Source organism: Nothobranchius furzeri, chromosome 1, assembly GCF_043380555.1.
Source record: "Nothobranchius furzeri strain GRZ-AD chromosome 1, NfurGRZ-RIMD1, whole genome shotgun sequence".
Lineage (NCBI taxonomy): Eukaryota > Metazoa > Chordata > Actinopteri > Cyprinodontiformes > Nothobranchiidae > Nothobranchius > Nothobranchius furzeri.
Window position 1 is genome coordinate 68,404,602 of NC_091741.1, and position 127,171 is coordinate 68,531,772.

Genomic DNA, 127,171 nt, shown 5'->3' on the forward strand with positions numbered 1-127,171 from the left:
CACGGGACAGGACTCAGCAGTTCATTTGCAACTAAAGGACAAAGGTCACTCTTTCGAGGATGCCAACGTTCACATTTTGGACAGAGGACAGATGGTTTGAAAGAGGAGTAAAGGAAGCCATTTATGTCCACTGTGAGCAACCATCTTTGAACAGAGGCGGTGGTTTACGACACCAACTGTCTGTCATCTATAATCCAGTTTTGAGATCCCTTCCCAGATGCCTCAACACCCACGCATATCCTGGGCCATCCGACCTCAGGAATTCACATGATAGGGTGGGGCCAGGTTTCACAATGAGCTCACCCGAAACTCTTGCTGAACAGGACCCACACCCACCCTCACACCTTGGCTCATGTGTTTATGTAGAAGATCATCAGGGGGTCTTTTGTTCCCTCTTCGGGGGGAAACTCCCACTGGGTTTAAATCTGGGACTCTCCACCATTTGACCTTAGAACTGAAGAAGCCTCTCGGATGAGAGGTGAAACGTCTTCAAGCAACTCAAAGAAGTCCAGACGCTTTTCTTTCAAAGCTCCTTAGACTACAATGACCTGGATGACTGAGAACCTTCACAGACATAGAAAGAATCATATTTATATTGCTACTGTAAACACTTCCCAAATGTCAGAGTTCACTACTGAAACCTTCCATTCAACCTGTTGAGGCATGTTTAAAACTTTCACTGAACTTTTAAAGTTTAAATTATTTGGTTTGTTTTCTAAATTCTGAAAATTTACTAAAGCCTAAAGAAGAGTCAACATAATTAATCTGAAGAAAGAAAAGTAGCTGTTGTCATGAAAAACTTGAACGCTCAACATAGTTTTTATTTTCACCGACCAACTTGACTGTATTTTAAAATACTGAAATCTCTCAATTGTTTTAGAATTTCAAAAAGAAAAGTTTAGAAGATAAAATCACTGTTAAACCAGTAAAAGATGTTTATTACCCCCTCTATAGTGCACCCCTGCACCCTATACAAAAAACATATACAAATATTTAAAAAAAACAATAAAAATAAAAAAATGATTATGTCTACATTCATCCTGTTTCTAATTATTTAAATCAATTCAAAAATTGTTGAAGAGGTCCTTCACTCAGAAGCCATTTTTAATTATTATTATTGAAAATAATCACTTTTGTAAAATTTGTTTCCCTTTTTGGAAGACTGCTCCCTCTTTGATACCATGACTATTATTGTCCCCAAACAGTGTGATAATAATCAGCATGGGGTGCTAAAATACACGGATTAGGGGGTTATCGTTGGAATTCAGTGCAGTGTTCCCATCTTGCCTTGTGGCCACAGGAAGTCCTTAAAATGTAAATATTGGTCTGAAAATGAGTCAAATTACAATTTAAAGTCAGCAAACGTGTTTTATTGTAATTAAAAACCTAACTCTTATCAGTTAAAAAAACATAAATAAATGTTTTTTTAACTTTTGTTTTTAATTTCTGACAAGGCTTCTGGGTGTTTCTGATTTATTTAGTCATCATTGGTTGGTTTTGTTTCAATCTGATGAATGCTTCTGCAGAGCTGCACTCAGATCAAGCTGCTTCTGTTTGTCTCCTTAAAAATAAAAATCTTCATGAGGCAAATCCTGCAGGCAGCAACAAACCCTAAATGTATTCATTACCATGCTGGTTTTCAGCTATTTAAAGGTATTGCTGCTTAATGCAATTACACCCTCTCACTGCTATTTTTGCTTGTAATGTTCTCCAATCTTCCTGGCTATTTTTACCGTTTAAGCTGTGATGCACATAGGCTCTTCTGCACTTTTGTGGCATTCCTAATCAGTGAAAAAAAAACATAAAAATGTTTGTTACCTTAACCTCAATAAGAGTTCAGAAACATGAACTTTTCAGTCCAGCGTCAAAGTTAATTCTCAAAAAAGTGATGGAAGTAGTGGAAGATTGAAACTTTACAGAACAATAATGCTAACCCTTCAAACATTTAAAATGTAATGGAGTGTTTTTATTTGTCCTGTCGCTCTGTTATCACGTGAAGCTTGTTTTCCATTCAGCCATGCTGTTGGTGTGACCTACAGCACACCTGTTCCTTCTGTTTGCCCAGTGTTTGTGTGTGTTTGCTCAGAGATAAATGAGGCTGGTAATGACACTTTAACAATGAGTGCATTAGTGTTCCATCAGGTTTCACGTCAGCAACCCCCAGCTGAAAGCTGCTGACACCTGAATGCAGCCATGGCGCAAGTTTTTATTTATGAAGCTAGCTCTAAAACTCCATCTCCTCCCTGAGCGTCTGTTCTGCTGCAGATTCTCAATCTTGTTCTGGTGCTTTTATTGAATTACCAGCTCTGTGCTGCTGCATGTGAAGCTCTTGTCTTTTCCCCGCAGCTTTCAGGTCCAATAAATTCAGCTGCTGTCAGGAGCTGGCAGGGCATTAATGACCGAGGAGCTGTTTTATGTCTATCAATTATAATTATGTTCCATTGGTAATATCTTTAGAACAAGAGGAAGAAAACCATTTTCTTTCCCTGATTTCACCAACATCACACCTACTCCTGTCATCCAGACATGAACTCTTCAGAAGCTGGGGCAGCAATAGGCATCCTGTTGATTTCACATACATATCCTGAAAAACCTTCAGATGTAAAAGAAGTCTTAATTTGCCAAAACAGATATAATTCTACTCCGAACCATAAAAACTAAAAACTTAATGACTGAAAGACATAATTTCATTCAGACCAGCAATTTATCATCATCATCATCATCATCTATTAAAAAAACACATCAACTGTATACTATTTCATTAAAAAATAATAATAAATAAATTAGTTACTGTAACGTTTTGTGTGGCTTGATCTCACAAGAGGTGTTCATTTAGCATTTTCGCTGGAACTGCCAAAGAAAGTGTGTCTCTAGCTTTTAAGGTCCGTGTTGGACCAATCAGAGGCCAGGAAAAATGTAGGAGGTGTTTTCAAAGTCCTCTGACATCACATCTGTTCCTAAGAGACCAATAAAGAACAGTTTAATTTATTATGTGGTCTAAATATTATGTAACTGCCATTGTTATTATGCTGATATTAATATGTGACATGACTGATAATAAATCACCAGTAACTCATCAAGTAGATTGTTTGGTATATTTAAGATAGTAATTGAAACTTGGATTATTTTGATTCATGCATTACTTTCAAGCTTAAATTCACTTACGATAAAACATTCATTGGTCTATGATTGTGAATAATCTGTAAAGTGATAAAATCACTGTATAAAATAGAATATGATTCTTTTAACAAGGTTAAAAAGTCATGTCTTCTGAAGGAGTCTTGCAGCATAAGATAAGGGAGCAGGAGAGGAACTTTGTCATGACAGTTCCCCAGATGGCGAGGTCATAAACAAAGCATTTGTTCTGCTTTGGAGAGCACACAATTGACCTTTATGACACTGATGACCTTTAGGCATGCACTGCCTTTCTTACGCTACATTACTGTTAGCCAAAAAAGGGGAAAAGTATGTTTGTTTTGGGGCAAAATAATCTCATGATCCACTCAACAAATTAGCAAAATGACACAACTACAATGATAAACTTGGCCACCACAGCTAACTGACATTAGCAACACAAAAACATTAGGCAACACATTTAGACAAACCATAGCAATAGCAAAGGATTTTTCTCTGCAGGTTGATCTAGCCAAGCTCCATTGTAGCCTCAGCAGGTATCCCACTGGCTCGGATGAATTTAGGCTGGACCAATCATGGTGCTATATGTTTGCAGAGAGATATTGGGTGGGCTAAGCACCATTACAGCAGAGCTTTTTTCATTTTTATTTTTACAGTGACAGCAAAGCTGTGACGAAGCAGTACAACAGCAATGGCTGCACTTTATTTATTGTTCTGACTGGTCATAGCGCTGTTCAATTGCGTGCAGAGACTATTCTGAAGACAACCATAGATTCCGCCCCACGACCAAGCTCTGTTGGGTCGTATTGCCAGACTATTTAATTAAATAAAATGGCTTGCCAGGCAATATAAATTGCTAAAACTTGATCAGTGTAACAGATATTGAACTGAAATTGGATGTTTTTATAAGAGTCACACAAAACCACTGAATTACATATAAAGTACACATAATGTCTCCACCTACTTCAAACATTGACAGAAAAATTATTGAACCCAATTTGTGTTTTTGGAACCAGAGTCCAGATGCAGGGCTGAAAGTCCCGCCTACTCACTTGCATGCAGTCACAATGATTTTAAAGCCTTAATGCTGCAAAAACAAGCTAGCTTTTAAAAGAAACATGATTAATGGAGCTTTTACCACTCCCGTCGGCTATCATCCATAGGCCACATCAATCTGATATGGGAACGCCCATTTACACATGGTGTTTTGTTATTGGACTTCTGTGCTTGTCATGGATTGTCCATAATGAACATCATGTTCAGATAAAAAGGTGTCCATATGTGCTGTTAGCACCAGGATACCTTTGTTTTTGTTTCGTCTGATTTGTGGCCGCATGTCTTGGACACTCTGGTGAAGAGAGGGGAAGAGCTGTCTACTGACCACTACCTGGTGGTGAGTTGGCTCTGATGGTGGGCGAGGATGCCGGTCTGACCTGGCAGGCCCAAACATATTGTGAGGGTCTGATGGGACCATCTGGCAGAGTCTCTTGTCAGAAGGAGCTTCAAATCCAACCTCCAACAGAACTTCCAAAATGTTCCGGGGGAGTCGCAGGACACTGAGTCAGAGTGGGCCCTGTTTCATGCATCTTTTGTTGAGGCGGCTGACCGGACCTGTGGCTGCAGGTGCCTGTCATGGCAGAACCCCCAAACCCGTTGGTTGTCACTGGTGGTTAGGGATGCTGTCAAGCTGAAGAAAGAGTCCCATCAGGTCTTTTTGGCCTGTGGGACTCCAGAGGCAGCTGATAGGTACCAGCAGTCCAGCGGAATGTGGCTCAGGTGGCCGCAGAACCAAAAACCCAAGCATGGGAGGAGTTTGGTGAGGCCATGGAGCAAGACTTCCATACGGCTTTGAGGAGATTCTGGTCCACCATCTGGCACCTCAGGAGGAGAAAGCAGTGCATTACCAACACGGTTTATAGTGGGGACAGTGTGCTGCTGACCTTGACTCGGTACGCTGTGGATCGTACTTCAAAGACCTGGGCAACGGTGGCACAGGAGTTAAGTGCTCGCCCTGTAATCGGAAGGTTGCAGGTTTGAGCCCCGCTCAGTTTGTAGCTGTCGTTGTGTCCTTGGGCAAGACACTTAACCCACGTTGCCTGCTGGTGGTGGTTGTAGGGACTGGTGGTGCCTGTGTACGGCAGCCTCTCCTCTGTCAGTGCGCCCCAGGGCAGCTGTAGCTACATCGTAGCTCATCCTCACCAATGTGTGAGTGTGTGTGTGAATGGGTGAATGACTGATTGTGTTCTAAAGCACCTTGGGGGTTCCAGAACTCTAGAAGGCGCCATATCAAATACAGACCATTTACCATTTACCTACTCAGTGCCGTTGGCATGTCTTCCAGTGAGGAAACAGGGACTTCCGGATGTGCTTGGCCGTGTGAGGACGTGCGTACGGAGGCTCCGTGCAAAAGTAGTCAAAATAGTGATATTGTCAGTTTGCTACCATTTTTGAGGAGCTCGTTTACTGCGATTCGTGCTTTGAAGTGAACGAAGGTGCTCACGGGGCAATTTAGGATCGAGAATGTCCAACCGACAGACCCGTGCCGGCGTGGAAAAGTTGCACGCGGACAGCAATTCTGCCGTCGCGGCTAGCAAAGCTAATGCTAGCCCAGCGCACACTGACGACATGCCTCAGTGGGCTCAAGACATGATGTCTGAGATCAAAAAAACGAATGCTGGGATTACGAAATACAGAGATGAGACAAAAACCGAGATCATGAGATGCAAAGAGGAAATAGAAAATGGAAGAAAAGAGGCAAAAGCCGAGATGGAAAAGTGGGCTAAGACAGTGGAAGATAACACTAAAGCTCAATTTGAGTTGCTATGTGAGGAGGCGAGGCTGATAAAAGAGTCGAACATCAGTCTGGCTAACGAGATGGAAGCGCGGAAGAAAGAAGTGGATGACACGCTGAACGGCCAGTCTGATAGTATAACCAGCATGGAGATGAAACTGAAGGAAATGGAGAAGGAGATACTGAAGCTGAGGAGACGGAGTGAGGACCTCGAAGTAAGATCGCGACAAAACAACATACGCATCGTGGGGGTAAGGGAAGGGGCTGAGATAGGCAAGAAGCCATCGGAGTTCATAGCTGGACTGCTGAAAGAAAAACTGGGGCTATCAGTGACACCGACGCTTGACCGAGCACACCGAACACTCGGTGCGAGACGAGACGGAGCCGGGGCTCCACCGAGAGCGTTCGTGGTGAGATGCCACTACTACATGGAGAAGGAGGAGATATTGAAGAAGGCGAGGGAAAGGGAGAGAACACCAGAAGGTCGGAACGGACGGATTCACATCTTTCCAGACTACACCCAGGAAGTAAACGACAGGAGAACAGCCTTCAAAGAAGCACGGAACCTCCTGCGTACCTGCGGGGGGGTCAGATATGGGCTCCGTTACCCGGCAACGCTGGTGATTACACCAGAGGGAGGACAAACGAGAACTTTTGAGAGCCCAAAAGAAGCCATGGAGTTCATCAAGAAGACACTGATCTCTGGGTGAAGTATATGGGCTGGTCTGAGTTTGGCTAAGTATAAGGTCTATACTGGTGTAAGGACTTAAAACTCTTAGGAAGGATATTGTTGGTTAGATTTTACAATGCTGACAAAGTAACATCTCATTCTCTTGCTTTACATTTGAATAAATAGTTTAAGAAATGCTGTGGCCCTGCTTTATACTATTTATGAAAGAAAAGAGGGGGGAACTAAAGGGCCGCCACTAGTACAAGTTATTTTTGTATTACTGTATTTTCTTCTCAAAGATTTTTGTTTTAATTTATTTATTTAAAAAAAATTTTTTTGGTTAGAGCTCCCCCTACTGGGGTGATATTATATTTTTAGAACCATGGGATATTTTGCTCGGAGCCACACACGGTAGGCTTGGTGTGTAGGAGAAGGTGGACCGGCTGGCCACGAGAGTGCTTGTTAAAGAGCACTGCGTTTGGATTTATGTTCATATATGTATTGTGTTATGTGTTAATTGTGTATGTGTGTGTGTTGCTTTCCCGTTTTTTCCCAGACATCCCCCTTTTATTTTCTTTGTTTTAGCTGCCAGATCCTCAGGGTGTGATCCAGATAGTGGACGGTATAGGAGCGTAGTGGACATGTTGGACTGTGGACTCCTGGCATGGCACCAAACATGGATGTGAGCAGAATGGGCACAAATTTGATGAGCTGGAACGTAAGGGCAATCAATAAGCCGGCAAAACGGAGTAAGATCTTTGCGTATTTAAGAGACCAGGGAGCAGAGATAGTATATTTGCAAGAGACACACCTGTTAAATGGGGATCACCTCAAACTGTGTAGGGGGGGATTTAATTAGATTTATCATTCAAATTTTGATAGTAAGAGTCGAGGAGTGGCCATCCTTATACACAGGAATGTACAATTCATAGAAACATCTGCCATAAAAGATAAACATGGTCGATATGTTATTGTAGCTGGGAAATTATTCAATATGCCGTAGTGTTGGCAAATGTATACGCACCCAACTGGGATAATGTTCAATTTTTTAAGGATTTGTTTTCACTACTACCTAATTTGGACACACATAATCTGATTTTGGGGGGAGACCTGAACTGTGTCCTAGATTTAACTTTGGACCGCTCTAGCCCAACACTTAATGTTTTAAGTAAATCTGCTCAATGTGTTAATTCCTTTTGTAAAACATATGGTATATTCGATCCATGGAGATATGCAAATCCGACTGCTAGACAGTACTCCTTTTATTCCCCGCCACACCAAACTTAAACTAGGATTGATTATTTTTTGTTAGACAATAAATTGACCCCTATGGTAATGAATGTAGAATACCCTGGTATAGTATTATCTGACCATAGCCCGGTCACACTGAAAATTAAATTCCCTGAGTATACACCACCTCGGAGGATGTGGCGCCTTAATAATAGATTATTGGCTGATGAGGATTTTAAAGAATTCATTAATTCGCAAATAGTTTTTTTCCTGGATCTTAACGAAACTTCTGATATAAGCAGTGGCACTTTATGGGAATCATTGAAAGCGTATATACGTGGACAAATCATTTCATACAGTGCTGGTGAAAGGAAAAGAAAAATTAAACGTACCACAGAATTAATGAAAGCAATAAAAGAAGTTGACCAGGCAAATTCTATGACTCCATTAGAGGAGCTGCATAGAAAAAAGATCCTGCTCCAGACTGAATATGATATCCTGACAAGTCAGCATGAGGAGGACTCATATCTTAGGTTAAGGCAAGGTCTCTACGAGCATGGCGAGCGCGCTGGTAAACTCCTGAGCTACCAACTGAAACAATCAGCAACTGCTGGTAGGATAGTAGAGATAGGAGATAATATGGGTAATAAAATTATAGATCAGATGGGTATTAATAATGAATTTAAATCTTTTTATGAGGACTTGTACACCTCAGAAATAAATGATAGGGACCGAGTGAAGGATTTTTTTTGAAAACCTTGAAATATCACCACTAGAGGCAGCTGACAGAGATAGGCTGGAGGAACCCATCTCGACCACGGAGATAGACAAAGCAATTCGGAGTATGAAGACAGGAAAAGCGCCGGGCCCTGATGGCTACCCAAGTGAGTTTTACAAAACATTTGCTCCCAAACTGATACCCTTGCTTCACAGAGTATTTATGGAAGCTCTTGATAAAAAAGCTTTGCCCCAAACAATGTCGCAAGCTTTGATCTCTGTACTCCTTAAGAAGAATAAGGACCCACTTAAATGTGAGTCGTATATCGCCCAGTAAGTTTACTTGGATGTGATTATAAAATACTGACTAAAGTACTGGCAGCTAGAATTGAGCTTATTATAAATAAGATAATACATCCTGATCAGACAGGGTTTGTTACAGGTAGACACCTCTCCAGCAATCTCCGCCGTCTGTTCAATGTAATATATACTGCTGAAGATAACAATGTACCAGAGATTGTGATATCCCTTGATGCCCACAAAGCCTTTGACAGAATAGAATATTATTATTTATTTATGGCTCTTGAAAGATTTGGCTTTGGTCCAACATTTTGTTCATGGATTAAAATAATTTATTTGAGCCCCCAGGCTAGAGTGAGAACAAATAATATCATATCTGAACCCTTCTCTCTACTCCGGGGAACAAGACAGGGGTGCCCTTTGTCACCCCTGCTTCTTTGATGTGGCAATTGAACCTCTTGCGATAAAGCTGAGACAGGCTGCTGAATTGGTGGGGATACAAAGGGGGACGCAAAATCATAGGCTATCCTTATATGCGGACGATCTCCTCCTCTTCCTGTCAAACCCTGATATTAGTATCCCGGTGGCACTTGGTATTATCAAGGATTTTGGGGGGGTGTCGGGCTATAAAATTAATTTAGACAAAAGTGTTCTTTTCCCCATTAATAAACAGGCGAGGAAACTTTCTTTCCGGGCCTATCCCTTGGCAATACATAAGGACAAATTCACGTACTTAGGTGTTAATGTAACTAGTAAATATAAAGATTTGCTGGACAAGAACTTTAAGGTTACACTGGACAAAGCAAAATTAGATATGGAAAGGTGGGCATCACTCCCCTTATCATTAGCAGGGAAGATACATTCTGTTAAAATGAATATAATGCCACGGTTCCTTTATTTATTTCAGACGATACCAATTTTCAAATCATTTTTTAAGGAATTGAACAAATGTACATCTACCTTTATCTGGAAAAAAACAGTCCCCAGGATAAGAAGAGAGTTTCTGGAGAGACAGAAAGAAGAAGGAGGCCTGGCTCTGCCGAATTATATGCACTATTATTTTGCTGCTAATATACATAAGTTGTTATTTTGGGTCAAAGGGTTAGATGAGGATGAAACCCCAATATGGGTTCATATGGAAAGGTATGTCTCTAGCCCAGTGTCCCTGCGCTCCCTGGTCTGCGCTCCTTTACCCTTGAGCAAACATCTTTACACAAATAACCCGGTTATATCTAACTCTTTGAAAATTTGGACTCAATTCAGATTACATTTTGGAAACAGGAATGCCCTCCTAGCTGCTCCCATCTATGGAAATCATTTGTTTTCCCCAGCCCTCGGGGGTACAGCCTTTAGGGAATGGCACAGAGCTGGGGTGGAATGCGTCAAACATCTTTTTAAAAATGATTCTTTTATGTCTGCTGCTCAACTGGAAAAGGACTATGGAATCTCCTCCAAGACTAACTATTACAGATATCTCCAGGTTCGGGACTTTGTGAAAAAGTCATTCAGCCCCTCCCTCGAGCTTCCACAAAGTGGATGGATAGATGAGCTGATGGGCACAGATCCGACCGCTAAGGGGACAATCTCAACGTTATATGCAAGTATTCAGAATGTGGCTTCCCCCTCCCTGGACAACGTAAGAAGGAAATGGGAGGAAGAATTGGGACTGGACATTTCAGAGGTTGACTGGGGAGGGGCAGTAGATCTAGTACACTCTGCTTCTGTATGTATAAGACATGGATTGATACAGTTTAAGGTGTTACATAGACTCCACTTGTCAAAGGAGAAACTGGCAAGAATGTACCGGGGGTCCGATCCGACCTGCCCCAGATGTAAACAGGTGCCAGCCAACTTATGCCATATGTTTTGGTCTTGTCCCAGGCTGAAAGACTTTTGGACTAACATCTTTAGAACGTTCTCACTCATTTTTAACGAAGACATGGAACCAATGCCTCTGACAGCCATCTTTGGTGTGGCACCGAGGGAAACTCGGCTAACAGCCTCTCAGAGGAAGGCAATAGCATTTACCTCATTGTTGGCCAGGAGACTTATTCTATTTAACTGGATAAAGGCAACACCGCCATCCCACAAACGCTGGTTGGAAGAAGTGATGGCACACCTCAAATTAGAACATCTCAGATTCACGATTCAGGGCAACACCAAAAAATTCTTTAAGGTCTGGCAGCCTTTCATTTCTTGTTTTGAAGATAAGTTTCCGTCTACTCCATAACTGGCAACTTCCCCCCCCCCCCCCCCCTTATTTTTTATTTAAATTTTTTGTCTGGGTATAGTTTTATTTTGCATTGTGTTGTAGGATTTGAGTTTGAGCTTTTTTGTGTGAATGATATGCGTTTTGAAAACTTAATAAAAACACTTTGATTATTATTTATTCCAGTGAGGAAACAGAGTTCAAGGACTTTGGGTTGGGCTTTCCAATCTCTGGGGCTGAGGTCACTGAGGTTGTGAAAAAGTTCCTCAGTGGCAAGGCTCTTCTAAATCTGAGACCATGGTCTTGAATTGAAAAAAGGTAGAATGCCTTCTGCAGGTCAGGAACAAGATCCTGTCTCAAGTGAAGGACTTTAAGTATCTCAGGGTCTTGTTCGTGAGTGAGGGGAAAATGGAGCATGAGATTGAGTCAATCTACGTTTCTACCCTTACCAATGGTCATGAGCTTTGGGTAGTGACTGAAAGAATGAGATTGCGGATACAAACGAGCAAAATTACCTTTTTCCACAGGGTGTGTAGGGTTAACCACATACTAGAATAATCACTGTTGCTATTCAGTTGCAGATTCTGAAAATGACCGAGCAGAATAATCTATGAAACTTATATCATCGATCTAAATTCATACACCAACCTGTTTGGTCTATTATTAATCTAAAGAATAACGGTTAATTTAAGGTAATTAAATTTAATAGCAAACTTTTATTTTTGAATCAAAAGCTAGGAATCTTTGCTTTTCAGCAACCACAAATAATTATACCTTTCTGTGTTTCATTTGAATAATGAGGCAAGTTTAAAAATGAAGAATTTTATTACTAACAATTTTTAAACTTTACAATTTGAACGACAATTATAAATGACAATTCATGGACGACAATTTAATGACAAATTTTAACAGCTTTGATATTAAACTTGTTTTAAAAGGCAAACCTGTGGCTGGATGAAAGCTGAATTGGAAATACGAGTTTGGAAGCATTTCTTTCAGAGAGAGGAAAGCGTTCTGGGCTGGAAATGATGTTTTGCAGCCACCTAAGTTGTTTACTTAGAGAAAACAGCATCAAACACATTCCTGTGTGCTACCTCACCCAAACAGGAGACCCTCTTTGTGGATCCGGAGATCAGGGAGGATGGTGTCCACCTCTTGGTACTCGGTCCGGTAGAGAAGACGCGAGTGAACCGATCCTCTGGTCCCGAGATGTCGCCGGGTACACAGTGTCGAGCGTTTGGCTTAGCTCTGAAGAAGTTTCTCGTCTTAACTTAACTCAGAAATAATAACTCTGGAAGGAGTTTTTCGTCAGCTGGTTACAGTTTACGTTTATTCTTAGCTATTCTTATCGGCGTGACAAAACAGCTTGGCAGAGGATCCGGGCGGCCGACCTGTCTCCTCAGGATGGTGTTGGTTCAAGAACTGACTTGAAAGCTGGTGGTGGTTAGTTTACAAAGACCTCAGAACACACCCACTCTCAGCAAGAAAGCTTTGGTCATGCATCAAAAACATGTGTTGGCAGTTATTGTTTACTCTGGATAAACTCTGTGTTAGATGGATAAGGTGGAAGCTGGCCTTCTGATTTGCTGAGCACACATTACTGATCATCAACCATAATCATTATTAATCATTAAAACACCCAAAGCATAATAATTCATTTCAGTAATTAAAATACATTTATACTGAAACAAGTGATTATTTATGATGATTATAATAAATAGTAATAAAGTCAAAGTTTATTAATATTATTATTTAATTAATATCGTGAACTTGAAGTGTCCTTCTTTTGGGACGGAACAGCAGCAGATAATCAGATATATTCTTCAGACATCATAACTCTTGGGTTAATCTGTGGATTTAAAAGTTACTGTCTGACCCAGCTTGATCCAGCTGGGTAAATGTGACCTTTGCCACAAATTAGAGAACCTTGATGATGCTACAGGGTGGCTGGGTTCTCTCTTAGAAATAGGGTTTGAAGCTCAGCCATCCGGAAGGGGATAGGAGTAGACTTGCTGCTCCTCCACATCAAGAGGAGCCAGTTGAGTTGGCTCGGGCATCTGGTCAGGATGTCTCCTGAACGGCTCCCTGGTGAGGGTTTCTGGGCACATCCAACTGGGAGGAGACCCATTGGAAGACCCAGGACAGGGCTTATGTATCTTGGCTGGCAGGGAACGCCTTAGGGTTCCCCCAGATGAGCTGGCCCAAATGGCTGGGGAGAGGGTTAGGCTGCTGCTCCAGTGGCCCGACACTGGATAAGCAGCTGAAAATGGATGGATGGATGGATGGATGGATAAATGATGTTAGTAAATGAAAATAAACAAACACCCAAAAGCAAGGCAAACTGCATGAATCGACAGGAGTCATTAGTTTGCTTAGTGTCCAAACACTTTCAGATAAGTGCCAAGAGTTGAGGAAAGCAAAAACCTCTTCTTCTTTGGAAGATTTTTAAAAATGTTGTGAACATTAGTATTATTCCTTAATGTCTATCACAAGCAACACACCCGACACCCCTGTTGAAAATAATGGAAATTTTCAATTTCCATTATTTTCAGCAAGTCCGAAACTTGTACTGAAACCAGCCACTAGGGGGCGGTTTAGGTTTATTTTTGCTCACCCTTTACCCTTTTAAAAATGTTTATCATTGTTATTAATTTACTCACGATTTTGTTCACATTGCCAATAAATTACAGTTCTTGGGATTTCCATTATTTTCAAGATTTAACCAAAAACAACAAAACTCAGCTCCACCCTTTGTGGATGTAACTCAGAAATGACAGGGCTGTAAACGATAATGTGTTTACATAAAAGCTCTGAGGATTTTGCTCTCATGCGCACAACTAAAACAATCCTTTAAAAAGTATTATTTGCTAGGTGGACTATTTCTACTAGTATTATATTTGTATAACCTACGTGATAAAACTGTAATGCCGAGTTATTTGCGTTTCCAGAGCTTTCATTTAATTTGTGACTTTATTTACTTTGAATTGTCTGGCTGTTACTGTTTTTTAAACTAACCCCCTTGAGGAGCTGTTTTCTGCTTCCAACCATTTCCTGGTTCTGACTCCGATGCCATGTTCCCACCTCTCTCTCCTGACTCGGGAGGAGCGGAGAGGAGGCTGTGAGGTAATGTAGTCCGCAGGAGGGGGTGGCAAAGGAAAGAGAGAAGGGATATAGGACTGGCAGCAAGCGGAGGTCTGGCTGCAGACTCACCGGGATCCCTGTCGCCGCCTCGCGCTCTCCACACGCATCAGGTCAGTAAAACTGAGCGGATAAAAAACGCGCCAGAAGCCGCGCATGGCTGCGAGGTGCATCTGTGCTGGGCTCACCGGTTCCTTTAAGGATCTGGTCCTCTGCTGCAGCTCGTAGGCTGAGGACTCGGATGAAGCGGGTTCCACTCTATTCTATTCTGTTTTATTGTATTGTTGTTGGTGTTTTAGTCTTGAGCTGCAGCTGGGTGCTGCAAATAAACATCCGTGCAAGCTGCGAGCACCATCAGCTCCACTCCTGAACGCAGCATGCGGCGCGCCTTCTGGGTACAAACCCGGGGTCTGTGGTCGGTTCGGCACAAGCTGCCAATGATACTCTCCCTCCGTCCACACCTGCTCCTCTTCATCATCATCTGAACAGGTGAAGGCGGATCCTTTCGCCTCCTTCTCCGCCACATCGCATGGAAAGGTGTGAGTGAGCAGACTGGGAGTAGGAGGAGGCTGTTTCATTGAAAATCATTGATGGGCAGGAAGGGGAGGCCGGTCGGGTCCTCCGCAGTGCCGTCACCAACAAGCAGCAGCTGCACACCAGCTGCTAATGGATGATGGAGAGCCTGAATTATTTATAGCAGCAGATTGATCAGTTTGATGGTGCTGAGAGGGGCTGCCTGTGCTTTCTAAGCTGCTATTTCCACGTTTGTGCATCAGGGAGATACAATTTCAGATCAATGGTGTGTGTGTGTGCGCGCGCGCGTGTTGGGCATAAAACATTCTTAAATACTGACATACCGTATTAACGATTTTCATTTAATACAGTGTGAACAGCTCCATTCTGACTAAAGATAATACATTGGCAACTATGTACCCAGACAGCATCAGAATGTTCCTATGAAGGTTTTAAACAGTTCAAATTTTCACAATAAAGTGGTGCACATTTTATTCAGAAAGATATATATATATATATATATATATATATATATATATATATATATATATATATATATATATATATATATATAATATATTTAATATATATATGTATATATATATATATATGTATATATATATATTTTTAAAGTGATGCCAAGAGCACATTTTTTTTGTTTTCGCATTTCTTTGTAATTACACTATCAGTAAATTAAAAAAGCTGCCTGCCACTAAAGCTGAGACATCAGCAACAAGAGCGATCAGGAGATCCTTTTTAGTTAACCTCCAAGCTTTTGTTTGGTGGACGTTCTTAAATTCCTCATCGCTATTCATATGACCTCATAAACTGAAGATAACTGATAAGAGGAAAAAAATCTTATTTATTTAATTTTTTTACAGAAATGGTAAAAAAAATATTCAGCCTAAATAAAAAATGACCCAAAAAAAGAAAAAAAAGAAAAATAGTTCTATCTGCTAATATATTTACTTTGGTGGAACATGACCAGCAGGGAAAAAAGGAAAACATGAAAATAAGTTAAATATGGCAACAAACAGCCTAATCATTTTGTCAAATGTTTTGCACGCACCTTTGACATTATGACATTTTAACATAATGAGGAAGCATGGGAAGCAACTAATTAAAAAATAAGAGTAATCTTCATAAAAGCATTGGCTCTAGTATTTTTAAAGGGCTTTAGTGAAAAAGCCATGAAGAATCATGAAAGCAGTTTAAACAGTCCCAGTTTGGCGAAACATAGATCAATTAATAATAAATAAGGACAGACGAGCTAACAGCTAGTCATTATGGAGCCAGGCTTTAAAACAAATACAATATCAAAAACTTTATAATTTTAAATACTTCATTCCAGGTGTTACATTGTTTTATGACTTTCCCTTCACTCAAGCATAATTATTATAAAAATCTAATTCTGGACCAAACAACCATATATTTCTATAAAGATGACCATCTGAGGTTTGTGTGAGCTGCTGATGTTTAGGAGGCATCAGAATCACTGTGTAACTGGACCCACCCACACTGCTGTCAGCTCATCTGATGGTTCAGGACTTAAGTCTCTGTTTCTTAAAGCTGAGGCTGTTCAAACAACTATTCACAATTCATGACCCAACCACAGAAACTCTGTCAGTAATGTGACCACTAGATGTCAGCAGACATGTCAAACATTTGAATCTTTCCTCTGTTATGCTCATCCAGGCAGATAATCATGTGGATCGTTGTTCAGAATTCACCCCTCACACCTTCCTGTTGTTAATGGGAGCTTTTACAGTTTAATTAATCTCACACATTTTTGTTCTTAGCCTCTTTTCCCTCAACTGAAATTTCTGTTTATTTACAGACTTCCTGCTGATTGAATGATGCTTTTTCACCATTGGCCGCCCTCCTGCTGGTTGCGAGAGCTCGGTTCAGCTGTTCCGTTGTTGTTCTGTATCGAGTTGTGTTATGTGTAAGACCAACAGCACTAAACGATGGTTCCTCATCCCTAAACTGTTGCTGTGTTTTGGTAACACCTGGTAAACTGAGAAAACCCCTGGGGTTTCTCATTGCAGGGACCAGCGTAGCCCAGCAGACACTCATTCATCCTCTCGTTTTCATGCAGGGCAGCTGCAGCTCTGATCCAGACCAGCAACCTTTTAGTGAAACGGAACTTTCTAGGAATTATCCACAAATGCATCGTGAAAAGCATTTAGATTTCCCTTAGCAAATTTCTAAATGTCAGCAGTTTAGAATGAACAAGTTTAGCATTAGCAAAAGTTCTCACAAACCTTTGAGCAGATTTTGATGAAAGTGTGACAAAGTAATCATCGGATAAATCTTAACAACTGATTACATTTTACAGTCAACTTCACTTAAGAGGGCTGTCAAATTTAGCCAAACCTTTTAAAAGAGGCCAAAATGTGATGTTAAAGATGCTATCCGAAGTTTTCCCCTTTCAGTAATTATGTATGATTTTTCAGAAATCCATAAAAGTGTTTGTCTTATAATGTAATCCAAAAGGTTTCAAATGAAGGTAACTGGACTTCTTTGGTTTCCTGAAGACGTTTCGCTTCTATACATCTTTTTTTTGTCTTTCGCCCGATGTCCCATAGAGCTCAGTGCAATATGACCCGAGCGTCAGTCAGCACTAACCACTAGCATTAGGTTACCACTTACGTCAAGTGTTGCTCGCTGCAGAACCACAAAGGCGGAGCTGCACCAGAAGGTGGAGCTGCTCCAGAGTCAGCCCCACCCATTCCAGAATCAGCCCCGCCCATTCCTTCAGAGTCAGTCCAATTCCTTCCAGTTGTCAGACTTTATAGCATTCTGGAACCAAAGAGGGTTTTATAGCTAAAAAATGCAAGATTGAGGACGGAGTTGAGAAGTGAATTGAACAGTTTTTGTAAAGGTTCCATATAATTACAAATCTAACTTTTGGAACTTTTTACCATGTTATATTGTCATTTCCTCATAAGAAACACGCCAAAGCCATTTTTGGCCTCATTCATGCATTTTCTTCCCATCTCAGCTTCAATTTGGTCTCATCCCCCGAAGCGGGTCTGGTCTTGGTTCTCAAATCTGGATATTCTGTGAATTTTCTGACAAATTATTTCTGAAATGACTTCTACTGAGACACCGCCGGAAAAACCATATATCCCATCTACAAAGACACACTGGATGCCACAATTACATGTAACGCCACTTAACTTTTATCAGATGTAGTGGTGTAGTGGTTATGGAGTCAGGTTGACATGCAGTTTTGCGCAGGTTCGCCTCCCAGTAGCAGAAGTATTAGGTAGTTTACAACCCCTTTTCTTCATTTCTAGCTACACTTGCCAGTACTATGTTTACAATAATTTACTGGTCTACCGTTTAACATATAATGACTAATGTGTTTATTTATTTATTTGTTTATTTAACCAGTGTGAGTCCATTTGTGAGCAGAGTTTCAACTAAAATGCTGTTTAGGAACGACCAAATTCAAAGAACTTTTAGAGACATAAATATTTTGCTGAAAATAAACATTACAACTAAAATATAAACGTACAGACGTTAATCACAGAGCCACTAGATGATGCCATCAGATAAAAGAAATCATCTGGACAGTGAGTTTAAAGCCTGATTTATACTTCTCCATCAGCTTCACGAGACACACACAAACTGAACTTCTGCGCAGGCAGCGAAGTGTTGCAAAACAATTCCCCGCCAGGACAACTGAGGGCATGGTGCTCTTCTGTGGTAATCCTGCCACCAACACTCATATATCCGGTCTACGATAATTTATTTTCTAATGTGTTTGTATATTTCAGAGACTTTAACATGGACAAATTTATTCTTTATTCTCCTCCACCTCTTCATGCGGTCACCACCTCTAAACCCACGTTTCCCGTCATTTCCGTCCACGTTTGCTTCGTGTTTGTTACTCCTTCAGTCATGGGTGAATAAACGTTCATATTTTCAGACTTTTTCACGCGATGCGTCCTGCAATCTGTTCTGGGTCTGCCGCTAAATATATTTATATGTTTTAATGGAGCTGTTAACAAATTTACAGAAAGCGGTGTCCTGACCAATCACAAGCTTGCAGTCTCCATCACCCATTATGAGCCTGTCGGAGAGCCTTTGCGCCAATGCACAATGGTATTGCATGTCTCCGCACCGATGCAGTTGGAGAAGTATAGATCAGGCTTAACTATCTAGATTCTGGCACGTTGTCTCATTCACAAACTCTAAGAACTACACGTTTATTAAAAGTTTGATGTTTACTGCTGGAGTCAACCTGTTTGTCTCACGATGAAACCACTGAATGAGTTTTAATTAGAGTTTCTAAAAACAATAAAGTCCAACTGATTAGGTTCTAGAATAAACCCAATTCAAGATGGCCGCCACAGCTAACCTTCCTTAGCAAACACAAACAGACTATAATTCAGGTATTTAACAGACACTCAGCTATAAAATAAAGTGTTAGTACTCCGTTGTTCAAGATTTCGCAATAATGTTACTTCCAGAAAATGACAAACAACTTTAATCACTTCATTTTTAACACTAGATTATCTAATTTAGAACGTACCTTTGATGACTGATAGGGCTTTAAATAGCATTGCGTTACATTTAAAGGACACAGAATTAATTTACACACATTTATAGCGTACGACAAGGCATGTGCAGACAGAGAGTCAAATGATATTTTTGGATTTTAAACTGGCAAGGGTTAAAATGGTATAGAAATAATTTTCTGAGTTAAAAGTTTTCCTTTTTAATTCAGACATTAGTTATTTAGAGGAAACATTACTGTAAAATTAATGAAACTCTTAAAATCTGACTGTTTCTTTGAGTCTCAGTGCTCTGTATGAAATCATTTACTGCTCATAATATTTTCTGACATTTTCTGACACATCTGAACACACCCCCTTGCTTTTGTTACTGGATTTTAGGCTCTGGTTTTCATGACAGCCCAACAAAAAGAGCCTGTGTCTTTATAACAAATCATGGCCTTACGGATAATCAATAACCAACCTATTATCTGCTTCCATTCAATTCAATTCAATTCAAGTTTATTTATAAAGCGCCAAATCACGACAAGAGTCATCTCAAGGTACTTCACATATTAAACATTCCAATCCAGGTCAGTTCATTAAGCCAATCAGAAAAAATGTTTCCTTTATAAGGAACCCAGAAAATTGCATCAAGTCACTGACTAGTGTCAGTAACTTTACAGCAATCCTCATACTAAGCAAGCATAAAGCAACAGTGGAGAGGAAAACTCCCTTTTAACAGGAAGAAACCTCCAGAGGATCCTTGCTCAGTATAAGCAGCCATCCACCATGACTCACTGGAGACTGAGAAGACAGAGCAGACACACACACGCGCGCGCGCGCACGCACGCACGCACGCACGCACACACACACACACCAAGCAATGTGCCTATTGTTACATTGTGATTTCTTAGTAAATATTCTATTTGGTGAGAGATAAACTTTATTGTATTTATCCTAGTGGATCTATAATTAAACGGATAAACTAGCAGTAGCACATCCAACGTCAAGGAAAGCAAAAAGTTATTATCAGGAGAGGGAGAATGTTTAAGTGGTTAGCAGCAGTGTCCTAGACGATGGCCCCCTCCATGAGGCCACCACAGCTCCGCAGAACATCATTGTAGCTTCTTCTGGGGAGATAAACAGAGAAAAAATAAACTTAACAGCTGAAATTGCAGAAAATAATACAGTTAAAGAGCAGATTGTAGAAGAAAGTAGTAGAGTGTGAAAAGTGGTCACTGTATCCTCCAGCAGTCTAAGCCTATAGCAGCATAACTACAGAGATAACTCTGGATAACCTAGCCTTTTTAGATGGAGGCATGTTGGAGTCAGGGCGAGGGAGAGCCGTCTTTACCAACTGTACACTCCACCTACCTCTACTCCCCCACTTGTCCAGATCTAGGCTAACATCAGATTTTAACCATAGGCCCTATCAAATAAAAATGTTTTAAGCCTAGTCTTAAAAGTAGACAAGGTGTCTGCCTCACGGACTAAAGCTGGAAGCTGGTTCCACAGGAGAGGAGCCTGATAACTAAAAGATCTGCTTCCCATCCTAATTTTAGATATTCTGGGAACCACCAGTAAACCTGCAGTCTGAGAGCGAAGTGCTCGGTTAGGAAAGTATGGAACAATCAGGTCACTGATGTATGATGGAGCTTGATTATTAAGAGCTTTATATGTGAGAAGGAGGATCTTAAAATCTATTCTGAATTTAACAGGTAGCCAATGATCTAAAATGCAAGTTGAAGGTTTAGATGAAGCTAATATTTTTGATAACTTTGAAAGCTCAACTGGATCAAAACGGTTCAAACACAGATGAGGTTCTTCAGTTACCTCTGATGCTGCCTCACTTACTGGGGAAGAAGAAATCGCATTAGGGAGGATGCTAAAGATTTTGTTTCTAATAGAATAAATTTTACTTGAAAAAATCCCATAAAGCCGTTGCTGCTGAGGGCTAAGGGAATAGATGGCTCAGAGCTATGTTTCTGTGTAAGTTTAGCAACAGTACTGAAAATAAATTTAGTATTATTCTTGTTCTCCTCACTTAACGCTGAGAAATAAGCAGTTCTAGTTTGTCGAGCTTATTTTTATAAAGCACAAGACTATTTTTCCAGGATAAGTAGGATGCCTCCTGGTGCATAGAGCGCCATGTTCTCTCCAATTTTCTAGAGTTTTGTTTTAAAGCTCGTAAATGGGAATTAAACCAAGGAGCCAACTTCCTGTCCCTAATTACCTTCTTTTTTAAAGGGGCAACATCATCTAATGCCACACGTAAAGAGGAAGTAATATTATGAACTAAGGCATCAATTTGTGAGGGGCTAGAAATGAAAATATTGCCCTCTGCTACGTTCCGACTATAGTGAATTTTACTTTCATGTCTCGAGAACTCAGTTATAAAAAACTCAAAGTTTATCAGAAAGTGGTCCGAGAGGACTGGATTATGTGGAAAGATCGTTATTTCCTCTCACTCTATGCCATAGGTCAGCACAAGGTCTAATGTATGATGGCAGGAGTGGGTGGAGCTATGTATTCTTTGGGTAAAACCAATTGAGTCTAAGATATTACTAAAGGCTACATTGAGGCTATCATTTTCAATGTCCACATGAATGTTAAAATCCCCCACTATAATGACCTTATCAGTATTTAGCACCAAATCAGATTAAAAAAAATCAGAGATCTGATCCCAAAACTCAGAGTAAGGGCTTGGTAGACAATATAAAACTACAAACAAGAGTGGTTAGACAGTGTTGCAATCTGGATTAGGAAAAGTAAGAATCCATCTCTGAACCATTGGCTGTTCGTGTAGAAAAATACGCGTCCGTTGTCACTCTGCTGTTTTCATAAAGGCAGAAGTGGCAGTGCAGAACAGACCAATGAAACTGGAGCATCGCTCTCTTTCTTTCTCCGAGCAGTGAGAGTTTTGAGTGACAGCCGAACACAAAGGTTTGCCCCTCGCGCTACGTCTGATGCCACAGAAACAAACCCCCACACATGTGTACCGTCACAGTTATGATTCGCCATCAGCCCTCGTTTGATATCTACACTTTCCCTCTCTGCTCTGCAGCTACAGTAGAGGCTGCCTGTACTTGCTTATAATAATTATCAAGGCACAGAAGCTGCAGCGCTTTTTAAAATGATAAATGCATTTATATTTATTTATAGCACTTTCTAGAGTCCTACTCCCTTTTATGTTTCAAATCAGTCAGTTTGAATGTTCATTTTTTATGTATTTGCATTTTTTTCACTCAAGATTAGGATCACTTCAATTAATTGATGTTCAAAGCTGAATCCTAAATCCAATAGAGTTCTTTTTATTGCTTCAAAGGAGGCCTGAGTGGTCTGATGTTTTTAAAGGAGTAAAATATAAGAAAATGTTTCTCCGTAAAGTTCACTCGTTTGGTTCCATTTAAAACATGATTCCAGTAAAAGGAAAAAAAGAATGGTTCACACTGCCATGTTTGGTCTACTCAGGAGGAAATCCAAACTATAATGATGAGATTAGATTCATGATAAACTTTAATCCAAAATCCAAAATGAGTCATCAGCCCTGGCCGTTTCTAATCTACCACTATTGATTTATTGTCCCTAGCTGGACAGAAGATGTGTAATACAATGCAGACTGATTCTGATACCAGATCAGAATCCAGAAAAGAAAAAAAACTATTTTACTCCGTTTTAAATTAAAACATGATTGAGAAAATGTTTTTTGTGTTGCATAATCTTTGTTTTATACGTTGCAGTTTTGACAAACATTAAATGGATTTGGAATATGATTCCAAATTTTCAATTTTTGACAATGTTTTGTTCCCATCTTTGTCCACCCGTCTCTGTCCTCCTACTGGTTTCCTACTTACTGTCGCCTATACCCATCTTGTCACCTACCTGTCTTGTCTCCTACCTGCCTGTCTCCCACCTGCCCTTGTCCTACCTGCCTGTCTCCTACCAGCTCTCACAGCGTCTGGACTGTAAATCGATGACTCATTTTGAGTCTGAGTCACTGACTCTTCACCTGCTGATTCTGAGTCTCACGCCTGAGTTACGACTTATTTTGTCCCCATTAGATGACTCACTGTAAAATATTTGACATTTATTGCTCTTTAATGACCACTCAGATGTTTAATGGACTTCTGGTGGACTAAAGGTCCTTATTACAGCACTGCACTTTGACCTCCTCAATTTCTGCAAAAATAACTCAACTCCCTTGTGGTTTTCTTCAGCTGCCTGTGTGCAACATTGTAACTCCAGATTTTGCATTTAGACAAACCTTGAACACTTTCTAAAGTTAAAACTGTAATTAATATAGTTTTAATGATCATGCGAGCTTTAGTTTGTCAGGCTGCCTGTTGATAATTTCCTAGAATTCATAACAGTTACAGTTTTCTTCTCTCGTCTCTGTTCCTGAAGCCCGGCTGAACTCAGCAGCCTGCTGATGTCTTCCTCTCTCCAGATGATGCAAAGTGCTTCTGTTGCCCTGGTAACGATCCTGTGGTACCTGTTGCCGTGGCTCACCGTGTTCACTTTTGCTAGTCAGCAACATGACACGGGAAAGAGAGCAGCCTGTTAAAGAGCCTGGTGTGGATTTTATTGTTTGGCTGTAAAAAGTCTCATTTCTAGGCCTTAACTCATGTCTTTAGTTCATGAGGAAGTCTGTTTAAACAACACCTAATCTCATTATAAACACTGAGTCAAGGACTGCACTAATATAAAAGCATCAGCAAAGAGACCCGCCGAACCGTCAGAGTGATGTAAGAAACGCATTTCAACATATATATATATATATATATATATATATATATATATATATATATATATATATATATATATATATATAAAGACAGATTGATGAAGTTATTGTTTATGATTCAAAAGAAGAAGAATGTAGTCTGATAAAGGCACAAAATCAGAAAAGTTTAAGGGACGGTTTATCTTCTGCTGACAGCTAAAATAACAAATATTTGTACACACAAATACATTATTGGAGGGATTTAAAGGGAAACTGGGCAGTTTTGGCCAGACTGCAGTACCAGGTATGTCAGCTCAATTTTTTAATAAGGAATATTCTGGCCACAGGAGGCGTTAGGGGCTGGGAGGCCTTTCATTACTCTGTAAAGGGTCATTTTAGCACATACTGGCTCAAGCAAATTATTATGAAAAAGTTGCAACGTACCTCTTTATCATCTAAAAAAATATTAAACTGATTTTATGTAAAAATAATATTACCCTTTTCCACATACAGTGGGGCAAAAAAGTATTTAGTCAGCCACCGATTGTGCAAGTTCTCCCACTTAAAATGATGACAGAGGTCAGTAATTTTCATCATAGGTACACTTCAACTGTGAGAGACAGAATGTGAAAAAAATCCATGAATTCACATGGCAGGATTTTTAAAGAATTTATTTGTAAATCAGGGTGGAAAATAAATATTTGGTCAATAGCAAAAATTCAACTCAATACTTTGTAACATACAGTATTCCAGTGTGTGTGTGTGTATATGTATATATATATATATATATATATATATATATATATATATATATATATACACACACACACACACACACTGGAATATATGCATATATGTGTGTGTATATATATATATATATATATATATATATATATATATATATATATATATATATATATATATATATATACATATACACACACACACACACACACTGGAATATATACATATATATGTGTGTGTGTGTGTGTGTGTGTGTATATATATATATATGCGTGTGTCTTTATTTTCTGTTTTGAATGACCTTGAATATTAAAATTTGTGATTATTTTTGCATATTTCTTCACTAATTTTGTCAGTACATTTGCAGTGGTCTCCAGTAGGAATGAATGCCTTGTAAGTCTCGCAAAATATTCAAATGTATTGATTCACTGAATCCAACTGAAAATAAACATCTTTCCTCACATATTTATCTCCAACTCACAGTTCTGAGCCCTAAATCAAAGCTTATTATCCACAATACTCAACCTCCACTTTTCAACCTAGACTCCACCAAGTCCCTCTGAAAACACAGATTTATTGTTCATTCTGCCATATAATTAATCCCACCACCCTTAATCCCTGGCTAATTGACTGCACAGCAGGTTCCACCCCTCGTTTAAATAACTCAAGGTCAACTCAAACTGGAGCAGAGTGACTTTGTTCCGGTTTTACCATCTTTATCTTCCCTTCTGTTTCATGGGGAGCTCTTGTGAGTTCCTCTGAATTTTGTGAAGTCGGCTGTCCAATGTTCCACTGTGTTTATCACGGAGGTTTGCACTGATGTGGAGTGACAGGAACTAGGGACCTCATTCATCAAGCTTGCTTACACACAAAACAGGGTTGGAAAACTGCGTAAGCAACTTTCCACGCAAACTTTGGTATTTATGAAAGAAAACTTAGCGGAAAAATGTGCACAACTTTAAGTTGACTAAGGACCGTGCTTACGCACATTTTGGACGTGGAGAGCACCTGCAGTGCTGCTGTTGAGAACAATAAAATTATGAAATCCTACAGCATTATCATTTGTACTGCTTCGTTTTCACCAGGCCCCCACAATGCAGCTCAAAAATTGAAGCAATCCCGGAAGTACCAAAAATTGCATTTCCACCCTCACCCTAAACTCAGCCAGTTTAAAGGCGGCAGTGAACTAAAACACATACAAATAATTTAAAGAGCAAGTAACGTCTAAATTAACTTTTTTTTGCTGATGAACTGTATAAATGAGTGTCTTAATAGTGTTTTAAATGTGTGCATTCTTTATTTTAGCATTTTGGTGCATTTTCTTTAAAAATTAAAAATTCTGTCTAAAAACCACAGTAATGCGCCACCTTCAGCTGAAAACATAGAATTTTAGTCATTTTGAATAAATTTTAGCCAATGGCTAAAGAGTAAAGTACTACGTAAACCAGTAGAGTACTACGTAGCAGCTCCGTGCCAAAGTTATAAAAGCAACGAGCGTCTCGGCCACGCCCTGTGGCGAGTGGGAGTTGGATTTGCAAGCGAGCATAGGAGGTCAGCGGTAGTTCAGCATTAGCATATAGCATTAGCATATCCTAGTCTTAGCATATCTTTTAGTGTTATAAATACTTATTTAGTGTTAGATTTGGCTGTTGGATATTGTAGTTGAGTTAGTGTTTGGCTGTTAGTGTAATTGGGAAAGTATTTCTGGTTTAGTGTTCCATATCGTCTTAGTACTGGTGAGTAGGTGTAGTGTAGTATGCTTGCGGTGACTCTGTGGGCATTTTACCCGCGATTCTGCGCGCCTCCGTTTGAAGAGGGAGGCTGCCCACCGTGGCTCTTCCGCGATTTAGATGCAGCCCACCGACTCTGCTCCCCCACCACGGCGGGCTCCAGTCTGAGGTGAGTCAGCTAAATAAACGTTTTAACATCTTCTAAAGACAATTCCCTACCTAAATGCAAAGTCTGAGAGACGTGGTTCACTTCCTTTAGCTAGTCAGTCGGCAATTCTGCAACAGTGTCTCTAACTAACGCTGCACTAGTTGACAGACAGCATTACAGCGTGAAATCCAGCTTGTGAACAGGTTCTGTAAGGAATTCTGTTCAGGAGGTCGCATTTCAGGCTCTCCACATCATATGTGATGGACTTTTACGTTATAACAATGATCACACACTAGGAATGTTATAAAGCGCCTATATAGGAGATTCTTTTATATATTATCTGACTTTATAAACTCCAACAACAATGTGCTTCTATTTTTTTTTCCAGGCTAAATCTACCCAAGACACTGGCTGTCAGACTGATTTAGCTGCATGAATGTACTTGTCCAGGCTGATGTGAAACCTTCCCTGTAGCAAAGGTGAATTATTTTTAATAATCTTCTATGTAAACATTTTATTATCACCTTCTAGTTTTAATTTGTTTTACAGATTATTTTTACACGTGATTTTATGCTCTTTTAAACATTTATAAATGTGCTGCTTCTTTGTTTTTACATAGCCATCCAGTTTAGAGCTCACAGCCGCAGTGTGTCTGGTGACCCACAGGGACCATGATGAAAATTCATCTTCCAGAAGGTCCCAGAGCGTCCAGACCCCCTGAAAAGACCAAGATGTGAGGTGTCTGCTGTTGATTCCAGCTTCCACCTCAGTGACAGTGCAAGCTCAGTGAACTGTTCAAGGTTAAAAAAAAATTAAAACATTTCAGAATTTTTAAGATATTAACAATTAAATAAGTATGTGATTACATCATGAAGGAGGCTACCGATTCTGCCCCTGTGACACTTGGTGGTGACGTGTGAGCTGATTCTCCTGGAAAATAACTTTTACATTAAATATTTTGTTTTTGCTATCAAAAGTAAATTAACTAACATGCATTACTGCAGGACACTCAGCAAAATATAGACTCTACACCATGAGGCATGCACACATTAATATTCTATAAGAGCACATAAGGTGAGCAACACCACATATTGTACACTGTCCTGAATTTGTTTTCTTTCTGCATCTCATTAGCCTGGCTGATCACCTGATAACCCCTGTCATCTGGTTATGACAGCATGAGGATGTCCTCACACACCTGTAACCTATCAGCTCATCCTGCTGAATAGAGAGAGAAGAGACCACACCACATCTCCTGTTCCTGGAAAGCCTTCAGCCATCCTTCGATGACTGAGAACCTCCATCAGCTCTGTCTCCTGTCTGCCTACAATTATTATAATAAATATTGTGTTTGACAAGTTTTTTGTGCTGCCAAATATCTCATTTAGATTCGTTTTGATATTTTAATGGATATTTATAAATTACATTGAATATCACATTTTTGTTGCATGTTTAACTAGCTCTATTGTGATTAATTAAGCTAGCACCTCACTGTTAAAAGCTCGTTCTAATTTCAAGCATGTTTAAGTATTTATGGACATGAACAAAAACAGGAAATATATAAATTGAGATTTATTTAATTAATATAACAAATAAGGGGGAAAGAGTCATTGAAAGGCACGTTCTTCTGAAAGTTCCTGATCCTGATGACACCAGCAGAGGAGACCAGCTGCAGACACCAGAGACCAGCTGCAGACACCAGAGGACCTAGAACCAAGAGAGCAGCTGTTATCAGTAAATAAAGAAATCAGGGCAGTTTTAGTGGGCTGAACACATTACAGAATAATTTTCTCATGGGGTATTTTCATAACTTTATATGCAGCAGACTGTAACTTGAGCCCAGAGCTACCGGAGAGCTGCTATCCAGCACGTTTCAGTGGTTTTCCTGCTTTAACAGGTTAGATTAACTGTTAAGCAGCTCAGCTATTTGTTGCTGATTAAAACCAGGTGTGCTGAAGCAGATACACCTCTAAAACATGCTGAATACTAGCTTTTTAGGGCCGTGGAGACAAACCCTGCAGCTAATCCAATGCTATGGCTAACGGCTACTTACCTTTCAGAGGTGATTCTGTTGGGTCGGTTCTGGGAGTTTCAGGCAACTCACAAGCTCAAAACAATAAGACTCAGGTCCGCTTGTCTCCTCCAAATAGACTTGGTCCCTTTCTTCTCGAGTGTCTGTGTAAGGAGGGGGAGAAACGTCCTCCACTTCTAATAACTGCTCAGAGTGAAGGGAGCTAGCTTCGTCTAGTTAGCCATCGTCTTCGTCACTGCCGCGGCTCCGCCCTCTCGGTCCTCCAGGCAACGCCTACTAATGTTGCATTTTTTAAAATTGATACGTGGGTGGAGAAGGACTCCGAGGCTCAATTGACCCGCTCTTTAACTTACCGAAAAAAATGAAGTGGAGACTCCTTGGACGCTCTATTAATACAATTAATGCCACAGCAAGTCATTTTGTCCAACAATTGCACAAATTATATCCAAAACAGAATTCACAAGCACAGAGACTCAAAATCCCGAAACAGTTTCCAGGAGAGACCGAGGCTCTACTGAGGCCTTTCCACGGAGCTAGCTCTGTGGTCACGTGGGTCTGAGGCGGCGGTCACGTGGGTCTGATGCTCATTAATTATACAGAATTTTAGGTTTTTAATACACTTAAATAGAAAAGTGAGAAAAAAATTCACCCCCCACAAAGTTGTCATGAGTGTAAACTAGATAATTTAAACAAAAAACATGTTTTGGTACCAGGCTGTAAACATGTTTATTTCTGCTGTGAAATTGGCTTTTTTAACATGGGAGTCAATGAGGATTTGCTCGCTTCAGACACCAGCCCCCAGCGGATGAGGGTGGAACTGCAATTTTGGTACTTCCGGGATGTCCTCAATTTTAAAGCCGCATTGTGGGGGCCTGGCACCAAATCACCAGCCAAGGCCCTCTGGATTTAGTCTGCATAGACTTTTGTCACTGGAGCCTGATTCCCAGGGATATACAAACGTTCTAGTTGTGACAAATCATTTCACAAGATACGCTCAGGCATTCCCCACAGAAGGCTCTTACGGTCGCAAAAGTCCTGTGTGAGCGGTAATTAGTACATTATGGACTTCCCACTCGAATACATTCAGATCAGGGGAGGGATTTTGAGAGTCGGCTCATCCAAGATCTGTTGAAGATGCTAAACATTCGAAAGTCTAGAACAACTCCTTACCATCCTCAAGGGGATCCCCAGCCAGAAAGATTCAATCGTACTTTGTTGTCCATGTTGGGGACCTTGGATTCCAAACAGAAACAAAGTTGGAGTCGACAGGTCAGCCATCTGGTGCATGCATACAATTGTACGCAGAATGAGGCTACGGGCTATTCACCTTACTTGTTAATGTTTGACAGGGAAGCTCGGCTGCCCATCAATGTGTGTTTTAGTGAGGTTGGCTCAGACTCGCAGCCTGTATGCTACAACCAATATGTACACAAGCTCCGGAAAGATCTAGAGACAGCCTACCAGTTAGCGACCAAAGCAGCATATAAGAATCACCAAAGGAATAAGTTATTTCATGATAAGCACATCAAAGAGCGAACCCTCACCACAAGCGACAGAGTGCTTGTGAGAAACTAGGGAAGCCCTGGCAAACAAAAGCAGAAGTGCAAGTGGAAACCATTGCCCTATATTGCAAGTAGTGCTCGCTGCAGAACCACAAAGGCGGAGCTGCACCAGAAGGTGGAGCTGCACCAGAGTCAGCCCCGCCCATTCCATCAGAGTCAGTCCAATTCCTTTCAGTTGTCAGACTTGATAGCATTCTAGAACCAAAGAGGGTGTTATAGCTAATATAATCTAAAATGCAAGATTGAGGACGGAGTTGAGAGGTTAGCTGAACAGTTTTTGTAAAGGTTCCATATGATTAAAAATCTAAATTTTGGAACTTTTTACCATGTTATATTGTCATTTCCTCAAAAGAAACACGCCAAAGCCATTTTTGGACTCATTCACGCATTTTCCTCCCATCTCAGCTTCAATTTGGTCTCCTCCCCCGAAGCGGGTCTGGTCTTGGTTCTCAAATCTGGATATTCTGTGAATTTTCTGACAAATTATTTCTGAAATGACTTCTACTGAGACACCGCCGGAAAAACCATACATCCCATCTACAAAGACACACGGGATTGCACAATCACATGTGACGCTACCTGATTGTTGTCAGATGTAGTGGTGAAGTGGTTATGCAGTCAGATTGGCATGCAGTTTTGTGCAGGTTCGCCTCCCAGTAGTGGCATTAACTTTTTTCTTCCTTTCTAGCTACACTTGCCAGTACTATGTTTACAACCATTTATTGGTATACCGTTTAAAATATAATGACTAATGTGTTATTTATTTATTCATTTATTTGTTTATTTAGCCAGTGTGAGTCCATTTTTGAGCAGAGTTTAAACTAAAATGCTGTTTAGGAACCACCAAATTCAAAGAACTTTTAGAGACATAAATATTTTGCAGAAAATAAACATTACAACTAAAATATAAACAAATTAAATGTTTCAGCTGGCTAAATAGATTGTTGCCGACCCCACCGAGAGTCCAGCCAGCATCAGCAGAGGGGAAAGCAAAACTTAAGTTAGACGATCATGCCACTGGACTACCAGAGGCCACACAACAATAAGCCTTAAATGCTGTTGTCGGCTGCTTTTGTTGGAGCGGCTGTGGGCAGATATTTGCTAAAAGAAACCTTTTCATTTCAGGATATATTCAGGCTTTATCATGTAGCAAGTTATGTTTATCTTGTTTAATTGGAGCATAGAACATAGCATTAACAATTGTAAACTAGTAACAGCCGTAATTCATAGTGGAGCCCCAGATGTTGCTCAGGCTCCCTTGCGGTTCCATTGGTGGAACACTTCACTTATCTGGGCATAGAGATGTATCCATCAATCTCAAACATCATAAAATACAACTTTGACCAAACATTAACGAAGGTGATCTTGGATTTGGAGAAATGGGCTAAATTTAAAAATTCACTGCACAGCCGAGTCTCAGTCATTAAAATGAATATCTTGCCAAGGGTAAACTTCATCAGCTCGATGATCCCACTACCTCCTCCCCGGCAATATTGGGCCAAACTACAAGCGGCTATCACTAAATACAGTATGTATGGAACGGCAAAAGACCTCGGGTTAAGATTCAGACGATGCAGCGTGAAAGGAAAGATGGAGGACTATCTCTCCCAGACCCTGTACTGCAGGAAGGGATGCTACGTGTTGGGGGCCTGCTGAGCAAATCGGCCATTCCTGAAACCCTGAAACATCCACTTATTTTGGCTTAAGATCAGGGGTCTCATTCATCAAACATTGCATATAATCCTTACTAAAACCGTACTTAAGCTCAGCAAAAAAAAAAAGTACTTACGCCAAGCCCTCACCACGCCCACTTACTGCCATAAATAGTCAATGCAAAGTGCCTTTTGGATCTCATGCATATACATAAGCCGGCTTGTTGCAGCGCTCCGCCAATGACGATGGCGACCGTAGATCAAGGCAGATCAAGGAAGATCAAGGAAGTGCAATTTCACAAGCAGAAGATGAGGTGGAGAAATGAAATGAAGTGCTTTTGCAAAACAAATAAGAGAAAATCTACGGAGTGGCACAGCATTGCTGAAGCTGTCAAGAAGATGAAAATATCATTTCTATAGCGCCTTTCAAGATAAAAATCACGAGGCGCTTATCTGTGGCGCATATAAAAAAATGGTCCAAACAGGAGTCGAACTCCAGACTCGCGGGTGAAAGTCACACGCGCTAACCAGTCAGCAAAACAGGAATCTGCCTTGTCGAAGGAGCCAGGGCACATGATCAATCATGTCAGTGACCGGACACACACACTGTCACAGACGCATGACATTCTGTCTCAATCTGTCCCCCTGCTGATATTCTGCATTCCGTATTCTGCGCTTCAGGCTGTATGTGTGTGCGCGCGCGCAAGTATTTGCGTGAGTGTGCACGCATGGGGTCTTGTTCTTTGTGAAAACGAAGCAGTACAAGCGATAATGCTGCAGGATTTCATAATTTTATCATTCTCAGCAGCAGCCCTGCAGGTGCTCTCCATGTCCAAAATGTGCGTAAGCAAGGTCCTTAGTCAATTTAAAGTTGTGCACATTTTTCCGCTAAGTTTTCTTTCATAAATACCAAAGTTTGCATGTAAAGTTGCTTACGCAGTTTCCCGACCTCGTTTTGTGCGTAAGCAGCTTGATAAATGAGGCCCCTGCACATATCTAAGCTTATCCTTCATCATTACCATCTGCAGCTAGGGCATGGAGGAAGAAGCCATGTTCTTTCAACAGTAAGACGAAAGCTCTGGATAACGAACGGTGTTATAGCTATAAAAAGGGTCATAGCACAGTGTTTATTTTGCAAAAGGCACGGAGCAAAACCCGGTCAACAACAGATGGCAGATCTGCCAGAGGAAAGAGTGGTTCCTGATCTACCACTGTTTACAAACGTCGGCGTAGATTATTTTGGACCTTGAGGTTGCTTACTCTTTGGACACAGACTCCTGCATGAATGTGCTGCGGAGATTCTTCTCCCGAAGGGGGGGGGGGGGGGGGAGTGGGTGGGGGGGGGGGGGGTGTGTGGGGGTGGGGGTGGGGGGCTTGGGGAGAAATTATGACACATCTCTAAATAAAGTAACATTTTCTAGTGCAGAGAGGAGACAACCCATAGAAGCACTGATTTGATCTCATTTCAGAGAAAAATAGCACAGGTCAGATGCACCTAATAAATAAAATTACTAACAAACTCAGGAATGTGTTTCTTTGCTTCACTGCTCTGATGCTGAAAATATCACTAATGCGGATCAAAGGAGATACACAGATGAATGCACCTCTTATTTATTATTTGGAGACTACATTTACTGCAGCTGGCAGAGGCCGAGATTTTTTCTATTGATACACAGCATTTACAGAATCATTTGAAATGTTAATAGGGGAAGACTGCAGGAGGGAGCGGTAAAATACAGGGGGTCCCCAGCAAAAACAAGAAACTTTACGAGTCTGATGAAACCCGCTGGTTTTCCATCAGGCAGTCACGGGGCAGCTCCAACGACCCAGTGGCTGTGCTGGGTCAATGTTATCGAGCCCAGTCTGGCTCGGCCGTGAACGAGCCGAGGCGACGTCGTGCTCTGCTTAAGAAGAAGTGTTATTTTCCCGCTTCAGAAGAAGCGTCCAACGTGTTTTTACGCTTTTTCCGAGACATGTCACATCGCTAAGTTGTTAGCGCCGCACGCTAACACGTCAATAGTGCAGCGTAGCCTGCTGGAGGTTTTAAGGGTTCAGATGAAAACACCCGACCTCTCAGGCTGCTCACACATCGATCTTAAGTTGTCGCTGTTGCGCTCACGCCGTAATACAGTATTAGATGCGGTTAAAGTCAGACATGAAAAAATAAATTTTACATGAATAAGCGATGCTTAGCCTGGTGGGGGTAGGAAAACCTGGCCTAATAAGCACTGGAGGAAACCCTGTCAAGATCGTCAACACTCGTTTATCTTTGTTGTGATTTGAAGTTGTATATTTATATACTGTAATTAGATAATTTAATTATCTGATTTTGTATATTTATACACTTTAATTAGGTCATCAGAAGTGGTTGTTTTTATCATCAGGGAGTTTACTTAAACACTCTGTGTTGACTGAGAGACAAGAAAAGAGAGAGAGTTGGGATCGTTTAAGAATCTTTAATTTCTATAATTATAAATTCTTACAATCTACCAGGACTATCTCAATGATGAATGTATATGGATTTAGATGTTTCGTGTTGGTGTGTGTGTGTGTGTTTTGTTCAGAATCTCTAGGCTGACGTAGCGAATCTGGTTTGTTATGACTAGGCTACCACGAGGCTTCAGAAGCTGATGACATGAGCCGCCATATTGCCGTGACCACGTTACCGTATATGGAGTCTCCCGTGTAGATCAGGAAATGCCAGGTCCTGGGACCCTCGGTTGTACTGGAGCTGGTGAAACAGCGGTCGCAGCACTACAAAGCCCGTCTGAGGATGACTCCGGTAGTAGTCGGCAGGCGTCAGCAAGTTCACTCTGATTTTGAAAGAACGTTGTCTCGTTGGTACAAACGACGGAAATCTCCAGCTTGAACAGTTCTCAGCTTAAAACAGGAAATACAGATGGCCAGCCTGTATTCCTCTTTGCGGTGATGGATTGAGAACTGGTTGAAAACAATGTTGAGAGTATGATGTAACTCCTTGGAGCTCGGATCGAACAGAGCTGATGTCAACGTGGAACTTAACGTGGAACTGACATAAAATGGCGTTGCCTTCTTTTATATCTCCTAATTGTTTACCAATCTTAGTAAACCGGATTGGACACATTAAGTAAACATCCCAGATTTTCTCTACGACAGACGAAAGTTCTGATTGGATGAAAACAATGTGTCATGCGTTTCCATGGTAATGTAGATCAGTCTGTCTGGTGCAGCCCTGTTTATTCATTTAAACACATAACTCATGACATCTTTATGTCACAGATCATTCACCTGATTATTAATGATCAACAAATGCTTTGATTAGCTTATCACAAATAAAGTACTTTGATTAATCAATGAAAAGCGTTCTTCTTCTGTTCTTCTGTCTCTTCTCCTGGAATGTAAACATACTGAACCAAGCGTCCGACCTTGGCGATGTTACTGTGTGAAGGGGCAGCTGTTAAGGGCAGACCATTATAAGCTTCCTAACGCTACATCTTAATGCTACTGAAACATGTAAACCACAAAGCATTATATCCACTGCTACCTTTCTAATTTTAAACTCAGTAACTTATGCTGTAACTTCACCTTGCCCTGCCTGCTCCTCCTTGCTGCCTGCTGGCTGTGATCACAAGCGACAACCAGGGGCGTCGGACTGGGGGGGGAAAGGGTACCGTTTACCCAGGGCCCACTGCAGGGAGGGGCCCTGAGACAGCTTTGAATAAAAATGTTTTATTGTTGTTGTTTTTTCCCCCCAACTTACTTAATGTCTTAATAAACTTCCCTTTACCTGGATAAAGAGGTTAAGAAACAGAATTTCGCCTTAAAAATAATAACTGAATAATCTCTGAGGCATCTATCACCCCTTAAAAATGTGCAAAGTGGTTTAGTCCACACCAGCGGCCAGGGGCTGCACTGCCGCATGTGCTAGTGAGACATCGCAGATGCCGACAGCCAGAGCTGGAGGCAGGAGAGTCAGTCATGTCTTTTCCCAAGAAAGGGAAATCTGGCTTCCAGAAAAGAAAAGAAGGAGAAGGAGAAAAAGTTAATCGAACAGAAGCAAGTATTGACTAGATTCTTCAAGAAGGAAGGTGAGCAGCAGAACACAGTTTTAGCTGATATTAGCTAGCTCTCAGAAGCTGCATTCATGTTAGGTGTTCAGTGTTCATTTTGGGAGCTTATGATAGACATTATCCTCTAAAATATCATAAGCAAAACTTAAAAAAAAGGCCCCCACCCTGGATTGTTAGGGGATTGGAAAGGGCTTGCCAGAAAAAGAAATCACTGTATCTGGATTTTATAAAAAATCCAACAAAGGAAAAAGAAAAAAGGTATAAGGAATATAAAAACAAATTAACTACAATAATAAGGAAGCAAAAAAAGGAATATTATGATCAGCTTTTCCTAAAACACAAAAATAATATTAAAGGTACATGGAATGTGTTAAATAAATTAATAAGAAATACAAAAGAAGCAGGTATAGATATTCACAATAAAAATGGAAAGAACATTGCAAATGAGTTTAATAAATATTTTGTGAATGTTGGCCCTAATCTAGCTAAAAAGCTGCCAGAAGTTGACATTAACCATGAAATAAATAAAAATAATAATACAATGTTTTTGAGCAGTGTAAGCCAAAGTGATGTGATCCAAGCGGTACATAGTTTCAAAAGTAAAAAGTCCTTAGATTTTCATGGGATAGATATGTCTCTCATGAAGGAGGTTATCCATTGCATTATTGAACCTTTTACTTATATTTGTAATAAATCATTTTCAAGTGGCACAGTCCCTGAAAAAATGAAAATAGCCAGAGTTATTCCTATTTATTAAAGTGGTGATAAATTATTAGCTTGTAACTATAGACCTATCTCTTTACTGCCACAGTTTTCAAATATACTTGAGAAACTTTTTGTAATTAGATTTGAAGCATTTACCAACAAGTTTGATCTTTTAAATGACCATCAGTATGGGTTTAGGAAGAATCGTTCAACCTCATTAGCAGTTATGGATTTGGTAGAGCAGATTGCAACAGCAGTGGATCAAAAACTTCATGTAGTGGCTGTCTTGATTGACTTGAGTAAGGCATTTGATACAATTGATCACATATACCTGCTCAAGAAATGTGAATACTATGGTCTTCGTGGTAAAACCAATCAATGGCTTGAAAGTTATTTAAGCAGTAGATTTCAATATGTAAATGTTAATGATATAGATTCACAGCTTGAAAGAGTAATATGTGGTGTACCGCAAGGCTCGGTGCTAGGACCGAAATTATTCAACCTATACCTGAACGACATCTTTTCTGTATCGTCTCGGTTAAAATTTATTATGTTTGCAGATGATACAAATTTCATTTGTATGGGAAAAGATATGAGTAAATTATTACAAGAGGTTGAAAACGAATTGGATTCAATTAACCCTCTGATGCATGGATTATGAAATCTTCAACCAAGATTTTTTAAACATTTTTTTTCATTCATCTTTAGGTGTGAATGAAACAAATTTCAACAAATATTTTTTGTAACATTTTGTTAATTTACAAATAATTTATTACATGTCCATCTCAGTGGACAGCGTGCATTCTGAACATGGAATATGTTGGCTTGACTTACTGAAGTCCAAATGTAGGGGCTCAAATGCAATAAAGTCTTCAACAGCTGTGCTTAATAGCAAAAATAAAGAAATAACAATTTTGAGTACCTGTCCACTGTAGTGACCATTATGTATCAAAGGGTTAAAAAATGGTTTGATTACAACAAGCTATCACTAAATGAAAATAAAACCAAATTTATGATATTTTCAGGGAAAAGGGACAATGACGGTGCTAAGCTGTATTTAAATGGAGTCCCAATTGAACAAGTACATGAAACTAAATTCCTAGGTGTGACTTTTGATAGTAAACTCAGTTGGAAACCACACATTGAATATATCAAACAGCAAGTGTCTAAATCTATTGCTATACTTTATAAAACTATTGATATACTAAATAAAAAAGCCTTGTTTTTGATTTATAGCTCTTTAGTTATGCCTTATTTGTCTTACTGTGCAGAGGTTTGGGGAAATGCAGGTAAAACGTGTGTTGAGACTGTATTTAAATTACAAAAAAAGGCGATTAAAATAGTTAATAAATTGGGATACCTCGAACCAACCCATTATCTATTTAGTCAAACGAAAACGCTAAAATTAGGAGACATTATTAAAGTAAAAATCTTAGAGATTCTTCATAAAGTAGTTAATAATAATATCCCAAATTGCATAAAAGTTTATTTCAAACCAAGAGATGATCATTATAATCTCAGAGGTGTATTTATGTTTGAATGTGTAAAAGCCAGAACTAATGTGAAATCAAGATGTGTTTCTGTTGTTGGTGTGAAATTGTGGAATGAGTTAGATGATGATTTGAAGAAATGTACTTCTTTACTAAAGTTTAAAGCAGGTGTAAAGTGTCACATATTTACAGGGTACGAAAAGTATGTATAGACATTAATGAATTTTCATTGTGGATATTTATATTGGGGAAAATAAAAGAAATGTATATTGGTTATGTATATTAGGTGGAAAATAGGGTAGGCTAAAATAAGCATTGCTTCTGCCTATTCCTTCTTTGGTTTAAATTCAAATTGTTAATATTGTTTTGTTTGAAAAGAAAAATTTTATGTTAATGCTATAAACCAAAATAAAGACCGAAAGAAAGAAGAAAGAAAGTGTTAAACGCCTTTAGTTTCACCATCAAGATCAAATATAAATTAATTAGTGTTATCAGTGATAACACTAATTAATTTATATATATATTAATCAGAATTATTATCGCGGGCGGCTGCCGCCAATTAATTTGCGGACCTCACAGTAAAAACAGGTTCACTCTGTGTGGATATTTCAGCTCCTTCCCAGTCATGGACCAGGACAAACTTGGTATCGATGGATTCGTGGTAATCTCAGGAATGGGAAGCTGCCACTGTTTTTCGTATAGCATGACGACACTGGTGTTAGAGGATTGTTATTGACTTGGTTAGATATTTTAAGCCTATTTTAAATTTCTTTATATTTGATCTTGAAAACGGACAACCTTATAATTTGGCTGATAATGCAGGGATTATAAAATTTAGAGTACATTACATTCACAGAGAGAACCTGGTTTATTTCATGTCATATGTATTTAATATATCAATATATATCAGTATTAGCAAAGCTTAACATCATGAACCACATGGCCCTTTAGACGCAGTAGCAGCAGCAGCAGGGCCCTCATTGTCTCCAGAAAGCACTGAGGAGATGAGACAAGGTGAGCTCACTCAGGGGCGGCGTTAGGCCCAGCTACTTGGGCTGAAGCCCCGGATGTTTTATGAAAAGCCCCGGATCTGAAACATGGAAGTAACATGCAGTAACAAAGTCCAACAGAGAGGGAGCAGCTGGCAGTAGTTTGTATACAGCCTGCCTGAGCCTCCACCACTGAAGAAGAAGCCCTTCAGCAGCCAGCTTCTTCTACACTCTCTGCCTGAAATGCATGAGTGAAGATGGACATAAGGACTTTTTTTTAGACAAAAAGTACAATGACAGAACCCCAGCTTTGATGAGACTGGTGTTGACTCAGGTTTGTGAGTCTTATTTGAAAATATTTGTTGTGTTGCTGGTTTGCCTAAAGTTAGCTTCTCAGGTAAAGTTGCTGGAAAGTGAATATTTACTTTCATCTCACACTAAACACTAACAGGAACAATATTCTGCCCTGAATATGCTTAATATGTAGCTTTAGATTAAAAAATTATGTGGTACAAGACAAATATATATGATGTTGACTAGTGCGTGTCACGTGTGTGTGCGCGCGTGTTTGTGTGTTAAGCCCCGGATCTTCTTCAGTCCTAAATCTGCCCCTGAGCTCACGATACAATTAAGTTATTCAATTTACAAGCAATCATTAGCAACAGATTTATCTGAAAGGACATGTTAGGTTATATTTTGCTGACCTAATTCATGATCCATTTTGCTTGTGTGGTGTCTGTCCCCCTTGCAGCAGAGAAAGAGATAGAATATGTGAAAGAGGATGATGTAAGTGAAGATAGGGAAGGGGATGGTTGCTCTGAAGGTAGTGAGGATGATGAGGAGAGGCCAGAAGAAGAAGAAAGTGAGAGGCTGAGCAACACAGATGAGTGTCTGCCAGAGGATCCAGGACTATGGCCAGAGAAGCTCACTGGTCAACAAGGAGATACAGTTGTCAGAAGACTGGCGAATAAAAGTGATCAAACACCAGGAATCGACAAAATAACACCCAAAGATATGGAGGGCAAGCCATTTCCAAATTATCTTCAATATGCTAAGTCAGCCAATGGGCATGAGAAGATAAGAAGAGACTGGCTTATTTACAGTGAAAGTGCAAAGGCTCTGTACTGCATCCCATGTCTCCTCTTGAGCTGCTTAATGCCATCTACAGGATGCAATTACAGAGCATTTTTGGAGAAGTTTGTATTGGACTGAGGATTTTTTGCACACTACCTGTGACTGTTGCTGGGGGTGAATGGGCTTTTAGCAAACTGAAACTGGTGAAAAATTATTTGAGATCAACAATGTCCCAGGATAGACTGAACAGCCTAGCTCTTCTTTCTATTGAAAGCCAATTAGCCAAAGGATTGGACTTTAAAGATCTCATAAGGGATTTTGCTAACATGAAGACCCGTCAGTGGGCATTTACTGGAAAATAAATTCCAGGATTAATGTTTGAACACATTGTTGGCAAATAAAAATAATTATATGTGAAGTCTGGGCATTTCACTTTTATTATGCTGGCATTTGTATTTGCTCAATATAGAGGTTAAACTGAGATCATATTTATTATCTTGTCTTATAGCATGGCATAAAATGTGTAAGAGCGATATTACACAATTGAGCATGGGGCCCACCTAGAAGACTTGTACCTAGGGCCCAGAATTTGGTGCTACGCCCCTGGCGACAACATAGTAGTTCCCGCTGCTTCTTCAGGAAACAGCGCCCAAAAATAAAAAAAAAATAAAAAACTTGGAATCTTGTAGGCGTGGCGGTGGGATTTCAGCCGTGGCGGGTCGCCACGGCTACGCCTATGTAAGGGAAACCCTGTGGATGGAATCTTGACAGTGTTGTGTGTTCGCCATGGGAGGGGGATAATGAAGAAGTCAGTTTAAAGTGAAATATGAAGAAAAAAGTTTGTGTATTTTCAGAAAAGTGTAAAAAGATGGTTTGTTTTACGACTAGTCAGAGGAAGCAGTCATGGGTACCAGACTGGATCAGAGACGACCTTGTTTTGTCAAAGCAACATACAATAAACCATAAAGGCTGAAATCATAATCAGTTGAGAAATAACCTTAATGATCCCAGAGGGTAACTGCTTGTGGTATAAGTGAGTAGCATGAAAAAACACAGAAAATAACTTTGTTGAACAAAAATGAATCAAAGTAAAATAAAGTGTGTTAAAAATAAAAAAAATATAGTAGCTAAAAGAAATGAAAATTACATGAATTATAAAATAAACGAATATGTAAAAAAAACAGTTGTGAACCTAAGCTAAATTAAATTAAATGTGATAAATGAGTAAATTCTAGCGGGTAAACTAAAAAAACACCATGTACAATGCTAACACAAAACCAAGGTGTATCTCAGTTTCCTTCAGTCTTGCTTCATGTTTTTGTAATCCAGTCATGTTGCTGTAAAAGATGACCCCGATAGTCTTCCTGAATCCGATTGTAACACACAAAGTGACACGTTCAGCCCTGTGACACTGCGACAGATTGCTGCTGAACATTAATGCCATTTTTTCCTCACTCGGCTGTTTTTTCCTGTCGATAAGTGCTCACTTTTGCGCCCCTCCTCTTCACTCCATCAAGGTTAAGAGGGCTGTGGTAAGTGGCCAGCGGCATGCTGGGAGGGTGGGCGACAAGGCTGTGTGGGCGGCTGGTTTGTTATGCCTGCCAACAGCTTGAGTGCAGTGATGAATGCTGCAGGAAGACGGAGAGCTGCGCAGAAAAACCTGCAAAACAAAAAGCTCTGGATGGTTAATTTAACAGAGGATTAGTTTCACTATTATACAATTGTTTAATATAGACACCAGAAATGTTGTCTTTAATGTCTTATTTGTAATAATCCTTAGTTGGTTTTGGACATTTACTTTTTTTTACATTGCTTTTCTTTAAAGATTGCATTAAGCATTTGTTTGTTAGGAAAACTTGTTATGATGGAGGACTTGAACAATGATAAAGGAAAGGACGCCACAAGATTAAACTTGAAACATTATGAAAGAATGTAAAGACTAAAGTTAAACTACTGTTTTCAGAAGAAAAACAATACATTGGATGTAGGCTTTTTAAAAATAACCCAAGAGGTTTTATAGTGTAAACGAGATGCTTTTAGCAGCATCAGTAACCATACACAGCATCAAAACTCACAACTTTAATTTTTCCCAATAAAATTGAAGATGGCCTCCATTTGATATAGTGCCCCCGCATATAAACGGATACCTCAAAACACCAAACACTGATAAAACATTTTATCAATACTGTTCTTTGTTTCATTCACACATTGTATATTTGGTACTTTTATTGTGAAGGATTCAAAGATATTTAGCCGTAGACACTGGTATGGAAGTGTCCAAGAGCCAGCATCTAGACAAACTAAAAAAAATACCTTATTATTTTGTATTGCTTTTTTATTCCCAGCAAATAGTATTTAGACATTTTTCTTGGCATTTCTACTTTTCATTGAACTTTTTTTTATTTATTTTTTTTCTCTTCAGCTTTAATCTTGACACCATGTCCTTGTTTTAATGTTTTTTTCCCCACACACAGGACAAATGACCCTTGGTTAAATTTAAGCCAGTTTAGGAAGGCGACAATACACATGTTCTGGATCATTTTAGACTTGCCTTTTGTTTATCAAAGTTTATTTCTCATAACCCAGGCCATTCAGGAAGCTATATGCTCACTTCAGAATCACAGAAAACTATTTCCTCGATAGAAAATACCACAATTTACGGAAGGCAAGCATTGTAAGTTATTTAATAGGGCTGTAGCGAAGCCTCGATGACGTTGACGGCTCGATTCTAAAAATTCGTCGACGTCAGATCCGGTAGTCGACGCACCACGCCCACTTGTTGCATCCCCAGGAATTTGTAAATAGAGGTGGAATCTGCCTGTTTTTCCTCTAGTTCGCCCTCGTCTCCACCTTCACTAACATCTCCGCCAAATACCGAAGACCCGGAACAATGCCCGTCCGCTACTAGATTCCTTTCCTGTTTTGCCCGCCTTCGTCTCCCGGCAACGGACAACAACTTCCGGGGTCAGATGCGCTGCTTCGTCTCTACCGCAGATGTAGAAAATCACCGGGAGCATTTCTCCCTTCATAAAGGAGCTTCTTTCAGACATTAGGAGAGCTGTTTTGGTGGTAGCAGTCTCTCCTCCGTGCTGGTCGGTTTGCTGCCAGGTGTTTTTGGTTTATTTAAACTTGGTAACTTGAACTTAACGTTGGTAAAGATACTGTTGGCATCTTCGCTAACAGCTTCTTGCGTTTGGATAAGCTGTTACGTTTTGGTTTAGAGTTCATCTTTTTGTGGTGCAGATCTCCCTTTTATTACATTTAGAGTGTTGTGGGTTTTCGGTTTAGTTTAAAATATCACCTTGAGTTTGGTTTAACCACCCAGTTTAGAATTTGGACTTTTGGAGATCCTTATTTTGGTCCAGAACCCTGTAATCTTTGCCCAGTGGGACGTCCCTACTTATTTGTACTTTTGTTTTAATTCCCCACAGGCAGAATTAGTTTTATTATTCCAAACCTGTGGATGGAAAGATTCATGTTTTGTTGTAGTTGTAAATAAACCTGATCATCATTTTAACTTTTAAATCCCATTGTCCCTTCCTTTTTGCACGCAAGCCAAACTTCCCAGGAAGGGTCGTAACACCACTCGCCTCACGCTCATAAGTGACCAAAACAAAGCAGCATGGAGACACTCAGCCTCCAACCACCTCTCAGGCAGCAGCCTGCACTCCCATGTTCTGCATGTCACCAGAACATAACCAACCGCAACACAATAAAAGCAGTGTTATACAAAGTGGAAGGCCTGTAGTGTTTATTCTCTTATAGTAACAATTTATCACTTTTTTTCAGGAATTTATTAGAGATTTTTTGGTTTTTATTAATTGTGCAATAGAAAAATAATCATTAGATTAATTGTCTAAATAGTCATTAGAATAGTCGACTATTCGATAAAATAATCGTCAGAATAATCGTTTTAAAAATAATCGTTTACCCCCAGCCCTATTATTTAATTTAACTGATTACCAATTACCGTTCCATTCAGAACAATATAAAAACAGTCTATTGTAACTTTTATGTCTGGATTTCTGAATGAAGCTATGGGGGCAACGGAAGAATAATTTATGTGTGCGTGCGGGAAAACAATATTTTTAATTGGTTTGTTTTTTCTTTTTCCCCTTAGGGGCATAAAGAAAATAAATAGTATACTACCTGTATAAAAGCTTTAGGCTTACTGCATGTTTTCACCTTAACTGCTTGATTTTCTGTTTATTTCAGCCAGAGCTGTCAGCGTTGCATCATACCTGAATAGTAAAATACTTTTGCTTGACATAAGTATTTTTGTCTTAAAATTTTAGCATTATTTTCCTCCATGTCCTTTTATCCCATTTTCCTCCTTTTATCTTTCGTTTTTTAGCTTTAATTCTGTCCCCTGTTGGTCTCTCTTCCGTTAGACCAAGCACGGGTACGGAGTAGATGGAGTTAAACACCTTTTAAGTTGACAGAACGAGGAGACAAATGATCAGAAGTCCATTCACTGTTTCGCCGCTCATGAGGGGGAGAGTCTCTGCAGCAAGTCCCGCGACCTGCTCTTGCCAGATGCTTCGGACAGACTCTCGCCGTTCTGCTGAAAACGGCTGATTTTTATTGAAGATTACAGGAATGTTACATACGTAGTTTGCCATACACACACGTAATTCTGCCATCTGCACCTGCAGACGCACGTCAGCTAATAGCCTTGTTAATGAAAGACCAATTCATCCCAAGGACATGCAACCTTGAGATGATCAGGACACATCCTGCAACATCCTTTGCTAACAAAGACAGTTGTTCTTGTATTGAGGAACTGAAGGAAGGAACGCTTTCACTCCCTTATGCAGCTGTTCAGCTTGAGCAGAAAAGGCACAGAGAGGTCTTTGATATTATAACAAGATTCCATGAAAAGGCATATAATAATGTATTTATGATAATATATAAGGGGCAAAAGTGAGAGATACATATTTAATCATATAAAAGAGCTTATAATAATATATGAAAGAGCTTATATGAGAGATATATATTTTCAATCCCCCTTTTGAACTCTTTTAAGAGTTCAATAAAGATATAAGAAATCAAAACAATAACACCAAATTCCATCAAAAAGAATCCAATAAGCAAAGTTTTAAAATACCAATACAAACAACCAATCAGATTACATTTACTCATCTTTCTAGCAGTAAACTAATACAAAAAACATGATCATACTTTCAACAGAACATGTTACAACATGTATGGATCGCATGCAACTCCATATGAGGGCGAAAAACCCTAATTATCATATGTTTATAGGGAAAATTCCCCCATGTCCCCCCATTTGTCATATCTCAATTTTGGGGCGAACACCTGTTGGCATAGAGTGTGCATGCCTAGGACATCAATGATCAAAAGAAATAAAAACAACACAATCAAAAAACTCATAGAAATAAACAGTTTAAGGGATTGTTACAGAAATCACTCAATATTCTCACCCTCTAACAACATCTTCTTCATCATGAGAGTCATCACTTTCATCAGAGGGTTCCCCTCCCAAATAGATTTTAGGATTGGCTAGTAACAAGGGCATCTGGATAATTGGGTCAGCAGGTGGAGGGTGTAAAATATTACCCTTGTAAAATAAATGAGGGTGTTAAATACAACCCTTGTAGAATGTTCATAGGGTGGCTACTTCTTCCCCCTGTTGAGGACCCTTCACTGGCTCCAGGCAGCTGCAGGGGGTGATGATGTCATGATTCTCGTCCTGCAGGATGTGGTGGCAGCTTGGCATGCTACTGCAGTCAGCTACTTCTCTTCCTGGTTTTTGGATCCTTTCTCTGGTTAGGCAGATGTCAGCTGCTTCTCTTCCAGGTTAGGCTCCTCCCGTCCAGCCGGACAGCGTGTGATGTCCTCTCCGTGATCCTGTATGGCTCGGTCCACCTCGGTTCCGTCCACTTCCTTTTGGTGACTTTTAGCAGGACCCAGACGCCTGGCACCGAAGACGAAGCCTCTTCGTGTGTGTAGTTTTGGTCCAATGAAGGCTTTCTCGACTTGTGCAGTCCAATTGAGCTTTGGCAGATAGTTGGTAGGAAGATTCACACTCCGGCCGGACCAGAAGTTCCCCGGACCGATCGCCTAGGGATTAGAGGTTATGCACAAAAATGTCCTAGCTCTTACTGACCCTAGCCTCTGATACCTTCAACATCAGATACATACAGTTACGAACAGCAAGCGCAATTAAAGGTACAGTGACATCACGACATGGACACACAGACACACAAACACATACACATGCACATACACAGAGAGAGAGGGAGAGAGTAAGAATGTGTGTGGGAGAAAGAAATGTGTGGGATCCATTTTGCCACCAGCATCTCCACCTGTGTCACAGAGAAAAAATTGCAAAGAAATTAAAACATAAAGCAAACAACAATAATTCAATGAGTATAAATGATCAAACTAAAATATACAACCATGCATGGGTTTTATAACAGTTCCAGCAACACTGGAGATGATGCCTTGTACAATGAATTCTTAAGATGTCCTTCATTAATTAGAGGTTATAACCAAATTGTTTCAGGATCCTGAATTTGAATTTGAATTGGTTAATTTACTCAGAATAGTCCAATGTCTTTGTTGATGTTTCTCAAGGCTCGGCCATGCCCATATAGATAAATAAACAAACAAACAAGACAAACACAGTCAAACACACGGTCCATACACGTCTCTGTGCCCTCACACACCAAGCAAATGTCAGACTGAAGCGAAAGTGTGAAATACTTAACCTAACGCTAAATCAGTGGAAAGAAAAAATAAGACCTAAGGCGTGTAATCAAATTAATCCAACAAAACTTCCCATAACTGCTGTTCTAAACTCACGTTGCGATGTGATCTCTCCAATTAGAAATTAGGACAATCACTTTACTATCAATTCAACCAAAAAGTTTCAGGTTGTCCCTTACCTAAACTACTTGTCTTTCTTACCTTCTTTATTTTATTATTTTTTTTTAAGAACCTCACTTAGCACAAGAAATCCTAAGAATTAATTCACTACTTAAGGTTAATTTGTAAATAACGAAACTGCAGTTACAGGTTTGTTTGTGCATAGTATTGGTAATCAGCAGTTTTTTTTTCCTTATCTCCACATCTAGAAGTGTGTTTCTGTGCTACTCCTCCATCTATAACACAAGTTAGTATCATCCTTAAAGCATCTGAAATTAAGCTGCATTGCTAAATCAATAACGTGATTTGTGCTAAGAAATACTCCCCTATCCTCTTCCTTTTTCCAGTGGCGCTGAATGACAGATTTTAGATCAATTTAACGTTTTATCACTATTACGTTTCATTTAATTAATTTTGCTTTTTCTCTCTTATTTTTGTCTATTTATTTATTTATGTTATTTACTTATTTATCATGCCATCCTGTGATGATAATCTTAAAGACTTTTTAGCCAATTGTCGTCAAAACGGCCATTTAAAAATATTATGTTAAAGATTTCACAAGATAAAAATGTGAACATAATTTTTATCGAATGAGGGGTACAATTATTCAATATTTTTGTGACATTATTTTCTACGTTAGAACTTACAGCTGATAGAAAAATATAGGATCAGCTAGGTTTGGCTAGATCTGTTGGGAAACTCAACGGAGCTGAAACAACACTGTTGTCTCGGATGAGATGTTCCATGAATCATTTAGTCAGCTGGATGCCAAATTATTCATTTAATGTTTATTTTTATGCAATGAATGGAATGGGATGGAACGTTACTATAAACTATCCGGAAATTTGCGCATGTTTGCTCGAAGGAGAGAACTGTTGAAGCCTAAAGCGTTCTCCTAGACTTATAAATAGACACCGTTTCCTTAACTAATGAAGATAAGTGATGACGCCGATGAATGACTTTTTGAAAAGAAAATAAGGCTTTACTGCATGTCCGCTGCAGCTGAGAATCCTAAGACAATAAAGATTATATTGACGTCCAATGATGAGTTGGGCTGAAATCCAGGTTACTAATCCTATTATTTATTTATTTATTGATATTATTATTATCTTTTTTTAGGCTAACTTTCTCAGTTAACTATGTTCTACAGTAGTTTAGTAAATTTTCCACAGTTCTGACATTTCATCAATTCAACTGGTTGTTGCCAAAAAGCCTTGTTCATTACCTGACTGCAGCAAGCACTCTTTTACTGGGTGTAACCATAGGAAACAGTCTCTTTTGAGCCTCTCTTTGTAAGTCCAGGATGACCACCGTCATTGATTAAAGTTCACATGTTAGCACACATGCTCCCCCTTTTGTACTTTGTTTCATCAGCAGCAGGGCAAATAAGTTTCTGCCTCTTTGTCCATCTTGTAGTGCTCCCCGTCTTGATGTTATGAGTCACAGTTTTTGGTGAGGGCTTCCAGGTTCTCTTTGGTGAGGGCTTCCAGGTTCTCTTTGTATAGAAGTCAGAGCCAAACATTCTTTGCAGCTGGTTGTGACAGGCCCACCCAGTAAAGTTCATGCCTCCACAATGCACAGCAAACGTTTTCCTTAAATATGTTGATTGAGTTGAAAGGACAGAACTTTCTCTTTTACAAATCAAAATCAACGAAGGTTTCTAATATTTAGTCAACTTTATTGACTCAAAGGTAAATCTAGACTATTTCCTATGCACAATTTTTCTGACTCGTCAAATCGGTTCTACACAGGTTTTAAACTTTAGGCACAATCTATCCCAAATGCAAGATCCCTCCTTTCATTTTTTATTTATCTATTTTATTTTGGGAAAATAACTACCAGTTTTTAACTCAAAACAGCCTAGTACAGTTTCTAGCCAGGTTACAGGAAATAATACTTAGTTTATCTGTTTTTTCATTATTCAGCATCTCAAAATCCAGCCATTAACGTTAATGGTTCTTAAAGTTGAGGCAAGACAATTATTGGATTTTGTTTTATAGCAAGATTTAACAAATATTTTATTTCCTGACTGATTATTTGTTAATTTTATGGTTTTCATAAAGATGATCCTGAGAGGTTCAGAGCTGCTTTTCGCAGTACCCTGTGCTATTTTTAGACTGCGGGACTCCTGTGTGTAAAAGTGGGTGGAGTCAGGTCCCCAGGCTGAAACTCCAGTCATTCTCACTAAATCTGTCCGAGAGGAAGGATCTCCTGAATACCCTAACCAGAAGCCTTAAGGTACGTCCAAAACACCGAAAAATATCCTTTCTAAAGTCACAAATTGCTTAAAACTGCATGTTACACAGGAAAACTGTGAGAGCGAGGGAGTCCAGCTGACTCCACGGCCCATAATCAGACAAAATACTTCCTTTATAACCACAACCATACAACTTTTGTATTTTAAAGGATTTTCTTGTCCTCACACTAACGATAAATTCTTTTTCTATTGTTTCCACAGTCTCTCGAACTAAATAACCGTCTAGTAAAAACATGGACCGCACCCTGTTTCTCAAGCAGCTGCTCCCTCTATTAAAAACTGAGTCATTCAGAAGATCCAGCGAAAGCAGCTCATGCAAGAAGACACGCATTCACTCATTCACAAGGCACAGAGACATTCTTTGTTTGTCACAGTCTCTTTTTATTATTATTATTATTTTTTTAAGGTAAGTCAGTTCGTCACTTATTTATTCTCTCTCTCTCTATATATATATAATATTTTAAGCACAGAATTTATTTAACACTGCACTGGTTATTTTCAGAATTTATTGCTCACTATGCTTTTAAGCAGGACTTATGTAACATTAGAGCAAATCCAATTGCAATTTTTTGAGAGCACTCTGAGGAATAGTTTATATATTTATTTTCTGCAGATCTGTTTTGATTTTACTGTTTAGCAGCTTATCTGACTTTATATATATGTATATCCATATATTTCTGAAATAAAGCTGTCATATACAACCTTACTTGCATTTCTTATTGTTTTTTTTTTCCTTTTTTCATCTCCAGGTCACTTAACCCCCAGATCGGGGTCACTCACATGCTGCCCCACACACAAATGATTATCACGCTTCTACACTACATATGTATATATATGTATACACATATACATACATACACACATACATATGCATATGTTACTTTAAAAACCTTTTATTTATTAACTTATGGTGTTCTGTTCAAAGACTGATCAGAACAGGGTTGCAGAATTTGAATTTTGCGTAGCTCCAAACATTAATTTTAGCACTGCAGTGTAATTTACATATACGAGTTGCAACTTTTTAAAGCTCTTATTTATCTTATTTATTTATTTTCTGGTACCGCATCAGGCCTTCACACACACACCCAGCGCTGTACACACACACACACACGGAGCTCCCAAAACTCTGCTCTGCATTCTGCACTCTCCTAGTGCTGCACTTTCAATCCAGAGCCGTAAGCAGCCTCTTGCTGCGCCTCACACACACAGGCTGAACTCAGCTTACACACACAGGAAGCTTGTCTACAGCTGTGCCTTTTTTCTCTCGATTCTGCAGCCTTCACTTCCCAAATCTTTCTCCAGTTACCTCTACTGTTAACATCTACCCCTTTTTTCTTCATCGCCTCTTCCGCTGACTTTCTCAATAAAACCTTATTTCTCGTGGCTTCAACTGGGCTGCTTGTCATATTTAAACATTGCTCATTTTATGCAAAAACAGCCAAAAGCACGCAGAAATAGCCAAAAGCACTGCTCTCTTCACACAGAAGCAGTCAAAACATTTATCATCTTATGCAAAAACAGTTACCTCAGAACATTTTTCTCATCTCATGCAAAAGGTCCTTGACCTTAAAAATCCAGGGAGCTCTCTTTAGCCTCCCCTTCCCTTAACATAAAAACCAGGTCCTTGACCTTTAAATCCAGGGAGCTCTCTTTAGCCTCCCCTTCCCTTAACACAAAAACCAGGTCCTCGACCTGTGGACTTTTAGGGTTCCCACACCTATGGATCCAGCCAAGCTTTATATAACCTCGTTATATATTCTATCCGCTCGTCAGCAAATAGTGTGGTCAGCCACGACCTGGAAATGGAACTTTAGGGCTCCTCAGCCCTGGGTCACCATCCCTTCATCTGTACTATTTCCTTTTCTCATTTACTCATTAAACCATTACAAAAAATCCTCATTTCATTTCACCACTAAACCATTACAAAAAAAAATCTCTTATTCTCCTGCACTTGTCTCCACTTTCTTCTCCAACTATTATTTTAGGACCTCAGCTACTGTGATTCTGGACACAAAGGCTTTGGATAAATCCAATGAGCAGATTTTAGATAATAGGCTCTGCTCACCTTGTTTTCCACCGCGGTGTTCTGTGCCAAGATCGTTCACTGGGTCGGTTGGTCAAATTGTCCTCCAAAAACTCCTTTTTCTTCAAAAAGAAAAAATCCTGTTCGTGACGCCAAATTTGTTGGTCTCTCTTCCGTTAGACCAAGCACGGGTACGGAGTAGATGGAGTTAAACACCTTTTAAGTTGACAGAACGAGGAGACAAATGATCAGAAGTCCATTCACTGTTTCGCCGCTCATGAGGGGGAGAGTCTCTGCAGCAAGTCCCGCGACCTGCTCTTGCCAGATGCTTCGGACAGACTCTCGCCGTTCTGCTGAAAACGGCTGATTTTTATTGAAGATTACAGGAATGTTACATACGTAGTTTGCCATACACACACGTAATTCTGCCATCTGCACCTGCAGACGCACGTCAGCTAATAGCCTTGTTAATGAAAGACCAATTCATCCCAAGGACATGCAACCTTGAGATGATCAGGACACATCCTGCAACATCCTTTGCTAACAAAGACAGTTGTTCTTGTATTGAGGAACTGAAGGAAGGAACGCTTTCACTCCCTTATGCAGCTGTTCAGCTTGAGCAGAAAAGGCACAGAGAGGTCTTTGATATTATAACAAGATTCCATGAAAAGGCATATAATAATGTATTTATGATAATATATAAGGGGCAAAAGTGAGAGATACATATTTAATCATATAAAAGAGCTTATAATAATATATGAAAGAGCTTATATGAGAGATATATATTTTCACCCCCTCATCTGCAGCATCCTTATTTTATCTCTCATTCTTTCAAACCATTAATCTTATCTCCTCACATCCTTTTTCACTTCCTCTGTGCTCATTTCTCTTCTTCCCTTTCTCTAGTTTTTTTTTCTCTTGTTTCAGTCACCCAACCACAAGACAAATGGACGAATGCCTGACTGGTGATGTATAGCCTGCTTCCTGCCCCTTCATCGCCTGGAGGAAGGAGGCGGGAAATCTGCAGCTATCCATCCAGCCAGCGTCCCAGAGCAGTGTTTCTGCGGATCAACAGATTATGCTGCTGTGCTTTTATTTGTTTTTTTTTTTCTGAATTTTCCATACAAAGACATCTATTTGCCTGTATTAAAAAACCTCTTGGTTTGTTTCATTTTGCTCTGATGATTGTGACGCTGAAAAATCTCATATCAGGTTAGGGATTAAACACGGGCTGAATATTAATGTCAGCTCATTCATAAAACTTTTGATATAATTCTATTTTTAAATTTCTAACGACAACAACACATATATTTAAAATATTTCCAGAAAGTCTCAGCTTCACATCTCTACCCATCTTTATGAGGGATCAAATTTAGTTTAACCCTCTGGAGGCAGGCGTTGCAGATTTGCAACGTTAAAACCTACCTACCTGGTTACTCCACATACGTATTTCATGAGCATTTTTTAACTCAGAAGTACCCCTGAAGGACTTAGTTGTTCTTCCTTTTATCAGAACTTATTTTGAGCCTGAGAGGGTTATGATCTCTGTTCGGGTTCATCTGACCAGTTTGATGGCCAGTTGGGCCCAGTTTTCATGGACTTCTCTCCTATTGTTTGTTTAATGATGTATTCATATTAGAGCGAGATGGAGCAACAACAAAAAAAACCTGGATGATCTGGTTCCTACATGTAAGGATCTTAGCTACCAAAAAGTCCAGACTGCAGTCCAGACTTTAGTGAGTGGAGAGAAGGTCTGAAACCTGAAGAGTTTACAGAAGAGTTACTGAAATCAATAACGGATAGTAGAAAATCAGTTTGATACAAAGTTCTATTATGAGTTGTCTGCATGGAAAATGGGTCCTATTTCCCACTAATAGAAATGATGTCATGTAGGATGAATTCCCAAACCACTTTAAGACGTGTGAAGATATGAAGCTGAAATTTTAGAACACATGTGTACCGAAGCATTTAGATGAAATAATAAAGGTTCCATATCATTTTAAACTTTTGAGAGCAAAGGTAGGCACAGTATATGATGGAATATTACCGTTACCACTATTGAGATGTCATTTATCTTAAATAAGAGTTATTTTTGTCAGCCTGAATTCATACCCAAAAATAAAATACTTTTGGAACACTTTGGAAGCGCTAATGAATTAAGTTAAATGAAGTATGGCTAGTGTATACTGACTTTATCAGAACCCAGGAACAACTGCTGGAGCTGGTTGTCAATAATAAAAGAATACACAACACGTTGGAATAGTTTGCAAAGACAATATATTGAATAATTATAAATAAAATAAACAAACACAAATTAACAGGTTCCACTGCTGCAGCACTGATAAATAAGTTAAAGTGCACTTTGAAAGTTCTAGTTCTAGTGAAAGTTCTAGAGGAACACTGACTTCGGTCGGATCCCCTGAATAGTTAACACTCCTTTGCAGGACTTGAAGACCCAATGGATTCACACACCTCCCTTTTCAGTAATCTTTGACAAAGCGCTTGGATAATTTCCATGGACACTCGGATCACATCCTGGACAATTAATTCAGTGTGAATCCACAGCTTTCCCAACAGATGACAGCCATACAGCAGCAGCTGTAAAGCTTTGATGGCTTTGATGGCAACTCGGTCTGATGTCAACCTGCCTTCTGCTGTCATCCCAGTCCCAAAGACTGAGCAGAAGAAGTTTGTTAAACCTGGTAAACCTGCCACTTCAGCCCTAAACCTGGGTTTTGCTTCCGTTGTGGAGAGGATGGCCACATTAAGCCACAATGTGAAAATGAACCAAATCCAACATTAGTCATTATGAAGCGGAAACAATTTAACAGCAAGCAGCAAAAATGGCAGAAGCCAAATTACTCTGCTTCTAAACATTTAAACTAAGTCCAGTTCCTATTGAGGGGCAAATGGGAGCTGAGTTGGACCAACTATGTCCCGCAAAGGAGGAAAGTCATGCCAAATGTGCAGAATGGCAGTCCAAGGCGAAGACTAGATAACCCTAGGGGTTAATCGGTTCCAGATGCACAGCAGAAGTCAACATTGCTGGTCACAACTGCCAATGTCTCTTGGACACTGGTTCACAAGTTACCACTATTCCAGTTTCCTTTTACAACAAGTATTTCACAGATCAACCAGTCCATCCATTAAATGAACTACTGCAAGTGGAAGGGGCTGCTGGTCAGTGTGTCCCATACCTTGGGTATATTGAAATTTCCATAACATTTCTGAAAGATTTTCTTGGAAGTGACTTCACTGTTAAAACCCTTGCACTTGTCGTTCCTGATGTGAGACATAATATTCCAAATGCCATACTTATTGACATGAACACCCTTGAAATCCTCCATGAGCAATTTTCCTCCAGCAACTGTTCCACGTTTCAGCCTACTTCTTATGGCTACAAAACGGTTCTACAGACTCTCCAAGTAACACATCAACTGAGTCATAATGATCATCTTGGTGTTGTGACCACCTGTAGTAAAACCCCTGTGTTAATTCCAGCCGGTAGCACAATGGTGGTTGAAGGTGCTGCTAAACGTTCTAGTCCAGTTAGTCAGTGTGCTGTCATTCAGCATCCGTGTTCTGGCCTGCCGGGTGGTTTGTGTGTCAGTAACTGTCTGGTTGCCCTTCAAGAAGGGTCACACACCCAAGTTTCCATTGTAGTGTTCAACAGCACAGAGCAAGACACCTGGATTCCAGCTTTAAGTGTCATTGCTGAACTAGGAGCCTATAACTGCATTATCTCAGAGCATTATGTGACTGAAGAACACGAAATGGCACCTCTTAGTTTCGATTTTGGCGAGTCGCCAATACCATCGGAGTGGAAGGAAAGGATAACTATGAAGCTAAATGCCATGTCTGAGGTTTTGTCACTTCATGACTTAGATTTTGGGTGCACCAAACAAGTGAAACATTGTATCAATCTTCATAATGACACTCCATTTAAACATAAAGCAAGACCAATTCATTCACAAGATTTAGAAGCTGTTCGTAAGCATCTTCGAGAGCTTCTGGATGCTGGTGTTATCAGGGAGTCAGAGTCCTCATTTTTGTCACCAATAGTTGTTGTCAGGAAGAAAAATGGAGACATTCGATTATGCATTGATTACCGTAAACTCAATTTACAAACGGTTAAAGATGCATATGCATTGCCCAATTTGGAGGAATCATTTACAGCTCTTAATGGCTCAAAATGGGTTTCTGTGCTTGATCTCAAATCTGGTTATTATCAGATAGAGATGGAAGAAGCAGACAAAGTCAAAACAGCATTTGTTACTCCCATTGGATTTTGGGAATTTAATCGAATGCCGCAAGGGGTTACAAATGCACCGTCAACGTTCCACAGACTAATGGAATGGTGCATGGGAAATTTGCATTTGAAAGAGGTCCTAGTGTTTTTGGACGACTTGATCATCTTCTCCAGCATTCTTGAGGAACATGAAGAACGTCTGCTGAGAGTGTTGAATCGCTTGAAAGAATTTGGGTTACAGCTTTCTCCAGAAAACAAAATTCTTTCAGACATCTGTTCGATACTTGGGCCACATTGTTTCGGAGAAAGGTGTTTAGACAGACCCAGAAATTAATGTGGGTTTGTTTATTTTATTTATAACTATTCCAACGTGTTGTGTATTCTTTTATTATTGACAACCAGCTCACAGTTGTCGGTGTCTGCAACAAGTAATATCTTAGTGAATGTCAAACAAATGCATTTGAGATGAGAAAAGCTTTGGTTTTTGATGTACTGACCTGCAACAGCTCTGTCACTTGGCTTTCCACCTCATGTCTGCAGGGAGGAAGCCAGTGCAGGCATTTGATCATGTGATCAATGTCACATGACTTAGGCATGGTGCATGAAATGACAGGAGTGTAGGAATTCACCATAACTTGGTAAAACACTGGGCTACACTTTGTTTCAGTGAATGTCTGCCCACACCAACAAAATGTGCCTACAACAGCTTCTTAGGCAAGTTAGTTGCTGTGTTGGCTGTAGTAGTCCAGTGGTTAAGGCATCTTCCATTTCAATTTTGCCATGTGCCGATGGGTTCTTCTCCCGGTGGTGTCAGCAGTAATTTATTTAGCCAGTTGAAGCAAACTTCATAGTACATTATAGTTTCATTGATTATTGTCTACAAAATATTTTGTGTCTCAAAAGATCTTTGAATCTGGTCATTTCCATGCAGCATTTTCATTGATTTACTCTGCTCTCCTCACATGGACGTATGCTGGATAAATAAACAAAAGAAAAAAAACATGATTTACTCTTTAAACAGGTTACCAATAAAGGGTTGAAAATATCATACTGATAAATGTAGCTAAAAAAGAAAAAAAAAAGTTACTGACCGGAATGCAAACCTACACAAAACCACCTGCCAGCCAAGCACTCTAACCACTAGACTACTAAGGCCCTGTCCACACGTAGCCGGGGATCTGCCAAAACGTGGATATTTTTCTACGTTTTGGCCTGTCATCCACACAAAAACGGAGTTTTTTCACACGAAAACGGATCTTTTTAAAAACTCCGGCCAAAGTGAAGATCTGCGTTTTCTCCGTTTTGGGTGTCTGCGTGTGGACAGACAAAACCGGAGTTTTAAGGTCCGCAGCGTCACTTTCCGCGACAAAAAAATGCTGACATCACGTGTGCGACCTGTGTTTACACTAGCCGACAGCATGGATGCCCTCAGAGCTGCGCTCGCTTTATCAATTGTCCAAGCGCTTTCTGCTTGTTTGTTTTTGCAAGCGGAATTACTGCTCCTTGCGGAAGACCACAGACGAAGGATGAGGTTAAGAACGGGGGAAGTACTGCCGCCTACAGGTCTGGCATGTCCTTAACAACGTATTTATCCGGGTACGCGTGGCCAGAGTTTTTTTTTAAACGAGATGGTGTGGATGCAAGTTTTTGGAGGGGCGGATATTCGTTTAAAAAAAACCCGGCTACGTGTGGACTAGGCCTCAGTCTGCTACATGACAGCAGTCGCCTAAGCTATAACTCCTGTGCCGGCCAGGGGAGGTAGGTTTCAGACAAGAGACTAGCTTCCAGGAGAGGAGCAGGGCCTGATGACACTTTACAGGATTTTCAAAGTGAAACTCAAAATTTGCAGTTGCAACAGGAAACTGCATGAATGCAGACAAAATGGGTTTGGAGTATTTTTTTTTCATGAGAAAATAGCAATATCACATGGTAAAAAGCTCAAAAAGTGGATTTTCCATGATATGGCCCCTTAAAATTGTTTTTGAAATACCTGACATCAAATCCATTTTGTGAGTCCTCATAAGTGATGAAATTTGCACCCATGAAGCATTTTATCAATTCTTCACTCAAACTCTTAGATTCTGTTTTCTCATTCAAGCGCATTGACACAGAACCAAATAATTCATATAAATGTTTTGGTTTTACAAGTTTTAAATTATGTTTGCGATTAAAGTTTGAAAAGTTGAAAAAACAAGTTTGTGTTCCTAAAGACCTGATGACATTAGCAACAAAATTGGAGTGCACAAATAGACAACGTCGTTTTTTATTTTATTTATTTTTATTTCATTTTTAAATTGTACAGCTGCAAAATGCAGAAAATCAGAGTCAAAGAACTACAAGAAGGTGTGAGGTGCAGGTCGAGTAGATGGAGGCAAACTAGAACAAGTGTTTCAGTTGTTGATGTTTTTAGTGATCAACATCTCAGATGGAAAGATGGATTTGTAGATAAATGACATTCTGGATGAGTACTCCTAGTAAAATATCAGCAGACGGTTAAATGTCAACAAATGAAAAGCTTTTCATTGTGTCAGATGCAAATGTGTTGAAGGATCTTTTGTCTTTTCTGATTCTTTTGTCTTCTGGCTGAATGAGTTCACTCAGAAAACGTCACCAGCTGTTAAGTTCCACTCCATCACCAGCTGCCTTTAATGAGCCGTTGTTGCTTTGACTTTTTAGATTGTCCGTGTTTCAGGCAAATTACACTCATCTGTTAGTAGTGCAGAGCTTTGTTTGAGTGTTTTCTGATCTAGCAACCACTTTAAATTCCCATGTTTGTTTTTTACTCCTAAAAAGTGTCTTTTTGTCCTCTGAAACACAAAAAAAAAATCTATTACATAGATCATCTGATTTTGTGCTGACTTTTGGCACTTCTTTGGATAACAGTGCTCTCCTTGCTTCAAATAGTTCAGCTTACTCCTTATTGAAACCCCAGCTTCAAACAAGCAGTCACACCCCATGGACATTTAAGAAAATGCCTAGTCTGATCATTTTACTGAGCAGACGTGAAATGGAATAACAATAAATTTAGATTTTTTTAGTACAACAAAACTGTGAAAAAATGGTAACATTTGTGAAGATATTCTTCACAGTTTAGTCACACAGTGTTTTAATATAAAGTGCTAATGTGGTAAAGGATGTCTTTCCAGGCAGTGGTCACTTCAAGCTGTATCTTTCCATCTGGTTTTAAGCATACATTGGTGTGTCTCCTATTAAAAACACCGTATGGATCCATCTATTCTTTTGAATTTCCAACCTGTTTTAAATCTCCCCTTCAAGGCAATGCCACTCGGCCAAATTATATTGAATCTGTTTTTTTTAATTCTGTTTTCACACACGTTTATGAAAGAGTTCAGCAGGTTTTGTTATTAATTCATTCACTGCCATTGACGAGAAAAGTCTTCGTCTTCGTCGTCTTCGTCTTCCTCCGCTTATCCGGGTCCGGGTCGCGGGGGCAGCATCCCAATTAGGGAGCTCCAGGCCGTCCTCTCCCCGGCCTTGTCCACCAGCTCCTCCGGCAGGACCCCAAGGCGTTCCCGGACCAGATTGGAGATGTAACCTCTCCAACGTGTCCTGGGTCGACCCGGGGGCCTTCTGCCGGCAGGACATGCCCAAAACACCTCCCCGGGGAGGCGTCCAGGAGGCATCCTGACCAGATGCCCAAACCACCTCAACTGGCTCCTTTCGATCCGGAGGAGCAGCGGTTCTACTCCGAGTCCCTCCCGAATGTCCGAGCTCCTCACCCTATCTCTAAGGCTGAGCCCGGCCACCCTACGGAGGAAACTCATTTCGGCCGCTTGTATCCGCGATCTCGTTCTTTCGGTCATTACCCAAAGCTCATGACCATAGGTTAGGATTGGGACGTAGATCGACCGGTAAATCGAGAGCCTGGCTTTCTGGCTCAGCTCCCTCTTCCCCACGACAGATCGGCTCAGCGTCCGCATCACTGCAGACGCCGAACCAATCCGCCTGTCGATCTCCCGATCCCTCCTACCCTCACTCGTGAACAAGACCCCGAGATACTTAAACTCCTCCACTTGAGGTAGGACCTCTCCCCCGACCCGGAGGTGGCAAGCCACCCTTTTCCGGTCGAGAACCATGGTCTCAGATTTGGAGGTGCTGATCCTCATCCCAGCCGCTTCACATTCGGCCGCGAACCTACCCAGCAAGAGCTGAAGGTCAGAGCTGGATGAAGCTAGGAGGACCACATCATCCGCAAAAAGCAGAGACAAGATTCTCCTGCCACCAAACTCGACACACTCCACACCACGGCTGCGTCTAGAAATTCTGTCCATAAAAGTGATGAACAGAACCGGTGACAAAGGGCAGCCCTGGCGGAGTCCAACCCTCACTGGGAACAGGTCCGAATTACTACCGGCTATGCGGACCAAACTCACGCTCCTCTGGTAAAGGGACTGAATGGCCCTTAACAGAAAGCCACCCACCCCATACTCCTGGAGCGTCCCCCACAGGGTGCCCCTGGGGACACGGTCATAAGCCTTCTCCAAATCCACAAAGCACATGTGGATTGGTTGGGCAAACTCCCATGCCCCCTCCATCACCCTTGCAAGGGTATAGAGCTGGTCCACAGTTCCACGGCCAGGACGAAAACCACATTGCTCCTCCTCTATCTGAGATTCAACTATCGATCGGACCCTCCTCTCCAGTACCTTGGCGTAGACCTTTCCAGGGAGGCTGAGGAGTGTGATCCCCCTATAGTTGGAACACACCCTCAGGTCACCCTTCTTAAAGATGGGGACCACCACCCCGGTCTGCCACTCCCTAGGAACTGCCCCCGATGACCACGCAATGTTGTAGAGACGTGTCAACCATGACAGCCCTACAACATCCATAGCCTTGAGATACCAAGGACGAACCTCATCCGCCCCCGGGGCTCGGCCGCTGTGTAGTTGTTTGACTACCTCAGCAACTTCTGCCCCCGAGATCGGACAGTCCATCCCCAGGCCTCCCAGCTCTGGTTCCTCCTCGGAACGCGCATTGGTGGGATTGAGGAGCTCCTCAAAGTATTCCTTCCACCGTCCGACTATAGCCTCAGTTGACGTCAGCAGCTCTCCATCCCCATTGTAAACAGTGTGAGCGAGTTGCTGCCTTCCTCTCCTGAGGCGCCGGACAGTTTGCCAGAACCTCTTTGGAGCCGATCGATAGTCTTTCTCCATGGCCTCACCAAACTCCTCCCACGCCCGAGATTTTGCCTCGGCAACTGCCACTGCTGCACCCCGCTTGGCTATCCGGTACCTGTCTGCTGCCTCCGGAGACCCACAGACCAGCCACGCCCTGTAGGCCTCCTTCTTCAGCCTGACGGCTCCCCGAACCTCTGGTGTCCACCAGCGGGTACGGGGGTTGCCACCACGACTGGCACCGGCCACCTTACGACCACAGCTAGCAACAGTCGCCTCGACAATCACAGAGTGGAACAAGGCCCACTCGGACTCAATGTCCCCCACTGCTCTCGGGACGTGGTGAAAGCTCTGCCGGAGGTGGGAGTTGAAGACCGTCTTGACAGGTTCTTCTGCCAGGCGTTCCCAGCAGACCCTCACTATGCGTTTGGGTCTGCCAGGTCTACGCGGCATGTTCCCTTGCCATCTGATCCAACTCACCACCAGGTGGTGATCAGTTGACAGCTCCGCCCCTCTCTTCACTCGGGTGTCCAAAACATACGGCCGCAGGTCAGATGATACGACTACAAAATCTATCATCGACCTGTGACCTAGGCTGCCCTGGTACCAAGTGTACCGGTGGGCATCCTTATGTTCGAACATGGTGTTCGTTATGGCCAAACTGTGGCTTGCACAGAAGTCCAATAACAAAACACCGCTCGAGTTCAGATTAGGTGGCCCGTTCCTCCCAATCACACCCCTCCAGGTCAAGCTGTCATTGCCCACGTGAGCATTGAAGTCCCCCAGCAGGACAATGGAGTCCCCTGATGGAGCACTATCTAGCACTCGTCCCAGGGACTCCAAAAAGGGTGGGTACTCTGAACTGATATTTGGCCCATAAGCACAAACAACAGTCAGGACCCGTTTCCCGACCCTTAAGGCGCAAGGAAGCTACCCTCTTGTCCCCTGGGGTAAACCCCATCACACAGGCAGAGAGTCTCGGGGCTAACAAAAAGCCAACCGCAGCCCTCCGCCTCTCACCCGGAGCAACTCCAGCAAAGTAGAGTGTCCAACCCCTCTCCAGGTCTCGGGTTCCAGAGCCAATGCAATGTGTCGAGGTGAGTCCGACTATATCTACCCGGTACCGCTCAACCTCTGCCACAAGCTCCGGCTCCTTCCCCGCCAGCGAGGTGACGTTCCATGTCCCAAAAAGTCGTCATTTTAAAACCAACCCTTCACTGCCAATGACGACTAAATTTGCCATTTGCATTTTTCTACTGTATGGGTGTCGGAACAAGCCCCTGCACCGTATGAACAAACATCCCAGCTCCAAAGCTGATCTTCATCTGCGTACGTCACACATCACGTGATCAGGAAGCAGAAAATCCATGTGTTAGGAGATCTTTTTGGGCCGCTGCTGTGAAAAAGTGAGGCGCGAACCAGAAAAGCTTCTGCCGATCGCAATTCAACAATGGATCATGAAAGAACGGATAATGCTTGAAACACGCAGATTCTTCCTGATGTAAGAGATGAGTCTCCGCTTTGTTTTGGTAGTTTTGGTGTTGACATCATGCTAGCGCGCCACGTTCTGTGACTCTTAAAAAAACAGTAAAAATGGCGAAAACCGCTGTCAGTGAAGGGCTTTACCGATCAAGAAACGGCTGGCAGTGAATGAGTTAAATTTGTGTTTCTTACTGCCAAAATGTTTTTGAACGTGGTAACGTAACTTCCGTAAGTCGAACATCCAGCCAATCAAGTGTGATGTCAACAGGAGCAGGACCCCGAGCTATTCCGAAGGGAACATGGTGTCTAATGCCCAATTCCAATACTCGCACTTGCACCCTTCCATTGCACGTTCCTGGCCAGGGGTGCGAGTGTGTAGGGTGTCCCGATTCTCAAGTGCGGAAGTTGACCACACCCCCGTTGCACCCTTAATCTGCACTTCACCCAAGCCCACAGCGATGCGGACCTCAGGCAAGGGTATTACCCACAAGTCATTGCTGCAGGAGCAAAGGCTCAAGTTCCTTTTCTGAAAATATGTATTTTCTAATTAAATTAGTTCATTTTAGGATGATTAGTTGATGCTCTAAAACATTTAGGCAAAGCAGCAATAAATGTAAATTTATTTCAAATAACTGTTTGGCTGTTTGTTTAAAAGCTGTTAATAAAGGTTTTTGAAAAAAGTATCACAGCGACCAACATTCCGGCATGCATTGTGATCGATGACTCGCTCCCTGTCTCAGTTCTGCAATTTTTTGCACACTTGTGTACTACGCACTCGAACCCTACTGCACACTTTCTCCAAGTGCACTTTGCTGAAGACTGTAGGGTGCAGTGAGAGCATGGAGATTGGGCCTAAAATGGCATCCCCCAAACATGGTAGACACGTGCCATATGTACTTTAGACCCGAGTTTTATGGTTATACACTCACCTAAAGGATTATCAGGAACACCATACTATTACGGTGTTTGACCCCCTTTCGCCTTCAGATCTGCCTTAATTCTATGTGGCATTGATTCAACAAGGTGCTGAAAGCCCATATTGATAGGATAGCATCTTCCAGTTGATGGAGATTTGTGGGATGCACTTCCAGGGCACGAAGCTCCTGCTCCACCACATACCCAAGATGCTCTATTGGGTTGAGATCTGGTGACTGTGGGGGCCATTGTAGTACAGTGAGCTCATTGTCATGTTCAAGAAACCAATTTCAAATGATTGGAGCTTTATGACATGGTGCATTGTCGTGCTGGAAGTAGCCATCAGAGGATGGGTACATGATGGTCATGAAGGGATGGACATGATCAGAAACAATGCTCAGGAAGCCAGTGGCATTTAAACAATGCCCATTTGGCACTAAGGGGCCTAAAGTGTGCCAAGAAAACATTCCCCACACCATTACACCACCACCATCAGCCTGCACAGTGGTAACAAAGCATGATGGTCCATGTTCTCATTCTGTTTACGCCAAATTCTGATGCTACCATTTGAATGTCTCAACAGAAATTTAGACTCATCAGACCAGGCAACATTTTTCCAGTCTTCAACTGTCCAATTTAGTTGAGCTTGTGCAAATTGTAGCCTCTTTCTCCTATTTTTAGTGGAGATGAGTGGTACCCGGTGTGGTCTTCTGCTGTTGTAGCCCATCCGCCTCAAGGTTGTGCGTGTTGTGGCTTCACAAATGTTTTGCTGCATTCCTCGGTTGTAACTAGTGGTTATTTCAGTGAAAGTTGCTTTTCTATCAGATTTATTCAGCCGGCCCATTCTCCTCTGACCTCTAGCATCAACAAGGCATTTTCGCCCACAGGACTGCCGCATACTGGATGTTTTTCCCTTTTCACACCATTCTTTGTAAACCCTAGAAATGGTTGTGTGTGAAAATCCAAATAATTGAGCAGACTGTGAAATACTCTGACTGATTTTTGAAATCACAGCATTCATCACATTTGCTTTTGATTGCTATGGTTACGTGCTATATGATGCAAAGTTAATAATATTTAGCAGCATTTTCTGCTCAGACTCAGAATTTTTACTTTACATTTTCAAATCCAAACTGCTGTTGAAAACATAAATAAATGTGGAAGATAAAAAGTGAAAATATGCTACATGCTACATGTGGTCATCATCCATCACTAAAATTTTCAGAAAGAGTAAAAGGTTCGCCGGCATTAAAAATTCAATCAGATCCTGAAATAGAACCTAAAAGGATGAGTTGATCTGTAATAGGATGACAGAACAAGAAGAAACAGCTTCATTAAAATCTAAAAGACGGAAGTTAAAATTAGACTCATCACAGAACCTCGTTTAATATTAGTGGTAGGTCCATGATGTTTGAAGAAGAAAAAAATACTCCCTAATGGTGCTGTGCTGAGGGAATAATTTGTTGCAGGAAGTCATATGAATAAGTAATGCCACCGAGGTCTGAGATCGCTGGTTGGCAGATCTGAGAGACAGGAACGACGTTAGCAGGTCATCATTAATTCATCCACCAACGTCTGCGACATCCGTCTGTCTTCTGTGACTTTTAAGTCATAAAATGTTCATTTAGAAAGACGATTTCACTATAGATGAACACATATCTGTCTACAATGTTACTGTCAAACCTACCATTTCTGTAAATGAAAAATTATTTTAAAATTAAAGAATTTTATGGTCTTTATTCAACAAACATTCAAATCGGAATTGAGAGACGCTTTGTCTATTAAAAATCTGGATTGTAAAAATTAGGTTAAATGTGTTTTTCTTGAAATATGCTGAAGTAACTATTATCAGATTCAGAAGGGCCATATGAGCGAGAAGTCACATTAGGAAAGTGCTGCAGTGTTTGGTGCAAAAAGAAAGATGAAATAAGAGATAAGTAAACATAGGAAGTACGAATATAATCATGATAAAATAAAATAAAGTAGCAATAATTAGAGAAACAGGTACTATATGCAAGTCAGAGTGGATCAGTTCAGGTACAAACGAAACACAGGGTCATGTGACTGAAACCAAGCGACTGGAGTGAGTCCAAAAGCAGAAGGAAGAAATTGTTCTTGTGGCGAGAGGTTCTGGTCTGAATGGATCTGAGCCTTCTGGCAGGAAATAAAAAACAAAATGTAAAAGAAGAAACTTGTCAAATAAGCGTGATGCCCAGTCTTTAGTTGATCTACGCAAAACATCTCTAATTTCTTTTTTATAACAAGTGTTTTAGATTAAACTGGATTTGTCTAGATAATCAAATTTTTGCTGACTGAAGCTAAAACAAAAGATTAAATAAAGCAGTAGATGGAGGATAATGGCAATCCTCTGAAGATTTTCTAACTTTCTTAGTAAAAGATGTCGTAGTGGAAATTATGAAAACTAAAAAAAAAAAAAAAAAAAAAAAATCAGGGTTTTAGTTACGGTATATGTTTACATTAACTGTCACAATGTTGTTTCAGTAAGACCCAAGACAGGAGTATCAGGAAGCAGGCGCTGAGCGTGAACATATTTAATGAAACAAACCAAGGATGAACACCAACAGGCACAAAACAGCACAATCTGACACAAATGACTCAAACCAGGATGCTTATATTGTGAGGGATGTGATGACTTAACAAGGACAGGTGAGCTGATGGGAAACAGGTGTGCACAATTAAGTGATGGTTGCCTGAAAAAAAAAATACTGAAAATGTGTGTACATTAAAACATGAAGGTGTATTTGGAAATTTGTTGTGTTTTTTTCTCTTGGTGTTTTACGGGGAATATTTTATAAAAATGAATAGTTTTTACTCTCAGTTTCACCTTGACACATGTAAAGTTCTTGAGTTTGACTTTGAGGACGGTTTTAGAACCTTGTTGTGATCCATCTTAGTCCATTTGTCTAACTGATAGTTTTGTGTCTCCTGAGGATAATGGACTTGCTGGAGGCAACAAAGTGTGTGTGTGTGTGTGTGTGTGTGTGTGTGTGTGTGTGTGTGTGTGTGTGTGTGTGTGCACTCGCTTGCACTACAAAGGACTTATTTTCTCCATCTGTCCAATAAACTGGTTAAGGGGGACAGCAGAGGCCCAACTGTAATTTGTCTTGTGTAATTGACGGTCCTGATGAGGACGTTGATCTTGAAGTTGGATTTATGTGGAGCTGAATCTTTACTTGGATTTTTCAGCTGTATGTGATCATAAGACACGTATTTCTTCCATCGGGAGTAGATCGCTTGTGTTCAGGTGACCTTCAGAAGTCTTGTACCTGAGCAAGGTTGTCTTAATAAAATCCCAAAGGGTCACTCAGATAACAAATGTTTCTTGCATTTATGCTATCATTAAAGTATCTTTCCAGAGTTTTCCCCTTTCATAAAAGATGTATGATTTTTCAGAAATCCCTAAAAGTGATTATCTTATCGTGTACTGTGATATGTGTTATTTGCTAAGCACACCCCCTGCCCACAGAGCTCCGTGCAACAGGAAACTGAGCAAACTGACTTTAAGTCAGTTAGACTTAAAACTAAGTTTTTATGCTTAGAGAGGCATTAAAAGTTGGCTGGCAAATATTTAGGATAATCGGCGTAATCAGTTATAGATTAATCCTTAAATCAACAAAAAGAAAAACAATAATAATTATTATTATTCTGTTATTTAGGTCTGGGCGATATAGCGAAAAGTTATCATTATAAAAATTTCTGACTAACCAATATAATTTTTCCCATGTCAATAAATTTGATAATAACAAATGAAAAGATGTGTGTAGGTTGCTGATGTTCATGTCACTTTAAGAATCTGTACCACCTCGAGTCACATGACAAAGTGCCTTAACGTAATACATGTGGCACGTGTTTTCGCGCATACATGTAGTTATGGTCCATTTATCTTTATTGAGGTGAACTCCTCATTTATTGTGATATTGATTTTAGGCCATATTGCCCAGTCCTCCTCACTGTAAAACCCGAAGTTAAGTACATATATTTTTCTGGGTATTCTCTACTTCACATTCTTAGTTTTTAGTACTAATTTTAATCAAGTATAAATACTTAAACTTTTTAACTTTGCCACTGTTAACACAGATAAGTTGCATTTACCTAATAAACAATGTGGCAGGTGGAAGCTAACACCCACACTGAATGCCTCACACACTCATGGTTGCTGGCAATCTGTAACCCTAAAGCTGGGCGGACACTGTGCGACTTTTCCACTCGTAGCACTCAGCTTCAGCTCAAACTGTACGACTTTCTTGCAGGGCAGATCTCACGAGTCATGCGCTCACACTGTACGACCCAGTTCTCGGATGTGACCTGACTGCTCACACTGTACGTCTGGTAACAACACGTCGGACCTAAAAATATGCTAAAAATAGCAGTTTTTACACAACATGTCAGACTTTTTTGTCTTGTTTTTCCTGTTGTCCTTTGGGAGTGCTGCAGGAGGACACACAGGGATTTATGGGGGTTGAATGAGGAAAACGAAATAAAGAAAGTAAATCTGTGTTTTGTGATCGGTTTAAATCAACATGAACATGACAAACACGCTTTCTTGACAATCTTTGTGAGTAAAAAAACGTGTATAAATAAAAACAAACGTGTGTTATTAGGGAAATAGCGGGCGAGCGGTGTTGATGCAGGATTGCGCATGCGCCGTGAGCAGTTCTGATACTTTTTGGGTCGCAACTGCTCGCAGCGCCGCTTCAACAGTGCGATACTCTCACGAGGGACGAGCAAAATTTCAAACACGCCAGAAGTTTGTGCGAGCTCACGATTGCTGGTCACGTGGTGTTAATCGCCTCTCGTAACCTCCTGTACACTACACGATGCTCAGCGCAAAACTCGCCCAGATCTTGTGGATTCTCGCACGAGTGGAAAATCGGCTCAAAACAGTGAAAAAGACGCACAGTGTAAGCCCAGCTTAACCCTAACCAAATCATTAACGACAGAGGAACATCACAGCGTGGTCATTCCCTTTACCAACCTCCTCACTTATGGGCCAACATGACAAAACAAGTCACACCACATTTGCAACACTAAACAAAAAAATAGCAAAGGACAATACAACCCCCCACAATAAATATGCATAAACACTAGGGATATGCTGGATACTTGTTTCAGACCAGTTCCTACTGAATGAGTTCACTTAAATGTTAATGTTATGATTTTATTGAACAGCTTGTTCTGTAATAGTTCCTTTACTATTGTGATAAAAAAATATTTAATCTCAGTTCTGAGGCTTTTTTTGTCAACACATTCTCACACCCAAATAGTCGAAAAATGACGCGTGTGACAAAGCGTCAAAATATGATGATTCAGGGTGCCCCAGCGCATCAGGAGAGGACGCGCTGTGCGACGCCCGCGGTTACACGGACATTTGACCAAGTTGTGACCTACATAACCTTCCCCTCACCCCCATTCTAACCTTAACCAGCTTGCGTATGCAAAGCTTTATTGAAAATTACTCAGTTAAGGTTAGGATGGGGGTGAGGGGAAGGTTAAATCGCTAGAGGTTCAAGATGAAATGTCCGTGTCACCGTGGGCGTCGGATACAGTCACCCACGGTGACACATGTCCCTGCGCGTCCTCTCCCGATGCGCTGGGGCACCCTGATCGTCATATTTTGACGTTTGGTCACACGCGTCATTTTTCGACGCTTTGGGTGTGAGAATGTGTTGGCTCTGTAAATAGTTTTCAAATAAACAATACACATAGCAACTTCTGATCAATCCATATCAATTTCAGACTTAAAATAATGTATTGATGTAAGCCACACCCAGTTCCGGGTTAGGCCACGTCCACTCAGAGTACAGACACAGATATAGATAATTTAGATGGTTGAACAGATACAGATAGTGGTGTACTCGCTCATCCCTAATAAACACTCCTAAACAGAACAGTGAAGTTGTTCGTTATTAATTTATTTAGGTTACTCGTACTAAAAAAATTAATTATTCAGATTCATTAAAAAGTTTGAGTTCTATGTACTTAACACAAGGAAAAGGCTGAACTAACTCAACACATTTGAGTTCAAAAACATTTTTTTTAAATTATGAATTTCACCTACTCAAAATATGTGATTATTTTCAACTATTTGGGTTTACAGTGTGCTGTTATCTATAATCCTTGCAGATACGTAATTTGGTTGGAGCTTCATTTAATCTGGCAAACCCAGAATCGGGGCATCCCTTGGTAAACACACAGATGAAAAAAAAGTAAATAAACATGTATTTTAAATCTGAAAACCAAAATTGACAGTTTGTCTCACTATGAGTAGAAAAACACAACAGCAACAAAGTGCATTGGATCCAATTGCATCTTTGGCTAAAGACCTTGCATATGTCCATGTCTTCTTCCCGTTTGCATTCCATAAGCATTTTTGCTTTTTCAAGCTTTTTACATCTTCATCTTCAGCTGTTAAACTCGGAAACAACTTCGAATTAAGTGGGAAGAATCGGCAAGCCGCCTTGCCTGGGCCTGATAACATTATCCAACGTCACGCACCGCTGCCAATGCCAGGATTATAAAATAATGATAAAAACATTAGGAGGAGGAAGAAGAAAGAGTGGTGGAGGGAGAAGAGGGGGAGATGGTGGGAGGTAGGTAGCCCTTGGGTGCTGTCACGAGTGATTGTATGGTATATTTGGTTTGGTTTGAAAAGAGAGGGTTATGTAAAGTTTTTAAAGCTCTCCCACCATCACCAGAACTAAAAAGTCTAGTATTGTGGAGAGCTGCTTGGGCTTCCGGTCCAGTTCTAACCACCCACTGATAAATTCTTATATAACAAGCCAATGTTGAGTCCTCTGGAGTCTGAGGAGGAGGTAACTGGAGGCAGGTAGCAACACTCCTGAATTTCACACAGTGACCTGTTTCTTCCTTGTGAGAAGGTTTATCAGGTGTTTCACTTACCAAAAAGAAGCAGAGATTGAAGAATGCGGCTTTAATCTGAATTTAATATGTTCCTTCTGCTACTTTTGGTCCTTTAGTGTGGAGCCCTTCATTGGGACTGGGGTCCCATGAGTCTCATAGGGGCCAGTGCAAATCTAGCAGGAACAGGCGGACGTGAGGCTCCTGCTGGTGGGAATGAACAGCTAAAAATAGACCATGGGATAGAGTACATACGACTGAGGTTGCTAAGAGAGCCCTCCATTTGGGCCAGGGTCTCAAAAAATATTTACCAGATGCACCGCTAAACTCAGAGCTGCTGATGGTTTTAGCTGAACGGGAAAAGTGGTTGCCTTTTCATCAAAAGGTCAGAGGACCTCATGCCATATTTTGAACTCTGAACTTGCCTGTCGGGTGCAACGCAAGTTACAGCCCACTGCTCTTCTTATGGATGGTAAGGATGGGTCAAATGCAGAGAACTATTTTCTCAAGGGGATCCTTAAAAGTATAAATTAAATTAATTAAAACTAAGATGAAAAAGTATAAAATTAAAGAAAAGGACATCAAATCTGATAGTTGGAGAATCTTGTTCCCCTCAAAAAAACAAAAATATCCTAAAGTAAATATTTGTGTATTAATATTTAATGGGTTAACCAGTTTCAGAAAGTATAAGTGAGCTACATCAGAGTTGAGCGTCAGATGGCAAGATTTAGAGCCTTATTAGCTGATATTCTTCTTCCAGCTCTTGGAGAGTACAGACGCTTTTTTTTCTCCTCTCCCTCCCTCCTCCTCCCAAGGCTCTCTGTCCTGTCTGCCTGTGCACTGCACTTTCTGCATTTTTTCTGGAAACTGGAAATTATTAAACATGGATCTGGTCAGCTGGTCTCTCAACGCGATCAACAACATTTTTTTAACGATGAGAACGGTAGAAGGGGCTCCCGGATGCCCCTCTGGGACAGAGTCAGCTGGGTATACCATGGACTCCTGGAAACAGTGGAACCTGATATGACTCTCTCAACTGTCTGTAGAGGATTCTGAAGATGTCTGGATATTAGTTGTTTTGGTGTCGGAATTCCTGCTGTTTGGCCTGAGCGGTTACCTGGCATACTGGAAAATTAACGAGCTTTCGAGGAATATTGACTTAATCCTGGAGCTCAGGGATGGAATGCATCGCGCTGTGAACTCACAAACTCATATAATTGTCGAGATGAGTCGTAAGCTTGGAACTTTGGCTGAGATTCAGGCTCTGGCACAGAAGGTGGATTCAATCAAGGAGTTGACGGATCAGCATGGATTAGAATAGATTGATTACGCCATTATTGGACCTGGAGGGGTTGAAGACCAACAGACCTTTAAGGCAGAGAGGAAATTATCTCTGTCTGTACCCAAAACAATTCTTATCTGAATATGATGCCCTTGAAGCCTGTGAGGCTGAAGTGAAAACTCCCCTCTCAGAAGAAATGTGGAATGCTGCCGCTGCTATGGAAACCCTTTCTCCCTATCCCAGCCTGGGCATGACTGTGACCAGTGAAGGCCGTGGAATCGTATCTAGGAGTCACTGTGCTCTCTAACCCATCCCCCCCCCCCCCCCCCCCCCCCCCCCGTGCAAACAGAGGTGATGAGCGCTGCTCTTGTGGCTGCACACCCTGAAGTGAGGAGAGTCCCAACCCTACCTCCCCACCTAGTGGACACTTATGTTGTGTATCATCTGAAGTCTGTGCATATCTGTCTGAGGTGTTTTTTTGCATAACAAAGCTATTCTCTCTGTCTTGGGTAACTCTGAAGTGCCTTTTTTTCCCCTCCCCCTGACTCTATACTCATATAAACCCTCTTGATCTATAATGGTAGCGCGACTCGTGTTGCGAATGACCACAGTCACCAATTCTTGTCATGTGTCTATGTATGTATGTCTGATCTCAGAATTATGTGTACTGAAACAATTGAATTTCCATTTGGGATTAATAAAGTATTTTTGATTTTGAATTGGAATAGAATTTGGGCATCTCACCTTGGATTGGATAACAGCAACTTGACTCTACCAATGACTCCATTTGCTCTTCAACTATGAGGATTTATCTCTTCAAATCTTCACTATGAGGATTTATCTCCACGAATAGCACAAGCCAGGTAGAGTTCTACTGTGTGAATAGAGACTCTAATGCTAATGGTTAGCTACGGCACGAACGTGGTGGAGGTGTTCGACCTCGGTCTTGGAATAAATATGGATGTCATCCAGGTAGGCAAACACCCACCGGCCCAGCATGTCGCAGAGGACATCATTAATGAGGCGTTGAAAAACGGCGGGGCTGTTGCACAGCCCGAAGGGCATGACCTGGTACTCCCAATGACCGGTGGGTGTGATGAACGCGGTCTTCCACTCATTCCCTGCGGACCAGGTTGTAAGTGCTCCGGAGGTCCAGTTTAGTAAAGATCCGCGCCTGGGAGATGGAGTCCAGAGCAGTCGTGAGGAGTGGCAAGGGATGACGGTCCCGGATGGTGATTTTATTAAGACCCTGGTAATCTATACAGGGACGAAGGTCACCCTCCTTCTTCTTGACAAAGAAGAAGCCTGCGGCACCAGGGGAAGAGGAGGGTCGGATGAAGCCCTGCTGGAGGGCCTGGTTGATGTATTCATCCATAGCTCTGGATTCGGAGGGAGCGAGAGAGAGAAAAGGCGCCCTCGGGGAGGGCTGGTTCCTGGTTGCAGCTTGATTTCCATGTCATAAGGGCAGTGAGGCGGCAGTGTGGTAACGCGCCGCTTGTCGAAGACTGCGGCGAGGTCTTGATAGGGCAGCGGCAGATTGGGCGGTGAAGGTCCGAGACCACCAGCCGGGCGGTCTGCCATGGGTGGAGGAGAAGAGAGGTGGGCCTGGCACTGGGTCCCTCAGCCTAACAGGCGGTTCTGGGACCAGGAAATTTGGGGGTCGTGGAGACGGAGCCAGGGGAACCCCAGGATTAGAGGAGAGGAGGGAGCGGAGATGATCAGGAAATGGAGGGTCTCCTGGTGGCCTTGGATGATCATCTGGAGTGACTGGCTTCGGTCTTGGACAGGATAGGGCTGGAGAGGTCTACCATCCTCCGAGGTCACCGGAACAACCCGTTCCAGGGCGATCAGGGGGATCCGTAGGCGTTTAGCCAGATCCACATCAATGAAGTTGTCGGCGGCCCCCGAGTCCACCAGAGCGTCCATCTGATGTGAGGTCTCACCATGAAGGAGGATAACGGGAAGGAGGAGTCGGTGGGAAGAGAGGTGACCCGGACTGAGCTACCCTGATACTCAGTGGGTGCCTTCGTTTCCCGGCCGTAATGGGCAGTCCAGGCGGTGGTGGTCGGGAGATCCACAATAGGCACAGAGACCCTCGCGCCACCATCGCTGTCTCTCTCCAGGGGAAAGGTGGCCTAGCTGCATTTGCTCCTCGGTTGAGGTGTCCGGGGGCTGGCGTTAGTGAATGAGGCAGAGGTCCAGGAGTTCTGAGTGGGCAAGCGGAGGACTTGGGTCGAACCAGAACCGGCAGGTCGATGTGCAGCGCAAGGTCGGCTACTTCATCCAGGGTATGGGGCAGTTCTCTTCCCGTCATCTCGTCTCGGATGTAGGGTGCCAGCCCCTCTTAAGAAGACAGCCCGAAGTGCGGAGTCATCCCATTGAAGTTTGGCTGCGATGGTGCGAAACTCTTGACGCATAGGTGCACACCGAGCGTTCCCATTGGTGGAGTTTTAGGAGACGTACTTCAGCCCCCACCTCACTACTGGGTGGAACGAAGGTCTTCCTGAAGGCGGCCACAAAAGCAGCATAGTCATTGCAGGCAGGGGATTTAGAATTATAGAGAGCAGCGGCCCACTCCTGAGCGTGTCCAGAGAGAAGTGAGGTGAGGTGCGCCACCCGAGAGAGGGCAGTGGGGAAGGTTCCTGGTTGGCACTCATATTGCATGTCGAGGGTAGCGAGCAGACCATCGGGGCTCCCATCCACCCCGTTCCACCTCTCCGGAAGGCTGAACTGCGGCTCCTCCTTAGGCGGAGCGAGGGCTTGCTGTTGGAGAGCATTGAGAGATGTAGCTAACTGAAGAGTGAAGTCGGTGAGGGAGTTCACCTTGGTGTTGAGCCGATCAACCAAAGCGTGGAGTTGAACAACCTCATTCTTCATACGCTCATACTCTGCTGGGTTAATGGACTCAGTCATCCTGTCAGACTGGTCGGCTGGATAAGGGAGTTGAGCTGTAGCGAGCGTGGCTTTACAGACGCGGAAGTGCTAGCGTCGGCGATACACCGGCTCGCGGTTTGATCTAGGAATTCCCCGAGCGTCAATGAAGTGACACGGAGATGCTGGGTTTTCCAGAGGTAAGTAATAGAGCTTACTGTGAGTAGACAGTTCGTCGGATAGGTAGGTTGATAGGATACTCTGATCACGGATCTGAAGAAACGATGACTGAGTGGTGAGCTGGGGAGGCGACTTCCGTATATAGTCGCGGTTAGTGACGTGGGTGTGACGTGGAGGGAATCCCCGCGAGGAGCATGCTGGGAGTTGTGGTCCAGGATGGAGACCGGCTAACTGGAAGTGGCTGGTTTGGGGACTTGGGCTCTGACAGTAATGGCTTGGCCAGGGCTGCACTGAAAATATATTTTCGACATTTTTCATATAGTTTTCAATAATTATTGATGTCGGTCAATATGATTTATTTTATTTTATCAATAAGCTTTTTTTCTGTATCGGCCAGCCCTTGTCAGTATATGTTTTTACAACTATAGCACAACTTAGCATTATCCTGATATTCTTTGAATTACTAATTACTACCTAGAAATTATTTCAGATGCAATTTTTTTTATTTGAATTTTTATTCTCTTATGGCTACATAGTTTGTTTATGTATAATTGTTTTTATTGCTTATTTTGTATGAAGATGAAGTTGGTTCCTCTTTTAGGTTTCTGATTAAAAATTAGCAATTCCAACAAATTTTCCTTCTCCTTGAGCAGCTTTAATCTACTCTAATGATATATATTTTTCTTTAATGGGTGACCAGTCAGAACATTTTAAATAAATGTACTGTTTATAAATATCAACCTACAGTCCTGAAAAAATATGATAATATGATAGTCCAAACACAATAAAATGTGAAGAACGTAGCCTTCTTTGAACTTTTATTAATCGAAAAAGGTTTCCAACTGACCACGTCTTTTAGGGATTTTGCTGGTTTTTTTATAATGTTTTTAATTCTTATAATAAATTTATTTCTCATACAATTTTAATTCAATGTTTACTCTGTGTATGTAGCAATTTTTGCTTTGTTTCTTGCTCTTACAAACTTATATTAGTCTTCACTTTTATGTAATTGTTGAGTTGCTGTTTTTGGCTCTTTGGACTACCTTGATTGATTGCATTAAAATGCTTTACACATAAATACATTAAATGAATGTAGAATAATATAGTGCAGGGCTGAAGAATCAAGGTGTTCTAGTTTTTTAGCTGAACCAGGTCTAAAGTGGACCCAATGCAAAAAAGTGCTGAAATCAGTTTTCTTAATAGGTTTCACAAATTGGAGCAATCAGCTGCCTTAAATCAGTTTCTAAGATGATTGACAGAAAACCTGACTAGTAGTAAAACAATGTTTGTTTGTTTTTACCTGAAATGATAGGCCCCTAAACATCATAGGCCCCTGGCCACAGGTCTGGTCCGTGCATTAAGGCAGCCTTGAATGCAGGAGATAGTTGTAAGAGACAATTTTCATGTTCAGTCTGCATGACAAACTTCGATCGAGTGACCAATTATAATCATAAATAATAACAATAACAATGGCTTGTCAGCCACATATTGAACCACATATTTAAAAGACTAGAATTCCATTAAAACATCAAAAGACAAGGTTTATCAAATAATGTACCAGCATACAGGAGATATATCTAGCAAAATGGATGTGTTTCAGAGTACATAGTGATAAAAGCTTAGAAAATATAACAGTTCAAGATAACTGGATAGTTTACTTTTTTTTAAACTGTAGTGCAGTGTGCTTTAGTATTTAGTGCTAGTGTGTCCCCTTAAGTTTAACCAGAGATGGGTTACAGGAATAAAAATATTACAGATAATCAAACATTTACTGGCACAGATGAGATATAAGGGAGCAGTGTTGTGTCTTTAGAGTGTGTGTGTGTGTGTGTGGTCTTTCAGATGTTCTTGTCTGACAGCAGGATCTCTTCTTTATTTTATTAGTGAATCTTGAAGTCAGTTTCTATTACGATAACAAACACCAGACTCTGAGCACCACTCTGATACATATGCATGGGAAGAATGGATGCAAAAAAGAAAAGAAAAATACACTCAGTTCTCTTGTTAAGATTCATACAAGTGGAGAAATACCAACTGTTTTAGAATACAGAAAAATAAAGGAATGAAATCAAAATACATAATAATGTCCAGGCTCAGTATCTTTTAGGACAGATAAACCTTTTAAATCACAGATAGACACTTTAAAGAGAGATGTTTGATCAATAAACTCTTGAGTGAATATAATTCAGTGTGTCTGAGATTATTTATTTGGTCTTTAGACATGGAGTGCAAGCTATTTGCTAATACTCAGGCGGAGACATGTAACCCAGCGAGATACCAGCTTTAATGTGCTAGTAGTAATTAGCACTGCCACATAATGTTTATTTAAGGAAGTATAACAGTCAGTGAGTAATTAGACTAAAGATGCTACATGTTGGCTACATGTCAGTGCTCAATGAGGAATGTGTGTAAAAGCGTAAGTTGTTAGCATTGCTATGCTAATTATCTTCTGAGGGAGCTGTCTAGAGCTCCATGTAAGATGTACTTTGAAGTTTCAATAATGAAAATGGGGTGGAACCAGTCCAGAACTACTACAGAGACACTTGTCAATGATGCCAAGCTGCTGGAACCATAGTAACCAAGAAAACAGTTGGTAACATCCCTGCTGGAAAAACCAGCATAGACCAGCATGGCTTCCTTGCTGGTCTTTGCTGGTTTTTGCTGGTCCATGCTGGTTTGGTGCTGGTTTAGCTGGTTTATGCTGGTGGACCAGCATAAACCAGCAACGACCAGCATGGCTTCCTTGCTGGTCTTTGCTGGTCCATGCTGGTTTGGTGCTGGTTTAGCTGGTTTATGCTGGTGGACCAGCATAAACCAGCAACGACCAGCATGGCTTCCTTGCTGGTCTTTGCTGGTCCATGCTGGTTTGGTGCTGGTTTAGCTGGTATATGCTGGTCCACCAGCATAAACCAGCTAAGCCAGCTTCCTTGCTGGTCATTGCTGGTTTATCCACCAGCAATGTCTGCTGGTGGCCAAAGTTGATCCAGGGTTTGAATTCCAGCCCCATATCTTTAGCCGCATTTCTCCCTCCTCTCTCCCAAGGTTTCCTGCTTCCTTGCAGTGTGAAAAACTGCCAGTAGTGCCCAAAAAATTGAGACCAGTAATGTTTAGATTGCTTTGGGGAATGTGTTTTAAAGTGCTTAGCTTGATACTGTTAATATGGTTAATTCTCTCTCTGATTACAATTCTAAAACTATAGTTTTCAATCACTTTCAGTTTTGATGTTTTGGATGAATCTATGAAAGCACTTTAATAAAAAACATTCCTCCATCAGACACAAGCCACACTGAAGACAAGAGCATACATATTTTAGTACATTTAATATTAGGAAAAATAAGTAAATAAATAAAATAAACAGATTCTAAGATTAAAAAAATGGATCTATGAATAATTACACAATAGTCAATATTATCTTTATAAACATTTATTATATAAAACAAACAAATTGTAATTGTTTCAGCAAATGTTAAACATCATAAACATTAAAATCTTAAGGGAATTTTTATTGCTATTTAAAGTGGCTTTAGCAACTAATCAAGATTACATCACTTTTGTTCACATTTTAACATTGCAGTTTTTCGATAAAATAGTAATATTTTTCCATCCATCAATAAACACTGTGTACATAAAGTAAAAACAAAACTTAAAGATTTGAGCAGATTAAAAAAGGTGAACACTTAAAGCATGGATCTTTGGTGTGTTCTTGCTGTGTTCTGTTTCTAATTCAATTTCTAGTTCTTTTTAAAACACAGGAAAGGTTTTTGCTTTACCTGCTAACATTTCGTTTGTGACTAAAAACATCCTCAGAGCTGACGCCAATGGTGGTGTCACTTCCTTCTCTGTGTATCCGCGGGCAGCAGAGGATGTTGTCGCCCTCTGCTGCCCGCTCTCCCCTCTCCGATGATGCAGTCCCATGTGCGATCCAACTCCATCGTCCCTGTTCATGGTCCCACATCCACGTCTCCTCATCTCGATAGCTTCTTTTATCCATCTTTTGTACTTCTGTTGCTCGGTTTTTATGATCCTTGTGTTGTCCCAGTCCATTATATGATTTTCTCTTGTGCAGTGATCTGTTACGGCTGACTTCTTTATAGTGCTTCGTCGCCAACTCAACACACGAACAATAGAACACAGAAAGGAGTGCGAGAAAGAAACAAGTCGAAAACACACAAGAGCAGTGAAGCAAGAAGCAGAAAGCACAATAAAGAAATCGGCCGTAACAGATCACTGCACAAGAGAAAACCACATAATGGACTGGGACACAAGGATCATAAACAGCGAACAATAGAAATACAAAAGATGGATCAAAGAAGCTATAGAGATAAGGAGAAGTGGATGTGGGACCATGAACAGAGACAATGGAGTCTACACATTGGATCGTGCATGGGACTACATCAACGGAGAGGGGAGAGCGGGCAGCAGAGGGCGACAACGTCCTCTGCTGCCCGGGGATAAATGGAGTAGGAAGTGACGCCACCATCAGTGTCAGCTCTGAGGATGTTTGTAGTCACAAACGAAATGTTAGCAGGTAAAGAAAAAACTTCCTGTGTTTTAAAAAGAACTAGAAATGGAATTAAAGCATGCACACTAAAAAAGAAAAGTGCACAGGCAAAGAAATGCTCTTTGTAGTTGGGGTGCTTTACAAAAAGACTATTTTCTCAGTGACACCGAGCATTTCTAATGTTTAAAAGAAATTGATCAAAGTTTCATCTTGTGCATGCTAAAAATACTACAGCCATCAAGAAAGGTTTTGGAACAAGACCACTTGACCACTAGAGTTTGCAATTTTTCAGAACAGTTGTGGTTATTTTTAGTACATGTGTCAGTGATGTTAAAAATGAACCCATCAGAGGGAAGTCAATGCAGTTCTTTGTCTTCACCACCAACTGTCAAAAGCCAGCTTGATTTGTGGGAGCAAAATTCTACTTCAAGGCTGCAGCTTTCCAAAAGGCATCGTACAGATAGAACCAAGTCTAGCACACCCACAGCAGGTTGGCCACACACGTGAGCTGGCCCTCTCTCGAAGAAGGTGCATGCTTGGAGTGGACTTTCAGCATGCGCAATGTTGAGGAAACTGGTCAAATGAGTGCATTTTATGCAAGCGCAGAAAAGGAAGTTGGTCTCCCCACTTATGGCACAAATCAAACCCCATATTGTGTTGTTTCCCTGTCCCCTCTGAAGAAGGACCTTCCACAAATACAAAATCCTGGTGTTCTCCAGTACAGTGAGGAATGCTCAGAACTGTAAATCAGGAAAACAAAGAAGCCAGTTCAGACACATGGCACAGCACACAAAGTCCACTCTCCTGGGCAGAAATCTGAATCAGCCAGAACTGATCAAGAGAAGTTGTGAAACACAAGAGAAAAATGTTACCTACAGAACGACAACCAAAGACTAGTCTCTTTCATGTTGGTTTGGAAAGTCACAAATGTAAGTCTCATCACCAGTTTTCAGGACCAGACATTTCTGCTCTAACCTGTCTACTGGAATCAGATCCACAGTAGGTCCCCTACTTATAAGTCTAATATGTGACTCAAATCTGTACCCTTGTGGTAAAGGGAATGATGCTTGTGTATGAAACTTTTGGAAAAGTACAGCAATTTCTGTACCACACTCTGAGGGAAAAGATATAATGCTTCGAATCTCTCCACAAACACCATCACTCAACTTTCCATAACAATCCCTTCTTCTCTTACTGAGGCTGTAGCTTTTGCTGGTATAAACCAGTCCTTTGTGCACCATTCTCTTGTGTACCACCATTTCATCTGGTGGAACTTTTTCTGCAGAAATGAAGGCACTTTTCTCTTCCTCAGTTGTCTCAGTAACCCTGCCATTATCCAGAACAGTTGTGTCTTGATATCTAATGAAGGACTTTACTCTTGAGTTATTTGTGAGCTCCAAACAGAAGTTCTTTACTTGCTCACTAACTGCAAACCTTGTACTGAAAAGCGGAACCGTTCTATGCAACAAGAATTTGTTTACAATCTGCAAAGCTACACATTTTGTTCCGTGAAACAGTTTCAACAGACCACCATTTGCATTTTCAAATACAAATGCTGAGTGTGCCCAGAGCGGCCCCCACAGTTTCACAGACTTGGACAGGTGCGTTAGCAAGTGTACATTGAATGTCATAGATGCTTCTCCATACAACAGTTGAAACCTTGCCACGAACTCGAACAGCATCTCATCTGCTTTGTTGATCTCTTCGAATGTGACATTCTCCTTCAAAAGCAGAAATACTGCAAACACCAGCAGGGATAGGTGCTTCACATAACGTGACTGAAGCACCCCATTCAGGACTGGCAAACTGTAAAACAGGAGCCAAGCTCGCCACTCTGAGGCTTTCCAGTACTTGAACTCTGCAATGGGTCTGGGAAGTCGTGTAATAAGGTGTGGTGGCTTGATTTCCTTGATCCTGTTTTCTAGCACCCTCATTGTATTTGGACTGCCGATATAGTAGGGTTGATCACTGCCACTCAACAGAAGCTCTGTCAGCTGTCTAATGACACCAAGCAAGACAGCATGCATATAGTCTGGAACAAACCCCCAAACAATGTCAAAATAAGGCATGTTTATCAGTGGTGATGGACCTTTCACCCCTCTGACACTTCTGTGTTGTTCTACGGCCTGCTCCATATCTGCAATCATTTTATTAGCCTCTCTCTCAGGGTATTCTGTGGCAGTCACAGTATACTTCACCTGTTTTTCAACGAGAGTCCCAGGGTGTAAACAGAAGCCACAACCAAAATACCCATTAAACTGGGTGGTGTTTTGCATAGCTGGTCTTGCCTTTGAGTCCACACAACAACAGAGTCCAACAATTTTGCTGTTCACCAGAGCTCCACATTTTCTCCAGGACACACCTTTGGATGCCAGTGTTTTTGCCTGATCAACAAATAGTTTTAGAAAAATTGGCATGACTGGCTCTTGAGCACCAAACCAAAGACCTGCAAGCATTACATTCTGGAATCTCAATTTGGGAGGGAGTTCATTTAAATGCAGCTGGATGGGCCATATTGAAAATTTGGAAGACTTGTAGACAGGTGAACCATCAGAATTAAAATTAAATGACAAATTGGCCGGATCTGACAGAATGCCACCTGGTTTTGACAGGTTTTGATACATTTCACCATCATATATGTCAGAGATAACATGTTCATTCTGTTGCCTTTGGTATCTGTAGTTCATGCTGTTTTGAATTTGAGGGTTTTCCATCAGTGTCTGAATTTGAGGTGCAATTGGTATGCTTATGAAAAAGCTTGCACTGTTCAATGTGCTAATTTCAATGGGAGCACTACAAATTGTACACTGAACAATGTTTTTTTCTTTTATGTCTTCTTGTTTGCCAATGTATAATTTGCAGGTTTTGCAGTAGAAGTGAAATTCCACTATGTCAGAAGAGTTCTTAAACACTTTGTTGAACAAATATTTGGATCTCGGTAAAACCTCTTTGCCAAACAGTGCATTTATAAGCTTTAACAAATCATCAAGTTGTGTTCCTGTTATGTTATGTCTTACTGCATGACTCATTACCATGAGCAGTGCTTCAGCCCTTGTTGTTGTACCCCCTGAAATTAGTGCAGAATCCATGTCAGTGTCAAATCCTATCTGTCCAAATGGGTCGTCCTCTGGAAGGTCTTCAATGTTTGAATCAACTTGAGGATCACTTTCAGGTGAGGAATCGCACTCAAACTCCTGGCTGACGTCACTTGATTGCAGCACAGATAAGCCACCAGAAGAAGTTGTGGGCTGTAGGGTGACAATAAACACACATTATTGCATGTATCTACCAGCAAAAACAAATGATAAAAGCAACTGATCGGGTGACTGTATCGGATCGATTCCCCTCTTTACTTGGTGCTAAATTATTTTTTCGGTTGTTTGGACAAATCTTGTTTAGAGATCAGGAAACCGATTTATTCATTATTTATTTATTATTAAAGAGGCCATTTCATTCTGACCTGAATTGGAATGTTTATTATGTGAAGTGCCTTGAGACGACTCTTGTCGTGATTTGGCGCTATATAAATAAACTTGAATTGAACTGAATTGAATTGAATTCTAATTTCAGGACTTTGTGGTTATTTCTTAAGTATTAACCAGTAATATGAAACATTTTACATCTAAAAAACGTTACGAAATACTGATTAACAGACCATTCAATCGGTCTGGGTCAATATTCAGGTGGTTCCGGCTTGTTCCATCAGGCAGCTTCGGCTGCTGCTCGTTCATACTCATTATTCGAATTTGCTAGCCTCAGATTGGCTAACAAACTAGCCTATGAGAGCAAGATATATCGTTTCCTGCCCCGCTGCTCATTGTTAACACCGGGCGTTCTCTCTTCCTGTTTGGTATGCTACAGCTTTTAGCATGCAGCATGCTAGGCGTGGTTTCAACCGCGAGAGCTACCGAATACTAACAAACAAAGGAGTTGTGACAAATCAAATACAGGCCATTGGAACTCGCATTTTATCAACACCTGCATAGTTTGGGATTGTGTTTTTTGGTTTGGGAGACGAACCCCTCCTCCGTAACCAGGTTATTTGTACGGAAGCCCGGAAAGGTAAAAAATCCTCAAATGTATTTTTCCCTACTGGCGGATAAAAATGTATTGAATAGAACAGAATAGATTTATTAATCCCACAGTGGGGACATTCACTCATTACAGCAGCACACACACTTAGAGAAGAAAAATAAGATTACAGGTAAAACTGATTCCAGCCATGTTTGCTTTCATAACTTCAACAACATCATGCTGATGACCCACATGAACATAATCCTCTGTTAGTCGATGCAGTTACATCACAAAGTTAGCTTAACATGATAAGATTACTTTTGCTTGGCAAAATACAACAACAGGTAATATTACGAATGACCCTAGATGGAATTTAAATCCTTTTACATTAATCATAACTAAAAGTTCCTGGGAGACATTTGTGACATGTAGCTGTAACTCTTTACTGCTGACAGATGATGTGAGTCCTTGTAAACCACCCCCCGATGGGACGCACCCAAAGCACCACATATACCAAATAACACCCAAAAACATACAGTCCGATGTCTCAGAACGACCGTCTTAGTACGTCTATGCACCCCCGCTCCAACGGTGCCGAAAAAGTCAGCAAGTCCGGGTAAACTGGACGCTGCTGCCAACATGAAACACAACAGAGACGCTCTTTTCACGACTAAAATGCTAGATTTTAAACGTTTTTGAATTGTAAACAATTTGGTACGCTTAACATGATTAATCATTTTTAAATTAATCGGCACACCCCTTGATTCAATGAATTCTTTTTATTTAGTTTTTCTTAGGTTATTTCCATCAGAAATGACGTTTTTTTTCTGGTCTTTGATGCTGATTTCCATATTAGTTTCCTCTTTTATTGATCAGCCCTAATTTACTCTGCAGTATTAATTAATTTCTTTATCCCTAGTTTTATGGGTTAATTTTAGTTTGATCTATATAGCTTTTCTAGTGTTCACTAGCCCGTATGTTACCCCTTATATCTGTTGCACTCTTTTTTGTGGATTTTTAGCGCCTTTCCATTTTGCCAATGTCCTGTTTGTGGTTTTGAAGGCACTGTTACGTTAGATCTTTTTTTTCCTGGTTTAGGTCTCTTTATACTGTAATTTCTTGGACCATTGCAGATGTTCTCCCTCTTTTTAGTCCAGCATTTAGAATACTTTTTCTCTACATGATATCTATTTGTTTTTACTTTCCCAGAAATGTCACTTATGTCACTCACCCGTGCTGCTTGATCATTATCATGAGATACACATGCTGTCTCTCCAATTTCCGTTATTACAGTTTTTCAGTTAATTACCGGATCCTCTGATCTGTTCAGTTTTTCGCTCATTCTGTTTTTGCCAACTTCATGTCGAGCCTTCTGTTTTATTTAATGTTTCTTGAATAGACCTTGTAATTTATTTTTTTTATTAACTCACTACAATGCCTCACTTCAGTGGACTGCTGTTTAACACTTATAATAAACAGCAAAGATAATAGAAAAACATTGCTTGTGTATAAAAATAAGAATTGCCGGTATTGTTGTGTGATTTGGTTAAAAGCTTACCAGGTTGAATGTCTCATCTGAATCAGACTCCAGACAGCCACATGGAGACATGGTCTGAAGAGAATGTAGAAAAGGCACAAACACAGTAAGAAACAGAAATGTGTAATAATATTATCTTGCCTCACATATTAGTCAATCACCTCAACATCTGCAGCATCTTCTCTGCCACATTCAGTGTAGGGCAAGGTCTAGAGACAAAAGAAATTATTTGAAAAGATTTTTAGTTCATTTCTTTGTACATTCAGTTTGTAAATATCACAAACTTGCACATGAGGTTTGGTAAAAGAACTTACAAGGTTGATTGTGTCATCTGGATATTCCGGGAAATCAAAATGACCAGATGAAGACGTGGTCTTCAGAGGAGGTAGAAAAGATGTTACTAAGTAAGAAAGTACCACAACACTTTGTGCAGGGCAGCACAGTGTGAAATCATGTTTCTATCAATTTAAGAATACATGTAACCCTCACCTCAAAATCTGCAGAATATGGACCAGAAGTCACTTGGTCACAGCTTTCACTGCTCAAGGGAGAAGTCTGAAAATATTTACAAAACCATATTCCCTATTTAGTATCTTCAAACATCAGCAAAGGCAATGTGATAGATCTGTTAAAGAAAAAAAAAAGTCAAATTTCATTACTGCATTACAAAAGGGTTATTGTAGGTTTCAGAAAGTTACAATTAAGACCTTTTAAGACCGCTATGAACAAAATGTTAGACCAGCATGACACATTAACACAAAGTCACACATTAACAAAGTCTGTTTGAGTTGGAACATCTCAGAAGCATCTGATGGCAGATGTTTTGTTATCCAGTCAATCAAAAGAACTGACCTGTTTAAACCTAAGACATAGTAGGGCTGCACGATTCTGGATAAAATAATCCCAATTATTTTTTGCTCATATTTAGATCATGATTCTCTCACAATTTTTTCCCCAATTTAAATAGTTATTGCACGTATTAACTGCAAATCAGCTTTGTAACAGCTGACACTGAAAATAAAAACAATAAATAAAGGCTACTGTTGTTTTATCCTGCCAGCTCGCTTCTGCATCACATGGTATAAGGCTCCGCCATTATCAGTTGTTGAGGGAAAAAGAGGGAGCACTTTTTTTCATGCAGATTATGTCCAGGTTTAAAATGCGGTACAATGATTGTGGTTTTTTTTCCCTTTTTCATTTTAATTGTCATTTCAGAATGAGTTTGCTTGCAAGCATGAATTGAAATCACAACCTTTAACGATTAATTGTGCAGTCCTAAGACATAGAACAAAAAACTGGGTGGGCGTTGTTCAGACTTAAGTCCTTGAATTTAAAGTTATGTATTTTAGACTTTTTTTAAGACCATTTAAGACCCTGCAAGAACTCTGATACATCTTTCATGAGCTAACTTACATCCAAAGTCTCTCTGTTCCATCTTGCAGAGGGTAACTTGATGGTACTGTTTGGTTCCAGGTACAATTTGTACTTGCGCTTTGGCATTCTAAAACAAAAATGAACATCGATATCAGTAACAGACATGATTCGTGAATAAAACCATGGTAAATTTAAACAGTTACACTGGTGAAATTCAGCTCACTTAAGAAATACCATTATTTGAAAGTATTAGTCAAGTCACCATTTCAAAAGTCCAAGTCACACTCAAGTCCTTAGTGCAGGGGTCGGCAACCTGTTCCCATCAAAGAGCCATTATTACCCGTTTCCCACGGTAAAGAAAACACTGGGAGCCACAGCAGCTGTGGCGTTGTGGGCGGGGCCTACACTCAGACAGCAGAGAGCTGCTTTAACAGATCACAACAGGTGACAGCAACCAATACCAGTCGCTCATGTACCTCAAAGTTATCTTTCAACAGAAGATTATTAAAACAGTTTGTTTCAAATTGATCCAAAAAAAATGTAGCCCATCTGCGCTACAATATTTTGATATTTTTCACCCTTCTAGTGGTTTTAATAGCTGAGCAGGTGACGCTTCTTGAGGCGTCACACATAACTGCTCTGTCTCGTTGGACTGTTGTAATTAAACATTGTACTGAACTAAACTTTGCATTAATCATTGTTGAAAAGGATCCAATCAGGTAGTTTTTTTCCCTCATTTACACTGACGGAGGTAACGGCACAGTGTGCATGGCTCTGGTGTTCATCCGGTTTAATGTTTCTGTTTGCAACAATTTTCACAAGAAGGTAAAACAGTTAAATGACAGGATTCGCACTGACCGGATATTTCCCGTGTTTGACTGTTTATTTTGATGGAGAAATCTCAAACCTGCAGATGCGCTGATATTTTAATCGTTATGCACATCGTAGAGGTAGCTACATCAATCAGGAAAAGATTCCCATCAGAACATCTGAGATGGACACTGAGCTCAGCGCAGCTCGCTGTCAGCGCATGCGTATGGTGGACAGCAAGATGAAGATGTGTAGATCGGGGGCTTGGAGCGCATCGCATAACCAGAACCATGCAGGAAGATTCAGTGTTTTCTAAACACGGTCTCTCAGAGACTTAAAAAATGTCCCCTGATTATGAATCTTTGGCTGAATAGCACTTGTTCCTGTCTCCAACACATCAATGAGCCTGTCTGAAGAACAGTCCAGAATCTCATATCCTCTTCAGCTCAGAAAGCGCCTATAGACTTATTGGATTATGCACAAACAGTTGACCTGTTCAGGTTTACGCAGACAATCTTTAACTATTCATTAGTTAGTTTACAAGCAGAGAGCCACATCAGATGGATGAAAGAGCCGCATGCGGCTCCAGAGCCGCGGGTTGCCGACCCTTGCCTTACCCCGGGTTTCCACAGGAGCCGTCAGCAGCACGTTACTGCAGCAGCACGTTTTGCTCGCGTAAGCTGCTGCTTGGCCCTTCCCACGAGACGCAAAGCAGCAGGGGAGCAGCTGTCACCGACAGGGCACGAAGTCACACGAGTGACTTCGTCAGTAAACACAACAACAAGCAGGAGAAAACTACAACATGGTTTGTGTTTTATGTTCTGTCCGTTTTATAATCGCCAATACGGACCTGAAAAACAAAGGAGACCGCTAGCTAGGTGATAACTTCTCACGGGGCCGCACAGTTAGTAACTTTTTCTTTAAAGTAAAGCAACCGGAAGGCAGTACGTTCTTTATTCTGAAAATCTCGGGAGCTTCTCTCCATTTCCGCGTCCGATTTCCTGTCTTTCCTTCCCCAAAAATGTCGAACTTGACCCGTTTCAGAGGCGTCGCGCGTAGAAAATAGAACCGGCGCGTAAAGGCCGCGACATGCTGCTCCTGAGACGTGGCCGACTCGCGCTGCTGACGGCTCCAGTGGAAACGGTTCTGTTGACCACACGGTTCCTATCAGCAGCTATGACGTGCTGCTGCAGTAACGTGCTGCTGACGGCTCCAGTGGAAAGCCGGGGTTAGTGTGCAAGTCCAAGTCTCATAGGATTAATCCAAGTCAAGTCACTGGACCCTACTGGGCAAGTGTGAGTCCAAGTCCCTAAAATAATCTTCCAGTCCAGGTCAAGTCATTATCACCTTTGAGCAAATCACTAATCTGAGAGAGTTTATAACTACAATAATGGCAGCTATACATGGTTTATTTTAAAATAAATTGTACTCATATCAGGCGAGTCTTTCATCATGAATGGTCATCATGTGGTGGAAACAATAGCTAGAAAATTACATTAGAAGAACAAAATTCTGTGCAAACATCTCCCTTTAACAAGAACTGTAGATGTTTGTTTTCTGCATTTTTAGTTAATGTTTTTTTGTATTCACTGAAGTTACTCGTTGGTTACAGTATTCAGAAATGTTAGTCAAATAAGAGTAATTGTGAACTACTAAACACTTTGAATAAATTATTTAAATCTTAAATTTAATTTTAAAGTACTCAATTAAATGAAATCATTAAATTTAAATTAAATAAAAATTTACTAATTATTTAATTTTATTAGTTTATTTTATTTCATTAATTTATTTTATTAAAATTATTTAATTATAAAATTGAATTAAATGAATATGCAACATTTTATTCGAGTAGAAATGATAAAGTAAAACTACCCGTAAAAAGTATTTTTCCCCCATAAAGTTACTAAAGGAAATTGGCGGAGTGAATGTAACAAGTCCCTACCCACCTCTGGTGGATAATAAATAATAATAAATCACTTTTTTTTTCTAGATGGATTGTAGTTTCAAAAAATGTCAATGTTTACATTTAAGAAATATTTCAGATATAGTGTCTGCAATTAGCTATTAACATTTAATGAGTCAAGGGTCACTTATTCTCCCTTAAAATAAAAAATAATTGGTTGTAATCAAATCCCCACTATGAATTGAGAGGGGGAACTGGGAACTACAGCATCCTCTGCTCAGTGCTCACGCGCTTCCCGCCGTTGAAGTCAAAGCTAGCTGGAGGGGCGTATCTCAACATTAGCATTAGGACCAAGATCAAGAGCAAATTAAGTTGCGGCGTCACGATTTAAAAACTAAAATATTTTAGACCTTATTTCTTTTTAGACAACAGTTATATTTAACTAATTCGAATTTAGGAAACTAATTTTGTTTGCCTTAAAAAATGTTTGCTTATGTTAGGTATATAGACGACGGCTGTAAAGAAATCGTTCCAACAACCTTTATCAAAGATTTTGACAGCCAGAAGGATACCAGCAAAATTTACTGGGTTCGCTGGCAAGACAGTTTTTTCAAAGCTCAAATATTAATGCTGAAGGGTAAGTCACGATCTCACAAACAGTTTTACTTATTAATAAGGTCGACCTAGGATGTGTAGTTAACTTGACTGGCTGAAATCTCTGTCTACCGCTCTAGTCGAGCTAGCTAGTGTGCTATTAGCTTTTAGCTAGTTACGATAGTGTAGCGTTGCTAAGTTAGCGTTCCTTAAGAACAGAGCGAATAATGAAATAACTACATAAAACTATGTACAGTATAGCCGATGCAGTCAAATACTTACATGAAGTGCTGTTTATATTCCAGACACCAAAGAGGACATCGAAGAGGAGCTGTCAACGGGGAAGAGGGTCCGTGTTAAAAAAGTCATGGATCCCAGCACTTCACCGCTACCTTCTGAGGCGGAGGAAGCCAGGACAAAAAAAGTATATTCTACTAGCATGTTGGCAAACATTAGGCAATGTTCATTAACCACTCAATACTCACCAATGATGAATAAATGGGCCCAACGTTGGTAAAACAAAAATGAAAAGACAAATCTTCACAACTTTCCAACACACAAATGCGCAGCTGCTTCCGATCTTCTGTTTTTTCTTCTTCTCCTTTCTTGAGGGGTTTTACGGCGGTTGGCAGCCAACTGGGAGTTGCAGTTTTTATCTTTACCTTTACTTTTTACCGCCCCTACTGCTCCGGAGTGTGCATCAGCGATTACATTTTATTTATAAATCCAGTGTAATCCGAATTTTTTTAGAATTATAAACTAAAATCTTTATATTAAATTGTTAACCATCTTCCTTAACCTTTCAGTCAATCATGATCTATATTATATAGACAACAAATAAAAATAATGTACATATGCATATCTGTCAATGGAACATACTCAGTTTAAATTAAAATGGAACATACTCAGTTTAAATTAAACACCCAATTCTAATTTTCTACTGAAAAGGTCATTATATTACTTACTGACACCCAAATTGTGTGGATAGATATATTTCATATAAGAAAACTCCCAAATAACCAAGTTTTTCTCTAACATATTTCATTAAATAAGTTTGTTCCATGCAGATTCCATCTCCATGCAGCAAGTTTCAGCTGTCTGGCTCATAGTATCTCTTTGAATTATTTTTATTTTATTTTTGTGTTTTACAGCTACTACTCAAAACGGGGTCTGAGTTTCTTATATATATAAATTTGTAAATCAGCCTAGTTTGAAATAATTAGTTTTAGGCTTAAAGGAATAGAATCCATAACATAACAATCAAGGAGTCAAGTCAAGTTTTAAACCCAGAAAGGAATTCTACATATGTAAAAGTTAGACCATCGTTGTTAAAAAGTTGTTTAATGAGAAGAATATTATAATCAATCCAGTTCTGTAAAAACAATGTCACATCTAAATAAATATCCTGGTTATTGCAAATACTGTATAACACTTAGGGAGAGAAATTATGCTTTAAAAATGTAATCAGATCTTTTCAAAAAATTTCACAAATATCGTTAGAGATCTCAAGGGCTGAGCTTGTATTTACTAATCGAGAAAGACCCTCAGCTTTGGGAATTAACACACGTCCAGGTATAGTTAAGTCCTTCTGTAACCATAAATTGCATTTGTGTTACAAAGACGATATTAGTAGATCACCATTTTCACTTATTTCCACTGTTTGATCCTTTTCTGCTGCATAGACAATAAAGAATAAACCCATTCTTACATATTTATTTCACACCAATCAAAATATTTCAGGCAAATTTACCAAAATGTTAAGAAGTCAATGTAAAATTAATCATTGGTCTTTTTTGGTCTAATTAGAATTTTAATGTTCACAAGTTAAAAAATGTTATAGTTAATGTGTTTTTTAAAGTAGCTCAGTGCATGCTCTTAAATGGAGAATAAGGTTAGAAAATAAACACAAAATGACAAAAAAAAAGTTATGGCACTAATATTAAGAAAGAGAAGAAGTCGTCTGAGCAAATTCGATATTAACAACACAAAACGAATACATGTAATGTGGGTCTAGACAAAGAAGTCACTTATCAGCTATTTTGGGAAGACATGGTCTATTTCAATGAAAAAAAAACATCACAACAAAAAACGCATTAATAAGGAATCAGCAAGAGAAAGTTGTTTTGTCATTGTAAGCTACAAATGTCATTTACAAGAATATGCAAACTCAGTCCTTTCTGAGCAGATCTGTGTCCAAAAGTGTATTGTTACTGGAGTGAATAAAGCCAACATCAGGCCATGACATTAGGTTAAAAATTATTTCCAGTAATATTGCGCTTGCTTTGTGTAGCATTGCTTAGTTTGTTAGTATGTGAGTTTGCTAACTTTAAATCTTATGAAAGTCATACTGTAATTTTAAGTTGTGCTTTTGTAATGTTTACAGACAACTCAGAAAAAGGCCGCAGAGGAAGCAAAAGATGTTAACCTACTGGCCATTCTGCAGGAAAGAAAAAACAGAAAGAGGAACTCTCCACTCTGCCCTACCAGTACCAAAAAAATCAGAGAAGATATCCTCAGCGATTCCCTCTTTGAAGATGATACTGAGGATGACGATAATGATGGTGGTGTTGTCCCACAGAAACTTTATGAGGAGGCAATAAAAAAACAACGCTTTTATCAGAAAAAGTATAGTTGCATGTGTCTACAGCAGCAGGAAATGGAAAAAAGGTAAGTTTTGAATAGCCTTGAAAAATAATTTTGTATTATTGTTAATGTGTCCTAACAATATACTGTAAATCTACCTTTAAGCTCTAGTTGGATTCAGTCTTGTTATTGTCCTTGCCAAAAGTAGATGGGTGTGTAGAATATTGTGAATAGCAATAGCATTATTTGGTCCTGTTGAAATAGGCTGGGTACTTTGATCAAAAATATGTTTTTAATTATTGAGCCTTATTATTGAATCTTTATATTTCAAAGGTGTGTTTATACTTTTAAATTTATATATTTGGTAATATAATATTTTGCTACTTGTTTTTGTCACACAACTACCACATGCTGTCCAGATTTGGCCTTTCTGAATGCTGTGCACATGTGCAGCACTACCCATCTGCACTATAGGCAGCTAGATAATTTCACAGATAATAATTAACAATTTTTTTATCATTTCCTAATAATATAGTCATTACATATTTTCTTCTGTTTAAGAATGCAGGAGCAAGAAAAGAGTCTTTCAACAATGGAGTCTGAAAATAAAACTCTCCGAGAGCTGAACATAGAGCTGCAACAGCATCTAATGAAGGCGCTGAAGTCAACCTCCTCCAAGAGCAGTGGTGAGGACAGATCATTTCCCCTAAGTCTCTTTACTAATGCAGTTGTACCTAAAACTGAAATGTGTTGTGGGTATTTTTTAATGTATACTTCTGGGCTTAATGTAAATTATCCCATATAAGGAAATGTTTCCCTCTGGGCTGGCAGTCCCAAACCCCTCTTATCTTGTTGAAATGTTTTTGGGCAAAACACTGAACTTAGACAGTTATGCACCCATTTGTTTGTGAATAGGGAAAAAGATAGAAAAGCAATATATATTGTAGCTCACTTAACTTTTACAGTTGCCTGACGCTCAGAAACAAACATTTTAACAAGGATATAAGGACAAAATATATACATTTATCAAGTAGCTGAAGGTAGCAAACATCAAAAACACTTTGGAAGTGACCATTAGTTGCAGTACTTCAGCTGTGAGCTTAGGTATCACTAACCTAATAAGGTTTGGGAAACATATTCTTTGTTGTTGTGTTTTCCATTATTTCCTGTGTTCATGATATGCTTATTTTCTCTCTAACTGTTAAAGATCCTGCCACCCAAAACTCAAAGACTTTATACAGTAAGTGCAACCAAAATTTATCAACATTTAGAATACAATTTTTTTTTTAAATTTACATTGTTAAAATAGATTTCTACACTTGCAGTACCAACTTGATATAAGTGAAATCAGAATTGTGAACTAATTTTACATTTTCAAAAGCCCCCTTAATTTAGTCAAAGTGGTCTCATGTTTGGTTTTACATGTTTGTCAATCTTAAATGTTTCATTTCATCACACAAATGTAAATTTTACTCAAAGACAACACAAACACAAAATGGAAGTTTTAAATCAAGGTTTTTATCAAGGGAGAACTGAAAATCTACACAGCCCTGGGTGAGTAAATGATTGCGCCCTCAGCTGAAACTAGTGCTGTGTTGAAACATTTTGAAAAATTGATTCTGAATCAATTCTTCTAAGAAACAAATCGTATCAATTAAAAAGTCCAAGAATCGTTTGGTTTAACATTGTTTGCCTTTTCTTTAAAACTAATGAAAAGTAAGGTCTGAAAGGGTTAACACAATTTTTTCAGGTGAATTGTTACTCAGTGTTGCATCATTTCATTTCAGCAATATAATTAAGGTAACAGCTCACAGAAAAGTTTTCAAAAGCAGTGACCCATGTTGAATTGGAACAGATTGGGTTGAATCGAATTTTGTCGATTCTAACTCTTGAGAATCAAAATCAAATTTATTCTTGAAATGAACCAATACCCAGCTTTAGCTGAAACATAACTTAACAGCGGCTCATCACACCCGACTTCTGTTTGTCCTGCCGCACAGAGGCCTGATTCCTACCACACCTGTTCTCAGTAAAGAAATCAATCCTGTCAGACTTTCCTGAAACAGTGAAGTAGATCAAAATATCCTCAACATCATGCAGAGATTCCAAGACATTCAGCAACAAATGGGATGACTTGTCGTAATTTGGCGCTATATAAATCAACTTGAATTGAATTGAATTGAAGCTGCTAAGGGCAGCCCAATCGAGGTAATTGGGTTTCGGGGCAATCACTTTGTCACACTGGGCCATGGAAGTTTTGGATTTTTCTTCTCCCTTACTCATAATAACCCTCATTTAAAAATGGCCTTTTGTGTTTGTACTTGTGTTGATTTTGATTTAAAGTGAGACAGTTTTGGAAAAAAATTATCCATTCTCCACTTACACCATGTGGCTTCTTGCTTGGTTTAAGCAAGACACAAATGCTGAATATTTTAACATTCTTTTCATAGTTGCAGAGTCTGGCAGTGAAGATGGAGTGGAGACACCTAGGTGTCCAGAAGGAGAGGAGGTACTGTACTTCCCCTGCATACAGTATTCAAATACACACCACAAGTGTAGCAACACAACTCATATATGGGGTGCCATTTGTAATGTTACACAGTAAAAAATTATCAGCAAAATTTTTAATCATTTATCTTGTAATCAGAGAAAAAAACTAGGTTTCATTTTTAAGCACTTATTTTCACCTTGTCATTCATGTATTTATAAATGTTAAGTTTCCTAGCTAAATATTTAGTTAGCAAGTTAAATAAAGCCCCAGAGTGTGATATTTTTACCTGTTTACTATCAAATCCTGCGTTTCCAGTTCACAAACTTGTCCATCCATCCGTCTATCCATTTTCTGAACCCGCTTTGTCAATGCGGGGGGGGGGGGCTTGTGCCTAACTCCAGCAGCCAACGGGCAATCAGGCGGGGTTCACCCTGGACAGAGAGCTAGTCCATTGCAGGGCAACACAGACACACAGGACAATCAATCATGCACACACACACTCACACCTAAGGACAATTTGGACAGACCGATCAACCTAACAGTCATGTTTTTGGCAGATTTAAATTCAAATACAGTGCAGAATTTTTCCCTGACGACGGCGCAACACTGACAGTTTTAGGCAGAATATTTGAATTTTAACCACGATGCACTGAACTGCCAAATTATTGACTGCACGTGTCTGTAGCATGATTAGACACTCCTTTATATAGTTTATCAGCAAAAAAAAAGTGATTTGGGGGTGACTTGCTCTTTAAAAACTAGACATTTAGCCTGTAAAAAAATGTTTAAAAACAAAATATTTGATTTGAAAAATGGATATTAAATTAGGAAGCTAAATATTTTGTTCCAAACTAAATGTTTAATTTTCACAATAAATATTTTGTTTTTAAAATATATATTTAACTTGTTAACTAAATATTTAGCTAGGAAACTTAACATTTATAAATACTTGAATGACAAGGTGAAAATAAGTGTTTAAAAAATGAAACCTACTTTTTTGCTCTGATTATGAGATAAATAATTAAAAATATTGCTGTTAATTTTTGACTGTGTAACATTACAAATGGCACCCCATACTCAAATAGCAAAATGTGTTTTCATATGTAGAACTATGAAGAACACCTCTCCATCATTTGTTCACAAGCCAACTAACTTTTCAGTGTATTTGTTTTAGACTTGTGTGGGTGTTTATTTTTATTTTTATTTTTGTCAGATTCACCTGGGAGGAGGAGTCTACATCCGGAGAGAGGCCTGGTCAAGGATTAAAAACCAATCAAAGGATTCTTTGTTTGTGAAGGAGCTTGCAGTGGCAATCTGGGGAACAAAGACCCTAGGCCAGAAAAGCCTTACAGGGAAGGCGTGTCCTACAACTAAGAGCACCAGGCAGCCTTTAACCCCAAAGAAGCTGGAAACATTGAGAGGTATGGTATTTTTAGTTGGATTTGCAAAATGTTCTTGAGTGTTGACAAGTATGAAGGAGTAAAAGTGCACAAATAATTAAATATATCAATAGACAAATGCTTTAATGTCAATAATAGATAAAATTGAATTTAAACTAGGGTGGTCATATTTCCATTTCCCAAAAAGAAATCACACTAGGGCTGGGCTATATGGCCTAAAATCAACATCACGATATATTGAGGATTTAACCTCGATAACAATTTGTTTGATGCCGTTTTACCTTGGCCCCCAAAATGCATTGAAACAGCCCTGGCTGTGTGACTGAATTTGAAGGTGATCTGAATTGTATCAAATGTATAAATATTACATGTGTATAACTTATTGTTTTATTCAACGTGTAGTGGAGATAAATCTACCTATATTTTACTTTCAAACACTTTGCTTTGTTTTCTTGTTGCTTTGTTTTCTGTCCCATCTCTCATCTTCCTGCATCTCCTCTAAACTCTCCAGAAAAACTACTACTTGGCTTCTTACTTTTTCACCTCATCAGTTACTTTTGAGCAGATCAAAGGGATCTCCTGACCGCAAAGTGTAGTAGGCGTTTCAATGCTGCGTCGGTGAGGTGAAACACCGCAGCACACGGATAGCGGAGCGCGTCAAGCCATGTGTTGTAGTGCAACACATGGCTTTTACAAACATATACAGTACCGGATAAAGGACACATCCTTTTATGGAGTAGTTTTTCTTTGTGGTGTTTCTTTTCTTTGGACCTCTTTTCTACATTGTAGATTAATTGACATTTGCTATATTTTGTTTGCTACACATTTCCATATGTTTTCATTCATTGTTTGATATTTTCAATTTTAATTCATACTATAGAAGAAAATGAAAAAAATATCTATATTTTTTGTTTTCAAACTTTTGACTGATACCCAATACTCAAGTAACAATGAAGCAAACATTGTTGATAATATATTGCTTGTAGGAAACCCTGTTCATGCTTATGTGAATGATTTTTTCAAGACTTAATACTTAGGTTCTTGTCTATTTGTATTTCATTTCAGCCTGCTTCAAAGAGTGGCTCATCAACAAAAAGTTGGAGGAGCCCGAGCTGCAAGCAAGATGGGTAAAAGCAGGGCGATACCTTACAGAAAAAATTATGGACATTAATAAACAAAAAAACAAAACCCCCAAGGACTGAAATGTGGCATTTTTTATGTTTCATGTTTTCATAAGGTAAGTTAAATTAGTTACTTGTTATTAGTGTTTGTTCTTATTTGTTATTAGTTTGTTTTTTAAATGATTTGTATGCATTTTGTTACCACGTTCTTTGTTACACAAACGTAATAAATGTACATACTGACTTGAAAACCTTACCTTGTCTTTATTGTAGTAGTTACAGTATGTAATATTTTCCAATATTCTGTCTTATTGTAACAAAATTCAGTGTGGTTGTTCAGTACACTCGTATCCTCTGGGAGAATTTGTACTGCTAATCAGCATCCCATGCATGGACCACCATTGAATGCTGCTCCAATAACATGGACCAACAATCAATAGTGGTCCATGCTGGTCTATACTGGTTCAGCTGGTAACCAGATCCATGCTGATTACCAGCTGAACCAGCATAGACCAGCATGGACCAGCTAGATCAGCATAAACCAGCTAGACCAGCATGGACCAACATGGACCAGCATGGACCAGCTAGACCAGCATGGACAAGCAAGACCAGCTAGACCAGCATGGACAAGCAAGACCAGCTAGACCAGCATGGACAAGCAAGACCAGCTAGACCAGCATGGACAAGCAAGACCAGCTTGACCAGCATGGACAAGCTAGACCAGCAAGACCAGCTTGACCAGCATGGACCAGCTTGACCAGCTAGACCAGCACCAAAACACAACATATGCTGGTCTATGCTGGTTACCAGCTATGCTGGTCTATGCTGGTTTTTCCAGCAGGGATGCCATGAAGGACAGAAATCCTCATATCAAATTCAAGCTCTTTGGCATCAAATCAACTTTGGAGGATGAATGCTGTCAAGGACTCCGAGAATACCTACCCCTCCTTCAAAAATGGAGGTGGTGCTTTGGGGATGTTTTTCTACCAAGGGTGTGAAATTCAGGAGTGTTGCTACCTGCCTCTAGTTACCTCCTCCTCAGACTCCAGAAGACTCAACATTGGCTCATTATGTAAGTGGGTATTCCAGCATGACAATGTTCCAAGCAAATAGCCAAGGCAAGAAAGGATTGGCTTAAGAAGAAGCGTTTCGTATCTTGGAGTGACCGAGTCAGTCTTTAGACTAGAATCCCATGTGCAATCTGAGGGGGAGCTGAAAGTTTGAGTTGCCAAACATCAGTCATGAAACATTAACGACTGAAGCAGAGTTCGTTGCGGTTCTTTCCTTTGTTCTAAATGACTTGAACACGTCTTTTATACCACAACAAGAAAAAAAACTAAAAGCCTTTCTTCTAAAGAAAGATGTTTGCGCCATCACTAGGCGCCATTTTGGACTATAACTAAAAAACTACAGCGTTGCACGGTACAGTCGACATTTCAGCCTTTTTTCTGACTTGTTATTTTTGAGCTGGCTAGTCCCGCTCCTCGTGTACCTCTCTGCCTGTGAGTAACCAGACTAGTTCTCTGTGTAGACAGAGCACGAGTCTTGTAGGCCAGGCTACAAAACATGTGGCCAACAACAACAACACGACTGACCTCTGTAACTACCAAAAGGATTTAGCTTACAAGTACTGACTGAATGAACTAACTGATTGAATCTGAGCTTGCAATTTCTCTTGAAAAGTGGATTGTAACTCTAGTTATTTTAGTGTAAAACTCAGTGAAATACAGTTAAATTCCTTCAAGTAATGGTGAGACTTCATTCAAAATAATGCTTTCTTTTGGGTAAATGGATCCAGATTCTGGACATAAAACATCTTTCCAGTGTCTATTTTAAAAAATAACATATTTTTTATACCTCTGTTCTGTATCTGTGTACGTTTGCACTCTTTTTAGTTTTGTGTTTTGCAGTTCTGCAGAACCTTGCTAATGTTTGTTTTGGACAGAAAATATGAATACGTAGAATAGAAATGGGGCACTTGCCCTCCTGAAGCAATTGGTCATAGTTAAAAATGGGTTGTCGTCCCGATCGGCCCCATCTCCCCTGTTTCCGCCCAGAATAAACGGCCCAATCTGTCACCCCATCCCATTTCAGCTGAGCGTTATTCGGCTCTGGCACATACTGGGTGCTGCAAAATGGCAACGGACAGGCAGCAAGATGTGCAGGAGGGCTCTTATCTGAAATAAAAACACTGTTCTGTTACACCAGGACCAATAAACATGCAGAGCCACAGTGTAAGGAAACAGGAGCAACAGATTCAGGCTGTGGGTTTCCTTTTCTAACACTGGTGCAGATTAGTGGGCTTGAGTTGTTTTAATGCTTTGGCTGGTTTTAAGGAATCTAAACTGGCAACTATCCCAATCAAATTACTTATTTGTTTGTATTAAGTTACAGACTAATAAAGGAGGGTCTGCAGAAAGGCTCAGTATTGATTCACATTATTCCCAGAAAGGGATTCGTGTCACAGAGGTAATCAGTGTTTTATAGATCCTATTATCTGTCTAACACCCGCTGTATTTTCAGATTTAAGCTGCATTTGGTCTTCATAGAAGAACTGGAAATTCTACAGAGAAGGAACAGATTGCAGCCATAATTATATTGTGAACTTGTGCATGGTGATTTCCAGCTTTTGTGTTTTGCCTGCTGCAATTACACCCAACCAGATAAATAATGTGTATATAACATATTGTTCAGGTATTTTCTGTCTCATGTCCCACAGATAACCACGTGGTATCCCAACAGAGGAAAAGGGAAGTAAGGAGGACCGAGACTCTCAGACGTCTTCAGCTTTGGTGGCTTCATGCTCAGCTGTCTTTGGTTTTAAGACGAGGAACTTTGCTAAGCAGAAGGAACCATGGATTTTGTGATGAAGCAAGCTTTAGGTGGTAAGTTCTCTGCTGCACCTCTGAATGCTTCTATTCTCTTCTCTGAAAATGTTTTAGACAGAGACACAGTTATCATCCACATCATCACAAAAACAAAGAGGTTAATTTTGTAATGGATCTTCACTAGATCCTGACCTGGGTGCTCATTTATCAGCCGTACTTGCGGGCAATTCTGTCTGTATTTTGTGTGTAGGAACAATTTTACGCATTGTGTGGTATTTACCTTTTAGTACTTGTGCGTAGAAATGTTCCTAAATATAAGATTAGCTCTGACCATGCGTATGACCAGCATCCACGCGGGTTCCTCATCCACAAATTATTTTTACAAAATAAGTAATTTGGCATTATTGCAAAACTGGTGTTAAAACCTTTAAAAGACACTTAAGACTGACGGGAATCTGACATTGTATGACTGATGTTGTGTTATTGGAGGATTTGGCAGAGCGTGCACTCCAGAGGGAACATGTCTTCCGTGAGCCCAATGATCTGCTAGAGAGGAGGCTGCAGTCAGACAGCAAACCTTTCCACACAAAACTAACTTTCCAAGGTTCTAAACAGATATTGTACAGAATTTAGGAGATGCAATCATTAGGAGCCCTAAAGACCTTATTATTATTAGCATACAGGGCTTTCAGCTCTGCACCTGTTGATGAATTTGTCAACTGAGAATTACAGAGCTGCTGTGTTATCTAAATGCAAACAAAGTATTACATTTGCTGTTAATATTTCGCACTTGCGTTGTGTGTCCTTACTCGTTGTTGCAGAATTGCTAAAACGTTTTGCTTTTTAGGACAAAAAATTTGCATTTTCTCTCACTCTGTAAGCGAACCATGCAAGAGAAAAACAAAGATGTTGCTCAAACCTGAGTTCATGAGCTTCTCACCTGATGAACTCAACAAAGTAAAAGATCTCAAACAAAAACAAATCATTGTTTATTTTTGTTGCTCCAACAATCAGAATCAGAACATCTCTGCTAAACACATCAGATCCTCGTTTCTCTCCCCCCGTCCTTCCTTTTCTCAGTTGGGACTTTAACCTCCGCCCTGCCGCTTGCCTTCTGTCCCATTTTTCCTGCCTTCACGCTGCTGAGCACACTCCCTCGATTATTCTGTGCATTTTAATAGGCTGCATAGATGGGCTCTGCCAATCTCTCACCCCATCAGCTCCTTCCATCCTTCCAGATTTAAAAGGTCGTCATTTACCTCCCGTCAGCTGCAGCTGACCTTTTTTCTTTGAACTGAGAGGCTCTTATTTCAATGAGACTCAGCTGGATATTTATTAAAATATAAAAACTCAAAAACAAACACAAAGATCTGACTCAAGCATGGAGGAATAAGAAGGAAAGGAAACTAATCAAAACAAGAAGAAGAAATCCCAAAACAGTGCATTTTAGCGAAGAGAAACAGAATCTAATTAATCTTGACATAAACAGGCTGGGCCTGGCTGGTCTGAGTGGTTTATTAGCTCAGATTGACATTTAGATTCCTGTTTATGACATCAACATCCTGTTTTTCCTTTGGACAGGAAATCAAACCTCTGAGGTTCGATCCTTCTTTCATAAAGAAGCTGAGCTGAAACGTTACGCTGAGATAATCTCGGAAACATCCACATGAAGCGCTCCGCACCAGGCAGGGTCAAGCTCACCATTTCATTTCCTGTGCTGCAGGTGTGATAAAGATGAGCAGGTGACAGCAATATCAAAAAGCTGCTGGGAAGGTGTTCGAGTGGCCTGAAGGCCGGTTTGTGTTGCTCTGTGGAACTTCAGCAGGAGCTGTGGGCTTCTGCACAGTGCACACACACACCTGATGGGTGTTTCAGTGTTTCAGACATATCAGCTTCTTGTGTGATTAGTTGGAGATAATCCCTTCTTTAAATAATCTAATGCTGCAGCATTATCACTCTAATTGGTCCGACTGACTGAAAAAAAGGGCGTGTAGTTATTTAATGTATTGTTTGCCAAAAATCTTGATTTTATGCCCGTTATTTTCTCACTTTCCTATTTTTTTATTTATTTTTTGGTGCAGATGGACGGGAAGCAAGAGGGATCATCACACAGCTGTTTTAGCATTAATACTAGAGAAAATAAATGTAATGTTATAATAAACAAAAATGGGATTTAGATCGTGTTTCAATGGAGAAAAAGCAAAGTCAAATCAGATGTAGACCATGTAGAGCATCAGAGGACAAAGAGGACAGTGGAGGACAATAGATGGCTGGAGAGAACATGTGGAGGTTAAATGTACTGAGGACAACATCTCTGGAGAGAGGAGTTATAACAAAACCAACCCCATTAAATGTACCCTGAAGCTCACTGTCCCTTTGTGAAGACAGTTCAAGCTTTTTCATCTTCATCTCTCTTTTAGATATTTCATTCTGCAAAAACTCTCTGTTGGTGGATTTAAAAGGTGGTCATGAATTTGTGTCAAAACAGAAAAAAACAAAGAACCAATTCAATATGTTGGTGATTTTAATCATGATGACCCGAAAGACCTTGTAGTTAATCCTGTAACATCTTCTGGTGTGAGCACACCAGTAGAGAAACAGAAACATGTTAACTGATTCTGACTTTTCACACAACTGACTACAACAATTAAATAATTAATATTTTCTCCTGGGGTTCTTTTTGAAGTCATACTATGCAACTTATTTCATATTTTTTTTAAATAATTTTCTTGAGCCTGTATGTGCTAAAATGACTCTTTGGAAAATGCATTAGCTTCTGATAGAAAATAAGACTCTGGGATTAGAAAAGCCTGACAGACTTACGTCTTACGGTCACTTCACATTCATGGACTCTTCGGGGAAGGCTGCTGTTAACGTCCAGGAAACAGCAGAGAATGTCTTGGCTAGTAGAAGCTATAACCTTTAGCATTAGAGTTAGCCGAAGCCGAAGCAAATGTTTTAATTAAACGAGTGCCCCGCGCAATTAAGAGTTTTGACAGAAGGGGATAAGGATTTCTAACGGAGTTCCCCAGTGAGTCGTGGTGGATGGCTGCTTATACTGAGCCAGGATTGTCTGGTTTCTTCCTGTTAAAAGGGAGTTTTCCTCTCCACTGTTGCCACATGCTTGCTTAGTATGAGGATTGCTTTCAAGACTCGATGTGACTCGATGCAATCTGCTGGGTTCCTTGTATAGGAAACTTTTTACTGATTGGCTTAAACAACTGACCTGTATTGGAATGTTTACTGAGTGAAGAGCCTTGAGACGACGCTTGTCATGATTTGGTGCTATATAAATAAACTCGACTTGAATTGAAATTATTGAAGTATTAAATAAAAAATTAAAACATAAGTGGCAACAGTTCCATGTGTTGAAATGAAGACACCAAGTAAAACTCTTTCAAAGGAGTAGTTGAGTTAAAATTTTTAAAGAATAATATGTTAACCTTTTATCACTCCCACCTGACATGTATGTGTTTGCCTACTTATATTTCCAGTCCATATGTTCTGTGTTTGAGTGTTTTCATACGTTGAAGAACCCACATCATGCAGTGTGACCTTAACCTGGCTCCCCCGGCGAGTTCGATATACCATTTGCTGCCCACCCCTCCCACCAGCTGAGTGCTAATTTGTCTTCCTCCTGTTTGCTGCCACCACACTGCGCTGCAGGGCCATTAAGGCCTCTGCATGGCTCTGCTGCAGAGCAACAGGACCTGCCAACCACAAACCCCAGAGCAGCTAGAGTCCTTGAAGCCACATTTGACAGCAGTAATTTACTCCGAGTTGTTCTGTTTTGGCTCATAGGGAAGTAACTCCAACATTCAGATGCCTTTGATATACAACTATGTTAAAAAGTTTTCAGGCATTTCTTTGAGGTTTCTTCCAGAAAGTGACTTATCTTTTAACATGATCTTGATATGTTTTTGAAAGTCTTTTAATAAAAATTCAATCGGCTTCATATTCTCTGAAATAACCAGGAAAAGACAAGTCTTATTTTCTGTCATAATCACACGTTTTTACATCCGGTCGAGGAGAACTAACTGGTAAGTCCCAGCCAGGGCTTAATTTGAGCCAGATCTTGCCGGAACAAGATCCAGGAACTATTTTATTTTGAAAGGACTGTAAAGAAAATGAGAGGTTCTTACATTTTATTTAATGAGCCGTAAGGTGTGGGATTCCATAGTAAATATGAAATCCGCCTCACAGATCGAGGGTTATTTAAATCAGAAGATCGGATCTTTTTAATGCAGAGATTATGTAACCGTTATGTATTCACTCAGAGACAAAAGAATAGAGGGAGTCAAGTTTAAAAGTTAAGAATTTTATTACTAACAAATTAAACTAGACTTACTTTAAACTAAATGTATAGTGTGACTAAAAATTGATGAGACGGTGAATGGATGACGTGTGATGTAATCAGAACCAGCAAATCCAAAGAAGCGATTAGTTCTGACGGGAACTGAAGATGTTGTTTTGAAATAAGCTTGGGTTAGTTTCAGAACCGCATGAGACATCATCAAGCCGGGTCTACCTGCCTTGTGGAAGTCCTCGGTAGATCAGGAATGCCGAGGTCCAGCGGACCCTCTCTGGAAACCGAGCTGGTAGAAGAAGCCGCGGTTCCGACCAGACCCGTCTTGAGTTACCTCCGGCACACGACTCTTTTATTGGCGACTGTTCAGACCCAGCCTGGGTCGGTGGAGCTTTTATTCTGAAAGGAGCTGTTGTTGCCGCTGGTTGAAATAGTGACTGGATTTTTCAGCTTGTCGTGGTTCTTTTGGTTAAAGAGTTAAAGGTTGGATTGGCCACTCTGAAGCTTGCTCTGGAACGCTTTGAACTGGCGTTAGAGCTGACGTGGCATAGTTTTATACCTTGGATGTTATGGTTAATTGTCGAATGAAAATTACCAAACACCATCAGAAGCACCCCTCCGTCAGACCTGTAAAGTTCTGATTGGATCAGTGAAAGGATTGTGTTATGTCTTTTTAACACTACGTGAAATGAGTCCTGTTGGAATCCTTAGTCACTGTACTTATCATTTCTAAGATCATAATGAAGTAATTAATATTTTAATTTCACAGGTCGGTCACATCTTATTATTGACTAACACTTTGATGGATTAGCTTTATTAAAGTAGAGTTATTTGATTAATTAAAAGAAAAGAGTTCATTCTTCATTCTTCTGTCTTCATTGCTGGAACGTAAACAGTTTAGAAGCGAATGCACGACCTTGAGGCTGTTTCATGCACTCGGGCACTGTGTCAAAAGTGAACAGTTGTTAGAGGATAGAAATGGCTCCTTCATCACGTTACAGGACCATTCGGGCAACTGTCTGCTAGGATCCGGCAACTCACGCGACAAACTTGTGCTATACGCAGGATTCAAATTACAGGTGAGCAAAAGGGAGCTCCTGGAAACCCCCAACTTCCACAACCAGTGGGAGCCCAAAAACGATCCTGGTTCTACTTATATTACATTATCTATGTGGACTCTCCGGGGATTATTTAGAGCTGAGAGGCACAGAGCTATGATCATTGACGCGCTCCAGACAGATGCGTCCTGAGCACGGCCATAGTGCGGCGGGCGTACATGTGTCATTTACCCAAACAAAGCTATTCAGTCAAACATGGCAGATGAAGAGATAGAATTCCTCTCACTGATCGGACTTATGTTAAGCATAATTCTGCGCACACGAAGACGCATAAAAGACCTGGATGATGAAGCTCAATGGTTAAAAGGAATCACGGAAGCGGTGTGATGTGCTCCGTCGCGCGTCTAGGAGACGGTGCCGTAGGAGGCGAGCTGCCATGGTTCGCCGCATGCTACAGGAGCGAGCATCCACCGGTCTCCCCCTCCTCCCTGTCCAGAACTCGACCTCACCAGTCTGAAGCAGCCACCCTGTCCGTGACAAGTCCGGACCTGTTACTAGGGGCGTCGTCCGGTTTAATTACCGAAAAGGTTATCCGGACGTTTGTATTCAGACACAAAGGTCTTACGGACAGTGTCCTGAACATTTCCGTTTTTCATGACCTGTCTGAAGGGAACCTAAGCTAGATGAAATCTAGTGAACTTTATAGAGTTAGTGCTGGCAGATCATACTCCACACACTCTAACAACAATGCACATCAGTGCCATTCCTGCACATCAGTGCCAGTGCGGTTCAGGGGTCACAAGGAAGGGTCCCCCTGGCCTATTGAGTTCCGCTGCTTTAAAGTAAAGACCCGATAGTTGTCACACTGGTGTGTGAAATTTGTTGTCCACATTTGGGGGACTGGTGAGCTGAAGACACTGCTGTGCTCAGGATCGAGTTGGTTGTTTAACCCCTCAATCCAACCCTTTAATGCTGACTGTCCATCAGGGAGGCATTGGGTCCCATTTTTAAAGTCTTTGGCATGACCCAACTGTGCATTTGAACCCACGATCTCCCAGTCTCGGAGCAGACACTTGGGCACCGAGCTGGTACTTTAAAATCACCTTCAGAGAAATTACGATTATATTTGTTGTTCAGGTAAAATCTTAGACAGTGTGTGTTATAGTCCATGGAATATCACAAGATCTTGTGAATGACTTTCAGCTACTAACAGATTAATGTATGCTCAATATTTGTGAAATTGTCAGTAATATAGCCATGATTGTGTTTGTGAACGCCGATCAGCTGTGGGGGTCATCTCGGGTTGACTTTAGTGAACCCGAGAATCTTTAGGTGAAGATCAGTTAGCACTTGGAGTAAGTGATGGGAATGACTTCCAGCTGTTAAAAGACCCAGTTTTACGTGCCATAAGTAAGAATGTAACAGTGAAACAATCACAAAACAGTCCAATGTCTCAATCATGAAAGAAAGAAAGAAAGAAAGAAAGAAAGAAAGAAAGAAAGAAAGAAAGAAAGAAAGAAAGAAAGAAAGAAAGAAAGAAAGAGAAAGAGAGAAAGAAACAGAAAGAAAGAAAGAAAGACAATGAAACAGATTCTGGCTGGGGAGCTGTTAGTTTTTCTCCTTTCAAAGAATCCAAAGATGAATGTAGTGTTGTTTTACAATCTGCCCCACCTCCACACATCTTGATTCCAGAGCCAATCACATGTAAATCATTTAAGATTGCCAATTCTTCAACACAAACATTGCACCAGCATTTGTATTTTGACATTGGCCGCAAAAGAGCAGCAACGTTGCGTAAATAACGTTTACGCAGAAACAGGAGTGACCTAGAAGTTATGTAGCTATGGAGCCACGGCATCTTTTTGTCTTTAAAATCAGGTAAAGGAGGCTAGAGGCTAACGTTGAGCTAACATTGACCTAAACATTTTAATGGTGAAATAGAAAAAATGTTTGGTTCTGAAAATATCTCAAGTAATTTTTTTAAATTAGCAACAACTCGATATTAGATTGAAATGTATTAATCTACTGATCAACCTAATGTGCTTGAATCGTCTTTGCTCGTCGTAGAATCTGCAGCATCTGAGTTGTTACTGGCAACAGCCATGAAACTCACTGAGAACGGACTCTTGTTTTGACACATGGACTACAGTACCCAGATCTGATCAAAGACGTCATTCTTCACTCACCTTTAAATATAATTTAGTGTTAGCTAAGATTAGCTGTGTGGGGCCATCTTGTGTTGGATTGACTCCAAAAGTTAATTGCGCGTTGATTGTAGCGTAACAACATAATCTGAAGTCAGGCTCTGACTTCTGCAGGTCAGCGGTGATGTTGGTCATTCAGTTCCAGAAAACACAATCATGTTTAAATCTGCACCTTCCTTTAAATGATCAATCTGAGCAGTGAAACACGTTCAGCTTCTACCTTAATAAAAGCATTTACAGGAAAACCAGGCCACCAGCCTGGCTGCCCGGTTACCAGCGCCTTAGAGGCAGATCGATACCCAGATGAAGTTTTCTATTTGCTGGACGATCCATAATTCATACTCTCCCAGGTGGTTCTGTATTTACTATCGATCCGGTCGAGCTAACAACAGCAGTATTGATGTGCTGGAGGGAGTCGCTTTGACATCTGGGAAGTGGCTCCTGTCACAAATAAAGATGTTAACTTTAGCAGGAAGTGGAGCAAGAAAAATATTTATATTCAACATTTATTACCACACAAAGAAATCAAATATTCCACTTTTCAGACTTCAATTTGTATTATTAATTTAAATAAACAACATACAGATTGGTATATTAAGCAGTTTTTTTAGATTGCTTCGCAATCTGTTCATTCATTAATGAATTACATTTTAAATACCCTGAAATTGTTGGAGTTTATCTACCACATGGTGCAAACAGAAGCTGTAACTTTTAACTGAATGTGCAACTCAGCAGAACACAGGTAGGACTGACAGATGGTGGACACCGGGTGGAAGGGACATGTCTCCCTCTGTCTCAGTTGTTCCTTGAAGCTCTTCCAGCTGGCCCTTCTTTTTCTTTCTTCTTTCTAAGACACCTTGAGAGTCTTCAGTGAGCCCAGTCACCACATAATCCTCAGAAGGTGCTGACTCAAAGACAGATGTGGATGTTCAAAGACAACAGCAAATTTAATGCTCAACATTAAAGTGATATTATTTATGCAAATTAATCATTTGTTTCCCTTGGTTTTAGTCATTGTTATTACAAAAATTATCTTTGTTTCCCTTCAGGGGCCACTAAAGACATGGGGAAGATGCTTGGTGGGGAGGAGGAGAAGGACCCAGATGCAGCCAAGAAGGAGGAAGAGAGACAGGAGGCGCTGAGGCAGCAGGAGGAAGAGAGGAAGGCCAAACATGCTCGCATGGAGGCAGAGAGGGAAAAAGTACGGCAGACCATCAGGGACAAGGTAAACTCTTTAGAAATGAAGACAATTGATGCTTTGTCTCTTTAAGGCTGTATTAACAGGGGTTTGTTCACCACAAAGGGACTGATTAACATAATAATGAAGGGTTTTGTCTTTGGATTGTTGCTGACTATCCATGTAAGTATCTGTTTTTCAGAGGTCACTGCAGCTGTGTTTAAGACGTCTTGCTTCTCATTTAAGGAGTTTTCCCTTGATTTTTTCTGGTTTGCTTTTGTTGAAATTAGGAAGTCATGAATGCAATTTGCTTGTATGTTTGTCTGGACAGTGCAGAGGCTGGAGTAGTGGCCTCTATGTGAACATGTCTACCAAAGTGTTAGAGATACAGTTGTGGTCAGAAGTTTACATACACTTGTAAAAAATATAATATAATGGCTCTACTGAGTGTCCCGTTATTTCTAAAACTCTGATTTTTCTCTGATAAAGTGATTGGAACAGATACTTCTTTGTCACAAAAAACATTCATGAAGTTTGGTTCTTTAATGTCTTTATTATGGGTTAACAGAGAAAAGTGATCACATTTGCTGGGTCACAAATATACATACAGCAGTGCTAATATTTGGTTACATGTCCCTTAGCCATTTTCACTTCAATCAGGCGCTTTTGGTAGCCATCCACAAGCTTCTGGTTGAATCTTTGACCACTCCTCTTGACAGAATTGGTGAAGTTCAGTTAAATTTGATGGCTTTCTGACATGGACTTGTTTCTTCAGCACTGTCCACACGTTTTCAATGGGGTTTAAGTCAGGACTTTGGGAAGGCCATTCTAAAACCCTTATTCTAGCCTGACTTAGCCATTCCTTTACCACTTTTGATGTGTGTTTGGGGTCATTGTCCTGTTGGAACACCCAACTGCGCCCAAGACCCAACCTTCGTGCTGATGATTTTAGGTTATGTTGAAGAATGTGAAGGTAATCCTCCTTCTTCATTATCCCATTTACTCTCTGTAAAGCACCAGTTCCATTGGCAGCAAAACAGCCCCACAGCATAATATTCCCACCACCATGCTTGACTGTAGGCATGGTGTTCTTGGGGTTAAAGGCCTCACCTTTTCTCCTCCAAGCATATTGCTGGGCATTGTGGCCAAAAAGCTCGATTTTTGTTTCGTCTGACCACAGAACTTTCCTCCAGAAGGTCTTATCTTTGTCCATGTGATCAGCAGCAAACAACAGTCGAGCCTTAAGGTGCTGATTTTGGAGCAAGGGCTTCCTTCTTGCACGGCAGCCTCTCAGTCCATGGAGATGCAAAACACGTTTGACTGTGGACAATGACACCTGTGTTCCAGCAGCTTCTAATTCTTGGCAGATCTGCTTTTTGCTGATTCTTGGTTCACTCTTTACCCTTCTGACCAATTTTCTCTCAGCAGCAGGTGATGGCTTGCGTTTTCTTCCTGATCTTGGCAGTGATGAAACAGTGCCATGCACCTTATACTTACAAACAACTGTTTGCACTGTTGCTCTTGGGACCTGCAGCTGCTTTGAAATGGCCCCAAGTGACTTTCCTGACTTGTTCAAGTCAATAATTCGCTTTTTCAGATCCATGCTGAGCTCCTTTGACTTTCCCATTGTAGCGTTTGTGGGCGTTTGTATCCAATGAGCCCTATTTACCTGGCCTAAGAGAAGTCACCAGCTGTAGTCACTCATAATCACTCACAAGAAGTTAAGAGGCCATGCTATGAAGCTCAGTTCACTGACACGTTTGTAAGTCACCAAAATTGCTAGATCATGTTGCTGTATGTATATTTGTGACCCAGCAAATGTGATCACTTTTCTCTGTTAACCCATAATAAAGACATTAAAGAACCAAACTTCATGAATGTTTTTTGTGACAAAGAAGTATCTGTTCCAATCACTCTATCAGAGAAAAATCTGAGTTTTAGAAATAACGGGACACTCATTAGAGCCATTATATTATATTTTTTTACAAGTGTATGTAAACTTCTGACCACAACTGTAGGTTTAGGTGCCTCTGCGAGGGGATTTGCTGGATTTAAGTAACCCTAACCCAGTTTTTCAGTTTTTATGTGTTTTCCTTCTTCCTATTTATTACTATTTGAAAATTCTCAAAACATTTTCTAACGTTTTCAGTTTGCTTGTGTGAGCCACAGGGCCTCTCTTTTGATTCACGAGAATTTAGAACGTTGATAACATTTGCAAGTCAAACTTTTTCTTAAAGAAGAGTCTTTGTAGGTGTCTCCTCCATCTCTTAGTTCAGTGTGAAACGACCTTGACAAGAACTGGAGGCCAAATAGTGAACAAAAAATAAAAAAATAAAACATAGTTAAGGCTGGAAAACATTTGAGGGCTAAAGAAACAAGTTTAAATTAAATGTTCATGTTATGTGTTTTTCTTACCCCCCCCCCCCCACCCCCCACCCCAAAATATCTGATTATAAAAGATAAATCAGCTGCTCTTTATTGCCACCCTGTGTGGGACTTGCTGTACTGCCTGTTCTCAATGGCTTCTCTGCATTATGTATTCTCCCTCCGTTCAGTACGGGTTGAAGAAGAAAGAGGAGAAGGAGGCAGAGGAGAAGGCAGCAATGGAGCAGGCCTGTGAGGGGTCGCTGACACGCCCCAAAAAAGCAATCCCTAGAGGCTGCGGAGACGATGAAGAGGATGAAGAGAGCATCCTGGACACCGTCCTCAAGTACCTGCCTGGACCTCTTCAGGACATGTTCAAAAAGTAAAACCAGAAAAGCAAAAGCAACCAAACGAACCCTAACTTCGGGGGGCTAGGCTACAGGGCTAAGGGGAGCAGGGATCTTTGAATTGGGGACTTTAGGCTGGGGGAATTATTTGGAGGATTGGTGAGTCAGAGGGGTTTGACTGTAGAGTTTTGGGATTGTAGAAGGGGACAAATGGGTCTGGGAGGGAGGGTTCTCGTCAAACCTTTAGGGGCTGCACACTGCCTTTCTAGAGATCTTTAACTTTGTTTTTTCTACACTTCAACAGTTGCATTATCCTCACTTTATTTCCAATATTAATTTCACCTGCCAGTTAGAGCATTTTTAAAATCCTTGTTTAAAAAAAATCATCATTTTTACATTATTTTGAATTAAAAACAAACTCTTGACGTGTTCCTTAAATGGAGAACAGCATTCCACAGTGGACACATGTCCTCTTCCTTCACTGCCACTGTGTTTTCCAGCATGTGGTCATGACAAGTGTTTTCTACTTTTACAAGCCTGATGAAGGTGTTTCTGTTAGAAAACCTAAAAACAAAAATAGAGATTCATGTTTGAGTTTTTTGGACACGTGCCTTCATATCATCTCTTGCAAAGAAAATGTAAATAAGGGTTTCATTTAGAGACGCATGTATAGATACTCGAAAATACTTTTGGAATAATGTATTTGATATTTGAATGGTTGGTTAGGACACTTTGGGTTTACAAACGACCATCATTTACACCATACTTCCCAAAACTCAAGAAAAAGACACAACATTTTGCAAAACACAAATTACTCGTGAGGCCCAGACACGGTTCTGGTTCTGTAGTAGCTTACGGTACTGCCTTTACAATAAAAAGGAAAAAAAAAAGTGAAATTTTACTACTTCAGTCTGTTACAAGTAAATAAAAATAAATTTAAATAAATTTAACTATTATATATATTTAAATATATTAGGTGTGTGGTTCTCTGATCCAAGTGTATTTTGTAGTGATGGGACTTAAGGCTCTTTGAAGGGAACTGTTCACAATGAAATGGAGCCGTCAAAGTGAGAGTGGGGGTTGGAGTAATGTGTCCCTCCCATGTCGGTAACAGCGCTTGAAGGTGGGTTGCATTCCGCCAATGTCCGTGAGAGCATGGAGCTGGGGGGTCACTGGAAGACAATATGAGTGGTTGTCTACAAGGACTCGACTCTAATCGTTCACTTTGAAAACCCGTTGAAAAGATTTGATTCGTTTGTGAATGTCACATCACTAGTATGTAGATCTGAAGAAGGGTTGTGACTATGCTCATTGAGGCGTTATAGTGAGTGCAGTCAGAGTACGGACAGCTGAGAACACTTTTAAGGTCTATCTGGTCCCAGTGCAACCAGAACAAGGGCTTCATCCACATTCTGGCTCCTAGTCGAGCTCATTCCTTGTGTAGGTTGTACTCCACCATGGACCAAAGGATTTGAGTTTCATCTGCAGTAAGGGGGTGTTTCTTTGCTCTTCTGTCATGAAGACAAAGCTGAGCCACGAGGAAAAGCATTAGATTTATTGGTCCATCTTTGTTCCAACACTAACGTATGGTTTTGAGATTTGGACCTTAACAAAAATAGAACAAGTTCCTGGATGGATAAAAGACAACCCAACTTTTGATGAGCGACAGAAAACAGGCAGAAAAAATATGATGTTTAACTCAAGTGGATGAAGAGAAAGTAGAACCAAGTTATCATGATTTAAGTGATCAACTCCACGTGGACAATCAAATCATTGACGACTGATACCCTAAGGTCTTCATTTTGAACCCCCCAAACTTATTTATTGAGCATTAATCTCTTAATTGATAAACAATTTTAACAAATTACTGTGCTTTGTTTATTCTTCTCTTTAATCAATACAAACACCCGGGAGTTTTTTAGTTTGTTCTAAAATACTGTAACATGCTGCCAGTTTTCTTTTTATGTAACCAAACTTCTCAGCTAACTTTGTCATCTTTTACCCACGACTTAAACTCATCAACATCAAGACCAAAGAGAAACTGGTGAGATCTTTAAAATTATTATTATTATTATTATTATTATTATTATTATTATTATTATTTCTTGCTTCCTGCAACTGGTTTCTGGAGAAAATACTTAAAGGAGAAATACTGTGCAGTACTTTGTAGATGGTGAAACCGTAGATTGAACCTGTGAGTTTCTGCTTCTCACTGCCTGAAAAGCTATAAAGAATCTACATTCTGCATTTCCTAATCCAACAAAAACACCATAGTGGTCTGTCTCGTGGTCTGAGTAAATGTTCTTTAAATTAAACTACATACTAATTAAAAATAACAGAAAATGCAGACAAACATTGATAAAATGGAGCATGTTTCTCAAAGATCTGGTGGTGATTCAGTGATTCGTTTTGCAGTGGTGTATGATGAATACATTGTTCCAGGAGTCTTTAAATTAGAATAGCTTTAGAGATTTATAGAAATGATGATGAAGTTGTGCTCTATGAATCATTTATTTATTTATTTATTCTCATTTTCTAGCTCAGATAGGACTTTTCACTAGACAAAGCCATATTGTTTAGATTGCAATAATGAATTAAAATGTTAAAAAGACATTATTTCAACATTCAAAGTTACATGTCAGTCTGTTATCTGTAAAATTTAGATAGTCTGTTTGTAAATCTTCCATTACCTTTAAAAAGCTACGTATATGAAGAGAAAATCTATAGAAAAGGATCCATTGTTTGGACTGTTTTATGTGAACTGTAAGTGTGTTTCTACGTGTGTCTTTCTACATGTCTGTGATGTTGTAGATTCATGTAGTCTATGTTTACACGATTTAAATGTGTCTTGAACTATTTTGTGCACAGGCTGAAGCAGCCTCCTAGTTGTGCCACGTCTGAAAAAAAATACTTAACACATTCCTTTCTGATGTTGAGCATGCAGATGTTTGGTAGATACAAAAATACACCAGATGTCATGAAAAATATTATGTGTGAATACACACACACACACACACACACACACACGCGCACACACACACACACACACACACACACACACACACACACACACACACACACACACACACACACACACACACACACACACACACACACACACACACACACACACACACAAAGAGTGTTTCTGAATGTCTCCATGCAACAGAACCCATGCGTTGGATCCAGAAAGGTTGGCTTTATGATGGGCTCGATGAGTGTTTGGTGTTTTTATCTGTCTGAATTGAATGAGAGGAGGACTGTTGAGGCTTACAACCATTTTTTATATTTTTAATTCCAGGAGCAGCACAAGCACAAACCTGTTTTATTTCTCTAACAAGATGCACATGCTTTTGTTAAGGCTCAAAAATCTATTTACGACCTAAACTGACTGTTTGTACGGAGTCGTGTTTGTATCAACTTTTGCACAGAAAACATAATCAGAAAGAATTAAAATTTTATGGATGTTCGTATACATTCATGCAACTCTTTGATTAATTTCAATTAAATGCACAGAACTCAGCTATCAAGCACACAAAGGATCCATCACACCTGTGTCTGCTTTGCTAAAACTGAAGGAGACGCAGAGAACTTTCCTCTTGAGGTGGAACTCGGCTCGTACCAATCACAGTAAAGTCTGATGCCTACTAATTCACTGGAGCACATGTAGTAATTTTTAACTCAGCCATTTCCTGATCAGTAAGCCCTTCACTGCCAGCATTTTTCAGCATTTTCACTGTTTTTTAAGAGTCGCAGAACGTTGCATGCTAGCATGATGTCAACACCAAAACTAGCAAAACAAAGAGTAGACTCACTTCTTACATCAGGAAGAATCCGTAAGTTTCGAGCGTTATCCGTTCTTTCATAATCGGTTGTCGAACTGTGATCGGCAGAAGCTTTTCCGGTTTGCGCCTCACTTTTTTTACAGCAGCAGCCCAAAACGATCTTCTAACACATGGATTTTCTGCTTCCTGATCACGTGATGTGTGACATACGTGGATGAAGACCGGCTTTAGAGCTGGGATGTTTGTTCTCATGGTGCGGGGGCTTGTTCTGATGCCCACACAGTAAAAAAATGCAAATGATGACTTTTGTTGTCAATGGCAGTGAATGAGTTAAAATGATTTTAAAGGACTGTTACATTAATGAGGAGCATGATCCTTGCTGTAATGTCTTCTCGTTTAGCATTTGGGTGATGGGCGATTCCTAAAATGTTGCCATATTTGATCAGCTCCCTTTCAAAAACTACCAGATGGTCCAAATATGGACTGGATTATTTTCCCTACATTTTTTACTCTAAGTATAAAGCAGAATGATTCCACCACATTTGCTGACATTCTTTTCCATAAGAAAGGGATCCAGTTTAAGCACTTTTAGAGCATCGATCTGGCTCTTAAACATCCAGATGTAGTACAAGTATTAGTACCTTCATCCTCAACAATTAACAATTTAGACAATGCTTTTGTCTATTACTTTTATATTATTATATAATTACGCCAAAATAAAAATCTTATTGTATACCTGTTGTATTAATATCAGGCAATTTCTTTTAATTTAAAAATTAGGGTTGTTGCTGCTTGGTCTTTTGCAGCCAATGATTTGAACGGTAATTTTATTATTTCGCATTTATTCAGGCTGTTGAAGGTCCAGGAAAACACAAAATACCTTTAAGACAACTGACAAAAAGTGTTGGAGTGGTTTAAAAGAAAATGGGACGTGTGCAATTAAAAATAAAAATAGTTCATGTTAAATCTTGCATGTCTATTAAGGAAACATTCCTGCTGAGGGATTTATTTTAATTCAGCTGAACAGTTTGAGAAAAATCACTTGTGCTTCATGTCACACTTCAATCACTTCACCTACAGCCCGTGGAGTAGTTCTTGTTTCCTTTTAATCCCCGGAGGCGAGAAAAGAGGCCCGTAGATCCTGAAGTGTGTTGAAATCATTGGCTCTTTGTGGAAGCTACAGCCATACACCGTCTGTATGTAAAACGACTCTCGGCGGGACTCATCTCAAGGCGTCACGGCCCGTGAACTGCCTTTGAAAAGGGCTATTACCTCGTCATCTGTGTGTGAGCGTAGTGGTGCTGTTCCGTCACGTCTGTGCTCGTCCCAGACTCGTGTGCTGTTGTTTTATTACATCTGCATGTCATACTTGAGTGTTTAAACAGTGTGAAATGTTAAAATAATGCTTGGTTTGATCTGCAGTAGTGTACTTTTATTTCTTATGACTAGGTAACTAGGATTGATCGAGGGTTTTTGAAGACAGAAACAGAGCGCATGTTTGCGGGAACTGAAAGCCCAGAAACATCAAATCCTTCCTGGTGTTCCTCGGAAACATCTGAAATGTTAACAAGAGGATTTGGGGGGGGGGGGGGGGGGGGGTTGCAAAAGAGAAACTGGATTATCAAAGCATCTTCTGTTGTCGGGAGCTTAGAAACATGCGTTACAAATCACAGTTCATCTTCCCCCTTTAAAAGATTCTCCTCATAAATTACATTAAAACAAACTGACCCTGTGTTCCTTCCATCCTGTCACTTAATAAAAAATCTTGAGTGATAACTGAGAGAATTATGTAAGAAACCTCTAAAAGATGTTGTGGAAGATGTCATAACATTTGTTTTTGTCACATTTTCCATACTGCCCTGCTGAATTCTGCCAGTGAAGTTAAATTTATCGCTTTTACTCGTCACGCTGTTTACTCTCCTGCAGAGGCTGAGAGCTGTCTGCCGAGGAGAAACTATGAATGCATTCCAGACTTTTATCTTTTTCACATTTGCGCAGGAATGTGTTAAAATGTTACACAAACGGATGTTATGAAATCTGAACTATAGTCTAAGGTGGAAATATGAGCCAGTAAAATATTATTTTTTCTGCCGTTATGCTCATACTAACGCAGCAAGGGATGGTCACCTGGTTGTTTACTCTTCTGATTGTTGAAGCTGAAAATGTCAGCGACAAAAGCTTTGATGGAACTGTGGGAATAATTGAAAATAAATAAATCCAAAGGAACATTTTTTTCTTTCTTCTTTTTGTTGTAATTCAGGGTGAAAATAATTTCAGGGTGCAGAAGAATGTAAAATATGAGTTTGTTTACTGTTATTTTTTATGCATGTTATGTACTCAGTGTGGAGCCTAATCACTGTAAACTGTATCATCAACTCAACTGAATCACTCTATTTGGAAATCAGATGCATTAAACTAATTTTAAAAAAAAACTTAAATGTTTGTAAAAAATTATTTCCAGCTTTTCTGTGTCTCCTTGTTTTGGTTTAATAAAAACTGAAATGGTTTCAGAATATACAACGACATACACAAATAATGGTAATATTTTTTCATTCGCATAAATATCTGTCATCATCAACAACTGTATTTATATAACACCTTCCAACTGCCAGAAGGCGAACCAAAGAGCTGTACACGCATTAAAAACATTGCTGACCCATACAAGCGTAAACAAAAATACACATAAAAACAAATAAAAACAAATAAAAGCTGGAGATAAGAGCAAATACCGGTAATGATAATTTAAAAATACATGATAAATAAGTGAAATAAAACTGGATAAGCTCAAATTAGATAAATATCTATATTATAATATGGCTGCTGAAACACAGAAAATTGTGGTTCTACATTAAATAAATATAAAAAGTTTTAAAACATTGTTTATACATTAGAATATCAGAATAATGGATCTACTCATATACTAGCACCACATATTTAAAAAGAAAATATTTGAATACTTCTATTTTACTCATTAAAAACAAACCCAGAACCCTCAATAAAAATGTTAAAAACCAAAAATATAGCTTGCTTCAGAAGCACAGCAGGGTTTGACTTCTTGATTTATTCTCGAGAAATTACTTTTTTTTAATTTTATTTTTTCTGGAAGTATCTTCTCATAAGTTATCAACATTTTAATTAGCTGTCATTTTGGACTTTTTTCTTAACTTTTGACTTAAATTTGAACAAAACAAAAAGGTGTAGTTTATCCTTCTCAGCCTTTAATCACGCATGAAAATTCAGCCTTTTGAATTTAGTTTATCAAGTTTTATCCCTAAACTGCTAGAATCTTTTGGTCTAGTTCACTAGGCTAAGAATCTTTAGCTTTTATAGAAATTGTACATTGTACAATTTGTATTTTACTGGTAACCAGTATTTAAGCAGTTTTATCAAACAAGCACTGAGAAATTGTTTTTATTTGTTATTTTGTAAATATCAAAATCTGAAAGAATTTTATTGCCAGCGCTCCAGCGAACCAGAGCATAGGAACTTGACTCCACAGTACAGCCTCACCAAGATTACACACACACATATAGACAGGACAGATACAGGCAGACCGCGAGAGCAGCCTTAATATGTCTCTCTGTTTAATCTGCAGGCTAAATGTGAAAATAGTTTTCTACCGCTATTTCTTGCATTAGCCGCCAATAGAAAATTGACGTGGAAACGTCAGTTTAACAGCACGTCATATTGAAAATTAGCATTCCCATCTAGGCTCATGACGGGGGAAGGTTGTGGTTGCTTTAGCATCCAGGAGAGAGCACAGCACTTCTCAGCATGTAAATGCTAACCATTAGCATTAGCAATACCTCAACACAGAAGAACTTCTTCATCTTTCTGTTATTTGTGGACATAAAAAAATCTATGCTTCATAACAAAATCAGTGGTAGGGTTGCATTGCTGTCAGCCAATCAGAGACAAGATGTCCGAATATCAGGACACCAAATCCTGCTGTGTAACCTCTCTTATGATGTAGCGTTCCGCTAGTTCCTGAATCAGGCTGTGTGAACTGGATGAATTAAATTATTGAGTTCATTTTAACATTTTTCGGAGAGACAAGTAATAATAATAATAATGCATTGAACTTATATAGCACTTTTCTAGACACCCAAAGACGCTTTCACACACACTCACATTCACTCACTGCTAGTGATGGTAAGCTACTTGTAGCCACAGCCGCCCTGGGGAGGTCTGACAGAGGCAAGGCTGCCATTTGGCACCGTCGGCCCCTCTGACCACCACTAACACAGCCAAGTTGGGTGAAGTGTCTTGACCAAGGATACAACAGCAGGATACCCCTGGCGGGAGCTGGAGTTGAACCCATGACCCTCCGATCATGAGGCAACCCGCTCTACCACCTGAGCTGCTGCTGTATGTGTAGCACTGAGGATTCCAAAGGTTTGCCAGACCAGGACCACAAACCAAATCCAGGATAAAGAGTTTGAGTGAATACTGTGTTGAAGGTGTGGAGGTGGATCAGAGTGTCCGATGAAACTCTGTAGAAGGATAAAGTACTAGCAGGATGGTCTAAATACACTGCTATTCTGTGAACCAGAGAAGAGGAGAAGGAGGAAACTATGGATGCTCCCTTCTTATTGTGCCAGACAGAATAACCACTGCCATCATAGAACAGAGTCCAGGACTGGTAATTTCCCCCAAACCAGCTGTTTCCTTCTCCTTTCCTGATGATTCCTTCAAAACTGGCTGAAACATGAGCTCCTCCTGTGAGCTCAGCCTCCCAGTACCAGCCAGACCATTAGAACAGAGGACCTGGTAATTCTTGTCAAACCTGTCTGAATGATTCGGGTATGACTCATCTGTTTCCACAAACGTCATCCTTGTATTGTTTTCAGCCAGTTTCACATTTCTGTTTACAGTGTTTCTGTTGACTGTGAGTTCACAGAAATCTGTAGAGAAACAAAACCCCCCCCAAAAAAAAGAAAGACAATTAATCTGTGCTTCAAATCAACATGAAAGCATTTAAAAGACATAATCAATGTAGAAACAACACAACTATGGCTACACGTGGAAGCATAAATCACATTCAAGGCTGTTGTGTTTTTGAATAAATAACATATATGAGAATTAGTTGCTTTTAATGTATTATTTTAGAACAGGTTCTATAGAACGTGTTAAAAACCTTGACTCATGACATCAGTAGCTGTCTTCAGATCAGATTTGTCACAATCAAAAACCCCTTTTATGGTTCATTTGTCATTCACAATGCACAAGTCAATCAGGCCAACTACCAGGACTTTTTCTGTGCTTTAAGATTGTGCTGCTGGAACTGCAAAAACATAAGCGTGTGCCCTAATAACACAGCTGCATTCAGGTGTGAACTAGAAGTGAATCCTTTGAATTCTTGACACAGTGGCAGATGACATCTGTGTTTAGCTTTCTTTTGACTGTTCAAAAGCACTTAATACTTTAAATACAAGTAAAGATGTGGCTCACATTTGTCCAGAGATTACTCCTCGATGTAAAAAAGTGAGTCCAAGGGCAGGATGAATGCGGACTATAAAAACCCAGAGTAGGCTATAAAATAGTTTTACCTTTAAACTCATCAAGCATCTACTGTAAGCTCTATGTTATATTACATTGTTGTTGTGTGTCACATACATTTTTCTTAAGTGTAACTACACGGACAATACGTAACTTAATGTTACTATGAATCACTAACAAACTTACATTTCTCCAGTCCTGGTTTTAGCCACTGTACCCCAGCAGGTACAGCAGGCTGTTTAGGTTCCATCCTAAAAACAGTTGGGTGAGAACAAGGGGAGGCATTAACGGCAAGCTCCTAATTTTTAGGCTTTTTCATTGCATTTATTTTGTATTAACATTCCTATCTATGACTGTATTGTCTCTATCAATACCTGAGAGTTTCAAGACTTCCTTGATGATCTTCCAGAAGCTTCACCCCAGTGTTTCCTGGATGGTTGTAGCTAAGGTCCAGTTTTATCAGACAGGACGGACCGGAACTTAGAGCTGAAGCCAGAAAAGAACAACCTTCCTCTGTGATCAGACAGCCCAAGAGCCTGCAGACATACATGACAGCATCTAAACTTGGGACCCTGCAGGGATGGACTAAACCAGGGATTCCCAAAGTGTGGTGCACGCACCCCTGGGGGTGTGAGAGCTGCCGCTAGGGGGTGCGCGGGGTGAAAAGTGTAATGGCTGCGGAGCTCAGAGAAGTCTGTCATATGTCACCATTAGCGTAGCCAGAAACTCATTTGTGGGTGGGCCTAAGAAAAAGTAAGTGGGCCCGATAAATGTAATTGAAAACAAGTATATTTTGTGTGTGTGTGTGTCCTCCGCATGTGCCCTAGCTTCATAATAATAATGCGCCGAGCTTCAGCGCTCTGGCCCGCGCACGCTGTTAATAGCAAGATATGTTCCGTATTTGATCATTTTTATCGGTGTTGGAGAAATCTGAAGGTGGTGAGTCATTCTGGCAGATTGTAATTAACACCGGTCTCATGCAGGTGTTCTGACATTGTAAACCTCACACACAGAACATTGTGGATGTAACAAAATGAATCAAATGATTCCCATCTGAGCATTTTAGCATTATTATATTATTATATTAGCACATTGACTGTGGGACAGCATTCTAAACATGTAGGCTATTAACAGCGCGCTGAAGATCTGAAGTTCAGAGTGCGTCTGTCAGAGGTCAGACACGTTCCAGCGGAACCACGGCTCAGAAGTAATTTTACAACATTGGTTTAAATAGCGCCAGTAACGAGACGCAGTGACTGGAGCGGCTCATGGAGCTGTGCCGCACACACACACACACACACACACACACACAGAGAGAGAGATTCAATAAGCGCACACTGCAGAAGCTCCGTCGTTGTGCGGCGCTGCACCGCGCCGTCAGACTGAAGGCAGAAATGAGCGCTGCCTCCTCCGTGATAAAAACTTTTAAGAGATTTTATAACAACATTTTTCATTCAAGGTCAAATTAAGATATTAGCTTCTATTTTGCGATGACCTATGAAATCCGAGTCCGCTCCAGCCAGTGACTCCTCATGAACTTGACTACAACTCATGTTACTGCAGCATTTGTTGTTCTAGTCCGCGTGGCAGCGGATCGCAGATTCAGCCACGCCATAAAACAACAATAAGTCGGTCTGAGGCAAAAGTGAACCTCATGGCTTTTCCATCTTTTCCCCTATAGACATTTGATTACGCACAAGTAGGTGATCAGCTCAGGTTTACAAAGAGCAGAAGGAGAGAGCTCTGGCCACAGGTTAAACGTTCCTACTTTAAGAAAACCGTTAAATTGCATTGTTGATGTGCTTCCTGGGCACTCTAAATATTTATTTTAAATTAAATCAAAGGAAATTGTAATGGTATCGAATGTTTATCAATTACTATTTAAAAAAATGAAAGTGATGGGGAAAAAGGTCGATCATATTTTTTTAACCCTGTTTGTCGAGTGACTGTTTAGCTTGACGTCTGATATATATATATATATATATATAGCCATGCCCTGATGTGGGGGCTGGGGGGTGCGTCGACATGGTCGGGACATAGAAGGGGGTGCGCGGCTAAATAAGTTTGGGAACTGTTGGACTAAACCAATTATAACAGAAGAAAACAAGTCCATCTGGTCTGAACATCAGTCAGAAACCATCAGGTGCAAAGATAATACCGGTAAAATCCTGAAACCAATGATGCAATCAAAAACTCAACTCAACCTTACATACCACTTTAAACACAGAACACATGCTCAAAGGGCTGTATATAAAATATGCAAAACCAATAAGCCAATACCACAATACCTATGAGAACACTGATAAAATTAAAATAAAGGTAAAAGGCAACAGTTAACCCACATAATTAAAGGAGGGGGGGGGGTCATTAGGAGACATATACTGTAGAGTGTGGAGGCCTCTGCTGATCAGGACTCACTCCGGAGGCTGCTTTGGGAAGAGCCTCTGTGACGGTCTCCTCATTTCGATATTGCAATATCAAAACGTAACCCTTTTGATTGAATCGTGGACTGCTTTGTAATTCTTTTATTAAGTCTCTAAAATAAATTCCACGACAGCATCATCAGTCTTCAACCCTAGATTAACAGCTGAATCACTCAGGTGGGAATTTCATTCAACACAAGATCACTAGTCACACAAAATGCAAACACTTTCTCAAAGAGCGTCATGACATGTTAAATCCCCACTTGCCGACAGATTTGACCATTAAAATTTATGGAAAATTATAACAAATAACTACAAGTAACCTATCAAATACATGTTAACCTGACCAGATAGATGAATGATTTCTTAAATTGCAAGTGGAAAACAAACTGGAAAGACACCTGGACTTAAAAAGGAATTACACACTTGATGAACAAACAGAGGAACTAATTAAAGGACACATGATGGAACAACAGGAAAAATAATTCATAAAGTAAAAGAAAGATAAAAAAGTTAAACAAACTCATCAACAAGAAAAAGAGCGAAGAAATACAAGAGAACACCACACAAAGCTCATGGGTACGTAACCTTTCACAATAACAGAAGCAGAAGAAAGCATATTAAAAAAAGGTTTAAATTTTGCAGTAACACCAAAGAAAATACCATATGATGAATTTATCGTTGCAACAGAAGTAGCATGTCAACAGATCACAGATGAGGTAAAGAAAGCAGAACTTAGAAATAACGTTGATGGGATATTAAAGAAAAGCAAAATTCAACACAGCAATATTACAAAAGAAGAACAATCAGCCATGACAGCTTTATCCAAAAATGAACAGATAATTATTCTACTGGCAGACAAAGGAAGAACCACAGTAGTAATGGACAAAGAAAAATATAAAAAACAGATGAAGCAGATGCTAGAGGACAAAAATACATACAAAATACTTTAAAAAAAAAGACCCAACAGAAAGCATTAAGAAAAATATGAAAAAATTACTGAAGCCACTACAAGAAAAAGGCAAAATAACAGAAAAAATGTACAAACACTGGATTCCTACAGCAAACACAATACCAAGAATCTATGGAACACCAAAAATACACAAACAAAACACCCCACTTAGACCAGTAGTAGACAGCATAGGTACACCAACATACAACATGGCAAAAGAAGTCAGCTAAATCATCAGCCCGTTATTAGGTAACACAGATCAACACTGCAAAAACAGCACAGAACTGGCAAAAGACCTAAAGGAGATTACAATAGAAGATAACGACATACTCATCTCACATGACGTCACATCCCTGTTCACAAAGACACCAACCCAAAAAACCATAGACATAGTAGTTAACAGAATCAGACAGGACAAGACTTTACACAAAAGAACAAACCTTACAGCAGATGACATAGCACAATTGATAGGACTGCTAGCCAACTCCACTTACTTCACATACGACAACACAATATACAAACAACTGGTAGGCTTCGCCATGGGTAACCCGTTATCAGCCACCCTGTGCGAGTTTTTCATGGAAGACCTAGAACAAAAATCCATAGCCACTGCCCCCCCCAAACTGTAAAATAAAACTATGGAAACGCTACATAGACGACATACTGGAATCATACCAAAAGACATGGGCAGTAAACAAAGGAAAACAACAACCAATAACAGAAAAAAAGCAAAGAACCAGAAACCCAGAAAGACAAGAACCAAAACCAGTGATAACCTTACCATACGTCAAAGGCATAACAGAAAAAACAAGAGCAACAATGAAAAAACACAACATGAACACACCAACAAAACCATACACAACAGTTAGAAACAGACTAGTACACACAAAAGACAAGATACCAGCTGGACTTAAATGTGGAGTCGGTTGCAAACTCTGCTATAAAACATACATAGGAGAAAAAGGACGCCAACTCAACACACGAACAATAGAACATAGAAAGGAGTGTGAGAAAGAAACAAGTCAATAACACAAGAGCAGCAAAAGAAGAAGCAGAAAGCACAAAAAAGAAGTCAGCCGTAACAGATCACTGCATAAGAGAAAACCATAAAATGGACTGGGACAACACAAGGATTGTAAACACCGAATAACAGAAATACAAAAGATGGATAAAAGAAGCTATAGAGATAAGGAGACGTGGATGTGGGACCATGAACAGAGACGAAGGAGTTTACTCGTTGGACCGCGCGTGGGACTGCATTGTCGGAGAGGGGAGAGCGGGCAGCAGAGGGTGACAACGTCCTCTGCTGCCCGCGGATAAACGAAGGAAGTGACGCCACCATCAGCGCTAGCCTGATGATGTTTGCAGCCACAAATGAAGCGTTGCAAGTAAATAAACCTTTTCTGTGTTTTAAAAAGAACTGAAAGATGGATTTTGTAACTCAACACAGCAAGAACACACCAAAGAGTAGTGTGATTATTTTTTGATGTTGTGTGTTTTTATTTGGAAGACACTTTTATTTAAAACTATGAGTTGGGGCATCAAAGTGAAGTGTCCTGTTAAAGGACACAACAGTAGATTAATTAATAATTATTTTAATTAACTGAAGATGCTGGTAATATCACGTAAACGATAAAGTACTTATTGCAACTGGACAGAAAAAGTCTGATAAAATATCCTTAGAATAAATGTTTGCTTTGATTCAATATAACTATAACTATGCTGGGACAAACAGTTAAAAGTTTGGGAGATTTAATGCTGCTCTCTAGTGGATATTAGGTGAAATTGCATTAAAGATGAGTAAGAAACAGATTTACTCTCTTTAAGTTGTTGGGTTAAAAGAAAAGGTCACACGTGTTTTGTTAAGCTTTTGTTCAGGGGTTAGTTTGGATTGAAGCGCTAAAAACTTAGCCTAGTGAACTAAACCAAATTCTTGCTTTGCAAAGTTTAATCAAATAATATATTTATTTATTTCTGGCTTGCCAGGTTGCTAAAAACCACTATTTTAGCTTGAATTGAAAGAACTTCTCAGGCCCGTATCACACTGTGTGAGAGCCAAAATGTTCATGCTCTTACTCTGCTGTGTATGATGATTGTCTACATATTCAGATTTTAGTTTTTGCATAAGAGGGCCCTTGTGGAAGTTTTTCAACTTTCTGAAAATAGACAGTAAGGTATTTTTTAATGTAGTCTATCAGTGGGGAAGTTTTGGTGTCACAGCAGCAAATATACACTCACCAAAAGGATTATTAGGAACACCATGCAATAATGGTGTTTGACCACCTTTCTCCTTCAGAACTGCCTTAATTCTACGTGGCATTGATTCACCAAGGTGCTGCAAGCATTCTTTAGAAATGTTGGCCCATATTGATAGTATAGCATCTTGCAGTTGATGGAGATTTGTGGGATGCACATCCAGGGCACGAAGCTCCTGTTCCACCACATCCCAAAGATGCTCTTTCAGGTTGAGATCTGGTGACTGTGGGGGCCGTTGTAGTACAGTCAGCTCATTGTCATGTTCAAGAAACCAATTTGAAATGATTAGAACTTTATGACATGGTGCATTATCCTGCTGGAAGTAGCCATCAGAGGATGGGTACATGGTGGTCATGAAGGGATGGACGTGGTCAGAAACAATGCTCAGCTCACCCGTGGCATTTAAAACATGCCCAGTTGGCACTAAGTGGCCTAAAGTGTGCCAAGAAAACATCCCCCACACCATTACACCACCACCACCACCAGCCTGCACAGTGGTAACAAGGCATGATGGTCCATGTTGTCATTATGTTTAAGCCAAATTCTGACTCTAACGTTTGAATGTCTTGTAACGTCCAGCAATGGTCAATTTTTAGGGACAGTTTGACTATTCAACATCTGGTCAAAACGGAGACATGAGACTGCATGTGTTCCCTTTAATCTGCCTGCCTTCATCCCATCCGCTGAAGCTCAGAGCCTCTCTGCAGCTCTGAACACACGATAACGTATTGTCAACAATGATGTTCTCTCCTCAAGGCCCAAGCTTCTCTTATCGTCCTACAGGATTCTTCATGCCTCTGAATAAGGAACACTCGCAGCTTGAATTAGTTACTAAATCAAAGAATGATTTCTTAAATTAATATGAACATTTAAAACTTATAAGTTAGATAATCATTAAATAAACGTTTGTTAATTGCTACTTATAATAATCACAATATAATGAAATGCTTTCATTAATCTGTGCTTGAGTGATTGAAGTTTGAAATGAATGTTATGTTATGATTACAATGATTGATATATGTTTCAGCATGTTGATATAACAAGGTCAGCACCATTTGCACTCACACAAGGACAAAGTAAAGTTAAGTCAAACGCGTGACAGATAGATAGTCCTTTACCCCAGATCAGAGCATCCGGTATTAAGGAAGGCGTGTTTCTGATGTTGTCTTGGTAATATTCCTCAACTTGTCAACCTCTGGTTGGCTACACAAATCATAACATGAGAACATTAAAACTGGATCACTCTGGTGATTCATCAATTCTTGAGAAAGCTTCAGACTGCCATCTGAAGCAAAACCTCTCTAACCCATCAAAGCTTTTGACATGTCATCAAAATCTTTTTGCACCTGCGAAGCTGATACAGCAAACAGT

General features: G+C 40.1%; 3 protein-coding genes and 1 long non-coding RNA gene across 8 annotated transcripts; 3 read left to right on the forward strand and 1 right to left on the reverse strand.

The window, feature by feature from the left end:
• Positions 1-14,122: 14,122 nt before the first annotated feature.
• Positions 14,123-116,269, forward strand: LOC107395827 (complexin-2). 2 transcript variants are annotated; one of them, XM_054739392.2, is made up of 5 exons: positions 14,123-14,303; positions 99,125-99,216; positions 99,321-99,486; positions 108,047-108,222; positions 110,730-116,269. In XM_054739392.2, the coding sequence occupies exons 3-5, from the start codon at positions 99,456-99,458 to the stop codon at positions 110,922-110,924; spliced, it is 402 nt and encodes a 133-aa protein (XP_054595367.1). In that variant the 5' UTR covers positions 14,123-14,303; positions 99,125-99,216; positions 99,321-99,455; the 3' UTR covers positions 110,925-116,269. The 2 variants fall into 2 exon arrangements, with proteins under 2 accessions (XP_054595367.1, XP_054595366.1); XM_054739391.2 differs by lacking the exon at positions 99,125-99,216 and having other exon boundaries at positions 14,124-14,303.
• LOC139071761 (uncharacterized) lies at positions 24,921-28,611 on the forward strand. The gene is made up of 3 exons (XR_011521577.1): positions 24,921-27,035; positions 27,176-27,356; positions 27,691-28,611. It is a non-coding gene; the product is annotated as an uncharacterized lncRNA (long non-coding RNA).
• On the reverse strand, positions 78,851-91,396 carry LOC139069292 (uncharacterized). 4 transcript variants are annotated; one of them, XM_070549986.1, is made up of 8 exons: positions 89,492-91,396; positions 89,289-89,337; positions 85,739-85,826; positions 84,815-84,880; positions 84,640-84,699; positions 84,487-84,534; positions 84,347-84,400; positions 78,851-82,022 (listed from the first exon to the last, which is right to left on the reverse strand). In XM_070549986.1, the coding sequence occupies exons 3-8, from the start codon at positions 85,823-85,825 to the stop codon at positions 79,668-79,670; spliced, it is 2,670 nt and encodes an 889-aa protein (XP_070406087.1). In that variant the 5' UTR covers position 85,826; positions 89,289-89,337; positions 89,492-91,396; the 3' UTR covers positions 78,851-79,667. The 4 variants fall into 4 exon arrangements, with proteins under 4 accessions (XP_070406087.1, XP_070406086.1, XP_070406088.1 ...); XM_070549985.1 differs by lacking the exon at positions 89,492-91,396 and having other exon boundaries at positions 89,289-89,398; XM_070549987.1 differs by lacking the exons at positions 89,289-89,337; positions 89,492-91,396 and having other exon boundaries at positions 78,851-79,514; positions 81,807-82,022; positions 85,739-88,199.
• On the forward strand, positions 88,325-96,846 carry LOC139069349 (BEN domain-containing protein 5-like). The gene is made up of 8 exons (XM_070549988.1): positions 88,325-89,049; positions 89,312-89,430; positions 91,390-91,673; positions 92,151-92,275; positions 92,797-92,829; positions 94,040-94,098; positions 95,294-95,501; positions 96,546-96,846. The coding sequence occupies exons 1-8, from the start codon at positions 88,896-88,898 to the stop codon at positions 96,680-96,682; spliced, it is 1,119 nt and encodes a 372-aa protein (XP_070406089.1). The 5' UTR covers positions 88,325-88,895; the 3' UTR covers positions 96,683-96,846.
• Positions 116,270-127,171: the final 10,902 nt, after the last annotated feature.

Excerpts from the sequence above, each read along its gene's own strand:
- LOC139069292 (XM_070549984.1), bottom strand. The coding sequence starts at position 85,864 with ATGTCTGTTACTGATATCGATGTTCATTTTTGTTTTAGAATGCCAAAG. Across the intron at positions 84,401-84,486 it reads AAGATGCTGCAGATGTTGAG|ACCATGTCTCCATGTGGCTG; the intron begins GTGATTGACTAA and ends CATTCTCTTCAG. Across the intron at positions 82,023-84,346 it reads CAGATGAGACATTCAACCTG|CCCACAACTTCTTCTGGTGG; the intron begins GTAAGCTTTTAA and ends GTCACCCTACAG.
- LOC107395827 (XM_054739392.2), top strand. The coding sequence starts at position 99,456 with ATGGATTTTGTGATGAAGCAAGCTTTAGGTG. Across the intron at positions 99,487-108,046 it reads GATGAAGCAAGCTTTAGGTG|GGGCCACTAAAGACATGGGG; the intron begins GTAAGTTCTCTG and ends GTTTCCCTTCAG. Across the intron at positions 108,223-110,729 it reads GGCAGACCATCAGGGACAAG|TACGGGTTGAAGAAGAAAGA; the intron begins GTAAACTCTTTA and ends CCCTCCGTTCAG.
- LOC139069349 (XM_070549988.1), top strand. The coding sequence starts at position 88,896 with ATGTTTGCTTATGTTAGGTATATAGACGACGGCTGTAAAGAAATCGTT. Across the intron at positions 91,674-92,150 it reads CAGCAGGAAATGGAAAAAAG|AATGCAGGAGCAAGAAAAGA; the intron begins GTAAGTTTTGAA and ends CTTCTGTTTAAG. Across the intron at positions 94,099-95,293 it reads GGTGTCCAGAAGGAGAGGAG|ATTCACCTGGGAGGAGGAGT; the intron begins GTACTGTACTTC and ends TATTTTTGTCAG.